The 144,179-nt window shown below is 45.3% G+C and overlaps 2 protein-coding genes across 3 annotated transcripts; both read right to left on the bottom strand.

The window, feature by feature from the left end:
* Positions 1 to 1,150: 1,150 nt before the first annotated feature.
* Positions 1,151 to 24,856, bottom strand: NOBOX (NOBOX oogenesis homeobox; the record flags this gene model as incomplete). Its single annotated transcript, XM_081006361.1, has 9 exons — positions 1,151 to 1,429; positions 3,731 to 4,063; positions 5,320 to 5,663; positions 8,780 to 9,050; positions 16,079 to 16,215; positions 17,877 to 17,998; positions 19,313 to 19,419; positions 21,213 to 21,953; positions 24,799 to 24,856. The coding sequence occupies 9 exons, from the start codon at positions 24,854 to 24,856 to the stop codon at positions 1,404 to 1,406; spliced, it is 2,139 nt and encodes a 712-aa protein (XP_080862487.1). The 3' UTR covers positions 1,151 to 1,403.
* A 4,067-nt stretch (positions 24,857 to 28,923) lies between these two features.
* Positions 28,924 to 96,678, bottom strand: ARHGEF5 (Rho guanine nucleotide exchange factor 5). Of its 2 annotated transcripts, none has more exons than XM_081005408.1 (15): positions 96,505 to 96,678; positions 55,849 to 59,629; positions 53,573 to 53,657; positions 51,621 to 51,685; positions 47,509 to 47,771; positions 45,628 to 45,788; positions 43,762 to 43,914; positions 41,239 to 41,368; positions 40,286 to 40,360; positions 38,423 to 38,512; positions 35,742 to 35,893; positions 34,955 to 35,116; positions 33,158 to 33,228; positions 31,691 to 31,804; positions 28,924 to 29,581 (listed from the first exon to the last, which is right to left on the bottom strand). In XM_081005408.1, the coding sequence occupies exons 2-15, from the start codon at positions 59,615 to 59,617 to the stop codon at positions 29,427 to 29,429; spliced, it is 5,445 nt and encodes a 1,814-aa protein (XP_080861534.1). In that variant the 5' UTR covers positions 59,618 to 59,629; positions 96,505 to 96,678; the 3' UTR covers positions 28,924 to 29,426. The 2 variants fall into 2 exon arrangements, with proteins under 2 accessions (XP_080861534.1, XP_080861533.1); XM_081005407.1 differs by lacking the exon at positions 96,505 to 96,678 and adding an exon at positions 73,405 to 73,923.
* Between the last annotated feature and the right edge of the window lie 47,501 nt (positions 96,679 to 144,179).

Here is a 144,179-nt window from a genome sequence, read left to right on the forward strand (position 1 = left end):
TTTCGAGGACAATCAACCATGCCTGCGTTTGGCAGAGTCAGGTCAGTTCAAGGCCAGAACGAAACACCTAGACATTCGCTTTCGGAATGTGTGCCAAAGTGTTCAGGAGGGATTAGTTGCACTGAAGTATTGTCCCTCTGCCAAGAACCTAGCTGATGGGTTCACGAAACCACTCACCTTCCAAAGACATGGGGAGTTTTGTGAAGGTCTGGGTTTGGGACGACCAAAGGTCGATTCTCCCCTCAGGCGCGAGACAAGAGGGGGTGTTGGGTGTAGTGAAGGGTTAACCTTCTGTGTCTCGAGGCTGAGAGGAGGCGCTTACAAGGGAAGTAAGCCAGGACGTGACGAAAGCAGCTTGGAATGCTGTGAGCTGAGTGAAAAGTGAAAGCAGCTTTGCTACGCAGCTGCTGAGAGAGACAGGTCGCAAAATGCAACTTGAATCAGATGGACTGTAAATATGCTATTTTTGAGCAAATAAAGTGCTACTAGGAAAGAAGAAACGTGTGGGACGTCTTTTACTGCCCTTCCGACACGGACGCTGTGCAATTCTGCTAATTGCTTTACGACCTGCAGAGGCCCGCAGGGGGAAGTGTGCTGGACGACAAGAGTAAAGCAATAAATCTACCTAACAGATACTTTGAACAAGTTACTGTATTTAGCTGACAGAGAGTCAGAAGTCTTCGTTTTTCCCTTTACTTTTTCTTTCTTCTGTTTTTCTTCTTCATCTCCCTTTCCTTTCCTTTCCTTTCCTTTGCTCCTGTTTCTGTTTAGATTAGATTTTCTTTTCTTTTATTCTGGTATATTGTCAAAATATACTTTGTTTAGGGTATAAACTTTTGTATATCTTTAGCTGTATATCAATGAAAATAAAATGTTGAAGAAAAGAAAGCAAGGAGGTCAATTCCCCCTTCCTTGTGCTCTGTTTGGAACATAGGGCGGAGGAGCAAGACTCAGAGCTGTCAGAATGGGCAGTAAGCCATGAGCGCCAATGACTTAGTGGGGCAAAATTCCTGGTAGCAAAACTAATGAAGATGAACACACCAATCTCAGGGCTCCCTATAGCAGATTGACAACTGCAGGAATCCTACTCATCAGGGACGAAGACAAATTTGGATGTATCAAGAACAAAAAGCCATGTTCCATGCAAAACAAAGGGCTGAATTTGTTTTATTGAAAGATGTTTCACTGCTTCCTTCCTCAGCAGAGCAATAATAATAAATTAAATAATAACAATTGAGCCAATCCTGTTATTTCCTCTTTTTACTCTTTTGGGGTGCTGAATTTCACAAAGTACATTCTTTTCTGTTTATCTCCAAGAGAAGGTTTAAAAACAACAAAGTCATAATATTTTTTTTTCTCTCAACCCCCTTGTTTTCCACGAGGAAGCCTGAGTCAGTTCTGAGTCAGTTCTTGCTGTCTTCAGGGAAATCTGGAAAGATAAAGATCAGAATAATCTTGTGAAGTCATTGTCTAGGAAAGGAGGTAGAGGTTAAAAAAAACACCACCTTGCAAAAACCACTTTTGCTAGCCACCAGAGAGTTGTGTTTCTTATTTCCCAAATGTTGCCAGATATCAGAGTCCTCTTGGGGCATATACTAGCCTTCTTGAGTCTAGAGCCCTCCACCCGCGTTATTGCTACCAGGCCAGAATGGTAAGGGGGTAGTCCGGAGCAGGAATTGAGTATCTAGAACAGCAGTTCCAGAAGGGGGAACAGTGACTCATTTCATCTCGGGTCATGGGAACCTTGTGGGGTCACCAGCATACAATAGAGTGACCCACAATGAGAAGATGGCTGTTTGGGAACTGGCCACCAAAGGAAGCATTTGCTTATCAGCTCATTTCAGAGCTTCAGCTCTACTGTTTTCCCCCATGAGAAGAAGGGAAGTAGTTTAAGCAGAAAAGGCTCTCTTACAGCTACTAGGAGCATCGTTTTTGTAGCCCTTTAAACATGCCCCTTTAGCACCATCCCTTGCTATATTTGATCATGTCCCAGCTTTTAAAGAAACACATAGCTTTAACCTAAATTATGCAATGACATTATGTGTAGTTGTAACTCCAACCGCAGAGAAAATGTTACTGTGCCTCACCCATACTACAAAGGAAAATCCAAAAAAAAGGCAACATTTACTTTTGGGAACTTTCAGTTAAACTTGGGGTATTACCTTGGTATTATCACTGACCCTAATATTAGTACAGTGGACGCTCGGATTGCAAACTTGATCCGTGTGGAATGCACGTTCACAACCCGCAACGTTTGCAACCTGCAGCGGCACGTCTGTGCACACGCGGGTTGCGATTTGGCACTTCTGCGCATGTGCAAAGCGTGATCTAGCGCTTCTGTGCATGTGTGACCTCCAAAACCCGGAAGTAACTCGTTCCGGTACTTCTGGGTTTCGGCGGGTCTGTAACCCGAAAAAATGCAACCTGAAGCGTCTGTAACCCGAGGTATGACTGTATTCCTCAGCTGACCATGGCTGCTTGCTGTCGCCAGTACACTTTTTTCATATAACCCACATTTTCAGAGCACATAAAGAATGAATTGACACAAGATTTTGGAGTGGGGTGGGTTGAAGCATCAACACAATCCCATTTGTGGATCAGAGGTGGTGGGAGCTCCAAGCAAGAATGCCCTATCAGCATGGATTTGAGGAACCACACTTAAAGGATTTCAGAAGGATGGCAGGGACAGGACTATCTAGCTGACCGGGAGGTGCAACTTTCTGCCCAGAGCCTCAAGCCAACAAGAACATTTCAGCTCCTTCCTAGAAGGCCTTCTGTATGGGCAGCACAATCTTGGATGCCCAAGAAAATTGAGGACTAAATGCCATAAACTAACAAATGCCTTGAATCCTTATGCATCTAAAATAGGATGTTCCACCGAGTAACAATTTGGGATTTCACTTGGTGGAACTGTGGAGGAGGGTAGGGATCCTGGTCTTCCACTCCCAGTCCACAACTTCTCCTTTGTGGGGCACAAGGATAGCCCTCCTTGCCACTCAAAAGCTTTCCACCTGGGACTCCTTTGCTTCCAGAAACCAACTTTGCTACTGTGGATGAGTAGGAACTCTCATGTTTTGTCTCAAAAACAGCTTGCAAAAAAGAGCTTGGGCTCTTCCCAGCACTCAAGAAAAATGCTAAAAACATACTCACCTGCCCTTACAATCTCATGTGAGGGAGGATCAAGGGGGACTGCAAGCCCCTGACCCTTGCTTGCAAGGTGGAATGGAGTGACAGGCAGCCGAAGGTTCTCTCCTGAGGGTCCAGGAAAAGTGCTGCTGGGGGGTCAACACTCCATCCTTTGAGGGAGGTATGGGGTCGCCCAAAGGGGGTGGCCTTTGGCCCCAACAGCAGTTTATCTTGCTACCTTCTAGTTTTCCTTTCACTGCCTGCTTCACCTCCCATTTCCACAAGATGGGTTTTTATTTCACTCTTGGGACAACAGTGAAGCAGAGGTTGTGAGCATCATCAAGACCTCCTTGAGGTGTGCTATGTGCACCTCAGTTCTGCTCCCAACAACTCAAAAAACAACTTCAAAACCATTTCCTATCCACCCTCTTCTCCTACTACAGCCTAATTCTGAATGGCTCCACTACCATTTTGCTCTTTAAATAAACCAACCAACCATTGGGAGATGCAACCACAGCTCTCACACCATCACACCTAGTGTAGTGCCTTCATTTTAATGCTTCATTCCAGACTACCTCATTATGACCACGTGACTAAGACTCACCAGAAATATTCTCTTCCTCTTTGGGGATTTTGTCCATATCAGAGTCCTCCTCAAGTAGCGCCATGTGTTGTGTCTGCGACTGGTGGTCCAGGTTTGAATTGAGATCTGCCATTTGCTCAGTAGGGAGCAAGAGAGCAGCATACCCTGGCCCTTCTGCTTTGGGCAGCTGCAGCAGACAAGGACTGGGAGGCCCACTCTGGTTCTGAAGGTTCTGTGCCTGCTCAGCTGAATAACATCCCCCTCCTGAGCCGGAAAACTGCATTTGTGAGCAAAGTTGATTGGAAAATGGAACTCCTTGCATACACAATTCATTCCAAGGCACAGGGATATAGCCTGGGTGAAGGCAGAAGCGAAAAAAGGAGAAGAGAAAGGCAGGGGGGGGGGGAGAAAAGAAAGAATTCCTTTATGCTGTTTCAGCCACTGTGGGATTTTAAAGTGTTTTTACCACGAGCAACAGGGAGGCAGGTGGCGCTGTGGGTTAAACCACAGACCCTAGGGCTTGCCGATCAGAAGGCTGGCAGTTCAAATCCCCGCGACGGGGTGAGCTCCTGTTGCTCGGTTCCAGCTCCTGCCAACCTAGCAGTTCAAAAGCACCTCAAAGTTCATGTAGATAAATAGGTACCACTCTGGCGGGAAGGTAAATGGCATTTTCGTGCGCTGCTCTGGTTTCGCCAGAAGCGGCTTAGTCATGCTGGCCACATGACGTGGAAGCTGTACGCCGGCTCCCTCGGCCTATAGAGCGAGATGAGCGCCGCAACCCCAGAGTCAGCTACAACCGGACCTAATGGTCAGCAGTCCCTTTACTTTTACCACGAGCAACAGTTTAAGTCATGCTAATCCTTTGAATAAAAATTTGGGTGTTTTAGAAGAAGGCCTGCACCGCTGCTGCAGTTTGCCACAGAAAGACCCTTTTTAAAAAGTTCTGCATTTAAAATATATATCCACTAAGGATGACTGGAGAAATAAACTAACTGAATTTATAGAACTGGCAGGATTAACTGCAGTAATAAGGTACCAATCAAACCCAAAAATAAAAATACAATGGAAATTGTCTGAAGATTATATGTCCGTGCACAGCTCAAAAACTAACACGTTGATGTGTTTGGATTAATGTTGGTAAAGCTGGTTAAAATAAGCAGTAAGTTAAAAGAGTTAAGAAATATAAATTTAGATGAAAATTGCAATGCGAAATATTATATTAATATATAGGAGGGTGAGGGACGGTGGAGGGAAGTCACAAGGATGTTTTAATGTCTGCAATTTAAGGTGGTAGGGTAATATGAATTTTGTTTCGTGCCTATGTGTTTGTTTGTTTGTAAATAAAAAATTTCTAATAATAAATAAAATAAAATAAAATAATAAATAAATAAATAAAAAGTTCCACGTTTAAAAAGCCTTTTGTAACTGCTGTGTTAAATTGCTGGCAGTGGTGCAGCCACCTCACCCAGAATGCTGGTGAGGGCCCCTTCTGAGCCTTAGGACCTTCCGACAGTGTTTAATCCGGTCAACTGCTGACAGCGCCTCCAATGGCATCTCTCCCTTAATAAGGAATCAATTAAGTTGGGCGGAATTCCATTTGAGGTACTCACCCGAGTTCCCGGCTGGTGGCTGTATTAGGAGCTGTCCTCCTGCGTGGTTCTGCAGGTAGCCCTGAGAATCTTCTGTTGCTCCATAGGTTACAAGTCCCCCATTGCTAGGCATGGGGAGAAAAGCTGTGGTGGATTTACCAGGCATAGCTGGCGTGAGGCCGACACTGGAAAATGCAGCGCCAGCAAGGTGAACTGGGCCATGGTGCAACTGGGACACCTGGTGCTGAGGATACTGGCTGAACTGGTAAACCCCAGGCTGGCTATTTGGGTGGTAATATGGGGTCTCTAGGTTAGCAGTAGGTTCCAGCTGTTCAGGGTAACTGCAATTCATAGGAGCATCGACGCTGGAGGAAAGAAACAGTTCACAAGTCATTGTTAAGAATTATAACCCACTCCACAAGATATGAGGACAAATAACTGGGGTTTCTTTGGCAGGGGGGAAGCACATGTTCCAATATACAGTCATACCTTGGAAGCCAAACACCTCGGCACTCGCACATTTTGGCTCCTAAACGCCCCAAACCCAGAAATGAGTGTTCCGGTTTGCGAACGTTCTTCGGGAGCCAAACGTCGGACACAGCTTCCGATTGGGTGCAGGAGCTTCCTACAGCCAACTGGAAGCCCCACCTTGGTTTCTAAACATTTTGGAAGTCGAATGGACTTCCAGAATGGATTCTGTTCAGCTTCCAAGGTACGACTGTATTGAAAATGCAAATACTCACAAAGCATCCATTTTTGAAATGTTTCGGGGGGGGGGGGACACCCCTCACATGCCCAAATACAAATATTTTACATTGCCTCCAAATGAAGTTCAAGATACAGTGGTACTTCGGCTTATGAACTTAATCCGTTCCAGAAGTCCGTTCTTAAACTGAAACCATTCTTAAACCGAGGCACGCTTTCCCTAATGAGGCCTCCCACTACTGGTGCCCTTCCACCTTCGGATTCCGTTCTTAGACCGAGGTAAAGTTCACAAACCAGGACACTACTTCCAGTTTTGCGGAGTTCGTAAACCGAATTGTTTGTAAACAGGGCTGTCTGAGAATCCTCCGGAAAAATAATCTCTCAAAGGACCTGTTGATGGCATTTTACCATTGTACTGTTGAGAGTGTATTAACTTATGGTCTGTGTGTGGGGTTTGGGAGCTGCACGGTCAGGGGGAAAACAATGCTGTCCAGGGTTGTAAAAACTGTGGAGAGAATAATTGGGTGTACTATTCCCACCTTGGATCAAATCTACGCTTCCAGGTGCCATAAGAAAGCTGCAGAGATAGTGCAGGATAGTGCGCACCAAGGAAATGATCTCTTTCAGCTTCTGCCTTCTGGAAGAAGGTACAGGGTTATAAAGACTAGGACTAGCCGCCTGAGAAACAGTTTCTATCCAAATGCAATTTTGGTTTTAAACACAGTGTAAGGTAGTCTCTATGGGAGTATATTGTATTTAATTATGGGGTATCAGAGTTTTTAGGGGGCTAACCAGACTGGGATAGCAGGCTTGTTGGTTTTTGAATGTCTGATGTAGATATTTTCAATTTCGTTGTTCTGGATGGGACAATGACAATAAAGATTATCGTAACATATCTTAAACCGAAGTCCCACTGTATGGCATAGCCCAAGTGAAGCGGAGTTCCAGAGCTGAAAAACAGTCAGTGAGAACACTCGCATTCATGCCTTTGTTTGAATTTTGTCTGCCATGAAACAAGGGGCCACTTAGGGGTTTGACTAGAGCACCCTTGAGGTCCCTCGTGCCACACTTGACTTCAGAACACATGCAAAGTTTGCAGTGCGTGCCTGGTGGATCTGCAGCTTCTTAAACCTTGTTGTTTAGTCGTGTCCGACTCTTCGTGACCCCATGGACCAGAGCACGCCAGGCACCCCTGTCTTCCACTGCCTCCCGCAGCTTGGTCAGACTCATGTTTGTCGCTTCAAGAACACTGTCCAACCATCTCGTCCTCTGTCATCCCCTTCTCCTTGTGCCCTCCATCTTTCCCAACATCAGGGTCTTTTCCAGGGAGTCTTCTCTTCTCATGAGGTGGCCAAAGTATTGGAGCCTCAGTTTCAGGATCTGTCCTTCCAGTGAGCATCCAGGGCTGATTTCCTTAAGAATGGATGTGTCTGATCTTCTTGCAGTCCATGGGACTCTCAAGAGTCTCCTCCAGCACCATAATTCAAAAGCATCAAGTCTTCGGCGATCAGCCTTCTTTATGGTCCAGCTCTCACTTCCATACATTACTACTGGGAAAACCATGGCTTTAACTTAAACCTTGCTCCCTTAGAACCATTCCAAACTAAGTTCTATCACTGTCTGCTAGGGATCCCTTCTTGTGTGTCTAACATAGCTGTCTGCCTGGAGGTCAGGCAAATCCCTGTTAGAGCCCGGATATGTATTCTGAAGATCCATTATCGGTTAAAACTTATCTTTTTCCCTGTTGGGTTGGCACCCTTAACCCTACAGGATTCCTACCAATCCAAATGGAAAGCTACACTGCATGAAAAGCTAAGAGGCATGGGGTTTTCCCCACAGGCCCTGATAGCTGTAGGTTATGAGAAAGCTAGAGCAATAATCCGCTGATGAATTTGGGATGTGGAACTGCAATGCCATGTGAGCGAGATGAATAAACACCCAGCAATAAAAGATAATGGGAGAGGATTTACCCCAGCAAATTAGTTGTCAAAATTACAAATACCTAAATAACGACAGTCATTTACGCTCACTAGATTCAACAAGCTGCCATCTGCCTTGTTGCAGGGCAGATTCGAGGGTAAACCATACGCGGAATGAGTCTGCCCCTGCGGCTTGATGGAGGTAGAAACTGTCTCTCATGTCTTGTTACGCTGCTGTTTCTACGGGGATATACGCTCGGCATTTATCATCCCTGCTATACAAAAATCTTCAAATGGGTCCGAACTTCAATGTCTAAAATCCCTGGTAGAGGACAAGGATCCTGAGATCACGTTAAGGGTAGCTAAATTCTGTGTGATTGCCAAAAAACTTAGGGAACAAGCTGTGCTATCATAATGATTAAGGCCTTAAATGATAATTTTAGGTTATATGTTAGTGACTAAGTTTTAATTTATATATTTTTTAACTGTTGCTATATCTGTATTGTCCCTGTTATACCTAATTGCAAATTCAAATGTATCCCTATCGTGTTTTATGACTTCCTTGATATTGTATGTGGGCTGGAACTGGTCTGTGACCAAAATAAGAAATTCAAATTCAAATGCCTGGTGGGTGGGGGTAAGAAAGTCCTGCAAAGTTCATCCACTCATAGATGATGCACTCACAGTGGATGGTAAATTTGGAACGCAAATAAAGACAACCAATTTTGTGGGACAGGAAGAAAGCCAACAGCTATGGGAATACAACTTAGCCTTTTTATCTTGGGTGGCAAATTAATCTAGATGAACTCTGAGGTGAGGTGCCTTCACCTGACTCCCACCAGGCTCACTTCTCTTACCTTTGGTTCTGGATGCTGTAGGCAAAGACCTCACTGCAGCTACTTTCCTGGCTAGAAGGACTATATTCACTGCTGGGAGTATCCAGCATCAGTGGAAGAATGTGGTTGTTTGGGTTAAACACCATGCTGAATGGGAGGCTGGCTCTACGAATGGGTGGAGGACTTGGAACAGGAGGAAAGATTTCTTTCTTGAAGGAACTGAACATGCCCTGGGAGATGTCTTTCGTCTGGACGGAGTCATATGTGGTTGTTCTGCCAGCAACAGAGTCGGCTGTAAAGGAAAAAGGAAGAACACGTTATATAAGAGAGGTTGACAGCAGGGGTGAGGGGACCAAGTGGAAAGGAAACAGAAGATTCAGGGGTGAAAGAGTGCAGGGAAAGAGTCAAAAGATGATGGAATCCGGAAAAAGGGTTTGCAGGTATGATACAATGCTGTTGCCTGCTTCCTAGGACAGTTGTTCTCAAGTTCACATTACATTTTCCAGGTTTGGACCCAAGCTCTTTAAAGCCTACTCCTCAATGTGTGGATGTGACAAACAGGCCTTTCTGAGCATGTGTATCATGCAAGAAGGACGCGGGTGGCACTGTGGGTTAAACCACAGAGCCTAGGACTTGCTGATCAGAAGGTCGGTGGTTCGAATCCCCATGACGGGGTGAGCTCCCGTTGCTCAGTCCCTGCTCCTGCCAACCTAGCAGTTCGAAAGCACGTCAAAGTGCAAGTAGATAAATAGCTACCGCTCCAGCGGGAAGGTAAACGGCGTTTCTGTGGGCTGCTCTGGTTCGCCAGAAGCGGCTTAGTCATGCTGGCCACATGACCCAGAAGCTGTACGCCGGCTCCCTCGGCCAGTAAAGAGAGATGAGCGCTGCAACCCCAGAGTCGGCCACCACTGGACCTAATGGTCAGGGGTCCCTTTACCTTTACCTTTATCGTGCAGGAATGACACACTTGTATCATGCATCAACATCATCTGGGAGCCACTGTTGAATTCAGCTCCCCGTGGTGTGAACCCTCAGCAACAAATCTACGTTTGCCTCTGCATAATGTGTGGTGTGACCCTCAGGCATTGTACTGAGAACAAGCATCTTGGCTTGTTTCGCATTCAGTTTAAGAACCACCTTTCCAGTTTGTTAATTGCATATGCTGATGCACAGCCTAGGAGATCGTGTCAAAACAAGTCAAAGGGAACGTGAGTCACATCACACCCTTCTCCAGAAGAGCAAACGGGATTGTGGGAGAGTCCGGATTCCTCTGGAGTTGCTTGTGTGGTTCCACAATTACATCTGTCTGACGTTAGTGACACTTCACCTGTCCCAGCACAGAAGAGGTTTCCCCGATACTGGGTGCAAGTTTCATCACGGCAGGGAAGGGGAACAATGAGCCTGACAGAGACAGGGCACGGAGTAAATTCACAGTTGACACCTATGGGGATCCAGTTATCTTTCCTTCAACAGGTGCCATCCTGACAGCACCAACAAAAACACAAAACTTCTGTGTCAGCCTTCTACAACACCACAGTCCAGATGCTCCCCAACAACGATGAGGTGTAAATTGCTGCATAGCTTTTCAAGGGCTCCTTCCTAAATCTCGTAAAAACAACAACAACCAGCTCTTACTGGTTTGGGTGTCAATACTGTCTCCATGGAAGTGAATGAGAAAACTGAAAAACTAAGAACATAAGGTAGCTCCTATAATAGTTCTTATCATACTGACAGACGCATAAACCACCTTTTCTCTTAAAAGACCAGAGAGGGGAAAGGACCAATATTTTTACTATTACAATAATAGGCAAACTACTCACTTTTCTTAATATCATTACAAATAGTATTAGGGGGTCAAAAGTACTCCACAAGCACATGAAACTGCTTTACAAAAATTGTTAAACTCCCTCCCCCCCCCCCCCGCCATTAGAACCTTCCTTATTACCCTGCAAAACTGGTGTTCATCACAGAGTTCAAACTGAGCAAAAATTACTATTTCAGGTTTTGGGAACCATTTCAGCCTCTATTGTGAGACTCTTTAATAGCCTTACAATTGATTAACATGAGAGTCATTCAGTGGAAGGTGACAATGTTGTTCGAACCCACAGAATACAACATAATATTTTGTCCATATTGCAATTCCAAGACACCGATCCCCCTTGCTGTTCTGACTTCGCTTTGCTGGAGAGGCGCTGCACAGAGAGGGAGAGAATTTTTTTTTCTTGTTCTCCTCCTCTAAAACTAGGTGCGTCTTATGGTCAGGTACATCTTATAGGGCGAAAAACACGGTACATAAAGAGCTTTGCTGGAGATGGAGAGAGGCAGCCTTAGAACTGGTTGAGGCTGCTGCTACTGATACCAAGAAAATGGGGGGGGGGGGGGAGTCCGCTCTGTGCATGGGTATTCAGTCTGGTGCCTCCCGTTCTCTTGCCCAGGTGGCTACCTTGCGCAAAGGCAGTAGTGTGACCTGGGCCATGGAGGCCAGGTTTTGCTCCCCATCCCTTTATTTTTGAGGCAGAGCAGTGGCATGTTTGGTCTGAAGCTCATTTTATGTGTGCATTGGGGTAGGGCTGTTTTCACTTTGTTGGCTGATTGACTTTTCCCTGGCCTTGAAGTAACACCCTGCTTGGTCCTGAATGAGGTAACTGTGGCCCTGAAGGACCAGGTGCACAGCCTGGGAGTCATTTTGGACTCACAGCTGTCCATGGAGGCGCAGGTCAATTCTGTGTCCAGGGCAGCTGTCTACCAGCTCCATCTGGTATGCAGGCTGAGACCCTACCTGCCCGCGGACTGTCTCGGCAGAGTGATGCATGCTCTAGTTATCTCTCACTTGGACTACTGCAATGCGCTCTACGTGGGGCTACCTTTGAAGGTGACCCAGAAACTACAACTAGTCCAGAATGCAGCAGCTAGACTGGTGACTGGGAGTGGCCACCGAGACCATATAACACTGGTCTTGAAAGACCTACATTGGCTCCCAGTACGTTTCTGAGCACAGTTAAAAGTGTTGGTGCTGACTTTTAAATCCCTAAACAGCCTCGGTCCAGTATACCTGAAGGAGCGTCTCCACCCCCATTGTTCAGCCAAGACACTGAGGTCCATCTCCAAGGGCCTTCTGGCGGTTCCCTCACTGCGAGAAGCCAAGTTACAGGGAACCAGGCAGAGGGCCTTCTCGGTAGTGGTGCCCACCCTGTGGAGCGCCCTCCCATCAGATGTCAAGGAAATAAACAAGTGACGTTTAGAAGACATCTGAAGGCAGCCCTGTATAGGGAAGTTTTTAATGTTTGATGTTTTATTGTGCTTTTAATATTCTGTTGGGAGCCACCCAGAGTGGGTGGGAAACCCCAGCTAAATTAGTGTGGTATTATTGTTGTTGTTGTTGTTGTTGTTGTTGTTGTTGTTGTTGTTGTTATTTTCTGCACACTGCAGATGATGCTCAGCCTCGATCACCATGCTAGTCTGGGGCAGTGTTTTCCAATCACTATTCTGGTGAACTCTCTCTGGTGACCTGTTCTTTTCTATTCTGTGTTCCATATTTTTCTAAGTAGGAACTTAAGCGCATGCATGTGTTTATCTCCTCTACCCTCCCAATCTATTTTCCTCCCATGTCATGTTTTTTCATATTCGAAGTCTAGGGACCCGGTCTTTCTTTCTTTCCTGAAATAATCTGTATGGCAACACTTGAAGCCTTTTTTTGGCTCAAGAGTAAGATAGCAAATATTTAAATATTTGAAGCAATCCAAACTAAGATCAACTGTAAGCCACTTTATGGAGCAAACAATCTCCCAACCTACAACTTCTCTGAATTTAACCTCAGCTCATTCACAAATAACCCAGAGATGCCTTTTAAATAAAAGGACACATTCTACTCATGTAAAAACATGCTGATTCCTGGACCGTCAGTGGGCCGGATTGAAAAGGCGATTTGGCCACATCTGGCCCTTGGGCTGCCTACCCTGCCTTAAGCCAATGGCCATGGGGTGGGAACAGTGTCCCACGGCAGTACTTTCTGAAGATACTCATCCAGCTACTGGAGTCACTGAAAATCTGTCTTGTAAGCCCAACCTACGCAACTGATCCAGAAGAATACTGTGGTCAAAAACCCTCTAGGAAGTCCAGAGTATCATTCCCCCTGCCCTGATGTAAATCAACTACCAGGAAACAAAACCTGTTGCTTTCTCAAAATTATTTGGAACGGTTCCAAATAATCAGCACCATCCAAGAATACATGACTTGGAAAGGTTGCTACCTGTCCAACACTTGTTTTTCCCAGATCACTAGGAAAGCCTCATCCTTAAAAGCCTGTGTAAGATCACCATCTTCTGGTTGTTACTGACACGACAACTGAGAGTTCTGAGACTTGCTTCGCAAAAGGCGTTTCCTCCCAGCCCTGCTTGCTGCCCTAAGACAAGGAGCAGAGGAGCTTCTCTCTGCCCCAGCTGCTGAACTGGGAATTGGCAGGGACCAAGTGAAGGAAGGAGCTGCTAAGTTTTCCGTTCTCTGAGTCAGATTTGCACAACTTGTGATCTATCAAGCCCAATGAAGTTCACCAGCCTGAAAGGTGGCTAGCCTAGGGACTAAGAAAAGGAAACAATCCCTAGGGAAAATTTATCAAACAATACAGATAAGCTGCTGGCAGTACACAAAACTGCAAGGGGGTGTGTGATGTCACTGCGCCAAAGGACATTCTACGGAAGCACACTATTAGCTAGCACTATACTAAACAGAGAGACATGGGTGGCACTGTGGGTTAAGCCACAGAGCCTAGGACTTGCCGATCAGAAGGTCAGTGGTTCGAATCCCTGCAACGGGGTGAGCTCCTGTTGCTTGGTCCCAGTTCCTGCCAACCTAGCAGTTCAAAAGCACGTCAAAGTGCAAGTAGATAAATAGGTACCACTCCGGTGGGAAGATAAATGGCGTTTCCGTGCGCTGCTCTGGTTTGCCAGAAGCGGCTTAGTCATGCTGGCCACATGACCCGGAAGCTGTATGCCAGCCCCCTCGGCCAGTAAAGCGAGATGAGTGCCGCAACCCCAGAGTCAGTCACGACTGGACCTAATGGTCCCTTTACCTTTATACTGAACAGAAGCCACACTTCTCTCCCATGTGGCAGGCTGCCCTCCCAGCTCTCACCTGGACAGGTAAAGACAGCCAGTGCTTCCAAGTCCCACATACCCTCAGAGGTTTTTTGCTTTGGCTCTCTCTCTTCCCACCCCTCTCTGAACATCCCTTTCAACGCTGTCCTCAAGACACTTGGAAACCCCGAGCCAATTTGCCTCCTGAAGTGCTGCTAGTTATGAGGAACGGCTAAGGGAGCTGGGCATGTTTAGCCTGGAGAAGAGGAGGTTAAGGGGTGATATGATAGCCATGTTCAAATATATAAAAGGATGTCACATAGAGGAGGGAGAAAGGTTGTTTTCTGCTGCACCAGAGAAGCGGACACGGAGCAATGGATCCAAACTACAAGAAAGAAGATTCCACCTAAACATTAGGAAGAACTTCCTGACAGTAAGAGCTGTTCGACAGTGGAATTTGCTGCCAAGGAGTGTGGTGGAGTCTCCTTCTTTGGAGGTCTTTAAGCAGAGGCTTGACAACCATATGTCAGGAGTGCTCGGATGGTGTTTCCTGCTTGGCAGGGGGTTGGACTTGATGGCCCTTGTGGTCTCTTCCAACTCTATGATTCTATGATTCTATGATAGTTGGCCGGCTCCTGTTTCTCAGTCAGCATCTCCCACTCCAGCTGCTGATCCTCGGCTGAGAGGAAGAAGAGGAGAGCGCTTTCACTCACACCTTCAGTTTGCTCCAAGGACTCTTCACTCTTGCCAGGCATGAGCCTCAGGTAAAAAGGTAAAGGGACCCCTGACCATTAGGTCCAGTCGTGGCTGACTCTGGGGTTGCGGCGCTCATCTTGCTTTACTGGCCGAGGGAGCCGGCATACAGCTTCCGGGTCATGTGGCCAGCATGACAAAGCTGCTTCTGGCAAACCAGAGCAGTGCACGGAAACGCTGTTTACCTTCCCGCTGGAGCAGTACCTATTTATCTACTTGCACTTCATGCTTTCGAACTGCTGGGTTGGCAGGAGCCGGGACCGAGCAACGGGAGCTCACCCCGTCGCGGGGATTTGAACCGCCGACCTTCTGATCGGCAAGCCCTAGGCCCTGTGGTTTAACCCACAGCGCCACCCGCGTCCCTGAGCCTCAGTTAAGTTCCCCCTAAAAATGCTTTACATGAAGGGGCGCAGTGAAAGCCTCTTTCCTTTAGGAGTCTGGAGGGAGCAGCTACCTGGCATTTGACTACCCTGGAACTTTTGAGTTGGAAGGGACCGTGTGGGTCATCTAGTCCAAATCTCTGCAATGCAGGAACCTTTTGTGGGGCTCAAACTCACAACTCTGAGATTATCTACTGATCTATCTTCAAAGGAATATGAAAGCCAGTAACTCATTTTTGCCTTCACCAGTGAAGAAAATCTCATTGAGTTGCTTTGTAGATGCAGCCGGTTAACTTTCAGAGTTAAGAAGGGTTTACGCCGCCTCTCTCAAGCAGCCTTTACATTCTAAGTTTTTTACCCACTGTCTGATTGTGGAATTGGAACCAGATTGGATCCAGATGAAACTGAAGAGTATTTTTGTTTGCTCTTACACAGTGAAAGCAAATTTTACAGTCCTGGCTGCAAGATTTGAAAAGTCAAGGGAAGCATTCTGGAATCAGTCTTTGTCGCAGTGAGGCACAGTGGAATATGCCACAAGCAAGGAAACACGGGAGGTTTTAACCTGGGGGGGGGGCACCTGTAGCCCTCCTGATGATGCTCCCACCACCCCCAACCACAGGACCTGCTGGGAGATGAAGTCCAACAACTCAAGAAGGGTCGCAGGTTTCCCTATATTAAATGAAAGCCATGCTTTCTTTCCAGTGAACAGAGTTGCATAACAGGTCAAACACAAAGACTAGATATTTCCTTTCTAAAAGCATTACATTTGTGGAAAGTCGATGGGGAAAAACAGAGTCACAGGTAGTTACCCTGGTGTGCTCCAACATCAGCCTTTCTCTGCTGTATTCCAAGGAACAAAAGATGCGAAGAATCCTCCGTTTACAAGTTGTCTTACGGCCTTTTTCAAAAATGCCAAAGCTGTTTTACGTGCGCACCTTAAAATGTGAACGGAACAATCTTGTGTTTATCCCATGAAGATAAAGGCCTCGGTTTAGTGCTGCGCCGGGTGAGAAATAGACCTTCCACTGAGAGGGGAAGTAAAGTAGGGAAACAGGAAGTGAGGCAAGGGCCAACCCTACCCAAGTCACCAGTGCCACAAGCTGAACAGATCTCACCTGAGGAGGCGGCCAGTGGCACGGCCGATCCACTGAGCATGTTAGAATAGTTGGCATCAGGTGTGGCATCCATCATGAGTGCAGCAGGCTGATCGTGCACCATGTCAGATACGGGGGGTGCAGGCAACAGAGTTATACTGAAAGCAAAGTTTAACAGCATGATCAGGAGGAGGAAGAAGAGGAGTTTGGATTTGATATCCCGCTTTATCACTACCCGAAGGAGTCTCAAGGCAGCTAACATTCTCCTTTCCCTTCCTCCCCCACAACAAACACTCTGTGAGGTGAGTGGGGCTGAGAGACTTCAGAGAAGTGTGACTAGCCCAAGGTCACCCAGCAGCTGCATGTGGAGGAGCGGGGAATCGAACCCGGTTCACCGGATTACAAGTCCACTGCTCAACCACTGCACCAGACTGGAGGAATGGGCAGAAGGCAAAATGCAAACCTTCCCCTCGATGCTGCTTCACTTTCCATTTCCTTGTCTTCTGAGGAAAAGAGATTCTGTCGCCTTCTTTACTAAGATAATGCCTTTGCAGCTCCATTACAGAACAAGAATATTCATTTTCTCTCTTTAGCTTGGTTGGCTGATCTGTCAAATGCCCCCCCCCTCCAATTCAAACCCAAATATCACAGCTGTCGAGGCAAAATTTATCATATTTCAGGGCTGCTCTGCTGAGAGGATGTTTGGAACCAGGCAGAGGGCCTTCTCGGTAGTGGTGCCCGCCCTGTGGAATGCCCTCCCATCAGATGTCAAGGAAATAAACAACTATCCAACTTTTAGAAGACATCTGAAGGTAGCCCTGTTCAGGGAAGCTTTTAATATTTGAAGATTTATTCTGCTTTTAATGTTCTGTTGAAAACTGCCCAGAGTGGCTGGGGAAACCCAGCCAGATGGGTGGGGTAGAAATAATAAAATTATTATTATTATTATTATTATTATTATTATTATTATTATTAGGAGGCATTGGGGAAGGGGGAAGAGAGGCAATAAGGATAAGGATACAGGAAACAGGAAACATGGGAATTGATAAAAAGCTGTACAGGAATCCAAAGCCACACCCCTATAATACTGGCAAGAGTTGGGGGTAATAAATTTGGGAGGGGGGGGGAGGCAGTATAAAAGCAAGGATTTGTTGTATTCCATAAGAGTTGCTTTAAGAAAGCTTATTTTAATTTCACACAATTTCCAGAGAGAAAAATCACTTAGCGTAACTCATAAGGCAGTTCTATTTTGAAGGGGGGTGCATCATAAATTTGGAAAGGAACTGATGGGAAAAAGCATTTTTTGTCAACTTCCTCTCATCGCACATTTTGTCTGTTGTTTAAACACCTATACCTTTTAGTTATATCTTCTGTAACTCACAAAAACCTGTATTTTAAAACATATTTGCAATTAACAAAAACCAAATACTCTTTAAAAACTGAATTGTATTTGGGTACCTAGAATGTAGACTTCTGGCTACAGACATTTTTGTATTCCAGCACCATTAACCGAAAGTATGAAATTAAGAAAAAGGCTGTGAGAGAAAACCAACGCCGTCATTCATATAAGCTTCATCCTGGAGACTGGAATGTATTTTTGCCAAACTGCTAAAAGTGACCTGAGAGATTCCTCCTAGATCATAGTGTGTCCACTCATGTCAATTTTGCTCCCAAAGAAACAGGCTCTGCAAGTTTCTGTAGTTCCAAAACCTTGGAAAACCCACGTGACAAAAGAAGATTTTGCTGCCATTTGTATCACTTTCTGTTCTCTTTAAAAAACTACCATCCATCTTCAACATGAGTTGTGGAGGCTTCTCACCCTTGAGAACTTTGTTGACGGCCTATTGACAAAGCCAATGTTGCGACTGAACATTTCTTGCTGCTTTTCACCGTCAATTTTTCTGTTTTCCTCCACTTGGCTCTGCGATTCTGGAACCAGATCTAACAAAAGGGAGAGGAATCCTCAGTGAAATAAAACAAACTCCACATTTCCAACTTCTTTGTAAACCGTATGAACACCAAACTCACCATAAAATGAGAGGTCTTGTGGCAAGTTAATGCTCTTCACCAGATCACAGAACCCCCTTTCACAACACATAGAAATCAAAAGGCACCGCAAAAATATCCACCACCAACCATCCCATTTTAAAAGCCAAGCAAGGACTGAAGCTGCAATCTTGAACAAGAGCTGCTTGATGTATTGAAGTATTGGTGCTGACCTTTAAAGCCCTAAACTGCCTCGGCCCAGTACACCTGAAGGAGCATCTCCACCCCATCATTCTGCCCGGACACTGATGTCCAGTGCTGAGGGCCTTCTGGCGGTTCCCTCATTGCAAGAAGCAAAGCTACAGGGAACCAGGCAGAGGGCCTTCTCGGTAGTGGCACCCGCCCTGTGGAACGCCCTCCCATCAGATGTCAAAGAGATAAACAACTACCTGACATTCAGAAGACATCTTAAGGCAGCCCTGTTCAGGGAAGTTTTTAATGTATGACATATTAGTGTATTTTTGGTCTTTGTGGAAGCCGCCCAGAGTGGCTGGGGAAACCCAGCCAGATGGGCAGGGTACAAATAATAAATTATTATTATTATTATTATTATTATTATTATTATTATCTCTTCTTCCTCAAGCTACATGCCCCCCTCTTCTGGTAAGAAGCAGCTGGAGAAGGGCAAATTGAGTGGGGAATTGCCAGAGGTTGCTCAGTCCTTTTCCCCACTGCTACTGGTCCACCCTAGACTGCAGCCGGCTTTGGCATTTTATATATAAAAAGCTGCCACCAAAGATACGGTAGGGGGGTGGCAGTATATGTGATGGAGGATCAATTGCAATTTGGATGCTGGCCCAATCTGAATGACACACAGTTGTGATTCAACTGCTATTCACCCCCTGCTACAGAAAGGCCAACAGCAGGGGTAGGCAACCGAAGGCCCGGGGGCCAGATCCGGCCCAATCGCCTTCTCAATCCGGTCCGGGAATCAGCGTGTGTTTACATGAGTAGAATGTGTGCTTTTATTTAATAATGCATCTCTGGGTTATTTGTGGGGCATAGGAAATCGTTCATTTTTTCCCCAAAATATAGTTCGGCCCACCACATGGTCTGAGGGACGGTGGACTGGAGTTGCTGACCCCTAGCCAACAGGGGTGGAGGGAGGAATTGTAAATGCAATCCCAACAGCAGAATAATCCTTTCCCAGTGGGCTATTTTTACTATCGACCCCCCCCCAATGTTTGTTGTTCAGCAGGGAAGACTCGCCATAACACGCTGTGGGGTCACGCTGATAGCAGCAGCAATTTCGCGACGCTTCTCGCTGTCCGGATAATGGTCCTCGTGGAACGTTCTCTCCAGCTCCTCTAGCTGTTCTGGGAAGGAGGGTATCATTAAATGAAGAAGAAGAAAAAAGAGCAATGCGAAAGGGAGAAGAGGATAAGTTCAGAGTGGGGAGGAATAGTAGAAAACCCTTAAAATATTTGTATCAACACTCCTATCCTTCAAAATCAAAATACATCAAAATGTCTCAGCACACCCATGGTCTCTAACAGGAGGGCTTCTGTTCAGGGCTAGAGCCAGTCTTCCTATATAATGCTAAAGGGCTGAGGCTGGGGCTAACTGCCAGCTCTAAGCCTAATCACCGTATTGCCATATAGCTATGGAAGTGACATTACAGAAGGAGTTTTTAAAATCTCATACCCAGTGCACATTTCACTTCAACATCCCCTGGATGTCAACCACAGATAACGGGCTACATTCAGTGCTGGTCATACTCAGAGTAAGCCCATTACAATTAATAACAACTGCTAATTTAGATTCGTTAATTTCAATGAGTCTACTCTGAGTAAACCATAGTTGGATACCAGCCATCATTCTAAGATCTACGTAGCCTGCTTGACTTGCAGTTCCTTTAGATCTTTTTGCCCCCACCCTGGGGGCACTTGTGAGAGCTGCCCACAGGAGACACAGCAGAGAAATTTTAGTACAGTGGTACCTCAGGTTAAGTACTTAATTCGTTCCGGAGGTCCGTACTTAACCTGAAACTGTTCTTAACCTGAAGCACCATTTTAGCTAATGGGGCCTCCTGCTGCTGCCGCGCCACCGGAGCACAATTTCTGTTCTCATCCTAAAGCAAAGTTCTTAACCTGAAGCACTATTTCTGGGTTAGCAGAGTCTGTAACCTGAAGCATCTGTAACCTGAAGCGTATGTAACATGAGGTACCACTGTATAGCTATGAATGGGCAGAAGCGTGCCACCCCGCAAGCATACCAACCTATTTAGGCAATTAAATTTATCTACAATTTTCTTATCGTTGTTCCCTCAACATTTCAAAGGTTCTGGAAGCTTTCATGTCTGGTTTTTTTAAATGAATTTTCTTTTAACTCATCAACTACTATATTTCTGTATACCAAGCAGGTATGTAGAGATCTCTAACTGATTTTTGAGTGGCCCAGTTTCAGTTCCAAACTGATGGGCTCTCAGCTACCTGAAAGGAAGGAATACTCTGGAATTAAGAGATCTGAAGGAGGAGCTGTAATGGAATTGCAGAACGGCATTGCAAGGAGTTAAGAGATGTTGTAACACTTCTCTTATGACAGGGCACCAGCTGGCCAGGGAGCCAATTTCTTATCTATTGTTTAGTCCAGGGCAGCTGTTAGCGGGGCTTCAAAGCTCAGCGACCTGTCCAAGGAGCTCTGGTGTCTGGTCATGGGGGCCATGAGAATGTTTACGAGAGAAAGATATAAAAGTGGCTTGGAAACTCTCCTCCACCAACCTCAGCAAAGACAGAGACTGGTGAAGGTGCTACTGAACATACTAGCCATCATACTCTACTGAGCAGGGCTAAGCATTGCTTACTCTGCCTGTAGTTGAGCTATAATAAACACTTGGTACAATTCACTTTTTGATTGGGTCATTGCATTCAGACCCAGTAAAAAAAGAAGCTGCTGCTGTTGGAAACATGAGAGCTTTGAGGGACTTCAAATGGGTGCTGGTGGTTCAGGAGGCAACCGTTACCAACTCATAATCCTTCCCTGCTCCCCAGCAAAGTGTGTGAGCAAGTTACTATAACATGATCCAGCAACAGTTAACTCTAAGAAGACTGTAGCACTGAGGGCTGAGAAGGGACCATGAAGAGGGATGAATCAGCTCTTAATCGCTTACCAGCACTGTAGAACGTGCGTGTCTTCTTCTGGGCAGGTGGCGCAGGCTCCATTGGAGCTTTTGGTGGTTCTTTCTTCTCATTGGCTCCCTCCTGCTTGCCCTTGGCTGTCTGGAACGAAGAGGCTCTGGAGGACTGCTGACCTACGCAGCTGGCTGCAGCGCATCTGGCCGATCTGCGCATAGCATGGCCCAGACTTAGGTTTTGGCCCACACCCTGATTCTGTTGTGAAGTATTTGCATCCTCCAAAGCAGCCGAAGATGCTTTCAGAGAACCAGCAGTGAAAACAGCGTCACTTCTTCTTTTCACATTCCCCTTTTCCGAAACTTTAAGGCAGGATACTTCTTCTGGGATTTGTGGCTTTGGCTGATTAATGAATTCTTGGTTCAGTTCAGCTTCCGGAATAGGGGGATCAGGGTTTATATTGCTGGCATAGTTTGGCAGGTGCCTGTATATAGTGACAAAATTGAGCTGGTGACTATCCAAAGCTGACGACTGTGGAGCCAAGGACCCTGCGCCTTGTCCTATGTAACAGTCCCCTGCCTGCTCTTGCTTTGCAACATCATTCTCCCTTTCTTTCTCCAGGATCTGCCCCGTCTTTTCGTCTATAATGACGGTGTGGAGAACGGACACCACACTACTTCTGGCTCCAACCTCACTCTCAAGGTTCCCATTTTCGTCTGTGCACAACAGCGGCTCTCTAAGTCCCTTCCCCTCTTGACTCGCAAACTCCTCCATGCACACTGCAAAGCAAATGAACTGAAATGGTTATTCAAGAAAGCGAGATACAAAAGTAAGACAGGTCCCTGCTCAAGAAGTTTACAGTCAAAGTTTTAACTGTGGAAAGACAGCAATGCAAGACATAAAGTGAAGGGTAAAAATAATGCAGGCTGAGTGGGAGCAGAAATGGCTGTTTCACTTGGGAATGAAGGGTTAAACCAACAGCTTCCCAGGGGAAAATATGAACTAATGCATTTCCAATGTGCAAAAGTCAAAACAGCTTCCCGTGACATAAAAACCAATTCCTGGTTTTGTGTAATTTGTTCTAATATACATCACAAGTAGCTTACACATTCTCCATCTATTATTATGACCTGTGGAGACCTCTGTCCTTATTTCTTAAGTGTTTAGTACTGAAAAAGCAGCTTCCTTACAAAAGATGTACAACCTTCATGAAAAGACATGTCATGGGACACCTTCCTGCTCAGCCCCTGCCCCACTCCTCTTCCACCTTTATCAGTGTTGCGGTTTGTTTCCTTTCCGCTTTAATTTTGCAAATTTTTCACAACCTCTTAATGACCTCTTAATAACTGTCACAACCTCTTAATGACTGTCTTAGACATTTATTAAACCTAGATGGCTTAAAACCAACCAACCAACCACAAGACAATTCCATGGAGGAATGCTCTGTCAACGGCTATCTGTCACAATAACTAAATGGAACCTCAATGTATGCCTCCAAGCACCAGATACTTGGGTCAAACAAATGATGGCCATCATTTTCATGTGCTGCTTGTATCTGGGTTACCACAGCTGGAAACAGAACACTGACCTTTGGTTTGAACTTGCAAGGCAAGTCATTTAATACACCCTGCATACACCCAGTTTTTCCTCTTGAAGAGCTCATAAAAGTAGGGAGAGAGTATTTTATAGTGCACCGTACCTTAGATTACATTGACAGCATATGAGCCTATATTTCCCAAGGGCTTACATATGATTCCCAGGTAGCATTCAAGGCAAAATCTGCTTATCTGAAACCCACATTGTGTTTTTTCAGGCCATTTGGGGGAGCGATTAAGCTAATGTTATACTTCTTAACATCGGGAAAGGGAAGACCTATCCCTGAACTTTGTGATGCCACAACTCAGTCCATCCATGAGGGTGCAGTTGACACTTTAAACTGCCTCTGGTGTTGGACTCATGCGCAGGACGCATGTGCAGGCACCACCACATGCGAGGACCATGACAGTGGATAAAAGCTTTGTTCCTGTGAATTGGTGGTACATACATAAGGCCAATTCATCACAGGGCCACATGCCACATGCACAACATGTTAAGGATTCAGTGTCACCATGAGCATCAGTCTAGAATTTGGGGCCAAACTAGGCTTGATAGGCAGCCATGTACATGCACATCTTTCTGTTCACAATATAAAACAGGAAAGGGGTCCTAGAATCTACTGCCTAGATGAAAAAGAGTAAACAGGGAGGGGAGTGAAAACCACCCCTCCCTCACTTTTCCTTTTACTGCTTTGAGCAGCCTTCTCCCAACCCAGTTGTGATACCGGAAATGAACAAAGTGCAGGTCAAGATTTGCTTCTCTTCCCTTGCACTCCTTTTAATGCAAACAGCGTTCCAAGTCCCTGCTATGCGAAGGAAGTGGTGTGGAAGGGATGTGGATGGCTGGCCCTGACATCGAGTTTGGCCTTTATTCTCATCCCACTTAACAGGACTGAGGTGGTTTCAAGTCATTCTGATGTTTTCACATGTGAAACACAAAATAAAAAGTAAGTGCTGCCTGTTGAGTGCAGACGCTCTTTTTTCCTCTCTTTTAAAGGTGCACCACCAGCCAACCAATGTAAGAGAGGTGGGGGACACTGAACAGGCAGGGCATCTTTTCTTTCATTTTCAGGCCAGATACCAAAAGAATAAGTATTAGAACCACCCCACCCCTTATTTTTCCTGATCCCGCAAGCCTTAGATCCATAAGCATAGCTTTTGTGCTGTGCCTAAGACCTAGCAAAATAAAACTATAGGTTGCATTCACCTAAGTCTTACTCAGAGGAGATGCACTGAAATTAATAACCAAGTGAGGCCCATTGATTTCAATAGGTCTACTCCAGGTAAAACTGAATGGGATACCGCCCTCTGGGGCTTCTGCCCCTTACCATGAAACCCCATCCAGCAAGGCACCAGACTTTTCATTACAGTAATTTTCAAAGCTGTGCAAGCCAGTTTCCGCGTAGGTTTACTCAGAATCAAGATCCACTGTGATCAGTGAGATTTACTCCCATGCAAGTTTTAATACAGAAACCAGCGATAGAAACAAAATTCCGCGGCAGCTGAAGGGCACCCAGTGAATGAACCGCCCTGCCGGAGCTACCTAAGGGGGGAATTGTTTGTTTCGCTCCTTTGCAGAGCTAGGAACCAGCTCCTTGGGACGAGAAATGGAACGTCCTTCCAAGACGCCGGAGTTTGAGGCTACAACGCGCAAAGTAGAGCTTGCTCCAGAATTGGGCTTTCTGGAGGCTGCCTTGGGGTGGGAGAGAAGTGATTTACCACGTTCTTAACTAGAGCGTGTCTAAGAAGGACTTGGAGCGGGTCCCCCTTTGTGCAGAGGGGGTGTCCCCAAACGCAGCAACGGGCGGGGACAGGTGCGCTCCCCTCGGGGCTAATATTAACGCGGGCATAATTGGGCCATTACATTCTTCTATTGGCAATTAAAGATGGCAAATAAGAGCCAAGTGCGCGGGAGCTTCTAGCGCGCCGGCGAGTCCTCTCCTCCCCAGGGACACCGAAAGGGCGGCGGGAGAAGGTCCCGGAGGGCTGCTCCCCCTGCCCACCCCGGCTTCCATGGCCCCCACTTTACCCGCGTCCTGGGGCGGCGGAGCGGCCGCCGCTGCCTCCAGCTGGGCGCGCACTTCCATCTTCCGCCTCGGGCGCGGCCGCCGCTGCAGCGCAGGGAGCTTTGTAAACCGCCGCGCGCGCCGACGCCAGGCAAGCTCATCAAGGGCACCTGCGCGGCGGGTCACCCCGAGGCTCCCTTGGCCACCCCACACACGTCTATTCCGAAGCCGGCTCTCCAGAGTCTGTGCCGGATTTACCTATAGCTATACAGGGCACCACTCTCTTGGGGGCCCCCAAAAACCCAAAGGTAAAAAAACCCCTGGATGTACATTTCCAAAATAGAAGATAAATAACAAATAAAATAAAACCTACATACAGCAACAGTGTTTTGTGTTGTGTAGGCTCCTATGGTGTGAGTAACGTGTGAATAATGAGCCTGCTAGTTTGCGCCCTAAAATATCACTGGTTTGCTCATTTCTATATACAGTGGACGCTCGGATTGCGAACGTGATCCATGCACGTTTGCAACCCGCAGCTGCGCATCTGTGCATGCGCGACTGCTGAAACCTGGAAGTAACCTGGGTTTCAGTGGTCTGTAACCCGAAAAAACGCAACCTGAAGTGTCTGTAACCCGAGGTATGACTGTATAGGGTGCCTACATTCTGCATGGACTGGTTGCATGGCATGTAGGTCCATAAATTACCATATAGCATATATTCAACACAAAAAACAGTGACAATTTGTTGTTGACAAAGGACAGCTGGACATATAAAGGGCCCCATTACCTCCAGCAGCTTAGGACCTCACCAAACCTAAGTCCGGCCCTGCTTGGACTGCAACGCCCATCCCGCCCTGACCATTGGTCCTGCTGGTGAGGGAGGATGGAAGTTGGCACCCAGCAAACATCTGGGACCCTCAAGGTTGAGAAAGGCTGCGTTTGAGTGCCGGGCCAGAGAGACCAAAGTTCAAATCACTTGGGCACTGCCTCTCTCAGCCCAACCTACCTCACAGGGTGGTTGTGGAGATGAAATGGGGGGGGGGAGGCCACCTTGACTTCCTTGGGGGGGGGGGAAATATGAGTATAAGTGTGACCAATGAAATAAGTCCCGCTGTGAGGATTTCTCCCAAGGAGACCACAAATCCTTTTTTTGTTTCCAGAAGGCAGAAGTTTGTAAGGTTACGAGACTTTTCTTCACCATTTTTTTCTCTGATAAGGAGAATGTTCAGCATTAAAAAGGCAATTAAAAGATTGAGTATTGGAGCATGTGGAACTGCTGCCATCCTGCCTAGATTGGCTCCAATTCTGGGGCAGAATCTGAAATACTTAGAGGGCAGTTTCCAACAGAGTGTGTTTTGGAAAGCAACATGAAAAACATAGGAATCTCAAAGCTGGCAGAAGCAGGCTGGACACCATTTATCTCCATGTATGTTCTTTCCTAAGCAGCCTCCCTCCTTTTAAAATAAATTCCACCTTCTTCTTTCAACGAAACTTCTCTGTAGTGAGGATTTGCCCCCAGTTCAGAGTTTGCTAACTCCCCTGACCAGATACCAACTCGGATAGGGCTTGGGCGCTGTTAATAGTTTAAGAAGCCACCACTTATCATTTAACACAACTACTGAAAGTGCTGCATCTGAGAGGGGTGAAATTAGACAAGGGTAGGCAACCTAAGGCCCTAGGGGCAGGATGCGGCCCAATCGCCTTCTCAATCTGGCCAGCGGGCGGTCCGGGAATCAGCACGTTTTTACATGAGTAGAATGTGTGCTTTTATTTAAATTGCATCTCTGGGTTATTTGTGGGGCCTAGGAATTCATTCTCCCCCCCCCCCAAAAAAAATGTAGTCCAGCCCCACACAAAGTCTGAGGGACGGTGGACCGGCCCATGGCTGAAAAAGGTTGCCGACCCCTGAATTAGACTTTACCTGGGTCAAACACCCAGTTTTGCATCCCCCATGCATGTTTGCGTACACACATGCACAGGCCGGGAGCCTCAATGATGCCCCTCTGGAGGCTTCACTTGGGGCAAAAAACCCGGCTAGCCCCCCCCCCCCCCCGTAGCTCCAGCTCTGCATCAGGTCACCCCATTTTTCGTTCTGGGGTCAAGAGGTAGTGCGTATCACTAATCCACTGACTCCCATTGTTTGAGGAAATAGGCTTCCGGACACTAAGGTCATGTTTGCAAAATGCAATATAGGGTTGTATTGGTTTGTTCCACTATAACTATCATTGTTCCCCCCCAAAAAACTGTCATTGCTTTTCCCCATGGGGGAAAGCTATGGGGTCCTGTTGCTTTTCCCCAGCAGATGAAAAAGTAGGTTGGGCAGGGCCATTCTGAGCTGAAAAATAACCAGAGGAAAAAGAATAAAGCAATTTCCTCTGTGTTCCCTTCTTGTACTCAGACTTACTGGCTGCTTTGGCTTAAGAAAAGCAACATGGGAGGAAGAATCACAGAACTCCAAGTAATTTGCAATTTGAGCTTCAGTTCCACCAACTTTTGTATAATGAAGAGATCTTTAAAATGTTTGCAAAATTGTGCAATTGTGCAAAAACCTATTTAAATTTGTTGGTACCACCATCCTTTTTAAGCCACCTCTGAGGAAAGCAACTGCACATTTGCAATATTTATAGTTTGGGCATAATGTGTTTTTGGATTGTAAGTCTCGCCCCTGTGTATATGACTGTCAAATATTTATACTAGGAAGAATCTGGGTTTTTCTGAAGGCAGATTAAGCAGCCTCAGGGGACAATCCTATGTGGATTTAACCAGGCCTATGCCCTTTGATTTCAGTGGTCTAAGGTGCGCTTGATCAGGCCATTACAAAAACAGAATATACAGTTACGCACACTAAGCCTTTCCCAGTTATTGCTACCTTCTTTCTTATACAGCAATATCTTGAATGGCTGCTGATGAAGAACATTGCTTTACATCCTGAGTTATGTCTTGCATGGTCTCCACAGCTGATGGCACTTCCAGAGGAACACAGTTTAAGGGAGCTTCCTATTTGTGTATCCAGTGCATCCATCATGACTGTCAACCAGTGGCATAGCGTAGGTTGCTGGTGCTTGGGGCAGGCATATGCGTCAGGGGGTGCAGAGGGGGTAAACGGAGCCTGCCGCGACAGCCCAACCCTCGTCACTGAAGTTGCTGGAGCAGATCCCCCCTCCACTGGAGCCAAGTGGGGCCCGTATTGCACCACCTGCACCCACATGGGGGGGGGGGGACCCGACTGGACGACATGCCCCTTGGTGGGTGAATCACCCCAATGCCTGCAGAGAGGAGTGCAGGGCTGTGCGGAACCGGGGCGATGGTACAGGAAAAACCCCTCTGTGAGTTAGTTTAGCTCACCCTCGGCTTTGAAGATGTGGAAAGGCACTGTGGCTCATCTCCAGATGAGAGGCACGCTCCTCAAAATTTTGCACCCAGGGTCACAGGCCCTCTTCTCCCACCTAACCCCCATGCCCTTGCTGTCAATGGGTCACAGGTGTGCACCTTTCCCATTGTATGCTACTTGTAAATAGCAAGCATGGAATCTGGGACCATCTGCACAGAAAGCATGTACCCTCTGCCCTTAAAAGACGCAGTACCTACTGCCAGGCACCAAGCAGTCATTTATCAGTTGTCCCTGCTCGGCCCCCCCAGCAATCTGACCCATTGCCTTCTCTTTGTAATGAGTTTGTGCATTCCTAAGGCTCTTTGGCTGGCCACAAACACTTTCTGAGCATAAACTTCAAGCTGAGAATAAGGGAAAAAAATGTTATCCAACTAAAGAAGTGGCTCCAGAAGAAAGGGAGGTGTTAATGGCAAATATGTCTTCCTTCTCCCTGCATTCTTAGTCCATTTCCCTGTATAGATTTTCTCTGGATTTCTTCTCCTGTTCCTTTAATTACACACTGACTTGCAGAAATTAGTAGCAGGTGAAGCTTTTCTGACATGGAGACAAAAGTTGTGAAATGCTTTCACCTGCTAAATTTGTGTGTCAATTTACTGTTAAAAGCACAGGAGCAGACCAGGAAAAGCTGGCAAACTTTTTTGTAAAGCAGAGTTCAGGGGAATCTGGCTCCCTTTCATTCATATATATGTATCATATCTTATTTGGTAAGAAGTACGTGGCAATTAAAATAAATGAAGTATTTCAAACAGAAAAGCCAATTTCCATGACAATACATATAAAATATATATTTTGCTTTTCTCTAGCATCTTCTTTTTGGGAAGGCTTCAAAGCATTTGGGAACATTATTAGCTTCACACCTTTCTGTGAGGTAAGTCATAGCCTCATTTGGCAGAGCAGAAGCTGAAGCAAAGGCCCCAAGCGAGGAGTTCATGCATTGGAACAACGGCAGTGTCAATAACTGGTTCCCAGAAGTCCTAATATCCAGTTTCCAACTGTATTTCCTATTTGAAACCATCAAGCCAAAGCTAATGCAGGTTTTTTCTTCTCTTTTTCCTCCTCTGGTGATGCACAGGAAGACAATCTTTCCACCAAGTCAGTTTTCATTTCTTTGGTACGTACTGTGTCCTGTATTGGTTAAACATTTGTTGATGGCATCAAAGGAGGTTTCTCTTCCAGAAAACTAAATACAGCAATGTACTGTTGGGTTAAGGAGCCACAATGGAGACGAGCTTTAAGTGTTTGTCTTTGGGGAAACAGGACCCTATCTCTTATGAAAGACTTGTTGTTTTGCATACTTGACACGCTGTTCCTCCTTCAGATTCATCTGGCGAGCTTGCTTGCTGGAGATTATTTCCACGTGATCGGAAGGGAACCAGCCTCTTTCCCCATCAGAGAGTTTCACTCCTTCAAACCACCCTGCAGAGGGAGCAGACACAATGGGTGAAACATTCAGAGAACCATTTAGGGAGTTGTTACAGTCTACAACAGGCTTCCTCAACTTTGGCCCTCCAGATGTTTTGAGACTACAATTCCCATCATCCCTGACCACTGCTCCTGCTAGCTAGGGATCATGGGAGTTGTAGGCCAAAAACATCTGGAAAGCTGAGGTTGAGGAAGCCTGGTCTACAAGTTACCCTGGTAGGCTAGCCATCTGGGTGATATAACCACATTTGTACCTAATGTGCAGCAAGTCCTTAACTCTTGGTAAAATGAGATCGCCCCAGAGTGAGAGAGCTTATTCTGGTGTAGTTTAGGTCTCAGAACTGACTGACTGCACCATCCTCCGAGGTGCCAATGTGAAATTTTAAGAATTTCCTGCCTTAGCCAAATTTCTGATGAGTGCAGACCTCTGAATCCTCATCTCTAACTCTAACCAATCTAAGGCTATTACACTAAGTGGAACTTAGTTCCAAAACAAACAGAAGACTGGGTTGCATATCTGTTACTGGCATTTGTTCACATTTAATCACTTGCCACCCTTGATTGTTTGTCCTCTCCTGCTTTCTCTGTGGTCTTTCTCACCATCAAAAAGGCACATTGTTAAGCTCCGTAGGGACAAGAATAAAAATCTATAATACATGATATACACTGAACAGTTAAGTGTGTTTTAGCTGGTCATCTTTACCACCCTAACAAGTACTGAGTGGAATTGAATACAGTGGTACCTCCAGTTACAAACAGGATCCGTTCTGGAGGCCCGGCCATATCCTGAAAAGTCCGTAACTGGAGGACCGCTTCTGCGCACGCACGTGGTGCCACAAAACGCTTCTGAGCATGCATGAGCGGCAAACCCACTTCCGGGTTTGCTGCAGCTGTAACCCGAAGATTCTGTAACTTAGAGGTTACGCAACATGAGGTACGACTGTACTCCTTTGCTTCTCAGTTTTCTGAGAAAGTGTGGTCAAGTTCATGGCAGGACCAAACATAAGGCTGGCAAGTGCTTATGTGTGAACAGTGATAAGTTACCACTCTCTGTCTTCATGCAGTGTGTGTGGACCAGGGCAATTCAGAAGAAAGCTCCCATTCTCTGTCTCTTATCTATTCTCGTCTGAAAAAGGAGCAAAACATCATCTATGGGGAGATTAGACTGGTGACTGGGAGCAGCCGCCGAGACCATATAACACCGGTCTTGAAAGACCTACATTGGCTCCCAGTATGTTTCTGAGCACAATTCAAAGTGTTGGTGCTGACCTTTAAAGCCTAAACGGCCGTGGTCCAGTATTTCTGAAGGAGCATCTCCACCCCCATCGTTCTACCCGGACACTGAGATCCAGCTCCAAGGGCCTTCTGGCGGTTCCCTCACTGCGAGAAGCCAAGTTACAGGGAACCAGGCAGAGGGCCTTCTCAGTAGTGGCACCCGCCCTGTGGAACGCCCTCCCACCAGATGTCAAAGACAAGAACAACTACCAGACTTTTAGAAGACATCTGAAGGCAGCCCTGTTTAGGGAAGCTTTTAATTTTTGATGTATTTTAATATTTTTTTGGAAGCCGCCCAGAGTGGCTGGGGAAGCCTAGCCAGATGGGCGCGGTATAAATAATAAATTATATTATTATTATTATTATTATTATTATTATTATTATTATTTCACGTGCTTTCAAATGAAGTAATATCTGGATCAAGCTATATGGATGGGTGACGTTTCTCCTGTGTCTGGTATTACTTTTAATACATGGAAAGCTCTCATTTGATTGCAGCAGTGACAGGAAGGGTGTTTAACCCTTTCCCCACAGGCTGTTTCCCTGATGCCAAATTCTATCCCTGCTTTCCCACGTGAGGTGGACCGGGGGTGGGGGGGGAGCTGCCATGTCAGCATAGGCTTTTGCACTGCTGGGTGAAAAACAGCTTAGACACAAGGAAAGCAATATTTTCCATTTTTAATTTTTCAACGATGTAAGCCATTTCCTAGTTCCAAAGGAAACCACCTTCCAGGTCGTAGTCACCCCATGACATTTTCAACTCCCAACTGCCCAGTCTCTTTCCTGCCCCTCACAGCACCTTGCCACAACATTGCCAAATCCACTTACCGTCGCTACTTTGCTGAAGGACCATAATTATATCTGCTTTCTCCAGCGCCAGTTCATCATTCTCTCGGGCTTTGTATGACCTCACACACTGAACCTGAAGTTTGTCTAAGAGAGCTAGGAGAGAAAGAATATCGTGATTGTCAGTTACCAGGTGTGTTGTTGTTAACCATTCAAATGTGTCGGGTTGTTCTTTTTCAAAACAAGCAAGCAAAGAAACCTAAAATGTACTTGAAAAAATAAAATACTGAATTCATCAGTATAGCTTGGGCAAATGTACACACATCTCTTTTTTATTTTGAATAAAACTTTCTGTACCATTCCTGGTTCTTCAATTTTGAGATTTGTGTGTGCAATGTAAACTGAGTCTCAGCTTAGTTTAACTGCATATCCAGTAAGAATTCTCATCCTTGATTGAAGGAACGCACACATTTCTGGTTTTACTTCTTCATATCTAAAGTAATGTGACGGGCACAATGAAAAAGAGTCAACCACCCATCTCCTACTACCCTCCTGAAAAAAACCCCACCCCACCCTCCCACAATATATAAGGGTCTGGTGACTTCTGTTTCAGTGTATCTGAAGAAGTGTGCATGCACATGGAAACTTATACCAAGAACAAACTTAGTTGGTCTCTAAGGTGCTACTGGATATTTTTTTAAAATAAATATATAGTTTTGTGCTGCTGCAGTGTTAATAAAGAACCTGCAGTAGTAATAAGTGCCCAGGATCAATGTTGTACTGTATTTTACTTAACAGATTTACAGTGGTACCTCGGGTTAAGTACTTCATTTGTTCCGGAGGTCCGTTCTCAACCTGAAACTGTTCTTAACCTGAAGAACCACTTTAGCTAATGGTGCCTCCTGCTGCTGCTGCGCCGCTGCTGCACAGTTTCTGTTCTCATCCTGAAGCAAAGTTCTTAACCCGAGGTAATATTTCTGGGTTAGCGGAGTCTGTAACCTGAAGCGTCTGTAACCCGAGGTACCACTGTATATACCATTTGACATGGTATATCCAAGTGGTAGGCAGTACAAAAAGCACAATAACATATTAAACAATGAAAACTCCGTGTAAAATTAATCATGAATAAATATAAGAGTTGGAGTCACACTTCTAGAAACATCTGAGAAAAAAGGAATGCTTTGAGCAAGCATCTGATTGTTGATACTGTCGGCATTTGCTTGCTATTGTATACATTGGTACCTCGGGTTAAGAACTTAATTCGTTCCGGAGGTCTGTTCTTGACCTGAAACTGTTCTTAACCTGAAGCACCACTTTAGCTAATGGGACTCCCGCTGCTGCTGCACAATTTCTGTTCTCATCCTGAAGCAAAGTTCTTAACCTGTGGTACTATTTCTGGGTTAGTGGAGTCTGTAACCTGAAGAGTCTGTAACCCGAGGTACCACTGTATACGTAATACCTGTATTATGTGAGCTAGCCCTTTGCAGTCTATGTCTTGAGCAATCTTACCAGGGTCATCCAAAAGGTCAGGTTCAGCTTGCTGGGGCATAAGCGCAGAAATCCACCTCAGCTTCTCACTCCTGGGGCAGGGGGGAGAGAAGTGAAAAGTACTGAGGAGAGAGGCATTCTAGGTTGTACACGGCAGTTCCTGGTGAAATGTCAAGATGTGTAGTAGTATACTTTGCTCCCTTTACTTGTGGCACACTATGAGTCATGCTCATAGCTAACTAACTAACTAACTAACTAACTAACTAACTAATGGCTTTTAAGGAAGCCACTGTTCTTGGCAGAGCCAGCTCAATATGTTTTGGCACCTGAGGTGAACCACAAAATGGTGCCCCCTGCTATGTAAGAAGGGGTGAGTGAATATCTAGGGCTCTGCGGGACTTGACATCTTTCCGCAGGGCCTGCAAGAGAGAGCTGTTCCACCAGACCTTTGGCCAAGGCACAGTCTGACCCCCTCTCTCCTTCTGTAATCCTCACAGAACTCTAGCCCAATGGTTGCCATTAATTTGATTCTGAATTGATATTAGAATGAATTGATTTTAGAATGTATTTCAATTAATTGTGATTTTATGTAAACTGTGTTACTTTTACTGTTGTTAGCCGCTCTGAGCCCGGCTTTGGCTGGGGAGAGTGGGATATAAATAAATTATTATTATTATTATTATTATTATTATTATTATTATTTACATGTCAGGGACTAGCTGAATTCTGATGAGTGGGCAGCACCGGAAAGAAGGGTTGGAGAATGACTTGGAAGAAGGGATCAGTAGTGGGGCAGGAGAGCTGAAAATAATGCCACATATTTCACATCTGGTAACCAATGAGCCCCTCAGGTTTCAGATAGTATGTGGGTAAAAAAGGTAAAGGTAAAGGGACCCCTGACCATTAAGTCCAGTCATGGCTGACTCTGGGGTTGCGGCGCTCATCTCGCTTTATTGGCCGAGGGAGCCGGCGTACAGCTTCTGGGTCATGTGGCCAGCATAACTAAGCCACTTCTGGTGAACCAGAGCAGCACACGGAAACGCCGTTTACCTTCCCGCCGGAGCGGGACTTATTTATCTACTTGCACTTTGTGCTTTTGAACTGCTAGGTTGGCAGGAGCAGGGACCGAGCAATGGGAGCTCACCCCGTCGCAGGGATTTGAACCGCCGACCTTCTGATCGTCAAGTCCTAGGCTCTGTGGTTTAACCCACAGTGCCACCCGCGTCCCTTCTACGAGTCTAAAAAGACTGGGACACAAATTTTCACAGCCCTTTAGCAGCCACTGAACTTAATGGACCTAACGTTCATTAATTTCAGTGTGTCGGCTCTGGGTGATATTCAACTATCGGTTGGAGTGTCTAAACTATGCCTCTGCCTATGCTAAATCTGTAAATGAATGCAGATATTACATAATGCTGGATCATACCCTTTTTACCATTCTTTTGAGCTTCTTTTGAGGAGAGGGAGAATATAAATGCAACAATAAGTAAGTTGCGCAAAAGGCAAAAAGAAGCTGGTAATTCCAGCAGGAGGTAGCAAACAAGGTCACCCCTCAGTTGGATGCAGAGCTGAGCTTGCAAGCTCTCCCCTTCAGACTTTGCAGGTTTCTCACCTTGCTACAATCCTGCTGGTAAGACTGTTGATACGTGGAATAAAACTGATATACTTCATGTAATAGAAGAAAGATAGTTCTGTGTTGCTTTTAGTAAATACGTGATTGCACAAGGCATCATCTCATCCTTATCGCTCTGAAAGTTAAACTAAGGAATGTGTGGTGCTGGGAGTTCTCCATTGCAAAAACATTTGGCTTTTGCTTACTGTGTTTCTGTACGGAAGAGGAACTCCACTTTTTTCCCCTGATTGTTCTGCAGCAGGAAGAGGCGGAAAAGATTTTTGCTTGAGCCGTGCAGTTTCATTTCACACTTCTCTCCACGCACATTCGAGGAAGCAGCAAAATCAAATACAATAAAGCGCCCATTCCTGCAGGGGATAGAGAAAGAAAAGAAAAAGGGGGCATTTTAAAAGCTTGGTTTTAATGAGTAAGAAAGAAGACTCCTTGCCATTGCTGGCATAAGGGTATTTTGCGCCCTAGCAAATTATGAGTGGTTGCCCCCTGCTCTTCACACATAACACAATACATTTTAGTGATGGAAGGTGGAAAAATGCATACCTTCCCTAAATTCACATAAAGTCCCATTTTTAAAAAATGTGCCACTTGAATGCAAAACCATCTAAAATTATGCCAAGCTACTATAACATAACCTCTTTCATCCATTTCTCCTGCTGCAATCATGTGATTTTTTAAAATTAATCTGAAATTGTATAAATAAAAAGAAGACTGTGTGTCAAGTAAGTATTTTTGTGGGGGGAGAATTTAACAAAAACTTTCTTATACTGAATATTTATACATATTTGGACTTGTAAAAGTGGGGGTGAGGACTAAGAATATGATAATGTTTATTTACCGGTATGTGTTACTAAAAGGAAAGGAAATTGAAAGGAAAGGAACTGACCCACATCATTTGCATAACTAGGATGTTAGGATTGCTGAGGGATAAATGTTGAGTGAAAGATGGAGTAATGGAACCCTTCCCCCAACACTTACTCTCTGGGCCGAGATAGGAGCAGGTAGTCATTAAAGAGGTGCAGGTAGATTGGCCGGGTGGTCAGTTTCCACTTCAAGCTCAGGTTGTACTCCAACGCTGTGAGTTCCCCACGTTTTACCAGCCGCCGTGACTGCGAGATGAGTGGGAAAATCTGCAAGTGCAAGAATAATTGCTCTAGGTGAGGCCCAAAGGTCTCATTGTAACTCCAGTGCTTCAAGGCACAAGTTTTGAGACCTGCTCTCTTCTCCCTGCAAAGAGGTGGAGAAGATTTCTTATCCCATCTCCAGTACTAGAGGGCAATGGCTAGTGGAAGGAAAGGTGAGTGGTGTCAAAATGCCATTTTCCAGATTGTTCTGTGAGCCTTTAGAATACTCTACTGAAAAGGAGTTGCATATGGGATGGATGATGAAAGAATACCACTCTAGGGATGAAACAAAATAAAAAAAAATCCTTCCAATAGCACCTTAGAGACCAACTAAATTTTTTATTCATATGAGCTTTCGTGTGCATGCACATTTCTTTAGATGCACTGAAACAGAAGTCACCAGTGAGAGGATGGGGAGGGGTATTACTCAGAAGGGTGGTGGGAATGGGTGATCAGCTGATAGGTGTGGTAAACCAGTTGACGACTGTTAATGACTGCAATTGGTCTTACAGGGAAAAGCAAAGGGTGAGATGGCCAAAAATAGCTTTATCATGCATAATGAGATAAGAATCCAATGTCTCTATTCAGACCAGGTCTCTCCATGGTTTAAAGTTTGGTAATAAGTTGTAATTCAGCAACTTCTCTTTCCAGTCTATTTCTGAAATTCTTTCGTAATATTACAACTACTTTGAGATCTTGTATAGAATGTCCTGGGAGGTGGGATGGTCAGCTTTGGAAAGGCAGAAGCCAGACTTGGTCGTAATGAGCTGTGAGGTGCACTCTCCTGTCCTCTGAATGTGGTTTTCAGTTTGTTTTGTGAGAAAGCAAGATTGCTTGGAAGCTATTCCAAGGAGGAAGGAGAAAGGTTGTTTTCTGCTGCTCCAGAGAAGCGGACACGGAGCAATGGATCCAAACTACAAGAAAGAAGATTCCACCTAAACATTAGGAAGAACTTCCTGACAGTAAGAGCTGTTTGACAGTGGAATTTGCTGCCAAGGAGTGTGGTGGAGTCTCCTTCTTTGGAGGTCTTTAAGCAGAGGCTTGACAACCATATGTCAGGAGTCTCTGATGGTGTTTCCTGCTTGACAACCATATGTCAGGAGTGCTCTGGTGGTGTTTCCTGCTTGGCAGGGGGTTGGACTCGATGGCCCTTGTGGTCTCTTCCAACTCTATGATTCTAGGATTGTATTGGGGGGTGGGTTCTCAACAGGCAGCCAAGCTCTCCTGAAAGACCTTCCCACCCACAACTGCTTTCCCCTGCAACTGGCAGGTGTGTGTGAGTTCTGGGTGTGCTCCTTGTCTCCAAGGAGTAGCAATGAGGCTCAAGGGGCATTGGCACCCTGCAATAACGGAGTTGCGTGTGTGGCCTAGAATACTTTCCAGGGGGTGGGGTGGCAGAGAAGCAAGGGCTTCCTGGTCGACAGATCAATGTGGGGAGGTTTCTCTGAAGCTAGAAAGTTGATAAAATTACTACACATTGGAAGGTGGATGTGGCCAGTAGATGGGTCACACATTGCTCTGCACACAGACCGCCCAGCTGTTGCCTGATGGCATGAAGGATACTGTACTTAGCCCAATACCATCACAGTGAGGACAACCTTGCCTATAAGACTGCACTGGGGAACCTGTGGTCCCTCCGCTCCTAGAATCATAGAATCATAGAGTTGGAAGAGACCACAAGGGCCATCGAGTCCAACCCCCTGCCAAGCAGGAAACACCATCAGAGCACTCCTGACATATGGTTGTCAAGCCTCTGCTTAAAGACCTCCAAAGAAGGAGACTCCACCACACTCCTTGGCAGCAAATTCCACTGTCGAACAGCTCTTACTGTCAGGAAGTTCTTCCTAATGTTTAGGTGGAATCTTCTTTCTTGTAGTTTGGATCCATTGCTCCGTGTCCGCTTCTCTGGAGCAGCAGAAAACAACCTTTCTCCCTCCTCTATGTGACATCCTTTTATATATTTGAACATGGCTATTATATCACCCCTTAACCTCCTCTTCTCCAGGCTAAACATGCCCAGCTCCCTTAGCCATTCCTCATAAGGCATCGTTTCCAGGCCTTTGACCATTTTGGTTGCTCTCCTCTGGACACGTTCCAGTTTGTCAGAGTCCTTCTTGAACTGTGGTGCCCAGAACTGGACACAGTACCCCAGGTGAGGTCTGACCAGAGCAGAATACAGTGGCACTATTACTTCCCTGCCAGCATAGCCAATGGTTAGGGCGCTGTATGCCCAACATCAGAAAGGGCACAGGTTCTCCTGTCCCTTCTGCAAGATAGGGATAAGCTGAAGGCCTCTTGGTGACCAGGGCAGTTCACTAGTAGATTAGCTCTGGTCATAGAATCACAGAGTTGGAAGGTACCTTGAGCGTCATCTAGCCCAACCCACTTCAAAGCAGAAATTGTACCCATAGGGGGATCAAACCTGTGACCTTGGCATCATCAGCACTATGCAGGGCTATCTATGCATGAATAAAGCAGGTGGTTGCAGTACAGTGTCAGACGGGGGAAGCTGTAACCCCCTGAATGAATGCTTACCTTGCATTCAAACTCCATATTTTTACTCAAGTAGATTAGCTCCTCGGTGCTCCTCATACGCTGGACATTTTCATTGCAATCTTTGATGAGCTGCGGAAAGGAAAATGTTATTAGGGTGGGGAAGTATTGGAAAAAATGGGGGGGGGGGTGGCTGTCCCCTTCTCAAAGCGGAAAGGGTGACAGGGTATGGGTTTAGGAGGCAGAGAATGGAATCAAGCCACCTGGTTTTGGCAAGAGCAACTTTTTAGAAAAAAATGCAAGAATCTTCAATTGGCTAGACCAATTCTCTGGCTGAATTAAGCTAATTTCAGATCCACTGTTTATATGTGTAAAGTACCCACGGCCCTCTTTTTTCTCTAAATGATAAACCTCAATCACTTAGAAAGCTGGTAAGCTTCTTCCAGCATAGCAGAGAAAGGGATGTAACTTCCAGCATGGGGTACCTCATAGCTGTAGGGCTGGATGCATGGGATGACCCAGTTCCACAAGGGGACACAGATGACTCGGTCCATCTGTGTGTGGCCTCAGTAATGACGAAAAGCAACAGTGCAGACAGAGACCAATCTTAAGGGAGAGGTTACATAGACAGCACTGTTCCTTTTGTGGTTAGGGCTTGGTGTTGAGGGAACTGGTTACAGTCGTACCTCCTTTTGTGTCCGGGATCTGTTCTGGAGCCCCAGACGCACAATGAAAGGGATGCTCGACAAAGCGCCGCTCTGTGCATGCGCAAAGCACGATTTAGCACTTCTGCGAGTGTGCAAGTGGCAAACCTGGAAGTAACCCGTTCTAGTACTTCCGGGTTTGCCGTGGACGTTCAACAAAATGGACCCTAAATGGGGCGGACGCAAAAGGAGGTATGACTGTACTTTGGATCAACCACTTCTTCAGGAAAAGGCTCACCAGCTAGATTTCTTTAGCGTTCAAGATATGCATCTGGGTCTTATTGCCGATGCTGGAAGTTACATCCCTTTGAGTCTAAACTTTCCCAGGCACCCTCTATTTAGAGGGAAATACTCAAACATTTGTAGTTAATTATAGAACATATAGGGACGCGGGTGGCGCTGTGGTCTAAACCACTGAGCCTAGGGCTTGCCGATCGGAAGGTCAGCAGTTTGAATCCCCGCGATGGGGTGAGCTCCCGTTGTTTGGTCCCTGCTCTTGCCCACCTAGCAGTTCAAAAGCACGTCAAAGTGCAAGTAGATAAATAGGTACCGCTCCGGCGGGAAAGTAAACGGCATTTCCGTGCGCTGCTCTGGTTCTCCAGAAGCAGCTTAGTCATGCTGGCCACATGACCCGGAAGCTATATGCCGGCTCCCTCGGCCAATAAAGCGAGATGAGCGCCGCAACCCCAGAGTTGACCACGACTGGACCTAATGGTCAGGGGTCCCTTTACCTTTATAGAACATATAACTTCAGAATATTCTACCGCCAGCTGTGTCTTGGCCAGAGTGCTGGACTTAAGACTGAGGAGACCCAGGTTCAAATCACCCCTCACCCCAGAATCTCACTAGATGGCATTGGCTCAGTAAAAACACAGTTGATTCACACAGTGAATGGATACATTGTGCATCCAAACCACAGTGTTGGGTTACATGCAAGCATTACTGCACATCATTGTAACTAACTTGGAGCCACTTCCAAACCATTATTTGCAGCATGTTTTTAATTAATAGGGGAAGAGAAGTCGCTCGGGTATCTAAGGAATTCATATCTCATGTGTCTCAGAAAACAACAGCATGGGTACCTCAGCTTCTAGCTACTGGGAATTTGTGGCCCGGAAGAGTTGAGAAAACTTTTGAACCATTTGTGTGAGGCAGCCAGAAGTGGCGAGAGGGATGAAGAATGGGTTTCAACACCTGTTACCTTCTCAAGTGCATCATATGCTTGAGTGGCCTGTACCTCTTCATCGGCACCGGGCCGAGTTCTCTTCAATATGTTCTGCAGGAGGGAAGCAAAGGGTTTTTGGTAAGAGATTAAATACTTGACTAATTTATGGATTTATTTTCAGGCAGTGGTAAATTAAAGGTGATCCCTCTGGTCAGCAGCTAGTTTTTATAGGGGACAATTTTGAGAGAAGGTGTTGGTCAATCCCTCAACTTCCATCCCCTAGAGAGATTTGCCAGAAAGTTTTGTTGCCACAGATATTATGTGCTCCATACCTTTAGGCTGATAACAGAGAACTAAGGGAAGGCTGCAGGGCCTTTCAGGGGTTCCAATTTTTAAACTTATTTGAAAAAATAAGTTTTTCAAACTCCCTTTGAAGTTGTGCTTCCATGGACCAAGTTTCAGCACTCCTCCTAAAACTTCCCAGAGTCCAAAAGAAATGGGTATAAAACAGGCACAGGCAAACTTGGCCCTCCAGATGTTTTTGGCCTACAACTCTCATATTCCCTAGCTAGCAGGACCAGTGGTCAGGGATGATGGGAATTGTAGTCCCAAAACAGCTGGAGGGCCGAGTTTGCCTATGCCTGGTATAAATATTGGAATTAAGCCATGCTCCTGGGGAAGAGGTGAGTGCGGAATGGCGGAGTACAGGTTTTGAAAATATAGGAGGTTAAATTCCTGCCACCTCCACCAAAACAATTTCAAACAGAAGCTCCTGGGAGACACCTTTTGGACTGAGTCACACTTCTACCTGGCAAAGCTCTGGTTTGCTGCCATTGCATGCATGTAAATGTCAAATATCTTTGCAATAAAGAAGTGGGCACCAATTCTTTTCCTGCTGCTTACATTTTTATTGCCAGGAAAACTGTCGATTTAATTATGAGGCTGGCCAGCCCAAGGAAAGGCGAGTCCTGGGTCCCCAACACTTTTACCTGGAGAAGGAGTTTAAGTCTTGTGATGCGCTGGAACGGGAGGATGAGGAAGGATTTGAGAGAGAGGCGCTGGCAAACAGGATCACTTTCTAGTCTCTCCAAAACCTGTTGGAAGGCAGGGACATCATTCCTGCCAGAGAGAAGATGCAGCAGATTAGATTGACTCCCAACTAGAAAAGCTGAGGCTGCTGAAAAGTTCAGAGACCATCTTGGCAGTGAGTCCTGGAAGACTTGCTCCCTGCCTTGTGGGACTTTCCCACCTGGCCTGGGAGGCTGAACAGAATCTTGGGCTGGAGTGGTGTTGGGAGGGATATTAATCTTTTTTATCTTTATTTTTAGAGCTTATGTGTGTGAGGCCTTTTTAGACCTCTTATTTATTTATATACCACCCTTCATCACAAGATCTCAGGGTGGTTCAAAAGAAAGATCTTGGTTTCATTGCTGATTATTTGTTCTTATTTGTTTTTATTGTTTTACTGCTTCCTACTGTTTTTATCCACTTTATGTAAGCCTCTCTGACTGGCTGAAGAACAGCATGAAAATGTCCCAAATAAAGTAAGAAAAATAAAACAAAATGCTGACTATTATGCATCAACCTCTTTAGGGCTTTCATTCTATTTAAATTGCGCTAGAATGACAAACCTAGACAGCATTTTAAAAAGCCGAGACATCCCCTTGCCAACAAAGGTCCGTATAGTAAAAGCTATGGTTTTCCCAGTAGTGATGTATGGAAGTGAGAGCTGGACCATAAAGAAGGCTGATCGCTGAAGAACTGATGCTTTTGAATTATGGTGCTGGAGGAGACTCTTGAGAGTCCCATGGACTGCAAGAAGATCAAACCTATCCATTCTGAAGGAAATCAGCCCTGAGTGCTCACTGGAAGGATAGATCCTGAAGCTGAGGCTCCAGTACTTTGGCCACCTCATGAGAAGAGAAGACCCTAATGTTGGGAAAGATGGAGGGCACAAGGAGAAGGGGACGACAGAGGGCGAGATGGTTGGATAGTGTTCTCGAAGCTACCAGCATGAGTTTGACAAAACTGTGGGAGGCAGTGGGAGACAGGAGTGCCTGGCATGCTCTGGTCCATGGGGTCACGAAGAGTCGGACACGACTAAACGACTAAACAACAACAACAACAAAGTGCTGTTATCTAGGATATGTTACCATGGACTTGAATTCTGGGAGATGCATCTTAGTTGATTTCCATTCCTCTGACAATACCCTGGAATCTCCTTGGAAGGGCCAGGATCCATTGGCCAATTGCAGCAAACATCATTTCCCCTGGAATTTGCCTCTTTATAGATGAATTTATCTATGGATTTGGATTTGATATCCCGCCTTTCACTCCCCTTCAGGAGTCTCAAAGCGGCTAACATTCTCCTTTCCCTTCCTCCCCCACAACAAACACTCTGTGAGGTGAGTGGGGCTGAGAGACTTCAAAGAAGTGTGACTGGCCCAAGGTCACCCAGCAGCTGCATGTGGAGGAGCGGAGACGCGAACCCGGTTCCCCAGACTACGAGTCTACCGCTCTCAACCACTACACCACACTGGCTCTCTATAAAATCTATATGAGATTGGAATGGCACAGTGCTTCCTCTAACCTGGAACCTGAACTAAATCATGTACCAACATCTGTTTTGGGTATCTTAAACACTTATGAACTGAATCAGGTGTGGCCCGTTGAAATAGGGCTCTTCTGCTTGCTGTGAACTACTGCTGTGATGCTTTTTATACCTCCACAAAAAGCACTATTGTTATATAAAAGGCAGTTTGCTTGACAACCTGACAACAGTTTGTTAAGTGTCCTGGAAACTATAGCTCTGTGAGGGGGGCAGCTACAGTTCCCAGAATTCTTTGGGAGGAATCATATGCTTTGAATGTGTATTAAGTAAAGGTAAAGGGACCCCTGACCATTAGGTCCAGTTGTGGCCAACTCTGGGGTTGCGGCGCTCATCTTGCTTTATTGGCCAAGGGAGCCGGCGTACAGCTTCCAGGTCATGTGGCCAGCATGACTAAGCTGCTTCTGGTGAACCAGAGCAGTGTACGGAAACACCGTTTACCTTCCCGCCGGAGCGGTACCTATTTATCTACTTGCACTTTGATGTCCTTTCGAACTGCTAGGTTGGCAGGAGCAGGGACCGAGCAACGGGAGCTCACCCGGTCACGGGGATTCGAACCGCCGACCTTCTGATCGGCAAGTCCTAGGCTCTGTGGTTTAACCCACAGTGCCACCCGCGTCCCTGCTGAATGTTTATTAGATGTGCTTTAAATGTGTGGTGTGGATCTCTCCTAACTGTCCACCTCTAGATGAGGTTTTGTTCCAGTTTAACTGTCCTGGGTTCCCCTGCAGAACCTTGAGCATTGTCTGCTAGAGAGCCTTATCACCCCACCCCTTTTCAGAGCGATAGTTCCCAAGAGAGGAGACATCTTGTCTGTGGTGTAGATATGCCACAAAGGACATTTTGTGGGGTGTTACAAAGAGGATAAAAATATAGGAAAGGGGGGCATCTTTAGGTTTCTTACAGTAGTCGCCGAAAGGTCTGCTCCTGGTACGTCTGGTTTGTCACATACGGCAGGTAAACCCTCCGGAATTCCGGCGCATGCCTCAGAGCCACATCACACACATTGAAGGTGAACATGTTCTCCTCAAGCTTCTCCTCCAGGTCAAATAGGAAGCTGCAGGAACCCCCCAGAAGAAAATAATGAGTCATGGAGACCAGAATTACAGCACTTCCCCCAACTTTTTAACCTTTCTCCTTCTCTAGAAAAATAACTATTTCTACGTGCAAGCTGTAAGGAAATTCTTACTCATTGTGTGACAGGAGTGAGCCTGCAGTAAATCACCCGAGCAAGTTGGAGTTGACTCCTTATTAGCAGCAACAGGATCTGCACAGGAGTGTGAGGCACAGCAACTCATTTCTGATAGGTCTTTCCCCCATGAAGCAGTTGCTGAGGCTGAAAGCCTCCCCACAGCTGCCTAAGTCTCCTCTTCGCCAGGGTTTCCCCCAAGCAATCTGAGACTGTGCCTGCATGACTGTCTTTGCTCTTCTCACTTCATACCTCTTCTGGTTCTGGGAGACCAGGGAGGAGGAGTGCTTGTTGCACCTTGCTTGGGTGATTATATAAAGATTTAGGGCTTATCCACACTTCGACTTATCTTGATGCTTTGCCCCAGGGAAAACTACTCTTTAGTGTTCAATTGGATTGATGTTTGCTCTGATTTAGCACCAAAAAGCAGGCTTTCCCTGGAAAAGGAGCAGGGCAAGGAGAAAACTGCTCAGACCTGTGCTTTCTAGGCAGGGGACAAGTGGAAGCGTGGACAAACACTTCAGTCATTTCTATTCTATTCATCTGCTGAACAGCATTCTAGGCAAATATGCAACAAGCTAAAAAAATTAAAACACAATGTTAAACAATGTTACAACATTAAATACTAACAAAACTTTTAGTTGTGTTGTTGTGGGCTTCTTTCAGGGCTACATAAACATGGAGACCAGAATCCAGGTTTTACTCCAATTCTAGTATTTTGTTGCCTGCTGAAAATGTTTGTTTCAACAAGCATTTTAAAATAATTAATTTGATTCAGTATTGGTCTGCATTTTATGATTTTTTAAAACACTTTAATTATTTTATTATACACTGCCACAATATTTTTACGAGTTTGCAGTTTTATAAATGGCCTTATAAATAAATATAAAATAAAATATGCATTCAAATATGAATTTTCATTTGGCTTTTTTTAAAGTTGCAGATTACCGTATTTTTTGCCCTATAGGATGCACCGGCCCATAGGACGCACCTAGTTTTTTGGGGGGGAAATAAAGAAAAAAAATTATTCCCCCCCCAGCCGCGGGGGAATCCCGAGCTTTTAAAAACGCACCTACCGTAGTTTTTAGAGGAGAAAAGGATATCTGCGCAAAGCGCGGGGCACTCTGCTTCAGCGCGCCCCGCGCTCCGGGCAGCAGGCTGCTATCCGCAGCCTAGGGAGCCTGCGGGAACTCCCGCGGGCTCCCCAGACTTGCTGATAGCTTCCTGAAGCCTGGAGAGCGAGAAGGGTCGGTGCGCACTGACCCCTCTCGCTCTCCAAGCTTCAGCGAAAGCCTGCATTCGCCCCATAGGACGCACACAGATTTCCCCTTCATTTTTGGAAGGGAAAAAGTGCGTCCTATAGGGAGAAAAATACGGTAATTTGGAAACAGGACAGAATATATGAATGAGAGTATGGAAAACTGATGCTGACAGTGGTCTGCCCACCCACAGTGTATAGTCTAGCACAAAGTACTATGCAGTTATGAGGCACAGGCAAGTATCTATTGATTGCATTGGCTCGAGACGTCCAGGGTTTTGGTGTGATAGCTGTACAAGCAGAACAGTAAGACCAGAACTCACTTGGCACTAACGTCACGTACATCCTGAAGGCGGGAAAAAAGCCACTGTTTATCTTGATTCGTTAAGACAGCTTGGAGTTCGTGGCAGTGCTGGAAGTGGTCCACGGCCACATTTAAGCTCCGCAGGTATGAGGCTTCTGATACAATCAGTTCAAACTTGGCCTGTTAATAATATGGAGAACATAAGCTTTAGAGCACAGGATACTCCAAGAAGCAATGAATTATTTGAGATGGAATTAAACGGAAAAGGAAAACCCTCAAGGGGAGTAGATTGTATCTGCATGTTCTTGATGGAGACAGAGCTAGCAACTGCATCTCTTGTTTCACTGTCCATCAGAAGAGAAGCCTGGAACTGGTCTATCCAAACCAGCCGATCAAGAATTGCATTCAGTGTTAAGTTGTGGGTGAACATATCAGACGACACAGCGATTCTTCAAACAGCTCTTGTTTATTCACAGGCCAGAACTGAACTCTGAACTGAACTGAAGGGTTCAGTCAGCCTGCTTATATAGAGCTCCAGTACAACGTAACTGTAACAATTTTCCAAAACTATCCAATCACTGAAGGACACTTTCGATCCCTTATTTGCATAACTATCTACAGTATCCCCCTGCTCGCCCAGGGTGAGAACTTCAGTACATAATATTCAGCACCACACAACCAAACATCCTATGAATGTCTCAGGGGTCAACCTTGGAAACCTCCATCCTTCCACCTGCCTAGATTTGGGATATTGAACATTTGCTGCTCTCTTGCTCCATCTCCCCGTCACTGTCTCCTTTCCTTCTTGTCCTTTCCTCCTGGATCCACTCCTAAAGGAAAACCTGTTTGATTGTTTTTGCCAGCCTATTGGTCCTTAAGATCTTTCCCTTCATTTTCATCTTACATGCAACCCTTCTGAATGATTTCAAACAATTTGTGCATTCGAAGGTTGCAATCCTACGTTGCCTGTGAGTTATGTTGTGGGCAGGGCTGGATTTAGGTTTGATGAGGCCCTAAGCTACTAAAGGCAATGGGGCCCTTTATATGTCCAGCTGTCCTCTGTCAACAACAAACTGTCACTGTTTCTTTGTGTTGAATATATGCTATGAGGTAATTCATGGACCTAATAGGCATCTAAAGCCATTTGCACACAACAAAATATTATATCACAGGAGCCTACACAACACAAAACACTGTTGCTGTATGTAGGTTTAATTTATTTGTTTTTTATCTTATATTTTGGAAATGTACATCCAGGTTTTTTTTCCTTAAATTTTTTTTGGGGAGCCCCTAAGAGAGTTCGAAACCACGTCAAAGTGCAAGTAGATAAATAGGTACCACTCCGGCAGGAAGGTAAACGGCGTTTCCGTGCGCTGCTCTGGTTCGCCAGAAGCGGCTTAGTCATGCTGGCCACATGACCCGGAAAAACTGTCTGCGGACAAACGTCGGCTCCCTCAGCCAGTAAAGCGAGATGAGCGCCGCAACCCCAGAGTCGGTCACGACTGGACCTAATGGTCAGGGGTCCCTTTACCTTTACCTTTAAGAGAGTGGGGCCTTAAGCTATAGCTTGTTTAGCTTATACGTAAATACGGCATTGGTTGTGGGCATCCGTCTATCTCGAGAGTAATCCCCACAGAACTCTGATAAAGTAAATTAATGCTGCAGAGCTGTTGGCTGCTAGCTGCTTATTTCAAACCAGCATGCCAACTTCCCTGATTCTGATTCTTCAGCTCTCTGTCCATCCTCTCGCTTCAGTTTTCCATTTGGACTCTTACCCCATTCGTCTGGTTCGCTCCATCTTCCAGCTCGCCTCCTCTAGGCCAGCTGTTTCTACCACTAGCCATATTGAGTTAGCCTTCTCTCTAGTCAAATATGCCCGGCTGTGCTCCTCCTCTATTACCTCCTGCAACTTCTGCTCCTCACGGGTCATGCTCAGCAGGACAGTGCTCTCTCGGACCATGGGGATGTCCTGCCACAGGGACGTCGAGGATGAGACGGACAGGCGTTGCAGGTAGGAATCCTGAGGGGAGATGTTTTTTCTTCGTAACCTCGGGGAGTCTGTGGATTTATACTCCAAATCTTCGGTCAAGGAATCTGCTCTCTTTTGACTTTGAATGGCTTTGTTCAGTGCAACATCGCTGTATTCCTGGTAGAGCAACTTCGCTGTGAAGAAAAACCACCAAGTCTTAACAATTCTGACTCAACGCACCAGGCCTGCAACCAGAGCTATTATGCGGGTGGTGAGGTGGTTGTGGTGGGGTTAGGGCACACTGAGGAGAGGAAGGGACAAGGTTTAATTTGTCAGGGTGAAGCAGTAAACACACTGCATTTTAAATTCCAAACAGCCTGAAGTTAAACAACTTACATTCAAATGTTGTTGTATGAACATAGAAAAAATAAACATTGAAATGAAATGACCGGTTAGAAACAGAGATGTACAGTCGTACCTTGGTTCTCAAACAGAATGCATTCCAGGAGTCCGTTTGACTTCCGGAACTGTTCGAAAACCAAGACGCACCTTCTGATTGGCTGCAGGAGCGACCTGCAGCCAATCAGAAGCCACAGAGGACGTTTGGCTTCTGAAAATCATTCAGAATCATTCACTTCCAGTTTTCGATTGTTCAGGAGCTGAAACGTACAAGTTCCAAGGCGTTCAGCAACCAAGATACGACTGTAGTAGGAAGATTCTGAAAAGGATAAGGCTATTTCTGCTGTTATTGGCCTTGGACCAGCAAAAATATATTTCCATTTATACATGTAAAATGATGGTGTTTAATTTTCATAACACTGGAAATGTTACTTGATGCTTAAAAATAATTACCAACAGCTTGTCAATAGAACAGGTGTATTTGCAGCTTTACTACATTTCTGAGCAAATGGGAAGAATTCTTTCCTGCATCTTTCCCCCACTCCTCACAACTCTGTTAATTTTAGAGCTACAGACTAGGGATGCAAGGAGGCAGCAATTTCTGTCCTATCTCTGTTTGTCGCAAACAGCGCAGTTTCCATTCATTTGCAGGCTGGCTTCTGCCAAAACAGTTATTTGCATCTCCATCCTTGTGGAGTAAAAACACAACAACAGCTCATACCACTTATATTTCCTTGTGTGGTTTCCATTCCTGACCTTGTACACGCATGCCGATTGTGTCCATTTCTTCTCCTATTTCTGTTTCTGATAGAATTCTCTGGCATTCCTATGTCAGACTTTTTTAAAAACCTGAAAGCTAAAATTCCTGGAAGGGGCTTGAAATTTCCATTTGCTGGTCATATGGACCCGTATGGACCCTTTCACCACGGCTGACAAAACAGATAATTTCTAGAACAGCTGGGGCTTTTCTATAAGCAATAGATATATTATTAATATTTCACTGGATGACACTGGGGCAAAGTAGGCATAATGAGGGCAGCCACGTTTGTTGTTTACATGACTTCCCAATTCATGTATAAAGTGGGATCTGGTGACTAGACTTTAGCAACAAAAGGGGCAGTTGGATAAGGGAATAAAATGTTCCCCAGCCCCAACATCACCTTTTCCCTCTGAAGACTGCTGCAGTGATGTGGTTTTCTCTGAAATATTTTTTCCTGTGCAGAATAGGCTGATATTGTGTTTGAATATTTTTTTGATGCCCTGGGTAAAGGTAAAGGGTAAAGGGACCCCTGACCATTAGGTCCAGTCATGGACGACTCTAGGGTTGCGGCGCTCATCTCGCTTTATTGGCCGAGGGAGCTGGGTTATATCATGTCCATCTCCTTTTCCAACTATGTCTAGCCAGATCCTTGTCAGAAGCCCAAAAGCAGAGCATGCGGACAACAGAGCCTCTCTCTGTTCCAGTTTTATGATATTGATCACTCTATCCTCTGAGAATCTGCTAAAGGCAGTGACCATCAGCACTGCTATAGTAAAGGTAAAGGGACCCCTGACCATTAGGTCCAGTTGTGGCCGACTCTGGGGTTGCGGCGCTCATCTCGCTTTATTGGCTGAGGGAGCTGGCGTACAGCTTCCGGGTCATGTGGCCAGCATGACTAAGCCGCTTCTGGCGAACCAGAGCAGCGCACGGAAACGCCGTTTACCTTCCCGCTGGAGCGGTACCTATTTATCTACTTGCACTTTGCCGTGCTTTCGAGCTGCTAGGTTGGCAGGAGCAGGGACCGAGCAATGGGAGCTCACTCCGTCGCGGGGATTCGAACTGCCGACCTTCTGATCGGCAAGTCCTAGGCTCTGTGGTTTAACCCACAGCGCCACCCGCATCCCTAGATGCCCTAGAGAGAGGTCTAATTTAGCATTTTTATCTTACTTTTATTTAGTAAGCAAAACTAAAACTTTTGAAATTGCCAAGCTTGCTGAATCTGCAGTTAGCATCCAATTCATTGTTACTAATGAGTTTATAGATTTATTTTATTTTTTAAAATAAATCCATCCCTCATCAGCACTTTTCTCTCAGGCCAACCCAGCTCTGAGAACAAAAATAAGGAGATAAATTAAGTAAGATGCTAGGGTTGTTTCTATATCTACTCCCATTTTCTGCAAAAAGAAGAAAAAGCAGGGAGAATAACACTCTGCTTTAGGCTCATGTTTGATATCCCCTTTCAAGCTACACTGCTGCCGCTAAGATGCTTTAGGATTTCTTTACCATCTCTCTTTCATTGAAAATAACATTGAAGGATGCAGAAACCTGAACGAGGGCTCCAATCTAGAATAGGAAGACATTCCAGAACAGGGACCTATGACTGCTCTTCCTCCAAAATATAAATGGCTGGTCTAAGCACACTTTTGTAAAAGCATATATAATTTAATGTGTACGTAGCCACATCCAAACCATGTTTGGAGGTGGTAGAATGAAATAGTGGGGAAGAGGAACTGAAGGGAGCATGGAATCACAGCAGGGAGTTTTGTCAGTTTAGAGTGGGGGGTAGATGGGATTAGCTGGGTGGGAATGGGGTTAGGGTGGAGATTACTAGTTCTAATCACATTCACGTCAGACACAGCTTTTATGTTTTCATTGTTCCTCAATTAAACACTCTTGTCTGTTGGTAACCCTGGGAAAATTTAAATGAACCCCACACTTAAAGGCTTGAACCAGGCAGAGGGCCTTCTTGGTGGTGGTGACCGCCCTGTGGAACACCCTCCCATCAGATGTCAAGGAAATAAACAACTATCTGATTTTAGAAGACATCTGAAGGCAGCCCTGTTTAATAATAATAATAATAATAATAATTTTTATTTATACCCTGCCCTCCCCAGCCAATGCCGGGCTCAGAGCGGCTTACAAGCAATAATAAAAACAAGTTAAATGATTACAACTTAAAAACAAAATTAAAAAATACAACATTAAAATATTGAAACATTAAAATATTAAAATGTAGCCTCATCGCAGAGGGAGAAGGAAAAGAAAAAAAGAAAGAGAGGGAGGGAATCAAATTGGCTCCAAGCCAAAGGCCAGGCGGAACAACTCTGTCTTAAAGGCCCTGCGGAAAGAAATCAGATCCTGCAGGGCCCTGGTCTCATGAGGCAGAGCGTTCCACCAGGCCGGGGCCAGTGTTGAAAAGGCCCTGGCTCTGGTTGAGGCTAATCTGACTTCCTTAGGGCCCGGGACCACAAGGGTGTTGCTATTTATGGACCTTGAGGCTCTCCGTGGGGCATACCATGGAAGTATTTAATGTAAAGTTTAGGGAAGTATTTAATGTGTGACATTTTAATGTATTTTTAATCTTTGTTGGAAGCCACCCAGAGTGACTGGGGAAACCCAGCCAGATGGGCGGGGTACAAATAAATTATTATTATTATTATTATTATTATCATTATCATTATTATTATCATTATTATTATTATTTATTACTTTCTGTTTTTAATCTGTTGATAGCTGCCCAGAGTGGCTGTGGAAACCCAGCTAGATGAGGCGGGATATAAATATTAAATTTATTATTATTATTATTATTATTATTGCTATTATTCTGCACCTGCAGAGGGTTTTTTTAGCACACAGAGAACTTCGTTAGGCAGGAAGTACTTACATGAGTTGATTAATTTGGAGCGCCGCCGTTTGATGGTTTCTGCTGTCTCTAGCAGTTTCTTCTCTCTTTCAGGGAATGGAAAACATCAAGATGTGAATAGTATACAAATATGAGGAAAATCAATAAGGTCTACAAAGAGGATAGTATAACCTGAGCATTGGATCTCATCAGTTACAGCTACCATTTTAAACGCTGGGTTCATAGCCTACATTGCCTACTCTCGCTGAGGAAAACGGCAAGACAGAAACCACGATAAAGCTTCTTCTTGGAAGTTTGTTCTTCCAAGGAGCATTTGGCAGATTTCTTCAGGTTAATTTATTGTTAAGTTGTGGGTGAACATATCAGACAACACAGCGATTTTTCAAGCAGCTCTTCTTTATTCAGATGCCAGAACAGAACTGAACTGAGGAGCTCAGTCAGCCTGCTTATATAGAGCTCCAGAACAACGTAACTGTTGCAACTTTCTAAAACTATCCAATCACTGAACATCACTTTCAATCCTTCATTTGCATACAAACTAGCCAATCACTGAACGTCACTTTCGATCCTTCATTTGCATAACTATCTACAGTATCCCCCTGCTGGCCCAGGGTGAGAACTTCAGTACATAACATTTATCTTTACAACAACTCTGTGAGGCAAAACAAAAAAATTCCTTCCAGTAGCACCTTAAAGACCAACTAAGTTAGTTCTTGGTATGAGCTTTCGTGTGCAAGCACACTTCTTCATCTGAAGAAGTGTGCTTGCACACGAAAGCTCATACCAAGAACTAACTTAGTTGGTCTTTAAGGTGCTACTGGAAGGAATTTTTTTGTTTTGACTATGGCAGACCAACACGGCTACCTATCTGTAACTGGATCTGTGAGGCAAGTTAGACATGCCACAGCCCACATCCGGCCTCAATCTTAATCCGGCCTCTGTGGCAGTTTATCTCCTGGGGTAAAATCCTAAAAAAAAGCCCAACAACTTTGGTCAGCCCTCACGCATGTTAATTTCATCAAATCTGGCCCTCTTTGGAAAAAGTTTGGGCACCCCTGCCCTATACAGAAGGGGGAGTGTTCCACAGCTCACATTGGATTGACCTGGAAATAAGCTGAGCTTTTAAAATTGGGTAATTGGCTGGGAAATAGGTCAGGCTATCTGAATTCAACCACTTCACGCCCTGCCCCACCCAGCTCCAAAGCTGTCATTTGCAGCCACAGTGAATTAATGGAGGCTTACAAAACTGCAATATCCTCACTGCAAATTATGGTTCCACATCTGCAGCCCAAGGGGGATAAAGAGCCTGCAGAACCTCAAAACATTTCCTGAAGCCCCCCACAAACAGTGTAGTTCAGACATGCTGTCTCTTCCCCTGAGCAGTTCAATAGGTTGGCAGCCTGCTGGAGCTTCTCTAAGTTGCTCTAATTTCAGGTCCTTTGCAGGGTCTCCTCAAACTGTGCACAGCTGTTGTTCTTGAGGGTAGATTTTAATTTGAGCTGGAGAACTTGGGGTTCTCGGGAGGCTCCCCTCTTCTTTGAGGTGAGCATCAATGAGCTCCTGAATCCCATATCCAAGCTCAGCAAGCTTTCCCAACATGTCTAATGTTTTATTTGCAGACCTCTTGAGGGGTTGAGAATAAACATTGGGCTGGAATGAACCATGTGGGCAGAAGCTTTTTTGCATACCTAAACTGGGGGTGAAGGCAATTAAGTATTTCAGGGGGGCTTAATTTATTTGTCCAAGGCAGGTCACCCAGTCAGCTTCATAGCCGAGGAAGGATTTGAACTTGCTTTTCACTTACTGGAAACCCAGCATTGTAACTGCTGATATACCACACTGGTTCTTAGTTCCTGTGACATAGCGTGAGCAGTACATTAAACATTCAGAAAGCACTAGAAGGAATTTAATTCCACTACCACAAGAGGCTGTCCAGTGGCTCAGTACAAAAATGCTTATGGGAAGAGACTCACCCAAATTTCACTCTGTCGAAATGGTCTGATTTTTCTCTGTGTGCAGGGGCTTCCTCCTTTGACGAGATAAGAGATGCTATAAACTCTGAAAATGGAAAAGATAGTGGGGTTGCCTTATTCCAAAAAAAATTAAGTGCTGAAGTGCTTGTAATTCAGTCACAACTTCTCAGCTGCAAAAATGGAAATGTAACTCATTGCAGCAGGTGGAGAGAAGGACTATACAGTGGTACCTTGGTTTACGAACTTAATCCGTTCCAGAAGTCCGTTCTTAAACCAAAGCATTCTTAAACCAAGGCGTGCTTTCCCATAGCAGCGGGGGACTCAATTTACAAATGGAACACACTCAACAGGAAGCGAAACATGTTCTGCTTCCAAGGCAAAGTTCACAAACCAAAACACCTACTTCTAGGTTTGCAGTGTTCTTAATCCAAGTTGTTCATAAACGAAGCTGTTCTTAAACCAAGGTACCACTGTATACTGCAGGAAAGAGCCAATGGGAGGACAACATGTCTCTGTGCACAGAGATACATGGTGTGTCTTTTCCCTTTCAGTGGTCAATCCCCCACAGGGGGAAAGGCAATATGTTTTGCTCTCAATACAACTGTCTCCAAGAGCAGTGTTTTGCATCTCTTCTCTTAGGTGTGATCCTGCACTGCAGAAGGTTGGACTAGATGAACCTTGGGTGTCCCTCCCAACCCTACATTTCTGATTAAAGCCCTACCCCTAAATTGAGAAACTAGCATTCACTCATTGGGGAGGTGTCTACTCAGTGACACCACAGATGTGGTAGCCTTCCTCCTGTTTCATGGGAGGCAATAGATTTTGCCAAGAATCTTGCAGCCCATGACGGCCCAATGTAAATAGCACCGTAGTGGCACATCACTAAGATGGTGCACAAAATATCTCCCCATGTGATTCAGGTGGCTTTCATGGTTCCAAACCACTCACAAGGGCTTCCCAGTTCATTATCACAGATGCTATCTGCTATCTGCACAGCACCATTTTAGTTTCTGACCATACTTGCATTTCTTTTCATGCTTTTCAGTGATAACCTCAGTTTTCGAATGCCTCTGTAGACGAACATTTAGGAACTCGAACGCCGAAAACCTGGACGTAAGTGCCTTGGTTTTCGAAGGCGCCTCAGAACTCGAACAGGAAACGCGGCTTCCGTTTTGAGTTTTCCATATTGAGGCTTCCACTTTCGGTTTTTGAACATTTCGGAACTCGAACGGACTTCCGGAACAGATTACCGTATGTTTGAAAACCGAGGTACCACTGTATTTATCTGAAGACCAGTTCCCAGCAATAAGCACACAAGATGACCCTGCTGGGTTATATCATGTCCATCTCCTTTTCCAACTATGTCTAGCCAGATCCTTGCCAGAAGCCCAAAAGCAGAGCATGCGGACAACAGAGCCTCTCTCTGTTCCAGTTCTCTGATACTGATCACTCTATCCTCTGTGAATCTGCCAAAGGCAGTGACCATCAGCACTGCTATACGATGTGCTAAAGGCCCGTCCATGGCTTAGACGGTTTCAAAAGTGAAATATAAAGACAGATATATCAATGATCAGTAGCCATGGTAACTAAATGGAACCTCCATGTTCAAAGACCGTATACCTCAGATTTTCAGGTGCTTGGGACATAGTGAGAAAGTCTTTTGCTTACATGCTCTGCAGAAATTTAGCTGGCAACTGTTGTAAATGGGATGCTTGATTAGACGGATGTTTGGTGTAGTCCAGCAGGACTCATTTTATGTTCTTTTAAAGTTGGGAGCTGGCTTTCAGATACAGTGGTACCTCGGGTTAAGTACTTAATTCGTTCTGGAGGTCCGTTCTTAACCTGAAACTGTTCTTAACCTGAAGCACCACTTTATCTAATGGGGCCTCCCGCTGCCACCGCACCGCCGGAGCACGATTTCTGTACTCATCCTGAAGCAAAGTTCTTAACCTGAAGCACTATTTCTGGGTTAGCGGAGTCTGTAACCCAAAGTGTATGTAACCTGAAGCATATGTAACCCGAGGTACCACTGTAGACTGATGTTAGTCTATAACAGGTCTGCTCTCCTTCCCTGGGGGGCAGTGTTGCGGACCGGCATCCGGGACCCCCCAGTGACCCGGCTGGAGGGCGGAGGCATGCCACCCACATCATGGGTACTCCCGGCCATGTCAAACCCCCAGCTGTCCAATCGGCACAGCTGGGGGCGTGGCCGGGGGGCAACCTCCTTTCACTTTTCTTGTCATTTTGATAAGGAACAGGGATTAAAAGTCACTCACCTAATTCATTGTCCGTTGGTATTGAGATCTTTCTCAAACCCTGCCGATGCCAGTCTTTGCTTTTTGCCCGGTGTTTGCTTAGCACTTCCTGTTTCTTTGAACTGGATGTTGGTTCTTTTGCGTCTACAATTTTATTTGGACAACTAGTACATTTCTCTAAGCGTAGGTGCCCGGGCACGCCTTCCTTTCTGGGAAGCACAGGTGGGACTGTGTCCTCTGCATCTCTCTTAGCATCTTCTCTCTGGGACTGCTGCCACCACTGTGGCCCTTGACAGGCAGCCTGTTCTCTGCATGGGTGTCTGATAGTTGGTGGAGATGGAGGGCCTCGCTGGAAAAAGTGTATTGGGTTGGTGAAAGCTATAAGTGAAGGCTGCGTTGGACTTCTGGCCTCTGCAGCTTCAGACATTTTCTGACTCCTTACTGAGGGATGGAGGCTGTATTTATTTGATGACTTCCCATCGCATATATCCATAGTATCAGGAATGCTGCAGGAGGAGTCTTCCACTGGCTCACTGTTTCCTGAAATGCCAACATCTGGGTGTATCTCCAATAGACTGGATGCTTCGTGTATATTCCTGCCCTTCTGGCCTTGTGAAGTACCTGCCCCTTCTGAATCGGCCAACGGTACAACAGGGAATTCTTCAACTCTGCTGTCTATGTTTGGAGCCTGGGCAAGCTTTTCGGCTTCAGCAGCATAGGATATGGTCTGAGAGATGCAGTCGGCAACAAACACACAACCATCCCCATCTATATAGTTAACAGGTAGAGTAGACTCTGGTGCTTCAACTGGTTGTTGGGCAAACTGATCACCATCAGGAGCTGGAGGCCTGTTGGAGCTGGAAGCTGGATGTGGAAGCTGAAGGTCCCTGTTAAGAGCAAAGGCTGTGGGGTTGGAGTTAAACTCAGGAGCTACAGATTCCCTGGTTTGGCTAGAGTTTGCTAGTTGAATGGGGTGATCGGCAGGAAACACCGAATCAGAATGGAGTGGATGTGGCATATGTTGGTTGGAATTGCATTCCGTCGCTGGGGGCTGATTAAATAGTTCATTGTCAGGTGTCGGGACTGAAGACTGTGGCGCCTTAACGGCAGTGGACTTTGGGGCTAAAAACTGGCAAGCTTGACTGGGAGAGGGCAGTTGTTCTAGGAGCTGACTGGGCTGACTGGGTGCAAGAGCAGGAGTGAGGGGCTGAGCAAGGGTGTCTGCATTAGGTGCAGGGCTTAAAAACTGAGCAGACTCACTGTAGTCTGACACAGTTGGCATGAGCTGATTTAAGTGGCTGGAAGCAGGCTCTGGAGGAATGGCCTGATCCGAGGCAGGTGTTGGGGTCAAAGGCTTTGTTGGCTGAGCCACATCTGGGGTCTCCGTGTTGCCACATGCTGTTCCATCCTCTTCAAGAACTAATGAACATGTTGATTCACTGATTAAAGTTTGTTGTTCCATGCAATGTGTATCTGCTCCCGCTTCCTTTTCTGGAATCTCAAGGCTCCTCATTGGGGTTTCCAGATAACTTATGGTAGTGTCTTGTGCCTGGAATGATTCTGGGCTGAATTCTACACTCTGTCTGTCTGCGTTGGACAGACCCTCCCCTGATGGTATACTTTGAAGGATCTCAGAAGCAGTACCCTGAGCAACTTCATATAAGTCTTTACCAGATATGTCATTTTTGCTGGAAGTCCAGACGTCTGCATCACTGCTCAGTACTTCTCCACAATCCATTCTGTTCAGCTGACATGGCTTAAGCAGATTCTGGTTTTCTGGCTCTTGTGTAGATTCTGATTCTTTACATGGCACAACAGTACCATCTCTGGCTCTCTTGCCAGCACCTTCCTCCAGAGAATCTGTCTCTGTTGAGGTCCCCAGTGATGAGGCAGTGATATGGATTTCACCACCAACAGGGTGATCCACAGGCTGAGAATCATACAGATAAATCTGTGAATCAGGAGTTACTATTAAATCTCTACAGGATGGTGGTCTTCCTTCGCCATCAAGACTCACAACACTTGTCTCTTCACCACCATATTTGCTGTCCTCTCTTTCAGTAGCTCTTCCATCTTCCTCAGGGGGTTGCTCACTGCCTTGGCTATTATGGCCAACTTGGTCAAAGACACCAGAAGATTCCAGTTGTCTAGAATCATGGCATGTTGGAGCCTGTGTCCTTGGGCTCTCACACACTGGGATACCTTCAGATATCGACATAGCTCTTGCCTTTGCTATTTGTGGATTACCAGAGTCCTGCGTCCAGACTGACTTTGGACTGTGATTTGAAGATGAGAGCTCCTTGAAAGTGAAATTAGATGCTTCGGCCTCAACCAAAGAACAGTTCTTGTTTAAATCAGGAAGATCCAAGTTCATTTGCAGTGCATTTAAACCTAGTGGGGCAGTTATATCTCTCTCTGCCCTTTGCTTTGATGCTTGCCTTATTTGCACATGACAGTCTTGTTGTTCCTGACCTTTGTGTCTCAATTCTAGATTATTCTGCTCTGTTTCCACTTTTTTCTCCATTACCTTCCATTCTAGGCATTCCTCATTTAGTTCAGTGTCTACCAACTCTGGTGGGCCCAATTTTGCAGGTCCTGACTCCAATGATTTTGATACCTGAGATGATTCTGCTTCATCACAATCAGCAGCATGCTTTGTTTTAACCGTCTCCTTTGGTGAATGAGTCTTGCTTCCTCCTATGACATCCTCCTCCTCAAGATGGAGGACAGTGCAAATAAATGAATTTTGTCCCGATTCTTCCACTTCCTCTCCTATATCTGAATTACTGTCTACTCTATTGGAGTCTGGCAGAGACAAAATTTCTTTAGGCTTTGGTTTTTGCACATCGAAACGTATTTCCCCACCCTTAGAAAATTCAAAACTTGGCTGGAAAAGTGCAGAAGATTTCACACCCTCTCTTTGTCCCTTTAACTCTCTTACTTTCCCCTCTTCATTCACTATGGAGGTATCTGGGTGCATCTGGCCAGCTCCTTCGGTCTTAGGGGACATCTTCTCATCAATCTCCGATGTGACTTCCATATTTGGCATATGGCTCTTGTCTAGTTCATATTGAGACTCTAGTTCCGATGAGTGATTTTCATCTGATCTGCCTTTGGAAGCCTCAGCATTCTGGTGATGCTCTGAAACATCATGACTCACTGGGGGATAGTCATAGGCTGATTCCTCACTAGCTGAAAAAGTGCCTGTTAAATGTGTTTCCTCACACAGTGTCTGAGAAAATGCATCACGAGGGTTCAGAGCTTGGGGAAATCCAAGAACAACGGTTTCACCTTTTATCTCTCCCACCGCGACCTCACTGGGAATACTTGAGATCTGTTCAAGAGTTGCTGTACTGAAAAGGGAAGATTCATGATCACTTAAGGAATGAGCAGCTTCAAGTTCTCTCTGACGGGAATCCAAAGGGGCCTCCTTGTTATCCTCCAAAGTGACTTCTTGTATATTGAGAAGATTTTCTTGCTTGGAAAATCCTCCCCAGTCCTCTGGATCTCTCTGGCCTCTTTCTAGTCCCATGGATGTCTCTCTTTCCACAGGGCTAGGGAATCTGCCCCATATCTGTTCTTCCATGACAAAGAGAAGTGGCAGGGCTTGAGAAAAAGAGTTCTTTTTATCCTCTGCTCTCACTGCCACCCTCTCTTCAGAAACATCACTCCTGGTGAAAAATTCTGTGACATCATGGTGCCTTCTGGCTGGTGCAGGATTAGACGATTCATTGAATTTGTGGGTTGCTGAGGGGAAAGGATCTTCCCCTTTGATTTTTTCAGACTCCATCAGTGGCACATCCTGAAAATCAGAAGAAGAAGAGGAAGAATTACTATAAGGCTATGGCTGACCAGGAAATGTTACACTTAAAAGCATTCAGCCACACACCTAATCAACAGGAAGAAGAAGAAGAAGAAGAAGAAGAAGAAGAAGAAGAAGAAGAAGAGCAGTCGGAGGGGAAAGGTGGGCAGACAACTTGCATTCAGGTGTGTAAAAAGAAATGAAAAGAAAGAGAGCAAAGAATGTGGACTCCAACTACCTGAGGCTCAAACTACCTATTATGCAGAGTTCAATGATTCTTTCCTTGACATATTTTTCTCCCCAGCCAAAACAAGCTGCAAGTCTGAACAGAAGAAGGGTGAGCTCCTTTCTCTCTGGTAACTTCCCAGCTTAGAATCATCATTCCAAACTTAAAAAAACACATTGGGAATAATGATTCTAACTTCGTTTTACACCCATGGAAGGAAAGATACAGAGAGGCTAAGGAGATCGCCTATCTCAACCCCTTCAATGACAATCTTGAGTTGCAGACAGCTGGAGAGGAAGGTCTGTCTCTGCACATCTCTTCTCCAGTCAGGATGCTTTGGCTTAAAAGCAATAAGGATGAAAGAATCATGGAACTCTTTCAGGATCAGGTACCGTATTTTTTGCTCTATAAGACTCACTTTTTCACTTCTAAAAAGTAAGGGGAAATGTGTGTGCGTCTTATGGAGCGAATGCAGGCTGCGCAGCTATCACAGAAGCCAGAACAGCAAGAGGGATTGCTGCTTTCGCTGCGCAGCGATCCCTCTTGCTGTTCTGGCTTCTGAGATTCAGAATATTTTTTTTCTTGTTTACCTCCTCCAAAAACTAGGTGCGTCTTGTGGTCTGTTGCGTCTTATAGAGCGAAAAATACGGTACTTGCTCTGCAGTCTCAGGTTTCTTGTTTGAAAAAATCTTAAACATACATGTGCATTTATTGAAATCTCAGAAGCCAGAAGGATGGCTGAATTACAGTTTCTAGTAGTTGGGGTGGTGCTTCCACCAGCCTTGCATAGCTCTCTGTCCTTCCCCCAAACCAGATAAATTATGTAAATTCACACAACTTGCATTATTCAGAAGGGTCATTCCACATCAAATCAGCGTAAAAAACAAGGGTTTCGCCACCCACCGTCTCACATTTTGATGAAACTTGGTGTACACCCTTCCCTTATGCTTGAAAGAAACCTCCTTAATCCCCCCCCCCCCATCTCAAACAGTTTTAATTTTATAGCACTTCAAGGTTTCGTGAAATCTGTGTTTCTGTCCCTCTTGAGATCCTCGGCCTTGTGTGCATTTTATTTTTTCCCCTCCATAACCAATAATCAGATCTCTTTGAAATTTTACACAGAGATCAATAACATGATGAGCATTTCAGGGAAAAAACACACCAGCACACAAAAGATTTTATAAATGCCTTAAAAAATGTATAAATGTAGCTTTTTTGGTGGAAAAACTAGGCTTAGAAAACCTAAATTTTCAGCGTTAGGGCACAATGCAATCAGAAGTTTTCGATGGTGAAAATTTTGCAAAGACATGCTCTTTCTCAACAAAGAATACAATTTATGGGTCTCTTATGTCTTGGAACAAAATTTTAGGGGGAGGCCACAACAACACCAACAACAAGGTAACAAGAAACAGCCACAACTTGGATGACTCTAAAAGAGGACTAGACAAACTAATGGAGGAGAAGGCATTCCTAAGGAAAGGAGAGACCTGCAACACTAATCACTGATTCTCAGAATTCAGCACTACTCCAGAAAAGGAGGCCAGATCCACTTTCCTCATGCAAAACCAACTTCATTTGAAAAGACCGTCAGAGACATGAGGAGGCAAAACTTGTAAAATGTCCAAGTTTGCGTTAGCTTCTCTGTTGAATATACTGTTATGTGACTCTCCCAAGCAGCGACAGGTTCCAGGAAGCACAGTGCTTCGCTATGTTTGGTTGCCTTCGAAAAGAGGTCAGTCGAGGTTTATGATGCTTAGTAACATTTGTCTACAAATAAAGAGGTTGAGCATAGGTGGAAGCAGAGTTTAAGCACTCCAAGACACCAAGTTCTACTGCTTCACATCAGATCTCTAGGCAGAAGCAACCAGCAACTCAAAAATGCTGTTAGCTTACAAAATGCAAACTTAGCTCTCTGTGGGCTCATCCACACTTCCGCATGCCTAGAAAGCTTGGGTCTTGCCTCTCGACCTACTCCTTTCACAGAGAAAACCCATTCTTTGGTGCTAAATCACAGCAAACGTCAATTCAGATAAAACCTAGCAGGACCAGATAAGCCCTGTCTCTCATTCAAAAACTGTACTGCATGGTTCATTTCACACAGATTATGTCATCCTTATGGCAAGGAGGGCTGGAGGGCAAAAGCATGCCCCCTCCTTTCAGATATTTCCTAACCATTCAGAAGATTTAAGGAAAACCGTCTAGCAGATCCCATGGAAACACACAACAGGAAAACTCTGACATCAATTTGAGATACTTTATGGGAAATGATTCATAAATGGAATAAAACAAATAAATATCACCAGATGTTAATACTCCATCAAGTCCAAAACACTGGCCCAATATTGCCTCACAGCAGTGGCGTAGCGTGGGGGGGTGCAGGGGGGGCCGGCCGCACCGGGCGCAACATCTGGGGGGGGGGCGCGCTCGCACTCGCAGCTCTCTGCCCCTACCTGGCTCACTCACTCTCTCTCACTGCAGTGCTGGCTGTGCGAATCCGATCCGAGCCTCTGGGTCGCCGCCCACTGTGGAGGGGGTGGGTGCCAGGCGTGCGGTGCGGAGAGAGAGCGAGGGACTATCTGGGGGAGGGACAGTGCAGCCGCCGCCCAGCGCAGCACTGAGCGTGGGAGAGAACCACACCAGACCAGACCAGGCAGCAGCAAGAAGAAGCTGGCAGCGGCGGCAGGTTAGGGGTTAGGGGGCGCAAATTACTTGCCTTGCCCCGGGTTAGGGGGAGCAAATTACTTGCCTTGCCCCGGGTTAGGGGGCGCAAATTACTTGCCTTGCCCCGGGTGCTGACAACCCACGCTACACCGCTGCCTCACAGTGGCCCACCGGGATCGTTGTTTTCATAGAAAATGGATAGTAAACGTAACCATTTTTGCACCGGCAAACCCAGCTTTGCTCTGGGGGAAGTTGTTGCTGTTGCTGCTGAGTCAAGCTAGAGTTCTGCAGAAAGGAAGTGTAAGCCTTTGATTTAATACTGGAGTATTAGGTCATAGCTGAGATTAAATCAAAACAGCATAGATGCCAGTCAGTATGACCTCCTAAAGCAGGGGTCAGCAAACTTTTACAGCAGGGGTGGCGGTCCACTGTCCCTCAGACTTTGTGGGGGGCCAGACTATATTTTGAAAAAAAATATATGAACGAATTCCTATGCCCCACAAATAACCCAGAGATGCATTTTAAATAAAGGGGCACATTCTACTCATGTAAAAACACGCTGATTCAACGACCGTCCGCGGGCCGGATTTAGAAGGCGATTGGGCCGGATCCGGCCCCCGGGCCTTAGTTTGCCTACCCATGTCCTAAGGGTTGGGAGCTGCACTTTACTAACACCTATTTTATACATGTTTAAAGTCTCACTGGTAATAAGAAAACAGTGGCGGTTCTAAAGCCTTAGGAAATTCTACACTCAATGTTTCTGTTTATTTCATTTCTTTAAAGAATACTCTTCCATTAATTTTGCACACCGTTTAGAACACAATAAAAGACAATAGGGAACCAATGGGAAATTACCGTGTTATAGCTCACACTTTTTCCTTTAAGCTGTGGCTGGCTCTCCCCCCCACCCGCCCTTTCCTGTCAACTGTAACTCAGAAGGGAAAAAATGAGGGTAATCAGCTGGAGGAAGATGATGCGTGAGAAAGACCCTGCAAGGATTGCTCCTGCCGCCTCTTGCAACACAGGCAGCTGTAAGGGCATGTGGCTCAAGAGGGGAGATAATGGGGCTGGTGGCAGAGCCCAGGCTTATTTTCACTGGAAGGGGGAGCACAAGGCTGAATCTACCCCCCCCCCCACTCTGAGATTTTACTACTCTTCCTTTCTGTTTGCTTGCGTGCTCAGCTTCATCCAAGGCATTATAAAAATGCTTCACTGTGACTGGAAATTATGGTGGAGTAAAAGAAATTATGGTGGAGTAAAAGGGACGCGGGTGACACTGTGGGTTAAACCACAGAGCCTAGGAGTTGCCGATCAGAAGGTCGGCGGTTCGAATCCCCGTGACAGGGTGAGCTCCCGTTGCTCGGTCCCTGCTCCTGCCAACCTAGCAGTTCGAAAGCAGGTCAAAGTGCAAGTAGATAAATAGGTACCGTTCTGGCGGGAAGGTAAACGGCATTTCCGTGCGCTGCTCTGGTTTGCCAGAAGCAGCTTAGTCATGCTGGCCACATGACCTGGCTCCCTCGGCCAATAAAGCGAGATGAGCGCCGCAATCCCAGAGTCGGTCACGACTGGACCTAACGGTCAGGGGTCCCTTAACCTTTACCTAAAAGATCTTTACAAAGCTGAACCGTTAGTTTAAAGCAGAGTTCTTTTTGTGTGGCCAGGCGAAGACCCCCCGACCCCAGCTGACCCCCAGGAGGAATAATGACTCATGACAACATGTTATGGGATTAAAATTGGCCACAACTTTATAAAACTTTCAGATGTAGGGAGACCTTGGCTTAGGCATTGGGCGTTTATCCCTCCCAGCCCCCGTCCGGGGATCTGGGGAACATCAGGGTTATCCAAACTGTGTGGGGATTGGGCTGGCTCTGGAGAATGTCTGTTCAAGCAGAGAGCCCGCCCCCCATTTTGCCGCAACGCAGGGGAGAGCACTGACAACCTAACGGCCTATGGCCAGTGACTCCCTTCCACACAACCCCTTTAATGGGAAACCCTGGGATCACCGCCACAGAGGGGGCATGGGTCACCGCTTCATGCCTCACCTACCCCCATTTAGGGAAGATAGACTAAAGGATTCCGTCCAAAGCCTGAAACCACCAAAGTTGTGACATTTTTGCTACGGGGAAGGCAAAACCTGCCAAGGCAGGGAAATTCCTTCCTGGTACCTCAACAGCAACCATCAATGACTGTAGCAGTGCCTGCACACCTGTCACCTGTAAAAAAAGAGGTTCACCTGCAAAAGGAAGGCGTAAACTGGGGGAGGGCAAGGTGGGAGAAACTCTGGAGCCAACTGAGGATTCCCAGGTAAGTTCCACCCTCTCTTGTGTGTGCAGGGCGGTCCTAACGCTACCTGGTCAACTCCCCTGGCTACACCTCCTCGGCTGGGATCGGCTAACTGTCTGAGGTTAGGTGGGAACCTCCAGGTATCCAGCTCAGGAAGGCAAAGCCAGTCTGAACTGCTGCGGATCGTGTAGGATCAGGGGGCTGTGCATGACCCCGCAAAAAGTGCCCCCCATTTGAGGTGGGGAGCGGTCATTACAAATAACAGCTTCTTTGCTGCTTAATTAACAAAAACCAGAGGTGCTTTACAAACTTGTAAACAAAATTCTCTAGCCTATAAAACTTACCAAGATAAATTTTCTGAGGATTTTTATAGGCGATTCATAAATGAGTGTTTATTTTTCATTAAATACTTTTATTAATGTAAAATCAAAGGTACAAGCTGGAAGGAACATAACCCAACATTTTTATGCTGTTTAATTTCTTATATGTCAAATTCAGATATACAAAACAATCTTCCCCCACCAAATTGTGAAATTTGACTTTAATTTTTAAAATATTACTGTATCTTCTCTCTGTTTGGAAAAGACAACCTCTATCCTGCTCCTATGTTTTGTAACTTTGATTATGTACTTCCCTCTTTGCTTGTACTTTTGATTTAACATTAGGTGGGCATTTATGAATTCCTTTTTCAGTTATTGTACACGACACCCTCACAAGCCCCAGTCCAGTACCAGTAGCACAATATTCTGCCCCATGGAATGACTTTTTTTTTTTAATGGAGCTGTTTCCACAAAGTACCTTCCATTTGCTAGGCACTGTGGAAACAGGAAGAAGTTTTAGACTTACAGGCACTACTATGCAATTTCAAGTCAAGGACTCAGAATAAACCTCTTGCCCTCTTGGCCCCTTTTCCTGTCACAGAAGCCTTGAAGTTTTTTTCAAGGATACCTAGGATATGTAAAGGGATGCGGGTGGTGCTGTGGGTTAAACCACAGAGCCTAGGACTTGCCGATCAGAAGGTCGGCGGTTCGAATCCCTGCAACGGGGTGAGCTCCCATTATTCGGTCCCTGCTCCTGCCAACCTAGCAGTTCAAAAGCATGTCAAAGTGCAAGTAGATAAATAGGTACCGCTCCGGTGGGAAGGTAAATGGCGTTTCCGTGCGCTGCTCTGGTACACCAGAAGCGGCTTAGTCATGCTGGCCACATGACCCGGAAGCTGTACGCTGGCTCCCTCGGCCAATAAAGCGAGATGAGTGCCACAACCCCAGAGTTGGTCATGACTGGACCTAATGGTCAGGGGTCCCTTTACCTTTACCTTTAGGATATGTAAAAGTTCCAGAAAAGGAGAAACCACTGAGTCTGGCTTAGCCCACCAGTTCCCCAGTGGGTGGGGTTGGGATTTCTGTGTGTGGCTATATCCCTGTTCCATCATCTCAGTCTCTCTCATTGTACCCCTCTTGTGGAGCCTTGTGCAAAGCTAAAGGACTGAGACCATAGTCCTCTTCTGTCCCATGCATGACACAGAGAAGGGCAAGTGAAGCAATGCTTTCACTTCACCCTAGACTTCCTGGAAAGGAAGAAATGGCATCACCGCCTCCTTTCTCAGGCACCCTGTGCAAAGTGGTCTTTGCTGGCTTGCTGTGCGCCTCCTCTTTCTCACAGGGAAAGAGGAAGAGTGGGCAGCAAATTGACATGGAATGATGAGCCCTCGGAAGGGTGTTTATTGTGGGTGCATTCTACCACGTGTGTTAGTGGTGGGTTGCTTCTTTATTAGGACTCATCCACACTGGAGTTGAATGTCTTAGTGTGGACACAGTCTTAGTTGTTCTGTTATGGTTTCCTAATGCTACCACATCACTGCTATCCAGGGAGACTATAGCACAACCACAGTCGGACCAAAATCAACCCCAAATATTCATGGTATGAAAAGTTACAGAATTTCAGCAGCTTGTTGGAGGATTTGCAGTGCTTGGTATCACTGCCTGGCTATTCCAGCAATTGAATCTGTGTTGGATCCCGGAATTAGAAAGGGGGCTCAGGAATAGAGCCTACCCTCTCGAACCCGTAACAATGTACTGCACAAATTAACAGTTAGGGTAATGTCAGGAAAACAGAATAACCTTAGTCCCAAGAAGGGGAGATCGTGTGCATACACATCCGACACTAGAATTACAGGGAGAAGGATTCTGGCCTAGGAGTCATCCCAGGATGCTTGCTTTTCAATTGCAAGAAATTGTTCTTAACGAGTCAGTAAAGGTAAAGGGACCCCTAACCATTAGGTCCAGTCGTGACTGACTCTGGAGTTGCGGTGCTCATCTCACTTTATTGGCTGAGGGAGCCAGCGTACAGCTTCCGGGTCATGTGGCCAGCATGACTAAGCCGCTTCTGGTGAACCAGAGCAGCGCACGGAAACGCCGTTTACCTTCCTGCCGGAGTGGTACCTATTTATCTACTTGCACTTTGATGTGCTTTCGAATTGCTAGGTTGGCAGGAGCTGGGACCGAGCAACGGGAGCTCACCACGTCACGGGGATTTGAACCGCCGACCTTCTGATCGGCAAGCCCTAGGCTCTGTGGTTTAACCCACAATGCCACCCGCATCCCAACGAGTCAGTACTCTACCATGAATTCTCACCCCACCCCTCCCTGACACAGACACACGCGATCTGAGGTAGGAGGTATAGTGCACTTAAGCTCAAGTGCTATTTGTGTGAACGTGAGTGTGTGGCTGTGTACACGTTGCTAAGGTCTCGCCCTGCTTGAATATGGGTGAATGAGGGCAGAACCAGTTAAAACCTGAAACTTTGAAGATGGTTCTAGCTGTTTGTTCTTCAGGGAGAGATGATGGAAGCAGAGGACGCAGTCGTTTGCCAGGAAGGAGCTGTGAAACCTCACTTGCTCCTTCCCTCTCTCCGTCCCTCAACACTTCTTTCGGTTTAAGCCAAACCCTGTCCTTGGAGTTCATTAACCAAAGGGTGTGGTTTCACATATTGTATTTGTTACTTCACATTCCACACTGCTACCTAAGCTCCACCCTTGCAATTCCCCTTGTGGGTTTTTTGGAGAAAGGTAACCTGCATTCAAGTGTTTTCAAAGCAGGCTGGTTGCCGTGTAGCTTCATTTCTGAATCGGACAACATTTTACCCTGTTCAAAAGTCTCACACTCATGCAAGTGAAATATGGTGAGCAGGTCATGAACTAAAAATGAACCTGACAGCCAGAAGACCTGTAAAACCAGGGCTTTTTTCCAGCCGGAACTTGCCGGAACTAAGTTCCAGCATCTCTCAGGTGGGCACCATTGCCATTATAAGAGAACAAGGGAGGTGTTCAAGGTGAGTTCGGTGCACCTCTTTTTCTAGAAAAATAGCACTGAGTAAAACCAAACTTAGTACAGCTCAGCTGTCATCCATTCCACTTGCACTGTGTTGCCTAGGAAGATGAGGGGCTTAATAGGGAATAAAGAGGATATACTTTGTGCAGAATAATACTTTGTGCATTTGTGCAACATTTTAGAGCATTCAAAACACTTCACATGCACAATCGCAGTAATTGTACAGAATATCTAAGCCTTCCCTTGCACTGCCAAAAGAAAATTTACAGTCCAATCCTAGCAATGTTTACAGAGAAGCAAGTTCCACTGAGTTCAGTAGGATTCACTTCCTTCCTAATATGTATGCTTACAATGTCAACGGGGGATGTGTGAGGCGGCCCTGCCTTGCCACCGCAGGCTCCTTTGGGAAGGGCAAGATATAAATGCAATGAATAATAATAGCAGCCTCATGGTCAGAGCTCTGGGTCGGGCCCCACCTTGCTTCGAAGGGTCCCTGCCTCAGACCCCGCATAGGAGCAACATTTGGAAATCCAAATATTCAGTCCTCCCATTGACTTTCATTGGGAAAATCAAGGCAACAATGAACTGCTTGTTTTTGCAATTGGTACATGACATTTGGAGAAAGTGTGTTCTCCCAAAAATGAGAGCACATGTTGCGGTGGGGTCTGCCAGGCCAGCCCTCTGTTGCCAGGCAGGTTAAATGGTTATTGCCTGAAGCAACAATTGGATGACCGGTTGCTGGGGCAAATTGCATGTTGCAAATAGGGTGGGTGGGACCAAAGGCTTTAAATATTGGGGCTCACTGCCTCTGCTTTCTCTTTTGCTGTGTGTATCGGATCACCCGCCCGCCCTGTGTTCCGGTTGACATTGCTATGCCTGTCATGGGGTCGTCTGCCATTGGGGCAGGGACCTAGTAGGAATTTTGTCCATTTGGCTGATTGGCTGGTGCCCTTTGGTTTTTGCCTACTACTTAGCAATTCGTCACAACTTGTAAGGTTGCGGTTAGGCATTGGTTATAAAAATTGGTGGTGGAGGGGTCAGGATAGGCTGTGCCTGCCCCTCCAATGGTGGTGTGGAAGGGAATTCATAAAAATTATACATGGCTTGATTTTTAAATTTATTTTTAAAATCCTTTCAAGATAAAGAGAAAAAAGGAAAGCAAGAAAAAATTACAACCCTACTTTAAAACATACAAAAGTGAAAATACTAATACATTAATATTACCTCAACTTTCTACGCATCTGGGTAGGCTTGTTTAAGAAATAATGTTTGTGGCAGGCACCAAAAAAGAGCACAGAGAAGGCGTCTGCTCAATAAGCAGGGAGTTCCAGAGTTTTTACAAATGCAGAACGGCTATTTATGTTGCACTTGTAGGAGTGCCAATCAAAGAGGTCAATTGGGCACATGTGGGACAATGTGATGTCGTAGGTAAACTAGTCCCAAGTTGTGATGATTACATATGCTAATACAGTCATAACTAGGGTTGAATATGCTTCATGTTGAGCGCTTTCAAGTTGCGCTCCGCGGCAACCCAGAAGTAACGGAGCGCGTTACTTCCGGGTTTCACCGCTCACGCATGCGCAGACGCTCAAAATGATGTCACGCGCATGCGCAGAAGCGACAAAAAGCAATGCGTGTGTGCGCAGACGTGCCATCGTTAGTTATGTTTGCTTCTGGATGCGAATGGGGCTCCGGAACGGATCCTGTTCACATCCCAAGGTACCACTGTAATAACACCTTGAAATTGGCCGGGCAGCAAATCAGCAACCAATGCTGAGCACAGGTGTTATATGTGACTCCTGTCAGCAATGGTTCTGCAGCATTCTTCACTAACTGAAGCTGCCTGATTAAGCGCATGGGAAGCCCCACATAAAGCACACTGCAGTAATCCATTCTTTCAGTAAGCGACACAGGAATTACTGTGGCTAGGCATTTGTGGCTCAGCCGTCACAAATCACCTCACGTCACCTCAAATGCCGTGTTTTGCATTTCACACATTCAACTGCTAGTCATCCAGTAGAGATAAACGGTGTTTGTGAAATCTCAATAGATCAGGAGCCTTGTGGACAATCGTGGACAATCCTTTTGTGTGTGTAATTCAGCAATAAACATGTTCTTTACATGTCATGGCTGCAGTTGGAATCTGCTGAAACGGATAAAGATCACTAGCAAAATATGTGCCATTATGATTTGAGGGGGAGAAATGGAAAAGAGGCATATCATCCTGGGCCCTGGAAGAAAGGAAAGGAGGAGACACAGAGACACAGTGTCTATGGAAATGACAGATCACGATCCACCAGTGTTTTTCGCCAATGAGTGAAGAGAAGAGCTGCAAGGGATAAATGAGTTGTTTGGACACCAGGTAATATCAATCCCTACCAGGGTCCTGCTCGGCATAGTTCATAGCTTCTCTGAGTTATTCAAGCCCCTTCGCCACAGCAAGGCAGTGATCCATGAAGGGATCCATATAGTTAAAGCTATGGTTTTCCCAGTAGTGATGTATGGAAGTGAGAGCTGGACCATAAAGAAGGCTGATCGCCGAAGAATTGATGCTTTTGAATTATGGTGCTGGAGGAGACTCTTGAGAGTCCCATGGACTGCAAAAAGATCAAACCTATCCATTCTTAAGGAAATCAGCCCTGAGTGCTCACTGGAAGGACAGATCCTGAAGCTGAGGCTCCAATACTTTGGCCACCTCATGAGAAGAGAAGACTCCCTGGAAAAGACCCTGATGTTGGGAAAGATGGAGGACACAAGGAGAAGGGGACGACAGAGGACGAGATGGTGGGACAGTGTTCTCGAAGCTACCAGCATGAGTTTGACCAAACTGCGGGAGGCAGTGGAAGACAGGAGTGGCTGGAGTGCTCTGGTCCATGGGGTCACGAAGAGTCGGACACGACTAAACGACTAAACAACAACAACAACAACAACAACCAGGGTCCTACCAGGGCCATATCTATAAAGGTGCAATTGGAGTAATTGTACCAAGACCCAATAGCTTTCTGGAAGCAGCTCTGGAGGTAGCAGAAGAAACACTGTCGTACAGTGCCCGCAACCCCCACCTCCTTAAAGGACACAATCGTCAATGATATTGAAAGCCTCTGAGATGCCAAGGAAAACTGGCAGGGTCACACTCCCCACATCTCTTTTCAGAGATAGAATTCTATCCGGAGATAGTATTTCAATCTGTGACCACTGAGATCTATTCCAAGTTACTCATCAGCACTCTCAGTAGTAGTAGTAGTAGTAGTAGTAGTAATAATAATAATAATAATAATAATAATAATAATAATTTATTATTTATACCCTGCCCATCTGGCTGGGTTTCCTCAGCCACTCTGGGCGGCTTCCAACAGAATATTAAAATACAATAGTCTATCAAACATTAGAAGCTTCCCTGAACAGGGCTGCCTTCAGATGTCTTCTAAAAGTCTGGTAGCTGTTTTTCTCTTTGACATCTGGCGGGAGGGTGTGCCACAGGGCGGGTGCCACTACCAAGAAGGCCCTCTGCCTGGTTCCCTGTAGCTTGGCTTCTCGCAGCAAGGGAACCGCCAGAAGGCCTTTGGCACTGGACCTCAGTCCTTGTGCCTGCGGTATATATTACCAACTGAAGGGATACAGACCCCACAAGCTGCAGCACCATTGCTAGGAAGCCTCAAGAGATCCAGCATCAGTTACACTTGTTGGTGATCTGAGCTGCTCCTCCAAAGCCATCCTGTTTATGGGATGGTCTTTGGTAGCTGCTAATTCAGACAGCCAATGAATGCTCAAGGCCTCTCGTTGGCATGAAAATACTTCTGGAAGGAAGCGTGAAGAAAGCTGCTAGGCCTCTTGCCCAATATACACTCTCACACCGTGTCTTGTCTGCCTCAGGAACCTGGCATAAGATCCAGACTTGGTGGACCAAAGAGCAGCAAAAGTCCTTCCAGCTGTGATACTTAGCATGTAGAGAGCACCTTCAGGTGTTCAAAAGGCTTCAAGTGTATGATTACCTTGCTGTAATCATTACAACACTCCTACAAAGCAGGTCACTATCAATCCCATATTGCACAAAAGGGGCCAAGGCAGATAGTAAAGCTACTCTAACAACTCGTGCACACTTAGCTTTGCTCCACATTTCTAGGTACAGGTCTGTGCTTTAAAGCTCCCTGCCTGAGTGCTTTTTTTGTGGGAGGCACTGCTTTCCTCACAAAAGCTTACTCATTGCAACTGAATCAGTGCAAATGGCAATCTGCGAAAAACCTGAATGGCCACTTGTTCCGATTCAGCAGTAAAGAGCAGCTTTTCCTTGAGGAAAGTGGCGGGGTGGGGGAAGACACTCAGACATGGACCAGGAAAGCACAGGCTTGTGCATGTGACACACGGCGCAAAAAGTGAGTGTGTAAAGTGAGTTTATGGAAGAAGTGAGCTTTGAAGTATGGACATAGCTCAGTGTCTTAGCCACAATCGTATATAAGCCAAGTACCATAAGTGTCTGCTTTGTTCACTAGCCTCTAGTACTGTGGGCAGCTGGATTTAGCTCACTAAATTCTTAACCCCTGCTCAGCAAAATGATGGAGAATGTTTATTTTCCATCTCAAAGCAACCTCTCTTACTAAAATGCAGGTTAAAAAGCACCAAGTGGATGGATAATAAAACATGCCGTGTCCGTTCAAAATGTTTCACATACATTATTTCAGCAACACTTAACAGCACCCTGTAAGGCTTGCCAGTATTATTTTCCCCATAAACACTGAAACAGAGAGAAGGAAGGCTTACCTGAGCCTATCTAGTAACTTTTATGCTAGAAGTAGGATTTGCATGATGGGTTTTCCGGTTCATAGCTGGACCAGAAAGAACCAGGACTTCTTCTGAGTACTATGATGCTAATTCTAGTGATAAATTATATTTATCATGTATATAGCACATTCAGGGGTTCAAAATGTTTCACTGAAGTAGCAAAGAGCACCAGGGCTTCTTCTGAGTATTATGAAGCATAGCTTAGCCATTGTGCTACAGTATTGTCCTAATGCCTTGCCGGATCAGACCAAAAGACCATCCAACTCAACAATTTGTCTGCAACAACCACCAGGCTCAGGCAAGACATAAAGATATGGCCTTCTCTTCTTATGTATTTCCTTCAGTGGGCAATACTTATAGACTTGCTGCTCCTGAACATGGAGGTTCCCCATGCCTATAAGAAGCGCAGAGTTCTTCAGTATGCAACTCGCACCCTGTACAAAGCAATTAACTCAAAATCTGAGACCCCAGCCGGGTAATTCAAAATACATGTTACCTTCTTTGGCCGCCTCCAGTAGCAATGCATCCTGTTCTTTGTTCCTTTGTATCCCATTTGCTCTGATCCAGTAATGCACATAAGCCACACACACAATGAGGTCTATGAGAATTCCAGAGGACTTCCCCTTGCCCCTAAGCAAGGGTTTAGTGGCCAGGCCTGCATCAGCGAGACAGTCTTACTCCACTGCTTGGCAGAAGAAGGAGGGCTTGGTAGTTGATGCAAGCACACGGGGTTTCGTAAGCAAGGTATCCGTGAGCGCGGCTCCTGGGGATCCTTCAGGATAAACCAAGAGGGAGCCTGGGAAAGGGCTCGTAGCCAGCAGAATCTTCAGAAGCCACCATTGCGGAGTTGTTCTCTCCCCCGTCTTCCTGCATCACATCCGAACAGGGAAATAAAGGAATCCAGCTCTGTTTGCTTACAGCTCCTTCTTGAGCCACTCCTTCATTGTGCCTGAGCGGAAGCCAGGACATTGGGCAACTCCGAAGGTCGAGTCTAAACACCAGCAAGCTATGAGTAAGTTGCATTAAAAGTATATGCCATTTCTATTCTTGGAGGGTTTTTTCCTCCTCCTGTGACATCAGCATCAGGAGATTTCACCACACTGAGCTGCACTCCACGTTTGTGGCTGCAGCAGACGGTGGGGGAGGGGGGAGCACAGGAAAAAGAACAATCGGTTGGTAAATAGGAAACTTTCCACACTGAATAGGGAATGAGCAGAAAGTCACCCAGTTCACAATTTGAATATAATCTGTGCTTCTGATCAAAATACACAAACTGAAATGAACTTTTGAAAGTAGGACTTCTTCCAGTTTTGCAGTACAGCTCTCCAAAGTGTGGGAAAAGTATACATTGAGGGAAAGTCTGTACAAAAATACACGCATTACTGCAAATAATGCACAATATTGCATTATATGCTGGGAAAATTGCTTGCAAAAAAGGCACAAAAAGTGTGCGGATTTTCATGTGAACTTTTTTTTAAAAGGAACAAATAGCCAGCTGATGCAGAAATGGAAAAATGGGAAACTGAAATTGAGAGATTCGTCAGTTTCTGCTGCTGAGGCCAGCCATGAGCGGCCTGACATTGACTTGCAAGTCTTGTTCACCATCACTGCCTGTTGCATTGTGCAGAGGCGACACACACTGAAACTCCAGGCAGCCAACACCGAGGTCACCAAGATGCTTTGGAACACAAGCATCACTTAGGCCAGAGGTTTCAACCTTCTGGGGTCCAAGGCTTCCTTGACCAAGTACATTCTATCTGTGGCACCCCTGTGGGGCTCAGAAGCCTGGTTATGTCACCCATTGCCTGCAGAGCTGGTAGCCTCTCACCCTTTTTCGAACACCCTCCCCTGGGGAGCGTTCCCTCAGCCTCCTCTCCTCTCCCCTCTTCTTGGGAGTCCTCTGGACGGGCAGCTGCTTCTGTCCCTGAGTCTCTGAGCTGCCCCTGCCCCAAAGAGAACATGGAGTGCAACCATTAGCCTGCAGAGCTTATAGCCAGGGCTGCTGCAATAAACAGCTGTGCAAGCCTTTGAGAGGCAGAGACATGAGAGGGCATCAGAGGAGGGAGGGAAGGAAAGAGGGACAGAGGCCAGTGTTGCCCACGGCACCCCTGACCATCATTCAAGGCACCCCAGGGTGCCACGACACACTGGTCGATAACCACTGACTTAAAGGTGGACAAACGCTGGCTCCCTCGGCCTATAGAGCAAGATGAGCACACAACCCCAGAGTAAAGGTACCCCTACTAGGTCTAGTTGTGGACGACTCTGGGGTTGCGCGCTCATCTCGCTCTATAGGCCGAGGGAGCCAGCGTTTGTCCACAGACAGCTTCTGGGTCATGTGGCCAACATGACTAAGCCTCTTCTGGCGAAGCAGAGCAGCGCACAGAAACGCCGTTTACCTTCCGGCCGGAGTGGTACCTATTTATCTACTTGCACTTTGATGTGCTTTTGAACTGCTAGGTTGGCAGGAGCAACAGGAGCTCACCCTGTCACGGGGATTCGAACCGCTGACCTTCTGACCGGCAAGCCCTAGGCTCTGTGGTTTAGACCACAGTGCCACCCATGTCCCTCAACCACTGACTTAGGGAGAAGCATTCAAGCAGTAATTATCTTCATGACAACCAATCAGTCTTCTTAGCAAAATGATTGTGTACCATCATGCACTCTCCCTGCTCCACCAACGGGACCCCCTAGATCAGGGGTGATGAACCGCCTGTCTAATGGGTGAGTACAGCCCTTCAAGAATCTCTAGCCAGCCTTGGCGACTCTCTCCAAGCCACACTCCCCTCTCCTCAGGCCATGCCCCTCTCTGGCCCTGCTCAAGTGCTTTTGCCTGTGCAGAATGCATCCTTGGGCTGTGGCAATGCTTTTTCCTTGGCTGAAAGGCACGTGGGGGTGTGTGTGTTTGTATGTGTTTACATGCGTGCACACCTCTGTTGCATGGCTGGAATGCAGCCCATGGTACGAAGGCAAAAGACGTTTCCCTTGCTCTGCCCACCTTTGCCTCTCGCCTCACCCACCAGCGGCATGCAGCGCATGATGGAATGTAGCCCTCTGGCTGAAACACCCCTGCCAGAGACCAGGGTGTTCTCTCCTCCCCCACCATCCCTCAGCTGGGCTCTGGGCAGGGCATGCCACATCATGACAGCTGGAAGGATAGTGATTTATTAAATGTATTTGGCTGATCATAAAAAAATAATCTAGGTGGCTTAGAAAGCAAAAACAAACACCATACGTACAAAACAAAACACAAAGTATAATGATTAAGACGGTAAAAACCAACGGCATAAAGCTTTCCTTCCAGTGGAGGCGGAATAAAACCATGCGCAACTCAGCATAAAACCACACAAAGAGTTATTTAAAACCACATTTTTGAAAGTGACAGTGCAGGGTTGATTTTAAAAATGCAAACTTGAAAGGCCTGAGTAAATGAAGTGAATGAATAAGAAGATGAAGAATGTCTTAGGTGGCCCTCCCCCGGGGAGGATGTTCCTAGTGATGTTAAATTCCTGAGAATAATCTTTTGTATTATTCTCGAGAATTTAACATCACTAATTGTTCCAAAAGGAAGGTGCCACCACCAAGAAGTCCCTCGTTTTCCTAGCTATCCACCTCACACCGCTTGTCAGAGGACTTCAGGGATGGGAAATGCATTTGGCCTGTATTTTAGTCCAAACCAACCTAATCTGCACATCCTTTCCCAGTAAGCATATTTGCCATCGTATTTTATAACGCAGCTCTACAGCCAACCAATATGCATAAGAATGCATTGTTTTAGCGACCCCACCTCCCAAATGCATATATTAGACACAATGGTGTATAAAATGTCAATATGAGGAGACAGGCACCGAAAAATGAATACAATTTTTGAGCAGACTTAAAAAAACAAAACAAATAAAGGTTTACAAATAGATTTGGAAGTTTGCTGAACTTAAGAGTGGAAAAATGAGAAATGTAGAGAAACAGTAAGCGACAGATTTGTCTCTCTCCAGTGGATATGGATCAGGCTTTCCTGCAACTGACAGGTAATAGCCAGTAAATCACTTCTCCCTGGGACACAGCATTCTCCTGCAAGAAGCGTTACTTGTTGGGAGCATGCCAGATGCTCGGACGCGAGGCACAAACTGGCCTCCCATTATGGGCAACCACCACCTGTGTGGCAATGCACATGGCTGAGGGCTCCTGGGATTGGCTTTGTGGTATATCTTTCGGCATATCTCTCCCTATGTGCAGAGCAACTCATGTACAGTGGTACCTCGGGTTACATACGCTTCAGGTTACATACACTTCAGGTTACAAACTCCGCTAACCCAGAAATAGTACCTCGGGTTAAGAACTTTGCTTCAGGATGAGAACAGAAATCGTGCTCCGGCGGCGCAGCAGCAGCAGGAGGCCCCATTAGCTAAAGTTGTGCTTCAGGTTAAGAACAGTTTCAGCTTAAGTACGGACCTCCAGAACGAATTAAGTTCTTAACCCGAGGTACCACTGTATAGCTATGTGAATGCAGGAGAGAAAAGATAGCATACATTAAGAATGGGTGAACTTTCAAGCTTATCAATACTGTCAGAATTCGAGGTGGCATCCAGGGCTCTGGATTGGGAAAATGTTGTGCAAACGTCTATTTACCCATCTTTTTATATACAGTGGTACCTCAGGTTACATACGCTTCAGGTTACAGACTCCGCTAACCCAGAAATAGTGCTTCAGGTTAAGAACTTTGCTTCAGGATGAGAACAGAAATCGTGCAAAAGCGGCACAGCAGCAGCAGGAGGCCCCATTAGCTAAAGTGGTGCTTCAGGTTAAGAACAGTTTCAGGTTAAGTACGGACCTCCGGAACGAATTAAGTACTTAACCCGAGGTACCACTGTACTAAAAAGTGCTCCAGTCAACCCTTCGTAGCTATGCTCATTTCAACAGGCGGCAGTTAAGCTTCACACCTTTTCTCACTGCAATCAATGGGACTAATCAATGGGCTTAATTTATTATTAGACTGTGGCTGAATATTGTGTTTCCAACAATACATCTGCAGTTCTTAAGGTATAGGTTTGGTTGTGCTCTAAGAACCCCAAGCCACCCTGGGAGAATAAAGACACAAGGACACGGAATTTAGGTTAATGTTATTGGGCAAATTTAGGCCACCACTTTATCGGTTATAGAATGTGAGCAGTATTGGCTTAGGCATTCAGCATCAACAGACTATATCTGATTCCTGCCCGCCTTGCAGGGAGTCTGGTAAGGGTAAACCACCAGCAGGGGAAGCCCTGCCAATGTGGATCGACTTGAGCATTCCCTGGGCTCCCGCTGGGGTCATGGCATGGCCCTAGCCCTTCCCTGAGCTTCCGACAAGATCCACACTCCTGGATTCCTTTAACGGAATACCCTTCCGCATGGAGGGGCAGGTGATGGCCGCACCTCCCCTCCCCCCCACATCGCTATTCCAATGCCTAACCTCCAAACCTTACAAAGTTGTGACGTTAGCTACGTGGTAGGCAAAAACCAAGTGGCTGGTGCCAATTTGCCAAGTGAAAAACGTCCTACCAGCCCCCTCAACAGCGACCAACCAAAGTCCATAGCAAGGCCAGTGCCCCTACCTAAAAGAGGGTGGGAGGGCAGGAGATTCGTGGTGCGAGGCTGAAAGAGGATCTGTCAGAGTTGCACCCCGGTTTAAATGGGTCCTGGCCACGCCCCCTCAGTGCCCTGACTGGCCGCCTGGCAAATGGCGTGGCCGGGTCACTTTCAGCGTGACACGGGACGCTATCCCACACCACGCTGAGGTGGGGGTGGGGCCTGGCGGCGTGAGCACAACCTGGTCCCACTCGGAAGCGGAATTGATTTCTCAAAAGTGCATCCATTCTCTTTCAAACATAAAATAGTTCCTTGTGCAGTATACTGCCCTGTGATCCTTAGATGAAGGGTGGTAAAAGGTAAAGATAAAGGGACCCCTGACCATTAGGTCACGTCGTGACCGACTCTGGGGTTGCGGAGCTCATCTTGCTTTATTGGTCGAGGGAGCCGGCGTACAATCATGTGGCCAGCATGACTAAGCCGTTTCTGGCAAACCAGAGCAGCGCACGGAAATGGCGTTTACCTTCCCGCTGGAGTGGTACCTATTTATCTACTTGCACTTTGATGTGCTTTCAAACTGCTAGGTTGGCAGGAGCAGGGACCGAGCAACGGGAGCTCACCCCACTGCGGGGATTCGAACCACCAACCTTTTGATCGGTAAGCCCTAGGCTCTGTGGTTTAACCCACAGCGCCACCCGCATCCCTATGACAGGTGGTACATAAATCTAATTAAAAATAAAAATAAATACCATAAATACCCTTTCTTTAAAGGGCCACACACATGCTTTGGTGTCTCAGATTCAAATTCCCCCAGCACCTCCAAGTACAAGAGACTCAGGTTGCTGCACGACAGGGAAGGACCCAAGAGACTCGAGAGTTGCTGGCAGTCAGAGACAATTCATTCATTCCACACAACTAGTTTTTTTATGGCACAAATGTTCCGCCATTTCCTATTTGTGGTGCACAGTTTGCTCAAATTTACCTTGAGTTTGCACTTTGGTTTTGGGAAGTGGCATCTCCTTGGTGGATACGGAAACATACGACTGTTTATGTTTTTTAATCCAGGAAAATGTGATAATACACCCAGATAGAGCATACGATCTAGAGCCTGCTGGATCAGGCCCATGGCCCATTTGGTGCAGCCTCTTGATCTCGCAGTGGCCATGCAGCTGCCTGCTGCAACAGGTATTTGGAGGCAACGCTGCCTCTAGCTGTGAAGGTAGCTCTTTCTCCTCCATGAATTTGTCTAATCTTCTTTTAAAGCCATTGATTGGTGGTGGCTTGGTGGAACGCTTTTACTTGAGTTTTACTGGCAACATACTGAACATATTTTGGAAATTGGTTTGTACATTTGTTCTCTATAGGTTTGACTGCCTTTCAAGATATGAATTGGCAGGAAGGTTCCCAAGGTAGGGGTGGTGATCTTTGTTGATATTTGGAAGCCTGCCGCCATTTTGATTCAAGATGGAAACATCACTCTTGTGTGACTTCACCCATTTTTTGACATGGGGTGGTGGTGGTGGTCATTGAGTTGTTCTTGTTTTTATTTTGATTATATACCTTGTGGTTTAAATTCTGCTTTTATCATGTGAACCGCCCTGAAACCTGTGGGCATGGGGCAGTATATACCACCACCAAACTTGGCATGAAGGTTTCTGAGCTGGGGATGGGGGACTTCATTGACGTTGAGGTACTGGGAGCGATTCTGAATCCAGAAGGCAGATTGTAATGTGATTTTGTATTGACTTCACCTGATTTTTGGCACGACTCATCCCAGCTCACAAATGACACTATTGCAGGGGGCGGGGATGGGGCGGGGTGAAAGAAGAATGATTCTCTAAAGGCTGTCCAGTAGAGTCAAGGTTTTAACCACTGAGCTTTGAACCATCCTTAGCCACATTTGCAAAAAGCACCCTACCATATTCCATACCTATAAAACCACCTTTTCCTTGTCTGCGTATGTGTGCATGTGCTTGAGATCATGGGAACCAGGTAGGTACTGCCTGCCTGGCTGAAAAGAGATGCCTATCACTGGGCATTGATATTTCACTGGAGATGAAAGCGCCTCTGCAAAGTAGCTGAACCTCATCAGGCAATATGGGGAAGTTATCAGCCTAAACATCACTCTACTCTTAGCGCTGACCGTGCATGACATGGAGTATGTGCTCAGTGGGAATCTTTTGCAATCGTGGGAAAAGCAAATTGATGTTTAATGTTGCTTAATAGGTTCTGAGACGCGGGTGGCACTGTGGGTTAAACCACGGAGCTTAGGACTTGCCGATCAGAAGGTCGGCGGTTCAAATCCCTGCAACGGGGTGAGCTCCCATTGCTCGGTCCCTGCTCCTTCCAACCTAGCAGTTCGAAAGCACCTCAAAGTGCAAGTAGATAAATAGGTACCGCTCCGGCGGGAAGGTAAACGGCGTTTCCGTGTGCTGCTCTGGTTCGCCAGAAGCGGCTTAGTCATGCTGGCCACATGACCCAGAAGCTGTATGCCGGCTCCCTCGGCCAATAAAGCGAGATGAGCACCACAACCCCAGAGTCAGTCACGACTGGACCTAATGGTCAGGGGGTCCCTTTACCTTTAATAGGTTCAGGCAACAAGTGGAGAAGAGACTTCAGCAATATGTAATGGTGGGAGGGCAAGTAGAAAGAGCGGGCTCAGGTAATGAAGCCTAGTGTGAGGGGGGAGACACAACAGAAGTATGTTAAGAGTCCCCTTTATTTTAACATTTCGCTGGGGGAGGTATGAAAAGGTCAGCTCATTTACCACTTTACTAATGGGGAGAGGGACATCTGCTGTTCGTGCGAAGTTGCAAGAATGTGCTCATATAAAATGAAATGCAGTGTAATTGCTAAGATTTAATTACTGCCTTATTCCTTTGCAACTCTGCAAGTGTATGCAGTGGTTTCATTTTTAGCAACCATCAGTGTCGTGTTTCTATAGCTGAGGTTCTTACACCATGCCTGTTGATTAAGTCAAGACCTCATAAATTTTGATTGGCCTTTGTAAACAAGTTGGACAGCTCTTGGTGGTAGGCTAAGATTGTCTAAAGGGGAAAAAAGTAGGCCTACAGTTTATTCAGACACTGAAGCAAGTCTATTTCACTTGTGTTCACTTAGCCACAAAAGTTAGGCGCATGATTTTAAGAGCATGTGCCTTTCCAGACACAACTACTGACTATTGCTAACTCAAGAAGAGGTTTCCAGCTTAGAATTGTTTGTCCCTCCAGTGCAAGATGTAAAACCTTATAAACAATGCTTGTGAGAGACTTGCATTGTTAACATTTTAAAATCCATGCGTCCATCTGAGCACACAGCAGAACTGTGTGTGTCCTGCATGGCTATAAAGTGCTCAGAGGTATTTTGTCCTAGTAAGTGTTATTTATATTTTGTTAAGTAAAAAGGAAAATAATAAATAAAAGAAAAATACACCAAGATTACTCAGGTTCTGCGCTAAGAAAAGATGGAGTTTGCATCTTGTATCAATTATACAGATACTTGCATATTTCCACCTTATTTTGCATAACGTATGAAATTGTATTTGCTAGTCAAAAGTAGGAGTGTGTTTTTGGCCTCTCCCCTCATTTGTTACTTCCCTGCTCTCCAGAAGTTCCCTAAGTCTGAAGTATTTTGAGGGCATCTCTCCCTTCAAACTACTGAAACGTTATTCAGCTATTAAGTTGTCCCAAAACAGTATTCAGCAGAATGACTTAGGATGGACTTTTAAGTTATGATCAATGACATGCTTATCCCATTCAAGCTGAAATATTCAGATTTTTGGGTATATAGTTATCATCTGCTTACTGTTTTGCTTATTGGCTAGATTTTATTCATTTGCATCAGGTTACTTTTTTATTTATTTGCCTTTTAAAAATTCAGCCATGTTTACTCAAAAAGATAATTACTCCAGAGTGAGTCTATATTAGCAAGAGGCCTTCAGGATTGCAGGTCCATGGATATGTTTTATTCTCATTTCATTATTAGATGCAGCTTTAATGTTCCATGACATAAGATATTCAAAAACCTTTGCCACAACAAAATTGTGTAACCACTGTTCATATTTACTCTGCCATCCTGTGGCAACTATGGACAATTTCAAGTCCCTTGAGGAGAAGGGAGGCAAAAGCCCAGAGCTAGGACTGTGGAAGGAGTGCAGAGAGAATGCCATGGTGCACCTGTAGCAGCACAACCGAACACCTTCATCTGCCTCAGCAGCAACAGAACATGTCTTTCTCACAGGCATAGGCAAACTTGGTCCTACAGATGTTTTGGGACTACAGCTCCCATCATCCTTAGCTAACAGGACCAGTGGTCAGGGAGATGATGGGAGTTGTAGTCCCAAAATGTCTGGAGGACCAAGTTTGCCTATGCCTGCTCTTCCATATCGGACGCTACAGCCATAGCAGGTGCTGTAACTCTCCAACAGCTTGCCTTTACCGCTGAAGATGCACTCTCCCACTGCCCACACTGGGCTTTCGATACATTAGTTGCACGCATCTCTCTCTTCGCACACATATCCTGACAGCCAAACTGGTGTATCTTCCATAGAGAGGAGTACCAGAGCAGAGGAGGAAAGGGTGGGTGGCACTCTCAGCAAATGGCACACCTGCCAGCTGCTGGGTCCACCTTCTCAAGCGAGGTAGGCATCCTGGGAGGGCAGAATCTCTTAAAGGCACCCAGAAAGGAAGATGCAAGAGAGACAGAGAGAGGCAGGTGTATAACAAGAAATAAAGTAGAGAGGCTGCTGCCTAGAAGGGGTACCCTTGGAACTGTGATTAGTGAGGAATCTGGAGAGGCTCTATGGAGAGGTGGCAGCAATCTTCCATAATATGAAAAAATATAACGTCAGTTGCAAATGCAGGTATCTAATATTAAGGAAATATTCTGAGAAAATCCAGTTGATATTTTACACTGGAATCTGCAAGTGAGAATTCTGACAGCAAACCCCTCTCAGCTCGAGCTAGTAGAAACCCTTAGCTCTCCCTGCCTCCACTGGAAAATTAGAGAAGGTGGTTCTATATTTATAATGTAATTCTCTTCTACCGGACCTAGTGGTCCTGGTGGTCTTCTACAGGACCACCAGTGCAACCGCAAAAAGGTGCTAACTCATGAATTACGATTTTGCAATGCTACTGACAAGTGGAGGAGGAGACCACATCCAGAAAACGCATGACTTCTTCATTTTGCCACAATATTTTATACATCTGAATATGCACCTCTACAACCTTGTGAGTGCCAGCCATAGAGATGAGTCCTCCAGAACTGTCCCCAAGTTCTATGCACTATGACATTGTATAGCGTGACCTTACATAGTTGAATCGGAAGAGATTAATCTGTCTGTCTAAAGAACATTTGGGTGCATGTATGACTACACCCTTATTCCATGTACTTACCCCAGGTTGTTAGACTAGTTTTAAACTGGCTTTGCTGGTTGGAATCACCCCTTTATTAACTATTTTAAGCATCACATTTTTACTGAGAAATGGCCTACTTACAACTTCATTCATTTGTTCCATTTTAATTTTATTTTTTAAACTCGCTTTTCTGGGAATCTTCTCTCACAAGGTGGTTCCCTACATCATCATATAAAAATAATATACCAATTGTTGAATACAATCTCATTAACAATATAAAATAGTTAGCCAACCTTAAAATAACAGGAGGTTCATATGGGTGCAAGTGATCCTTCAAATAACCCAGTCCCAAATTGTTTAAAGCATAAAGCCAAGACCTTAAACTGGGCCAGAATTAAACAGGCAGCCACGCACAGACTGGGTGAAATATAATCCAAATGTCTAGTTTCTACAAGCATTATAGTGGCCACATTCTGCACCAACTGAAGTTCCCAAATCATTTAAAAAGGGAGTCCCATGCTTAACCTATTGCAGTAATGTAGCCTGGTTGAATCGCTGAAGTAAGATTTGCCTTCTCAAAATAAGGCTGCAGTTAGCAAAACAACTAGGGTTGATAAAAAGTGCTTCTGGCCTTTGATACCACCTGACATCCCAAAGATAATGCGGAGATCTCCCAAACCCCATCCTTGGCTCTTTAGGGGCTGGCAACCACATCCAGATCAGCAGATTTCCTGGTCTACAGTACACACATCTTGCCTAGATTAAGATTTCCACCATGGTGAAGAAGAGAGGTAGATAGTTATCTGCATATTTATTATCAGGAGGTCATACCTCCTGGTGACTTTGCCCTCTGGTTTCATGTAGGTGTTGAAATGTTTGGAGGGTCAGTTGAGCCTTGAGGCACTCCAAAGGCCAGTAGCCAAGAAAGGAAAGAGAGGTTCTTGAGAACCATCATCCACACTGATTTAGATCTACTGCAGTACGGTGCCCTCAAGCCTCATCCCAGAGACATATTCTGGAAGAAGAACACAATGGTACTGGAAACCATTGAGAAGTCAAGGAGAACATTCCTCCCATCCATTCCCCAGTTTAAGGCAGTTTCTGTCTCAAAGCCATGATGGAAGCCAGATTCAAAGTTAACTCAAGAGTTAACAAAACACCACCCACTCCAGCGCCTTCCTTAATAATGGCAAATTACAGACTGAGTGATAGTTTCTCAAAGACATATATTTACATAGATGAACACGTAAAATTTAGGTCAGGTTAGTTTTTCCCAGGCAGATGGCAGCCTTAAGTAGAATGGCAAGATAGAATAAAGGCTGAGGCTATGACAGGCTTCCTCAACCTCGGCCCTCCAGATCTTTTGAGACTACAATTCCCATCATCCCTGACCACTGGTCCTGCTAGCTAGGGATCATGGGAATTGTAGGCCAAAAACATCTGGAGGGCCGAGGTTGAGGAAGCCTAGGCTATGGCAATCCACTCAGGCAAGCATTGAACATGGCCTCAAGAGCCTTTGAGGGTCATACTTGCTGAACCGAATATTTTGTGGAGTTTGGAACTGACAGGGTTAAAACTCACTGGTGTCCTGTATCTGGATCTGGGAGGAGCTGGGAGGAGCTCCATGCGGAGAAGTGCGTCACAGGATGTTGTTCTGACGCTCTTCAGATCTGTCTCTGCAACAGACAGAGAAGCAGCTCAACTTAGAAGCTGCTGTGAGAGTGCTTTTGGAAAGCACAAAGATGCCGGAATGCTCCGATGGTGTCTGATGGAATTTATTGCTCTGTAAATAAAGCTACTAGAGATAAGGACGGACTGTCTCTGGACTGATTTATCCCTTTTTCTCACACGGAAGCAGGACCGCTGCTACTCTGCAATTTCTTTGGCCAGGTCAGGGGAGAGCAGAGCCTACGCCGAGGAAGCGCTGCCTGGACCCAAAGATTTATTTCTCCAAAGGTTATGGAAGTTACGTGTTTCCTGACAAGTGTGAGAAGGGAGGAAGGCTGCCAGCCTTGAGTTGCTGTGATCTCCTGCCAGGACGGGCAGTGAGGAATGCTGGTGATCGGAGCCAAGAGCCAAGAGGTAACGGCTGCTGCTTCGGACGACCAGAGTGAGTACGCTTAAAGCCCCAGGGGGGAGGAGATGGCTGCTCAGGCACAGCAAGGCCATGAGAGCTACCCCGGTGAAAGGCTGCATGGGGCCAGTTGGGAGGCCTGGAGTAAGAGCATGCACCGCTGGCTGGCAGAAAGGAAGCTGTGGGACTGCACCCAGGCCGATCCAGTCTTTGCCCAGTCCAGTGAGAGGTCTGCAAAAGCTTCTGAAGCAGACGTGGCTGCTCTGGAGAGAGAGCAAAGGGTGCTAGCCATTCTAAGGGCCAGCGTTGATACTTGGCTGTTGCCAAAGCTCCAAGGGAGGAAGCCCTGGGTCGCGTGGCAGGCACTGAAGATGGCATGTCAAGCCTCAGTGGGAGCCAGACCAGAGGGGGCTGAGAGTTGCCCAGAGATTGCCCTATGTCTAGAGGGGGCTGGAGCTGTTTTGGGAAGCTGTGTCCATGCTTCACCACATCTGTGTGATGGACTGTGTGCTGGAGAGAGGCTGAGAGCTCGGAAGAGGAAGGCAGTTGCAGGCTGTTCCTTAGGCAGCAGAGCACCCAAGAGTGGGGGTGCAGGCCAGGCAAGCCGTTCCAAGAGCTCTGCGAAAGCGAAAGTCTCCAAGAGTTGTTTGTGCTTTGAGGCGACGTCCAACAGCGCTGGGAAGCATCCGCTGGAAGCCCAGGCTGCCAAGGACACCAGCTGGCGTGGAATGTCAACAAAGCAGGTTCCCAGAGCCGGTTCTCAGCAGAGACGTGAGAAAGCAGCAGGCCAGGAGGAAGACAAGGCGTCTTATCACCTCACAGCTGCATTGGTCTGTCTGGGAAGCTGCGAAAGCCCTAGTCGGGGGGAGGCTGTGGCCATGGCAACCAGGAAGGACACTGACAGTGGGGGTGCAACCACCGCCATGGCATCTTTGGAAAACAGCCAAAGAGACACTTTTTCTTTTGTTGTCGACAGTGGAGCGTCGCATTGCCTCGTTAACTCCAGAGAGCTCCTGAGGAACTGCAAGACAGTTAAAACTGCACGCTCTGTTATCTTAGCAGATGGGTCGAAAAGACCGCTGACTGAATCTGGGTCTTTGTTTTGCTCTTTTCTAGGTTGTGAAGTGCCAGCTTATTTTGTCCCAGAACTTGCCCATTCTCTTTTGAGTGTGTCAGCATTAATGGCTATTGGAATTGATGTTTTGTTCTCTAATAATTTGTGCTCTTTTTACAGGGATGGGAAGAAGATCTACAGTGTTGAGAGGAAAGACAGGCTCTTTCTGGTGGAGATGCCCATTGAAAATGGGGCCGGTGGGAAAATGGGGCTGGTGGAAAATGGGGCTTGTGGAGAGTCCATTGATGATGCCCAAGTGCAGTGTGCTAATGTCCCACCACACCATGATTGTATTCACTTATGGCACAGGAAATTTGGGCACGCTGGGTGGTCACTTGTGCGGAAAGCAGCAATGAACACAATTGGGTGTAGGTTCAAGGCATGTGACAAATACCTAGATTGTCAAGCCTGTAAGCAATCAAAGGTCACAACATGCACATACCCCAGGTCAGAGAGGAGGACCAGCAAACCTTTTGAACTTGTGCATGCAGATTTGTCAGGTCCCATGCCAACACCTTCTTTAGCTGGATCTAAATGGGTTCTGATTCTGATTGATGATTTTTCGAAACACACTTGGCTGTTTACGCTTAGATGCAAGTCAGAAGCAGCTGCATTGATCAGAGATTGGATCACAGCGGTAGAGCTGCGTTTCTCTACCAGGGTGGTTTCCTTTCAATCTGATCGCGGGGGGGAATTCACAGGTTCTGCGCTGCAATCGTTTTTCAGGCAGAAAGGTATCAGTCATCGATTGACTGCCCCCTACTCTCCGCAACAGAACGGGGTGGCGGAGGAGAAGTTTCGCACTTTACAGGAATCAGCGAATGCTATGTTGGCAGACTCGGGTTTGCCACAGCGCTTTTGGGCTGAAAGTTATAAGACAGCATGCTTTGTGCAGAACAGGGTGTTCAATTCAAGTGTAGGAGACACACCGTATTTTCTGCTTCATGGGAAGAAACCGAAGGTGGATTTTTTCCACATTTTCGGTTCGCAGGCTTGGGTTTTGGTTCCAAAGGCCATGCGCAGAAAGGGTGAGCCAAGGTCTAGGAAGATGATCTTTGTAGGCTATGAGCCGAGTTCAAAGGCGTGGCGTTTCGCATACCCTACTGGCAACCAGTCTAAGCTGCTTATTAGCGGCAGTGCTGAGTTTTGCGAGCAGAGTGGGTGGAAACGTCTTCACGGGAACCCAGATGTTCTGTTAGACTCAGGTGATGAGGAGGAGGAGGACGAAGCTGAACCTGTTGCTGAGGCACAGAGTCCAGAGCAGGGATCTCCAAGGCAGAGGCCCCAAACCTCTCCAAAAGGGAGTCCCAAGACCCCTCCACAGGTCTCTGTCAAGTCTGAGCCGAGAAGTGAGCCATCCTCACCAGAAGAACCAGCTGTACGCCCAAAACGGCGCAGCAGGTCAGAGGGGGAGGTTTCTGACACAGGAGATGGTAGGGCTGATCCAGGTGAATCAGGCGCAGGTCCAGAATTCACACTGAGGAGGTCAGCTAGATCAACCAAGGGTAAGCCTCCTGAAAGGTATGAAGCCACTAGTGTTTGGGTTGGTGTGGCTAGGTGTGAGCCTGAATCCTTTGAGGATGTTCAGAAGTTGCCTCAGGCAGAAGCTAGCAAATGGCGTGAGGCGATGCAGAAGGAGATGAACTCAATGGAGTCTCTTGGTGTGTTCTCACTTACTCAACTGCCGGCTAACCAGCGAGCTGTTAGTTGTAGGTGGATTTACCGCTTGAAACCCACAGAAACGGGAGAACCACAGTACAAAGCGAGATTAGTGGCACGTGGATTCACACAGAAAAAGGGTGTCCACTTCACAGAGGTCTATTCGCCGACCTCAAGAGCGGAGACTTTGAGAATGCTTTTGGCGATAGCAGCACAGAGAGGTTGGAAGGTGAGTCATTTTGATGTAGATGTTGCCTACCTGAATTCAGATCTCCAGGAGGAGTTATACATGCTTCCTCCTGCAGGGTTTGAAGTCAGTGAGCAAGGCAGCGTGTGGCGGTTGCACAAATCCATCTATGGGTTACGCCAATCTGCCAGGAATTGGAATATGTGCCTACATGAAGCCTTAGAAGAGCTAGGTTTTAAGAGGTCTGTTGCAGACAGTTGCCTGTACCTGAAGGGGTCAGGAGAGACACAGGAAGTGATTCTTGTTTTTGTTGATGATATCTTAATGATGTCACAGACTAGTGAACAGGTGCAGAAGTTTGCTAGGGAGCTTGGAAAGCGGTTCAAGTTGAAGCAGCTTGGGGATGTCAAATCCTACTTAGGTGTTCAAATAGCGAAGACTGAGGATGGTAGCTTTTTGCTTTGCCAGAAAGGTAAGATTGCACAGTTGCTTGAGAAGTTCAGGATGTCTGATTGTGTAGGTGCCAGGTCACCCATGGAGGCTGGATACGCGAAAGAATGTCAGCAAGCAGAACGCGTTGTGTTCGAAAATACTGAAGTGTTTCAGTCAGCCCTAGGGAGTTTGTTGTACTTGTCTCAGTGGAGCAGACCAGACATTGCGTTTGCTGTCAATCTGCTCAGCAGGGAAGCATCAAACCCCAGTGTGCAAGCCTGGAATGGCGTCAAGAGAGTTCTGAGGTATTTGCAGGAGACCAAAGACTTTTGTCTTAGGTTGCCAGCTCAAGGAGAAGTAAAGCTGACTTGCTTTGTGGATTCGGATTGGGCTAACTCTGAAGACCGCAAATCAGTGTCAGGCCTAGTGGTGAAGTTTGGGGACTCAGTAGTTGGGTGGAGGTCCCGGAAGCAAAGTCTCATAGCGCTTTCATCTACTGAAGCCGAGTTCAGTGCGCTATCAGATGCTTGCAGAGAGCTGGAGTTCTATGTGTGTTTGGTCAAAGAAATCTGTGGAGAGAATTGTCTGCCCGTTGTGGTGCATGAGGACAATCAACCTTGCCTCAAATTGGCTGAGACGGGGCAATTCAAGGCGAGGACCAAACATTTGGACATACGTTTCCGGAATGTATGTCAGAGCGTTCATGAGGGGCTAGTTGCTCTGAAATACTGTCCCTCAACAAAGAACCTCGCTGATGGTTTCACAAAACCATTAACCTTCCAGAAGCACGAGGAGTTCTGTGAGGGTCTGTGTATGGGGAAAGCATTGTTGACTGTTGTCTCCAGATGCAGGACAAGAGGGGGTGTGGAGTTTGGAACTGACAGGGTTAAAACTCACTGGTGTCCTGTATCTGGATCTGGGAGGAGCTGGGAGGAGCTCCATGCGGAGAAGTGCGTCACAGGATGTTGTTCTGACGCTCTTCAGATCTGTCTCTGCAACAGACAGAGAAGCAGCTCAACTTAGAAGCTGCTGTGAGAGTGCTTTTGGAAAGCACAAAGATGCCGGAATGCTCCGATGGTGTCTGATGGAATTTATTGCTCTGTAAATAAAGCTACTAGAGATAAGGACGGACTGTCTCTGGACTGATTTATCCCTTTTTCTCACACGGAAGCAGGACCGCTGCTACTCTGCAATTTCTTTGGCCAGGTCAGGGGAGAGCAGAGCCTACGCCGAGGAAGCGCTGCCTGGACCCAAAGATTTATTTCTCCAAATATTTTGGACTTGGGTTATAATATAATTATAATAACAAAACAATAACAATTTATTATTTATAACCCGTCCAACCGGCTGGGTTGTGTTTTGAATGGTAATTATATTTAATTTTTAAACTTTCAAGTATTGGAGGTTGGCTCTGTTGTCATGAAAAACACTAGCAACTAATGAGAAACATCCGTATCCAGCTTTTTGCCATGGAGACAAACCGAAAGCTGCACAGCGGAGTTCTTCAAACCATGCGCCAGAGGTGAAAACATTACGTTTTCACTGAACCCAGTGAGGGCGCTTCCCAGCTATACCCACTGCTCTACCAGTCTGCCTTCACCTTTGGGCAATGTAGTAAGGGCTATTCATTAGCAACTATGGGTTCCCCCTAACAATCTATTTATTGAGCACTCATTCTGATTTGTTTGTGATGAGGTTATACAAACTATTAGCATTCATCCTGTATTAATCGTAATTTGCTTGCAAGGTGTTTATATGTCTTCCTATTAATCATTCCTTTATCCCACACTTTTCAGTGCATTTCCTGATCACTTTCCAAACTTCGAAAAGTCAGGTTCTTTTTTTAAAGTGGGCATTGTACTTGGATGACAAAGCCCTTGAGTCAGATGTGCTGACCCAAACTTACAGTATGTGTTTAACTCCCTCCCGCAAAATAGTGACAATCTGGAGACACCCTGTTTCATTCCTATCCTGTTCATGCATTCAGAGGCTCCTAAAGGATTAAAAAAAAAAGAAAATGAAGCAGTATTTCTCTGCAAAGATAAATATCTACCAGGATTCATTCCTTGCTCTAATTTTCCTAAGTAGTGAATGGAAGCAAAGTGAAGTATAGTTTTTCTACTTGGAAAGAAGAGTCTCCAACTTCGATAGGACTTACTCTCAAATTAAGAGTGCAGAGGACTGAAGTCACTGAGGACTTCAGCTCTCTGTTAAAATAGACTAGCCAAGAAATCAGGGGCAACCGATGGGTAACACAATTTTCAGTGAAATGCAAAAATATTCAATTTTGTTGCAAAGTTAAAAATACACTCCTTTTGCAGTTTAAGTCTTTATATTAGCTGTATTCTTGCTTATATACCTCAATTTATCCACAGCAATATCTTCAACCCAAGACAGGCATCCTTTTTGGAGCAAAGGGATTCATGTCTTGTGTACGATTGTCTGGTAAGTTTGGCTCATTCAGTTTGGAGGACAAGAGCCACCGACAAAAGAGTTACTACTCCAAACATTGCAGTTTAGGCTTACACCTAGGATGTTGTACATGAACACTTAAAATGTAATGTGTGAATGAGACAAATGGATTGGCCGCAGCTTCAGATCTTTCACCCCAGCAGCATGTGAATTAGAAATGTGCGTTGGGGTTAGAAAGACTGCAGTATTGGTTGTGAAGCCAACCAAAAGTGATAGGAGCATTAAGCAGCCTGTTTATTCAGAGAAACCTTCCTTGAATACAAAAGAGAATTTGCAAGTTGCAAAACATCACTGGAGAGGAGCATGGGTTGCCAACCTTCTTAGACCAGCAGGTGCATTTTGATTTTTGACACAACATGTATTTTGTGTTTTTTTCTTGTATTTTTATGCTGTGAACTGCCCTGAGATCTTCGGATGAAGAACGGTATACAAATTTAACAACAACAACAACAATGCTGTAGTAGCTCTCACAAGGCCTGTGTAACGAGAGAGAAAGAGATAGAAAATACATTGGAAATTTCATGTGATGGAAAAGAACTGCAGTCTAGCCTTTTCCCTGATATGCTAGGGAGGCTGGGGGAAAATGAGGGGTTGATATGGAGGAACACTCAATCATACAATATCCCAGTTGCAGCATGAAGTAATTAGTATACAAGTAGTTCTACACTCTTGGTGCAGGTCAAGTTTCAGACCTTAAATGCCTGAAAAGCAGCTCTGAGGACCAAAGTAGATGCTAGGCTAAAAACCTGCCTTGTGCAACTTGTGACGCACCAAGCTCACTGTAAGGCATTAGGAATCGATGAGTTCAGAAATCTCCCGGGACAGTACTGTATTTTAAAAGGTCAATGTCAAATAGCCAGCAAGCCACAGCACACTGCTAATGAACCGCATTCAGGCTGGCCAGTCACAGATTGTGCAGATCTGCACGGAACAAAAATGGCAGCCCTACGCTTGGCTCCCTCTCTCCATCCACAACCAGGCTGGGTGGGGCTGATGAGGAGCAGGAGTTCAAAACATCTGATGGGTCCCAAGCTGGGGGAGGATGATCTAGGACAGTGTAATTCAACTCTGGGTCTCCACACGCTGTTGGACTACAACTCTTGTTCATTGCCTCAACTGGCTGGGCATTGTGGGAGTTGCATTCCAATCTCTGGGAACCCAAAGTTGAAGAAGACCAACATGGGATAACCTGATGCCACATGTTCTGCAAAGCGTGTTTTCCTTCATAGAGACCACGTGTTGTGGTGGGGTCTGACAGCCCACCCCTCTGTTGCTGGGCGGGATAGTTTGGATGACCATCCGCAGTGATTGGGCGGTTGGGTTACTGGGGAAATCTTGGTGTTGCCATTTAGGGGGACGGACCAAAGGTTATATAATCAGGTCATGCAGCACTGACTGGGCTCTTTTGCTGTGTGCATCGGATCACCCGCCCACCCTCCCTAATTTAGGGCTATTGAGTTGACCTTGCTATGCCTGTCATGGGGTTGTCTGCTTTTGGGGCAGGGGCCTGGTAGGAATTTTGTCCATTTGGCTGATTGGCTGGGGCCATTTGGTTTTTGCCTACTGCGTAGCAAATCATCACAACTTGTAAGGTTGCGGTTAGGCATTGGTTTAAAAACTGGTTGGTGGAGGGGTAAGGATTGGCGGTGCCTGCCCCTCCAATGCTGCTGCGGAAAGGGAATTCCGTTAAAGGAATCCAGGGGCTTTCCATTCTTTCGTCCATACCCCTGCAGGGGGCTTAGGGCCGTGCAAGCCCCAGTGAGCATGGGGGGGGTGAGGGTCTGGTGCCTGGCTCCATGCTCTCCCCAATATTGTTTTCCCTTACTGTCTTTCGCTGGAATCCGGAAGTCAGTTCTGTCCTGGGGCGGGGACAGATCTCGGAACCAATGCCTAAGCAACCACTCACATTTATGTATTTCAGTACAGCCAAATTTATGCCAAAAACAAACATTCTGTGTGAACTGTGATTTATTTAGGGGTGGCTTGGGGGACCTTGATACGCAACTAGCTGCAGTCACTGATATAGAGCCAAGATGGGGGAACGCAGAATATCGTATTAGGACATTTGTACTAGACATGATGGAGGGGAAATTCTTTCCTATTGCACTAAATATGGAATGAAGCACAGCTATGAAATGAACCTGAATACGAGCAGAAATGCATTTTATTATGGGGGACATAGGAATGAAAGAAATGGTAGGATTTATCGCCAAGGCCTGTGGCAAATATAAGTAAATTTACTCAGGGTGGTACTACGCATTTCAGGGCCAGTCCACGTTTCCTGTAAATATAGACCTGCATCAAGGTGTCTCCTCTCCCCTCTCAGAACATTGGGTGCTATTCTGCCCCCAGCAGCTAATGACACCGTGTAGGAAAGGAGAAATGCAGGGACGTAATTTGCTAAATACACATCAGTCAATTAACACATTTTGCCATGTAAGATAACATGACAAAATTGGATCAGTAATGCATGGTAACAAAAATAAAACATTTTAAATTGAATAACGCCTTACATAATTTGAGAAACAACTGGTGCAAACATCTGCAACTTTTTGGTTATCTCAGTGTTTTTAGTTCCCACCAAAGCCATCATTCTTACTCATTACTGAAGGATGAACCATGCTATCTATAACTGGGTTACCCATTTAGTTTTGACAAAGGGCCGACCAGTAAATTATGTCCAGTCAACTGAGTCCCAGTGCATCATATCCTATCTACATATGATGGATGGAGGACTCTTTATGCTGTGGTAGACAACTGGACTTAAGTTTGCCATTTCTTTTCTTTTTACCAGGAGAGATGTTCACTGAAGGTGACTAGATTGGGTCTCCCTCTAAGAGATACAGGCCTCGGTCCTGTATACCTGAAGGAGCGCCTCCACCCCCATCGTTCAGCCCGGACACTGAGATCCAGGACCGAGGGCCTTCTGGCGGTTCCCTCATTGCGAGAAGTGAGGTTACAGGGAACCAGGCAGAGGGCCTTCTTGGTAGTGGCGCCCGCCCTGTGGAACGCCCTCCCTTCATATGTGAAGGAAATAAGCAGCTATCTTCTTTTTAAAAGACATCTGAAGGCAGCCCTGTTTAGGGAAGTTTTTAATATTTAATGCTGTATTGTTTTTAACACTTGATTGGAAGCCGCCCAGAGTGGCTGGGGGAACTCAGCCAGATGGGCGGGGTATAAATAATAAATTATTATTGTTATTATTATTAGATCACATGTAGGACCTACACATGCACAGTACTGTCTTCTTAATGTCAAGCACTGCACATGCAGCAGTTCCCTACTGTGTGTGTATCCAGTTCAGGTGAAACCCATATATATATATATGTTTTCTAAAATTCACAAAATGACAGGCACAAAGTGATGCATTGTATCACTCATCAGCCATGATGGCATGAATTCTACAGGGGAAGTGAATGAAAAGTGCATATTTAGTGCTAAAAATAATATACACTGGCTGCAATTAATCACTGGTTTTGTGCGTTGGTTACAGCTACTGGCCATAGATCGGAGAAAAACGTATCTGCCTGCATTGCCAGATGCATTTTTCAATTTAAGAGAAGCTGGATGAACTTCGAAATACAGATGTGCAATGCCTGCACACTCAATTCTCTCTTGCTGGATCAAGCTAAATTTCTGGAATAGCCCTCCAACATCTTGGTGCAATTCAGCTGCCGAACATCCCGGGTTTCCCCCAAAGCTATTCTTTCTGAATGGCCCCTTCAGATGTCACCTATCAAATGCTTGTATCTCTATACTTCAACAGCCAACAAAGGTCAAGCACACGGATCTCTCTCTTCCACGGTGGCTTGGGGATCCATTCTTTGAAACCAGAATACCTTAGAAACCATAAACTGCACTTTATGTTTATCTCGCGGTGGTTGTGAGTATATGGGGTGGGACGAACCCCTTGCCTCTTTGTCACTGCGGTAATCACCTTTGCATACCATAAAAGTCATAAGATGTTCACAAATGAAACAAGGGAAGAAGTCCAGAGTTCAGGCAGTCCATTTGACCTGAGGCTGTTGTCCTCAGCAGCCCCTTCAGTTGGGGCCAGAAGCTGCTGCCCAGTGGGAAGAAATCCACTTTGATGTGGGGATCAGGCAGGCCTCAACTTCAGGTCCTGTCTACGGACAAGAGGCTGACAAGGGAGCTACTTAGCAACTACCGGACACAAACTTTTCAAACACTGCATTAGTCCCAGGAAACTTGTTTATCATTAGATCCGACTCCTTTCTTGTACAAATCTTTGCTAACAGGAGGCTGAGCTCAAGCAGCGTAGCTACTACACGGAAAGACAAAGGTTGTGACTTATTCCTGACTGCCAATTTTCTTCAAGGTAGATGAGACGAGGACCCACCTGATGCCCCTGGCAGAGAGGAACGCTAAGAAACAAATCCAGCACGCCATAAGACCTTTACAGGATATATCCACAACAACAAAGATCAAACCCAAGTCCAGAGTTATTAGTCACTCGATAGCAAGATTAAAAAAAAAGTAATGAACTTCACTCTACATTTTAAAATGGTGGGTCCTTTTCTTCTCCCGTAATTGCCTGTCAGACCCCATTACAGTCTTGATTAAATGTGACACAGCTCAGCTGGAATTCCTGTACAAGGCCCCACGGGAGCCTCTCTCCCTCTTTCTTTTTCTCTCCTATTCTTCTCCCAGGAATGTTGCAACAGAGCAGACTTTCCCTCCTTGTATCGTAACTTAGAGACAAGATCAAATTCCCTTACCTGACTGGTGTCACATCTTGAACTTTAAAAGGGTCTTTTCCTGTAGATCTGGTGTGGATCCTCGCTGCTGCTCCTGGGGCCAGGCTAAAGTTTTTTCTCCTGGTTTCCCCGAGGCTGGAGGTATTTTTGTCTGTGTCTAACTTGTTCAGGTGAGTACAAATGAGCACACCTTCCTGAGCTGGGAAAGACAGGAAGTTAGGAGAGCCACAAGCTGATTGGTCTGCTTGAGTACAGAGTCTAGTGAGGAAACAGAGACTCCTAAGCCAGGTGGGGAGAGGAAGGAGGGAAACAGAGCACAAAGAAAAGCTGCGCGATAGAGGCTTGGGAGGCAAGTCAGAGATCACTGACTTCTATCTCTCAGTTGAGTGGAAACTGAAACACACCAATACTTTGCAGGGAGGAGTCCATGAGATGCCTCTTTGTAAGAGTTTCCGGATTGTTGTTATTGATCAGCATAGTGCCATCAATGTACATAGCACTTGACAAAGAAGCATCAAGCAAAAATGAAGTATGCTGCTTCTCCCTAAATAGGAACAATGAAGGAGAGATATTCATTGATGTCTGTTTAGTACAGGCATGGCCAAACTTGGCCCTCCAGATGTTTTCGGACTCCCATCATCCCTAGCTAACAGGACCAGTGGTCAGGGATGATGGGAATTGTAGTCCCAAAACAGCTGGAGGGCCACATTTGGCCATGCCTGGTTTACAAAGCCTGCCTCTCTCTCTCTCTCTCTCTCTCTCTCTCTCTCTCTCTCTCTCTCTCTCTCTCACACACACACACACACACAGTTACACACACATGTGCTTTCATTGGGTTTGATTTTAAAAATATTGGTGCCTGGACAGGAAAATCCAAACAGCAGTCTCACCTTCCCATCAATCTACTGGGAAGTTTACATGAAAATGTCCCACTAAAATAATCAGGATCTGCTTGGGAGTGCTCTTCTAATTCATCTCAATTGGCTTGGGTTTGCATAACTTCTCATGCATTATGCCTGGTCCTTATAGAGAATTAAAACAGGAAGGGGGTGCCTTCCTGTCCCTGCCACCCCATAGTAAGGAACAAGTTAGGGTGGCATGAAACTTTCCTCCCTTGTTCTACTTAGTGAAGGAGTGGGTTGTGAAGGTATCTGGGTGACCCACCCTTTGCATCACTTTAAGAACTGCGTATGGCATCCAGCAGCAGCGAGATCCTGTGGACACTACACTGATGCCAGCAAGGACCCAGAGACACGGCGGCAGCAATTACCGAGATGCTGTTAATTAATTCCTCCGAGGGGTCTTCATTGCGTGGCGAGTTCCCACCTCCCCCCAGTGGAAATAAAGACACATGACACAGATATTTAAGGTTAATGGGCTAAATATGGCCACAACTTTATTGGTTATTACAGGTGATGAGCGGTATTGGCTTAGGCATTGGTCCTAACCGACTATCCTGCTTCAGCCTGTTTGCTTGAAGTCTGGGAAGGGTTAACCCCCAGTAGGGGGAGTCCTGCTGATGCACATCAACTAGGAACTCCCGCTCGGGGAGTGCCTTAGGTCCTCACCTCCATAGGCTTTGGACAGGGCCACGCCCCCCAGAATCCTTTATCGGACTACCCTTCAATATGCAGGGGAGGTGATGGCGCTTCCTCACCCCCTTCCATCTACAATACCAATACCAATGCCTAACCGCCAATACCAAGGAAGTTGTGATGATTTGCTACGAGGTAGGCGAAAAACCAAGTGGCTGGTGCCAATTTGCCAAGTGGAAAAATTCCTACCAGGCCCCTTAACGGCGACCAACCGAGGTCCATAGCAAGGTCAAAGATGAAAAAACCTTAAAGGGTGGGAAACTGGAGCAGCTGGAAGCAGCAAAGAGGGAGATCCCAGGCCGCCCCTGTGTTAAATGGAGCAGGCCACGTCCCCCAGGCCAGCTGATTGGCTGGCCAGGGGATGATGCGATCGGGATTCCCTCAATCGCGCGAAGGCTGAGAGCCAGCCCCTGCGCGCATGGGGGGAGGGTGAAGCCCGCAACCCCACCTCCTTCTACGTCGGAAGTGGCTTTGCCAGACTCTACCTGTGTGTCTGTAATGGCAACTGGTTTTTATTAACAGTGGAATGCAGCTCTTGATCACAGATAGCCAATGGAAGAGCAGGGAGTCTGGATGGCACTTGAGGAGATAGAGTACTATTAATTCACTGTGCAGCATACATGTCTCTATTAACAGGAAAGGGGCAGCATGTTTCTGGTGGTGTCTCTGTTTACATTAGCCGTTTGTATCCTAGTCCTTCAATTTTGGGGCTTGAAATATCTCCCTTATTTGGAATGTATAGCGCTTCAACTAGGGACCTTGTGGTCTAAACCACTGAGCCTAGGGCTTGCCGATTGGAAGGTCAGCAGTTCGAATCCCTGTGATGGGGTGAGCTCCCATTGTTTGGTCCCTGCTCCTGCCCACCTAGCAGTTCGAAAGCATGTCAAAGTGCAAGTAGATAAATAGGTACCACTCCGGCAGGAAGGTAAACGGCGTTTCCGTGCGCTGCTCTGGTTTTGCCAGAAGCGGCTTAGTCATGCTGGCCATATGACCCGTAAACTGTCTACAGACAAATGCCGGCTCCCTTGGCCTATAGAGCAAGATGAGTGCCGCAACCCCAGAGTCGTCCACAACTGGACCTAACAGTCAGGGGTACCTTTACCTTTTAGGGCTTCTACTTAATTGCTGTGTTGTCTAAAAAAGATATTACCTGTGCTTATGGAGTGTACCTTTGCTCCTTGTATGGTTCCAATGGGGGTTCATGACCATTGTCTTCTGGTTCTAAGGCACCAGAGTCACCTCTGTTTTCTGACATTTAAGTGTGATGTATTTTGTTGTTGTTTAGTCGTTTAGTCCATGGAGTTTTCTTGGCAGGGATACTGGAGTGGCTTGCCGGTAAACAAGTCGTTTAGTCGTGTCCGACTCTTCGTGACCCCATGGACCAGAGCACGCCAGGCACTCCTGTCTTCCACTGCCTCCCGCAGTTTGGTCAGACTCATGTTTGTAGCTTCGAGAACACTGTCCAACCATCTCGTCCTCTATTGTCCCCTTCTCCTTGTGCCCTCCATCTTTCCCAACATCAGGGTCTTTTCCAGCGAGTCTTCTCTTCTCATGAGGTGGCCAAAGTCTTGGAGCCTCAGCTTCAGGATCTGTCCTTCCAGTGAGCACTCAGGGCTGATTTCCTTCAGAATGGATACATTGATGTATCCATATACATGTGATGTATTAGATTGTGCTTTAACATTGTTACGTTCTGTATACTATTTATGACTTGAGGTGTCGTCCCATTAGGAACTTTTCATCTCCCTTTGAAGTATCTTCCAAGAGTTGTAGGTGATCTTGCATTTCTGTCCGAAAAGGTATTTTGTGTTTTTCATCTCTCTTCTCTTTTGCTCTGATTCATCTTCTCATGATCTGTGACTTTTGGGGACAGAGATGTTTCCTTTACTTTTTTAACAGATTTAAGCTTTCTACTGAGTAACTGGACAGGCCTGCTGTTATTCTGTGAGGGCTGCCAATCTGGGTGTGATTCTTGGCAAATAGGTCATAATCCCTAGGATAAGTTCCAGGTGGATGGACAGTACCTTTAACGTGCCTTTAAAAACAAACAAAAACCTACTTCTACTTTGTGTCTGGCATAGTGCTTCCAATTCTAGAATGAATAAAAGTATTATCACCTGTTCCACAGAAGTTTCTATTTTATTGGCATTTGACTTAACATTGTTCTCTGTTTATCTTGACAGTGAGACTTGCTGGAATTTATGTGTAGTAGGAAGTCAGTGATATCATCCAGTCTTTTCTAAGATTTTGTGCACTTTTCTTTGGAAGATGCCTATGTGGAGGACCATTTTTCTGAAACACTACGTTATAAATGGTATATTTGGTGCTGTTTCCCATTAGTTTATCTGATAGAGACAAGATTCCATGTTTGTGGCTATTCTCATGTATTCTCTCTTACTGGTGAGTTTGCTTTTTATACAGTACCTGTCTTAAACGTCATCGTTACTTCCTTGTGTTCTCTGTGAATTGTAACAAATATCTCCCCTTTCTGAATTCCTGCTTACGTGTTGTAAATAGGCATAGTGTCGCAGCTGAGTCACTGACATCATCTTAGAAATGCATTACTGTATGGCATTACATGCCCTTTGCTTTACTTTCTCTTTGAATAAGGTAAATGTACTGCATGCTCTTGAGCAGGTATTTTCTTTCTGACACTTCCTGCATATCAACTCTAGCACTGGACATTCAATTTTTCTTGTATGTTGTAACGTATGCATCTTTCTTTTTGCGCTTCTGTGGCTAATACCCTGCCTTGTTTTATAGTGTGTATCACCTGTATGTTACTTGCATTTGCTTTCTGGATTCTTTGTGGGCTCCGACTACCTCGATAGCTTTATCTACAATTAATCTATGCATGAATTTGTCTTGTATAATTACGAGTTACATCCCTTAAGACACACCACTTAACAGACTAGCTGTCTCATTCTGCACTAGTGATGGGGCAGAATTTGGATTCTGTTCATATTTAAAGCTGAATTCATTAAATTCACACTTTCTAAAACAATAAGATAACCAGAATACAGTCATCCTTCAATAACCACACTTGTCTGAATTTTGCAATGCAATTCCCCAACTCACAAATGTTTACAAAAATGCATATATCCCAATTGTTTGTAAACATGTATGCATTGGTCAAAACTACATACAAAAGTGTTTATTAGGAGAAATTAGCAGTAATAGTCACACTAAACTGTTGCAGAATTTCCATAGGGATTTTAAAAAAGAAAATTTGCAAATTGCTGCAAAAACGTGGAGAACCAAATTTAAGATTGGAAAAATGACAGATTGTTCCACCCCTATTCTGTTCCAGCTGCATCTCCATATAGTCAGTTTTGGTTTATTTCAGTTTCTCATTTTTCTAATATTTAGTTCAGTTCTCCCCATTTCCACATCAGTTGTGAATTTAGTGGAAATTATTTCTCCTTATGTACATTTTTTTTGTATGTAATTTCCCCTAATAAACACATTTTTACAAATCAGTTTTCCCTAATATAATGCTACTTTACAAATATACTCGTTTTTAGTCACACTTCCCCCAAATCTATGCATTACTTGGATGGAGAATTCTATGATTCTATGATAATAGGACAAACTTTAAAAATATTGAGCTAACTGCTTCTTAGTGCCATTAGTTGCAAAAATAAGACATGTTAACACAGTTCACCCCAAGACCAAAGTGCACTAGGTCATTACATTTTATTGTTTACTTTCTGTGCTGTCCCATCTGGCTCCATTTTTCTAGATTCAAAAGATGGTGCCCATTAGGGAAATTGACAAATTTGCCCATCCCTATTCATCACGTACAGAATTTTTTAGATTTGTGCCTTGCAGAGAAGGGAAGCTTCTAGGGACATGTACGCTTCCCTTTCCTGAGATATTCTGCTGTTTTAACTTTCCATTTGTCAGATGTTCTAGGGAATGTCTAGAAAAATCTCCAACTTTTCTTTGAAGTATGCTTTAAGGGCAACGAAGTCATAAATGCAGGCATGTTTGTGAGACTCACTTAATCAGGGGTGGCTTCCCTCTACATTTCTCAGGAATTTTGTGGAATTCTCTTGTGGAAATTTTGAAGTCTGCTCTAGCTGAAAATAGGGATGTGCAGAAAGGATTGGGGCAGAGCTATGCTTCCATCTGCAGTGGATGAAGTTCACTCTGTGGGAGCTCTTAGATGTGCATTTAATCAGCTCTGTTGTGACATACTGAGTCAAACAGGAGTTCACCTGGTCTGAACCTTTGTTAAGCCAAAGCACTTGGATTTAAGCTGTTTTAATGCTGCTTTGGGGAACGTGGGTGGCGCTGTGGTCTAAACCACTGAGCCTAGGGCTTGCTGATCAGAAGGTCGGCGGTTCGAATCCCTGTAACGGGGTGAGCTCCCGTTGCTCGGTCCCTGCTCCTGCCAACCTAGCAGTTCGAAAGCACGTCAAAGTGCAAGTAGATAAATAGGTACCGCTCCGGCGGGAAGGTAAACGGCGTTTCCGTGCGCTGCTTTGGTTTCGCCAGAAGCGGTTTAGTCATGCTGGCCACATGACCCGGAAAAACTGTCTGCGGACAAACGTCAGTTCCCTCGGCCAGTAAAGTGAGATGAGCGCCACAACCCCAGAGTCTTTTGCAACTGGACTTAACTGTCAGGAGTCCTTTACCTTTATCTTTTTAATGCTGCTGCACATGGGCTCTCCATGCTGAAGTTTGTGCACATGGAGGATGGATGCATGCTGTACTTTGCCTCCAAGTTCTCCTTTGGTGGTGTGCTTCCATGCACTTTGCATGCTGGGTGATCTGCTGTAAAGGAAGAAGGGTTTATGGGTAGTACTCCCTTCTCTCCATGGGAATCCTTCATAATAGCTTCTCCGGCTGATCTGTTCAGATGGAACATTACATTTTTGTTTTTTTAGGAACCATTTATTTCCATATATCTTTTCAAAAATAAAAAATAAAAAAAAAAGTTTTTCAGTTTAAAGTTTTACAATCTATTATCCAACAACCGACATAAAAAACAAGATTCCCAAGAATCTCCTGAACTTCCCACCTCCCATTTGTGGGTACTTTTGTTAAGCATTTCCTCCTCCATCTTTTATAATAATCCAAATCTTTTACATCTGCATTATATCCAAAATTCAACCTTAAACTACAATCCTACTAATGATTTTAGCTGTTTGCAATGGTTTTTAAGGTAAATTATTAATTTTCCCCATTCCTTATTAAAAATTCAGTCTTCCTGGTTTCTGACTCTTCCGGTTACTTTTGCCATTGTAGTATAATCTGTCAGCTTAACCTGCCATTCTTCTCTGGTGGGGACTGTATTCTTTCCATCTCTGGGCCATTAACATCCGAGCAGCTGTGGTCGCATACATAGTCTTTTCTGCTCTGTTAGGATTTTGGCACCTAGAATTCCTAAAAGAAAAGCTTCAGGTTGTTTTTTTGTTTTTTGTTTTTAGAAAAGGTTATCTTAAACATTTTTTTCAATTCATTATATATCATTTCCCAAAATTCTTTTACTACCTTACATGTCCATCACATATGATAAAAGATCCCTTCTTTTTCCTTACATTTCCAACATATATTTGACCCTGTTTTATACATTTTTGCTAATTTACCAAGGGTACACCATTTTCATATAGTTTTCTTTCAAACTGTAACATGCTATAACATAACTTCTTCCATGCTGTAAGTAGTACACTATACCCAAAGTCTCTTGCCCAATGTGTCATTACTGATTTGACCTGTTCATCTTTTGTTTGCCATTGTAGCATTAGTTTATACATTTTTGAGAGTAATTATGTTTTGTTCTTTAACAGCTCTTTTTCAAATTTAGAGGCTTTATTAAAAAAAACTATTCTTGTCCATCTTAAATATATCATTTAATTGATGGTATTGTAACCAGTCAGTTAATAATTCTCTTATATCCTCAAACCTCTTCAATTTTGATCGGTGTTCTACTTCCATCAACAGCTCTTTATATGTTGCGCAGTCATATCTCATATTCAGTTTTTGTTTTTTAGATATCGCCTCTAGTGGGAAGAGCCACCATGGTGTTTTTTGTTCTAGTAGATTTTTATATTTTCCCCAAACTTTGTAAAATGATTTTCTTACTACATGATTTAAGAAAGCTCTATGTACTTTAACCATCTCATACTACAAATATGCATGCAAACCATATCTATTAGCATGATCTTCAAGGTCTAAAACATCAGTGTTTTTTTTAATAATATCCATTCCCTTAGCAAGCATAGACAGGATGCATCATAATATAATCTTAGATCTGGTAGGAGAATCCTCCTCTGTCCTTAGAATCTACCAGCAATTTATATTTTATTCTTGCCTTCTTCTCCTGCCAGACAAATCTAGTAATATCTTTTTGCCATTCTCTGCATTGCTGATCAAGGGTATTGATTGAAATAAAAATAACATTTTGGGTACTACATTCATTTTAATTACCGATATCCTTCCGAATAATAAGTTCACCCTTCTCCACACCTCTAAGTTTTTCTTTATTTGTCTCTAGGCTTTTGTATAAAAGGTAAACATAAAGGGACCCCTGACCATTAGGTCCACTTGTGACCAACTCTGGGGTTGCGGCGCTCATCTCGCTTTATTATAGTTATCCTTAAAAATATTCATATTCTTAGCTGTTATCCATACTAAATATTTATTTTTCTTTTCAATTCTCAATTCTGTTGTCTTTTTTATATTGCTCAGTCACATTTTTCACCAATACTTACGTTTTACTTTTATTTAATTTAAACCTGCTATTTCTCCAGACTTGAGAATCTGATCCAAGACCCTTGGTATACTAGCCATAGGGTCTTCTAAAGTTACCACAAGGTCATCTGCAAATGCCTTAAGTGTATATGCTTTGTAACCTGCTTTTATCCCTTTTATTTCCCTGATCTTATACTTCTAGCCAAGGTCTCTACAACTAAAATAAACAATAATGGTGACAGGGGGCCCTGTTATTTTGCATTTTTCTGTTATTACAATATTTACTATCAGCATAGCCTGTTGGTTGGAATAAATTGTGTCAATTCCTCTAAGGAATGACTCTTTGAAGTTCTTCTTCATAAAAGTCCATGAAACATTGTCAAAGGCCTTCTCTGCCACTTGCTTGTCATTTCTGACCTCCAGATATGCTATTCTATCAATTACATTCCTTATATTATCCTTCATCTGGCAGCCTGGTAAAAAACTGGCCTAGTCTTATGTTTATTCACAGATGAGTAAATGAGTAAAGTAAATCTGTTCTAAAAATATCTATAAACCTTCTCTTTTGTTATAACAGAATAATGTATTTGCTTTGTAGGATTTGCTGGCACATCTCATTAGGACAGAAAGAACTTGGCAGAAGACCAAGGGATTCCCTCGGATCACTTGTTGGCTTCCTGAGAGCAAAGATGAGCAAAACTTTAATTAGTATGTGTGTAAAGATTGCAACAGTGTTGTTTTCCTCCAGTGATCCAGCAAATGAATCCAACTTGTCTTTCAAGACCATGAAATGCACACCCATTGCCCAACAGTTCTTCATACAATGTTCCAAGATCTGCGAGGTGTTAAGTCATTGGCCAAGGTGTTGGAATAGCTTCTTGACATCACATCTGAGGAGAGTGTTGAGAGCTGTTGGGCAACGCTGATGAAGTTGCCGTCAGTGCTGAGCAATTTGTGTCCTTTCACTTTCAGAGCATCCAGGCTGCATATTGGTGACGTTCCTTGTTTTCTCCTGCTCCAGAGGATGGGTCCCAAACAGATGGTTTCAAGATATAAGAAAAGAGATTCTGACTCATTTGGGTATCTGAATGTAAGAGGAATCTCACAGGATCTGGCCAAAAGCCCTCTAGTTAGTCCACCTAGGCTAAGCAGCTGCCTCTTCTGTGAAGCCCACCAGTATTTCATTCAGCGAACCACCCTGTGATCTTATGATGAACAGCGGCATATAAATTTAATTAATAAAATAATAATGTAAAGATTGGCGCGCAAGAGCAACTCTCTCCTTCTGCTCGCCTAACAACTCTGAAGCCTAAGTTGTAAAAGGCCTGGGCATTGGTAGAATTAAAACAGTGTGCGAGGGGAAACCTTCTCATGGCTGAGTAAAATTTTCATTTTGTTGTTGTTGTTGTTTAGTCGTTTAGTCGTGTCCGACTCTTCATGACCCCATGGACCAGAGCACGCCAGGCACTCCTGTCTTCCACTGCCTCCCGCAGTTTGGTCAAACTCATGCTGGTAGCTTCGAGAACACTGTCCCACCATCCTGTCCTCTGTCATCCCCTTCTCCTTGTGCCCTCCATCTTTCCCAACATCAGGGTCTTTTCCAGGGAGTCTTCTCATGAGGTGGCCAAAGTATTGGAGCCTCAGCTTCACGATCTGTCCTTCCAGTGAGCACTCAGGGCTGATTTCCTTCAGAATGGAGAGGTTTTATCTTCTGGCAGTCCATGGGACTCTCAAGAGTCTCCTCCAGCACCAGAATTCAAAAACATCAATTCTTCGGCGATCAGCCTTCTTTATGGTCCAGCTCTCACTTCCATACATATTTTAATTTTAGGAGGCTTCAATTAATAAGCGGATGAGAATTACAGCAGGGTTCTTTTCCTTTGCCCAAGAAATCAACGTCTCCCAAAACCATGGAGTGCACCCCCAGTGCCCAACAGTTCTGCCACTCCTTCTCAATTCCTGCTTTATTTCAATCTCATTTACCTTTTTTGGGCCCACGTAGTAAAAAAAAAGCAGTCATTTATTTCACACTTTGGCTGAGCAAGGAGTCCCTATGGCATGCGTTCCTCAAAAAAGAGGTTTCTTTCTTTCGTTTTTAAAAAACCCACATGTGGGGTAGGATTTATTTATTTCTTCTTAAGAAAATGTATTTGACACTTGATGGCAATAAAACCTGTAAGCGGCTTGCTAGAAATGATAAAACAATTTAAAGCATTTGAATTAAACAGCAACATTTAAATTGAAACTGTGAAACCAGCAGAAACATCCAAAGGCCTAAACATGGATGCAATGGCAACGTGAAAGTCCAAAAGTTATTTGGAAAATTCAAAGGTGTCCCTGCGAGTGCCCCTCTCACTCCAGCTACCCTGGCAAGGAAGCGCCTTGCAATGCGGTCTAAATGGTACAGCAGAAAATTTTTAGTGCCAGATTGCTTCTGGCTGATGCATTGGCAAGGGAAGCCCTTCTGATTCTTAGTTGCATTTGTTGTTCAGTCATTTAGTCGTGTCCCATGGACCAGAGCACTCCAGGCACTTCTGTCTTCCACTGCCTCCCACAGTTTGGTCAAACTCATGCTAGTAGCTTCGAGAACACTATCCAACCATCTCGTTCTCTGTCATCCCCTTCTCCTTGTGCCCTCCAACTTTCCCAACATCAGGGTCTTTTCCAGGGAGTCTTCTCTTCTCATGAGGTGGCCAAAATATTGGTGTCTCAGCTTCAGAATCTGTCCTTCCAGTGAGCACTCAGGGCTGATTTCCTTAAGAATGGGTAAGTTTGTTCTTCTTGCAGTCCATGGGAATCTTAAGAGTCTCCTCCAGCACCATAATTCAAAAGCATCAATTCTTCGGCGATCAGCCTTCTTTGTTTTATAGTTTATAGTTTCATTTAGACACCGTTTTTTTCCCTCCAAGGACCTCATGATTGCAGTCATGGGTCTCACCCTCCCCATTGAATCCAACCACCCTGGAGAACACTCTTTGAAAAACAGCCACCGCCTTGGCCAATTCATTTCTGGGCCCAATTCAATGTGGTCACCTGAGGGGTTCCCTTAGCCCCCCAAAATATCTGAAAAAAACTGGCTCTTTCCCCACAACTTAAGCATTCAACCTGCCCATTTTGGGACTCTCCTTCCTGGGATGTTTTGAAGCAGAGGTTGACGGCCATCTGCCCTGGATGCTTACACTGAGACTCCTGCATTGCGGGGGTCAGACTAGATGACCCCGCGGGACCCCATTCCAGGATTCTATTTCACGTCTTTCCTTTTTACTCTGTTTAAACCGATGGCTCTGTTGTGAAATGGAGCAATCCTACCAAACTTGCATTTTTCACACCTGCCATTTCAACCCTGATCCTCCCTGGCAGGGAGCCAGGGAAGATTTCCTCCCTGTCACCCCCAAAGTGACGTTCTTCCGGGCTCTTCCCTGAAGGGGTTTTTTTTTGGAGGGGGCTTATCCCCTTCCACGAAGCTGAAGCACCCGGGACTGGCACCCTTCCCTGCGAAGAGAGAGGAGAGCTCAGAAGTGCCAGGGAGGCAGCACTTGCTGAGAGCATTTGCCTCTCCTAAGATGGCGCCTTCGGGCTCAGGCCATTTCCGCTTCCGGCTGCCGTTTGTGCCTCTCCTAAGATGGCGCCCCGGGGCCCAGCATGGCGCCAGCACCATTTCCGCTTCTGGCCGCCCTTTGTGCCTCTTCTAAGATGGCGCCCCCGGGCCCAGCATGGCGCTAGCACCATTTCCGCTTCCGGCTGCCCTGTTGCCTCTCCTAAGATGGCGCCCCGGGCCCAACATGGCGGCAGCGCAGTTTCCGCTTCCGCCTGTTCTTTCTGCCTCTCCTAAGATGGCGCCGGCCAGCCTCTTTCGCCCATCCCAAAGCTGGAGAGTCACTAGCGCAGGAGCTGCCTCGGTGGAAGAGCTCCCGTTCTTCCCGCATCTCATCTCCAGAAAAGGACCTGGCGAGGATGTTGCTAGAATGATGGGTCAGGGTCATCTAGTTCAGGTATCCCCAACCTTTGGCCCTCCAGATGTTTTGGACTACAATTCCCATCATCCCTGACCACTGGACCTGTTAGCTAGGGATCATGGGAGTTGTAGTCCCAAAACATCTGGAGGGTCACAGGTTGGAGATGCCTGATCTAGTTCAACAGCATCTTTTGCCCAAGGCGGGGTGCAGAAACTATAGACATCAGCAGTGCTTTTTTTCCAAAAAAAAATGTTTAGGGATATGAGTCATTTTGACTCAAGAAAATCACCATTTTATAGTTCAAATCGGGAAAAGTAAATACAGTAAGTGGGCAAAAGTACAAAGATTAACAAAATGTTTAGGCATATGCGTACCCCCAGAAAAAAGGCACTGGGCACCAGGCATGTTTCTTGGCTCCAAGGAACTTGGCCTTTTATCCAGATCTGATATGCTATTTCTTTTCTTTTTTTAAAAAAAAGGATGGTGATCTGTCGTGGAACAGAAGTCCCCAAAGCAGGGGCCGGCCACTGCAGAGACGTACAAACATAGATGCACACAGATGTAAACACACACACACACACACACACACACAAATACGCACACACATTTTTTATAAAAAAATGCTTTTTATTAATTTTCACAAACAAAGGAGAATAAAGAAAAACATAAGATACAAATTATATATATATATAAAAAAATAGAAATAAAGCAATCTTTTAAAATAAAAAAACCAAAACAAAACAAAAATACACACACACATATACCTGGTATGGAGATAGGAACACACACAGAGACACACCTACACATATACAGACCAATACATAGATATACAGACTCTGATATGGACTCACCCATAGATAGATAGATAGATAGATAGGTACTCCTCTTTCCCCTCCCTGCTTGTTCCCATGGAGAAGGGCCCGTTTTCATGCCTTCAGGGCCATTGCCGCAGAATCACCTGTGCCCTTTTTTTTGGGGGGGGGGGGTCTTCACCTGGGCTGCTGACCACACCGCCTGCCCAGAATCCAACGCATTCCCTCTGCCCTCCCTCAGGAAAAGGGGGTCCCTGTCCATGGCTTCCTTGGTCCCCATTCGGCAGAGATCCTTGGGCAGGTCTCAGCTACTCCTTGATGTAGCCTCCAATGCCAGAGGCACTTTATCTGCACTCCTTGCCGAAGCAGCCTATCCAACGTCCTCACGTCTCCTCTTGAGCCCAAAGGGTGGTGCAAAGGCCATCTAATGTGGTTTGTGGGCTCCCAGAGCATGTCCCAACTAATAAATCTGGGCTTTTCTTGATGATCGTTTGAAAATTAGAAAATTATTTATATATATATATATATATATATATACACATATATATATATCTGCACTCTCTTTTCTGGTTGCTTCATGATTGTTTGTAAATTTGAAATCCAATTACATAAATTTATATAAAATAAATAAATTTGGGCTTTTCAGGACAGGGCCTGGATTGCAAAGCTGCCTGCCCACATGGGGGTGAACGGGGCACCCTCAAGGGAAGGAGAATGGGGGGGGGGAGACACAGTAATAATTGATAATAATTTTATTATTTGTACTGGGTTGCCTCATCCCCCTATGGGCAGCTTCCAAGTTCTAACAAATCTAAAAGCCTAATAAAACAAACACCACAAATATCCCTGTACAGGGCTTCTTTTTCTGGGGGTTGGATCCTGGCTCGTCTTGTCTCAGGTGCACTTTTTTTTCTTTCTGGCTATCTCAGTAATATTGTTGTCGTCGCTGGTTTGTTTGTTGTTGTTTTTATTGTTGATGTTGCTGCATCAACCTGTTGTTATCAAACACCTTTTAGTGCTATTTCCTATCACTTCCTTTAAAGACTGGTGAGAAATTCAGTTCGGTCCACATTTAAAGGTGAACCTACCTAAATGGTACTTCCTGAAACAATACAGAAAAGGAAATGCAACTGTCCTTCAAAAATCACACTTTCTGAATTGTTCAAAGCAGTACTCCATGTGTGCAAAAAAATGCCTCTACTGTCCATTATTGAATCTAAAATACAAAAATGCATTTTATTTTGGGAAATGTCTTTTATATTTTTTCATATTGTAATTTTATGTTGTAGACTGCCCTGAGATCTGTGGATGAAGGACAGTAAAGGTAAAGGTAAAGAGACCCCTGACCGTTAGGTCCAGTTGCGGACGACTCTGGGGTTGCAGCACTCATCTCGCTTTATTGGCTGAGGGAGCCGGCGTACAGCTTCCGATCATGTGGCCAGCATGACTAAGCCGCCTCTGGTGAACCAGAGCAGCGCACGGAAACACCGTTTACCTTCCCGCCGGAGCGGTACCTATTTATCTACTTGCACTTTGACGTGCTTTCGAACTGCTAGGTGGGCAGCAGCAGGGACTGAGCAACAGGCGCTCAGCCCGTCACAAGGATTCGAACCACCGACCTTCTGATCGGCAAGTCCTAGGCTCTGTGGTGTAACCCACAGCGCCACCTGCGTCCCATATTATGAGGTACTTGAACTGGTGAATTGTTATGAAACTCAAAAGAAACTCAAAAGATGTGCAAATGTGGAGAGGTTTGTCTGGTTCATGCTACCCAAAAGTGTTGTGGTTGATGGGGCAATGTGAAGAAATGGAAATTGTTTGTGCACAGGTATCAGTTAAGTTCTTATGATTCTAAGATGATATTAAAATCTCTGATATATTTCAAGTTAGGTAGACTGCATCATCCAGTTTACAAACGTGGTTGTAGCCAGGATTTTTGTTGGGCGTGGGCAGGAATTACTTAATCGGGGGGGGGGCTGCTGCCCCCATAGTTACACTCATTTTTACAAAGATTGTCTTAATCTACAATGATGAAAATCTTCATTATCGTTTTCTTTTGAAGACTATAGAAAGTTCTTACGAGAGCAGCACTTCTGCTTATAAATGCTATGCTTAAAAAAAGATACTATTTTTTTGCCTCAAGATGGCAAACTTTAGCCAGTCTTGGGAACTCAAGTTAGGATTTTTCAAGTGTTTCAGCTCCTTTTCATTTAATTTTGAGAGCCTGGAAAGAAAATAGCAGAGGGGCATCTCTTTTCAATGGCTCTTTGTAAATTTACATTTGCGGTCATTTGCTAAATGAAAATGAGAGCCAAGACTTTTTCATTCTTCATATAGCGCACTGTGTATGTTGTAGATATACTTGATCTATACAAGTGAACTGGATATTGGCAGGTGGGCAATCACAGATTGTGAGCAATTTCTTTCTTCCCTTTGGAAATCAATACCTATCCCCAACACTGGAAAGCATGAGGGCATTCCTTTGTTCTCCCTCTTAAACATTTAAACTTTTCAAACTACAGGAAATGGTTAGTAACACAGAGACTGTTGTGTCAGAATTTAAGTTTTTAAGCGCCTTAGATTCGAAAGCCATTCTAATAAGTGTGCAGATAATTCACTACATCTTCCTTAAAAAATGACTACTGCTCCCTCAACAATACACCACGTGTTCTCGTCATATTTAGCTGAGTGGGTGGAGCAACATCTATCAATTTTATATTTGTGCAGTGTATGTGGTGTTAGGGAGGGGGTAGAACCACCAGTGCGTTTTTCTCCTTCTGGGGTAGTGTGCTGGTCCTGGGGGCTAACTGAGAGGTGAGGTCCAAGTCCAGTCCAAGGTCGAGGGTCCGGTATGGAGGCTGTCCATCAAAGGCGAGGCGGGGTCCAAGGCAGGGAGTCAGGTGGGGTCAGGAACTCTGGCAGAAGAGCAGGACAGGGTGCAGGCAGGAACAGGCTAGCAACAACGTTGCTCCTGCAACCTGGGACTGGGGCTGACTGGCTTTTATCTGCCCTGAGGCATAGGGTGGCCCCAGTCCACAGGTGACTCGCCTCTCCTGGTCTGGAGGCGAGCACTCCTCCTGCAGGAACTTAGTTCCCTCTGCCTCTCTGCCCTGAGCCTCTGCAGCTCAGGAGAAGCTGGAGGGTTACCGGACCCAGAGGCACCCTCAGCTTCCCCTGATGGGGCTGAGAGTGGAGCACCTGCAGGCAATGGGTCCTCTATCACCTCAGGGGCCAGAGCAGACTCAGCTGGTGCCTGCACCTAAGGATCCAGCAGAGGTGAGGACCCTTCAGGCTCAAGCCCCAGCCCCGGCTCATCTGGTTCTGGAGGCGGGGACTCCTGTGCAGGCTGGGATTCCTCAGGTTCAGCCTCTGAGTCGGAATCCCAGGCCATCACAGGTAGTTTGCCTGCCTTTGGTCCCCACCCTGCTCTCAGCTCTCACCTGTGGCTCTTAGAAGCTGTCAGCATGTGACAGCGGCCACACCCTGGAAAATGGCTTCAACTGGCTGGCTCAAACTGGTGAGAGTATCTGATGGGCCTCTAATCCCCAGTGAGTTTGGGACTTCCTATGATGGGGCTCACAGAATGAGAATCCCTCAGAAAAATAATCTCTCAAAGGACCTGTTGATGGTATTTTACCATTGTACTGTTGAGAGTGTATTAACTTATGGTCTGTGTGTGTGGTTTGGGAGCTGCACGGTCAGGGAAAAAACAATGCTGTCCAGGGTTGTAAAAACTGTGGAGAGAATAATTGGGTGTACTATTCCCACCTTGGATCAAATCTACGCTTCCAGGTGCCATAAGAAAGCTGCAGAGATAGTGCAGGATAGTGCGCACCAAGGAAATGATCTCTTTCAGCTTCTGCCTTCTGGAAGAAGGTACAGGGTTATAAAGACTAGGACTAGCCGCCTGAGAAACAGTTTCTATCCAAATGCAATTTTGGTTTTAAACACAGTGTAAGGTAGTCTCTATGGGAGTATATTGTATTTAATTATGGGGTATCAGAGTTTTTAGGGGGCTAACCAGGCTGGGATAGCTGGGATAGCAGGCTTGTTGGTTTTTGAATGTCTGATGTAGATATTTTCAATTTTGTTGTTCTGGATGGGACAATGACAATAAAGATTATCGTATCGTATCGTATCAACCTGGGAACATAGCCCATCTAGGACAGGGATGCCTAACAGGTAGATTGTGAGGTGTCCGTGTTAGATCGCGGGACCCTCCCCCCACCCCCCACAAAAAGCTCACAACTTTGGAAAGCTCTGATCTTAAACCTATGCTGCCTGCAGCTATACTCATTCATGAGAAAGGCTTTGGGAGCAAACCTTCAGAAATCCACACCCGAAGCCTTGTGGGACATCTTCAGGAGAAGAACAGAAGAACCCTACACAAATCCAGAGTGGAGTCCCTAAGACAGTGAGATGGCGCCTTTTACGCCTGCCTCCTTCCAGCAACTCCTGCTGTCAGCATCGCCCTAGAGCCAGTGCACCAACTGGACTCTTGCACCTCAACCCCGACTGGGCTAGGCGAGCTGGGTAGCACCGCCAGAGACCTCCTTCTCACAGGAAACGGTCACAGTGCTGTGGACTCACAGCTCAGAGCTGAGAGCACCGGATTCACTGTCTCAATAATACAGTCGTTGCGCAGCAGAGTTTTGCAGAGTCTTGCAGAGTATAAACCACTCGGAGAGCAGCTCTGTAGAATATCTTCCTTTTATTCTATAACTACAACTATGATACAAAACTATATACAGAGCTGAATATTCTAAGCATAAATCAATGCTACACTGAGAGTCTGCAGCTGCTCTAACAGCAATCTTATCTCTAGGATCTCCAACACTCTCACTCTCTCCGATACACTGACTGACTGACTCTCTCTCACACACACAGATATGTTGCTGGGCAGAATAAATAGATAGGCAGGACACGCCTCCTCCTCTCTGGAGAGTCAGCAGAGACCATCAGGAGATCATCAGGAGATTCTTGGGTATGGGAGGGGTGAAATCTCCTCATCCTCCCCCATTTCATCCGACCATTCAAGAATCTTTAACATAACTGCAACTTACACACACTACACATTGTGACAATACAAATGAATAAGCAGCTTCTGGAAAAATCTTCACACACATTTCTTCCTCTCAAATGCAAATTGACATTTCTAATTAGGCAGATTTGAACAAACCATTTTTCAGAACTCAAATACACGCTTTCCTTCAAATATCAGGTAAGGAAATAAATAAAGCGTTTTGTGCTACTACTCTCAGCACACTTCATGCTAGGTTTGAAAACCCCACCAGAGTTGCTCGTGACTGCAGTCTTTGCAAACTCTTCAGAAAACCTTTTCGGTGGTACACCCTTGGTTGTTCTCTCGGACCTGCGCAGAACTCTTTGATCCTCTTGTTCTGGTGCTTCCTCCTCTTTGGGAGAATGGGGAGCTAAAGTATATGAAGCTGCTAAGTCTGAGTCAGCGTCAGACTCACCTGAGGCTTTTGGGCTCTGATAATCTGTGCCATCATCTGGAACTACATTGGCATCAGGATTATCATCACCAACAACACTTGCCTCCCTCTTAACTTTCTTTGCCCCTTTTGCACCATCATCACAAATGGGATTGCACTGAAAAACGCCAACTCTGTCCCATTGTGGATTGTCATCAATACTCCTGGTGAGCCTTATGGTTTTTGTGTCTGTGATCAGAACACGATAAGACCCTTTCTCATATCCTAGGAAAACACCATGTTCTCCACGCTTGCTCAGTTTGTCACCCTGCGAGGTGTGCACCCAAACCTCCGAACCAAAAATTTTAAAATGCTTTACACATGGCTTTCTTCCGTGAAGCATCTCATATGGGGTGCAATTTATACTAGACTGGTACCTCCTGTTATACACATGACAGAAAAACGAAAGAGCTTCGGCCCAAAAAGGATTGGGTAGCCCCGAATCATGTAACAGCGTTCTGATTCCTTGCTGCAGAGTCTGGTTTACTCTCTCACATAAACCATTCTGCCAGGGTGATCTGGGCGTGGCTGTCCTATGCTCAATGCCCTGTTCAGAAAGAAAACTCTCAAACTCTTCTGAACAAAACTCTCCACCCTTGTCTGTGAAAAGAAAACGTACATTCTCATTATGTACATTTCTGAGCCATTTACAAAACTGGTGAAACTTGGTAAAGGCTTCAGCCTTTTTCTGCAGCATATAGACCCAAACATATTTCGAATAGGAGTCTATCAGAACCATGAAAAACCTTGAATTGCCTCTAGAGAGCGCTAGAGCCCCCACTAAGTCTGCATGAATGACTTCATATGGTTTCTTGGCCTCTCTCCCAGACTCTGTACCTTTGGGAGCTTGCCTTGCCTTACTCTCTGCACAAGAAACACATTTCATGTGGTAGGGACATTCTTTCAACTTCATACCCTGAACCATATCAGGCATTTTTGCCACAGCCTGGAAATTCAAATGACCATAAACGCGATGGTAATAATGAATACATTGGTCATGCAACTTCTCATTCTTATCTACAGTTAAATTGCAACACTTTTTCTCAGTAGCTTCTGCAGTGCCTGTACCTGAAACAAAAGGCAATTGGTACAATCCATTTACACATTTTGCATACAGAATGAGCTTGCCATCTCTAAGAATTTCACAGCGAGATTTAGCAAACACCACCTTAAACCCTTGACGATCAAGCTGGGAAACACTCAACAAATTGTCCTGAATATCAGGCGCATACAGGACATTCTTAATAGTTGCATTCAGGCTCTTTAAGAACACAGTTCCCTGAGCCATACTCGTGAGAACTGTCCCATCTGCTTGATGAATTTCTTTCTCTTGCTTCTCAAGCTGAACAAAGAGATTCTTATCTTTGGCCACGTGGTTTGAACAGCCAGAGTCGACCACGAAGAAACTCCGCCCACGTTGACTGGAACAGCGAGAGATCAAGGCCTTTGAAGTAGCAGGTGCATGGGGATTTCGTCCTCCTCCCCCTCTGCCTCTGAAGTTTCCCTTCTTCTTTGAAGACTTCTTACACTGGAAACTCAAATGGCCTTGTGCTCCACACGAAAAGCACCGCTTCAATTTCAAAGCTTTAACAGCAGCAGTTTCACTTTCACTTTCCCCTGCTGAAGACTCAGGCACATTTTCAAGCATATTTTTAACAGCACAGTCCCGGCTTTCTTTAACAGCCTGTCTGCGATCCCACTCATTCAAGAGCACGCTAGACACATAATCTTCTGTTAGCCGGTCAGAAGGCATTGTGGAAATCTGGGCAGCCACTCCATCATAAGACTCATCTAGGCTATTGATCATCAGCATTGCAAACACAGCCTCTGAAATAGCCAGGTCTCGCTGAACAAGGTCCTGTCTGAGACGCTTTAATTGAGATAGATGGCTAGGCAAATCACCACCTTTCTCCAACTGCAGCCTGCACAGCTTCTTAAAGAAAATCACACTGGAACCAGCATTTTGTCTAAGATGCATATCTCTCAACTTATGCCAAACAGCTTGTGCAGTCTCTTGACCCTCTAAGTTCACCAGCAAGTGGTCTGAAACACTCAAAATAATTGTCCCTCGGGCTTTCATATCTGCAGCATGGCACTCAGCCCAATCATCATCATCCTTATCTGGAGGGTCATCTTCTATCGTGTGAAATAGCTTCTCCCTCTGTAAAAGCGCTTTCATCTTTACTTGCCAAACTGCATAGGTTTCAGGCGAGAGGAGAGGAAAGGACAGAGCCATCTGGCCAGAATGTGCACAGGCCATGTCTGCTATTACTTAGAGCAAGACACTTCCCTCGTGCAACACAGATAAAGCCTTGACTCCTTCAGCCACTCTCTCTCCCACTCAGAGCGCAATTAACAGGCAAACAGGGATGCTATCTTCTTTCTTTGGCAGTCAGCAACATACCTCCATAAATCAAGCAGCAGCAACAGCAACAGCGGCAGCTTGAACACTCTGCTCCAAAACAGCTCTGCTTCTGGGCACCGCAAATCAGTCCAGCATGCAGCGTCCGTTCCACCGTCTGGCAATCAGCAACAGAAACCTCTGGTGACTGGGACGCCTGGGACGCCTGGGATGACTGGAACAACGCCAGGTCAGACGACTGGAACAACGACTGGGCCCATAACCGATGTCAGCATCGCCCTAGAGCCAGTGCACCAACTGGACTCTTGCACCTCAACCCTGACTGGGCTAGGCGAGCTGGGTAGCACCGCCAGAGACCTCCTTCTCACAGGAAACGGTCACAGTGCTGTGGACTCACAGCTCAGAGCTGAGAGCACTGGATTCACTGTCTCAATAATACAGTCGTTGCGCAGCAGAGTTTTGCAGAGTCTTGCAGAGTATAAACCACTCGGAGAGCAGCTCTGTAGAATATCTTCCTTTTATTCTATAACTACAACTATGATACAAAACTATATACAGAGCTGAATATTCTAAGCATAAATCAATGCTACACTGAGAGTCTGCAGCTGCTCTAACAGCAATCTTATCTCTAGGATCTCCAACACTCTCACTCTCTCCGATACACTGACTGACTGACTCTCTCTCTCTCACACACACACACAGATATGTTGCTGGGCAGAATAAGTAGATAGGCAGGACACGCCTCCTTCTCTCTGGAGAGTCAGCAGAGACCATCAGGAGATCATCAGGAGATTCTTGGGTATGGGAGGGGTGAAATCTCCTCACCTGCAACCAAGCTGGTGCCAAATGTCTTGCCACGCTTTCCTTTGGATCACATCAGCAAGGCCAAAAGGGGGGTCTTGTCATCTGGGTAACCTAGGGAAGTTGTTTTGGTGCTGCTAAGCATCAATTCTTTGGTGATCAGCCTTCTTTATGGTCCAGCTCTCACTTCCATACATCACTACTGGGAAAACCATAGCTTTAACTATACAGACCTTTGTTGGCAAGGTGATGTCTCTGCTTTTTAAGATGCTGTCTAGGTTTGTCATTGCTTTTCTCCCAAGAAGCAGGCGTCTTTTAATTTTGTGGCTGCTGTCACCATCTGCAGTGATCATGGAGCCCAAGAAAGTAAAATCTCTCACTGCCTCCATTTCTTCCCCTTCTATTTGCCAGGAGGTGATGGGACCAGTGGCCATGATCTTCATTTTTTTAATGTTGAGCTTCAAACCATATTTTGCGCTCTCCTCTTTCACCCTCATTAAAAGGTTCTTTAATTCCTCCTCACTTTCTGCCATCAATGTTGTGTCATCTGCATATCTGAGATTTTCTTCCAGCAATCTTAATTCCGGCTAGGGATTCATCCAGCCCAGCCTTTCGCATGATGAATTCTGCATATGGTGCTGGAGGAGACTCTTGAGAGTCCCATGGACTGCAAGAAGATCAAACCTATCCATTCTGAAGGAAATCAGCCCTGAGTGCTCACTGGAAGGACAGATCCTAAAGCTGAGACTCCAATACTTTGGCCACCTCATGAGAAGAGAAGACTCCCTGGAAAACACCCTGATGTTGGGAAAGATGGAGGGCACAAGGAGAAGGGGACGACAGAGGACGAGATGGTTGGACAGTGTTCTCGAAGCTACCAGCATGAGTTTGACGAAACTGTGGGAGGCAGTGGAAGACAGGAGTGCCTAGCGTGCTCTGGTCCATGGGGTCACGAAGAGTTGGACACGACTAAACGACTAAACAATAACAACAACAACAAAGCAGCCAAAAGAATGTGGGAGGTAGCAGTTATCTACCCAGTAATCTCTGCACCCAAGGGAGGTACTGTGATTCTCCTGCAATCTGACATCACCACAGGAGGTGCACTCCATTGTCTCTCAGTGCCAACGACAACAGTAGACTGGTATATATACAGACTCTCCTGCTCCTTGCCGTTCTCTATCCAGGTGCGCAAGAGTTCAAAGACATAGTCCAGTTAGGCAGAAACACTCAAAGAATGTATGTTCCTGCGTAGTGAGGGGTCGGGCTGGGGGAAAGGGCTATGGTTCAGGATGAGGTATAACCTGGGGAAGGCATCAAGGGCCAGAGAGAGAGGGCTGGACGGCTGTATTCAGCTCCCAGGCCTGAAGTTCTCTCCCCTCGCTGCTCTGTATATTTAGTACTTGGAAACACAGCAATTAGGGGTTAATATTTTTTAGTGTGCCTTGGTAGAATGTAATTCCTGGTAGGGTCCAGATTTAAATTTTATGAAAATGGGCACAAATCCCTCAGGGCTGTAGCATCTGATGGAACAGCCCTCCCAGTGAACCAATCAGGAGGGTTTTCCAAACATCCATTAATGTTTTATGTATCTTTCACTGCCATTGTAGAGCTATTTCAGCCTTAATGGAAAGAGCAGAAGAGCAAAGTGAAGTGCCTCATTCATTCCGTGGATATCACCTTTGCTTTAGATCTTTTAATGATGCGTATCATATTTCTGACCACAGGAAATTCAGATTTTGATGCCAACAGTGCGAAGGAGTCAGCATATTAGATAACTTCAGTACTATATTGCAACCCCAAGAACAATGAGCAATCGGAATTAATGACAATAACTGGTTATAACTTTATTTTGCAGAAGTCTCCTATTATGTATGGGAATGAATGGAACAGCTTTCCTGTTTCTGCTCACATTCATCTGACTACATCAGCTCAGGCGTGTGTTTTCTCCCTTTTTATTATTATTTTATTATTTCTCCATACTTGAAACATGGAAAGGAAAACATCAAAGGAAAGCAAAAGAACACAGATCATATATTTTCATTATGTAACTGTAGTGGTTCTAGGGGTTGCTCGTGCGTAAGCCGGTGCAAACACCTGGCTGGGTTGCCTGAGTGAACCTTTTCTGTCCGGACAGCCACTCACCTGTGGCTGTCTCAATCGCTGGCAGAATCCGTCAGTGGGCGTTTCTTAAAACTTCTTCCAGCAAAGAAGCTCCTAGTCTCCTCCTACTCTCTCTGCGTGAAAGCCTTCTGCGCAAGGAGGGCGTAGGCAGCGGAGGACCCCTACTCTCCCCGCTGGTCCCCGGCAAGGAGTCATGGGACCGCCTCACCGCTTCCCCCATCTGCCCCCCTTCTCCACTGGTGCTACGCTGATTCTCTTCCCCAGAAGATGGGCTGCCTCTCCCAATCCCGGGACACTCTCTGGAATCCCTCTGGATCTTGCTCTCTCCCTCCGGCACTGATGGCAGTTCCCTAGCAGTAACCTTCCAACACTTTGAGTTCATTCCCAAAGGCACACTCCTCCATTTTGTCCAAAGAGGCAGATTCAAACAACAAAAGCACAATACCCAACTTTAATTGAATTTTGTCTCTCTTCAGTTACAGGTAGGGTGCCCTGAAGACCTGAGACACAATCACAAATACCTCCATCAATTTGGAAGTTGAATGTCTTTTTCTGCTAACTGTTCTGATACACATTATGAACAATTCCATTTTGCTGCTGGGATAGATTATTTGAAGAATTCACTCTTTACATTCTCCTGCCCCCATTCTGTTGCCTGTGTTCTGCATTATCCTGTTCTTTGTGACAAAGTATTCTTTTTAAAAACACACACACCACAGAAACAAATCATAGTTAATTTTATTTTTTCTTTCTTTATGCATGAGAATTAATTCCATGCCTACAACATGTTGAGAGAAACATTTCAAATTAAACCCAAGACATCCTTGTACATAATTTAATTTAAACAACCCATTGTTATTCTGTTTTATTTAAGTCTATCATTTGGAAACTGCTTTCTAAGAAAATGATTGAAGCCTGCAGGGAACTCTTGCCCTTTGCCCTAAAAAAATCTCTCCCTGCCTCCATTTCAGATATGTTTGGACAAGCTGCAGTTTCTTTGTGAGAAGGGCAAGGTACTCTACACATGCTCAGAACCACTCTAGCCTTTTTCATGGGGCAGAATGTCCTGCTTTCTGCTGTCCATACCCATTCGCAAGGTGTGGCACTGTGGCCTAAACCACTGAGCCTCTTGGGCTGGCCGATCAGAAGGTCCCAAGAATGGCTCTTTTCTCATTTGCAAGTGTTCGAGGGTGTGTAATAGAAGTTGCAATCACAGCAAGACATATTGATTGATGTAATAATAATAATAACTATTATTATTATTATTATTATTATTATTATTATTATTATTATTATTACTTATTATTTATACCCCGCCACTCCCAGCCACTCTGGGCGGCTTCCAACAATATATTAAAATACAGTAATGCATCAAACATTAAAAGCTTCCCTAAGGATGTCTTCTAAAAGTCTGGTAGATGTTGTTCTCTTTGACATCTGGTGGGAGGGCATTCCACAGGGCAGGTGCCACTACCAAGAAGGCCCTCTGCCTGGTTCCCTGTAACTTGGCTTCTCGCAGTGAGGGAACCACCAGAAGGCCCTCAGCACTGGACCTCAGTGTCCGGGCAGAACGATGGGGGTGGAGACGCTCCTTCAGGTATACTGGACCGAGGCCTTTTAGGGCTTTAAAGGTCAGCACCAACACTTTGAATTGTGCTCGGAAATGTACTGGGAGCCAATGTAGGTCTTTCAAGACCGGCGTTATGTGGTCTCGGCAGCCTCTCCCAGTCACCAGTCTAGCTGCCGCATTCTGGATTAGTTGTAAGTAAAAAGGTAAAGGACCTCCGGACAGCTAAGTCCAGTCAGATTTGGCTATGGGGTGTGGCACTCATCTTGCTTCAGGCCAAGGGAGCCAGCGTTTGTCTGCAGACAGCTTTCCGGGTCATGTGGCCAGCATGACTGAACTGCTTCTGGCACAACGGGACACCGAGACAGAAGCCAGAGCGCATGGAAACGCCGTTTGCCTTCCTGTTGCGGCAATTCCTATTTATCTGCTTGCTTTCAAACTGCTAGGTTGGCAGGAGCTGGGACAAAGCAACAGGAGCTCACCCTGCTGTGCAAATTCGAACTGCCGACCTTACGAACAGCAAGTCTGAGAGGCTCAGTGGTTTAGACCACAGTGCCACCCATGTCTCTGTTTCCAGCCTTAAATATGTCACCTAAAACATTCAAAGACTCGGTTTTATAAGCATTTCCTCTGTTTCACATTTGTATCCAAAGTTTCAAAATATTTCTCCTAGGTTGCTTAACTATGAAAGTAGAAGCTGTTGGCAGAAGTGGCTGGAAAAGTTTTCTGATGTTAAAGTCATTAGGACTAGTGAGCCGTCAATTCAGTATTGCTCTAGCAAAGAGAGGAAGAGAAATGAACTGCATTTTCATCACTGGGGTGAATTTTCTAGCCCTGCAAAATTTCAAGCTGAATCACAGCACAGCCCTGTTGGCCCCACAAAATAAAAACAAGAGCAATGAGAGGAGGAATGCAAATTATTTCTATGTGGATAACTGCAACCAAGCAGAGACTTGGATGTCACAGAAACTGAACAAAAGCTCCATTGCATGTTACTTACAAGGAATTGGAAAACCTTTAATCTACACTTTATTGTCGGTTGTGTAGTCCGTAAATAATAGCATTAGTATTCAAAATCCAGGTCTGATCTACCAAGGTTTCTTCATCCCTTCATCACTTGTTCTAATGTAATCCAGGAAATCGTAAGTGCTACTGGTCAGCCAGAAATGTTAATGTCAGACTGGTGAGAGAATATGAACTGCTTTAGAGAATTCCAACAGCAGGATTATTTGGAAATAATTTTCCTCAGTGGTTTTCCTTCAATTGTTCCCATCAAGGATGCCAGCTTCTCCACTAAAATTTTGACAGTTAACTTGGCACAAGAGACTCCACAGGCTTTCAGGACTAGGCTGACTGTTCCACAAACAAGGCCAGGGGAAAGGGAAAAACAAACCAAATTCACGAAATTCCTTTTTCTCTGCCACCCCAATTGCGTTTCTGCTTTGTTTCTCATCTGCTTTCGGGCCAGCTGGTGCTTCACCTACCAATGCAAAGTTTGTAGGACTGAGGCAGGAGTGCCGGCTTGGCCCTGCGACCATGTGGGTGCCCTGGCCCCAAAATTTGTGGGTGCCCGGACCCCTCATGGGGAATTTTGTGGGTGCTCGGGCAACCAGGGCCTCAGGGAGTTGGCACCTATGGACTGAGGTATATGGATGCCCAACACATCCACATGCTGCAAAATAGCTCATGTTTGGTCAGATATGTTGTAGCCTCTGTTTTGGAGATCTTAACAGTTTTCTGTGTGGCATGTGTAGCAAGGAGGAATCGGTCAGTTTCAGTTCCTCTCACTTTGTGATTTTTCCAAATGTCAGCTTAGTTTACCACACTTCCACATCAAATACAGTGGTGCCCCGCAAGACGAATGCCTCGCAAGACGAAAAAATCGCTAGATGAAAGGGTTTTGCGGTTTTTGAATCGTTCCGCAAGACGAATTTCCCTATGGGCTTGCTTCGCAAGACGAAACGTCTTGCGAGTTCTTGAGATTTTGTTTCCTTTTTCTTAAAGCCGCTAATAGCCGTGCTTCGCAAGACGAAGAAACCGCAAGACGAAGAGACTCGCGGAACGGATTAATTTCGTCTTGCGAGGCACCACTGTATTTTTAAATTGCATTTATAATTTTAGATTTTATGATTTGTGTGGAAATTGTTTTCCATTTGGTTGTGTACCTTTTGATGTGTTTTGTTTATTGTTTATAACTTTTGTTATGTTGGTAATTATGTAAATCTTGTTATGTTTTAACTATGAAAAGGCGGCATACAAATAAAATGATGATGGTGATGATTTTTAAAATATTTTAGAAATATTCTAAATGGCAAATATTTTTTAAAAATCTTTACAAAAATACACGCATGAACGCACACACACATTCTCTCTTGTACACAATTGTGCCCATTGTTGTGCATTTCACATGTTATTTTCACAAATATATTATTTTAATGAACATCATAGAATCGTAAAGTTGGAAGGGACCCCAAGGGTCATCTAGTCCAACCCCCTGCAATGCAGGAATCTCAGCTAAAGCATCCATGACAGATGGCCATCCAAACTCTCCTTAAAATCCTCCAAGGAAGGAGAGTTCACCAACTCTTGTGGGAGTCTGTTCCACTGTTGAATAGCTCTTACTGTCACAAGGTTCTTCCTGATATTTAGTCAGAATCTCATTTCTTGTAACTTGAAGCCATTGGTTTGAGTCCTACCCTCCACAGCAGGAGAAAACACGCATGTTCACTCTTCCATGTGACAGCCCTTCAAAGATATTTGAAGATGGCTATCATATCTCCTCTCAGTCTCCTCTTTTCTAGGCTAAACATCCCCAGCTCCTTCAATAGTTCCATATAAGGTTTGGTTTTCAGACCCTTGATCATCTACGTTGCCCCCCTATGTACATGTTCCAGCTTGTCAATAGGTAAAGGTAAAGGGACCCCCAATCATTAGGTCCAGTCGCAGATGACTCTGGGGTTGCGGCGCTCATCTCACTGGCTGAGGGAGCCGGCGTACAGCTTCCGGGTCATGTCGCCAGCATGACTAAGCCGCTTCTGGCGAACCAGAGCAGCGCATGGAAACGCCATTTACCTTCCCGCCGGAGCTGTACCTATTTATCTACTTGCACTTTGATGTGCTTTTGAACTGCTAGGTTGGCAGGAGCGGGGACCGAGCAACGGGAGCTCACCCCATCGTGGGGATTCGAACCACCGACCTTCTGATCGACAAGTCCTAGGCTCTGTGGTTTACACCACAGCACCACCCGCGTCAATATCTTTCTTAAATTGTGGTCAGTATGGTCTGACCAAGGCAGAACAGAGTGGGACTCTTACTTCCCTTGATCTGGATACTATACTTCTGTTGATGTAGGCTAGAATAACAGTAGCCCTTTTTTGCTGCTCTATCACACTGTTGACACATGTTCATCCACCAAGACCCCTAGATCATTTCCATATGCACTGCTAGTAAGTCAGGAGTCCCCCATCCTATACTTGTGCATTTGGTTCTTCCTACCTAAGTGTAGAATCCACCATTTGTCCCTATTGAAATGCATTTTTTTCCAGCTTTGGCCCAGTCTTCCAATCTGTAAAGGTCAATTAAAATCCCAATTCTGTCTTTTGCGGCATTAGCTCCTTCTCTCAGATTGGTGCATATCTGAAATTTGCTGAGCATCCTCTCAATTCCGTCATCCAGTTTGTTTATAAAGATGTTGAAAAATAACAGGCAGAGAAACAGGGGAAATGTGTCCCTGTAATAATAATAATAATAATAATAATAATAATAAATTATTTGTACCCCACCCATCTGGCTGGGCTTCCCTAGCCACTCTGGGTGGCTTCCAACAAAGATTAAAAATACATTAAAATGTCACACATTAAAAGCTTCCCTGAACAGGGCTGCCTTCTGATGTCTTCTAAATGTCAGGTGGTTGTTTATCTCTTTGACATCTGATGGGAGGGCGTTCCACAGGGCGGGTGCCACTACCGAGAAGGCCCTCTGCCTGGTTCCCTGTAGCTTTGCTTCTTGCAGTGAGGGAACCGCCAGAAGGCCCTCGGCGCTGGACCTCAGTGTCTGGGCAGAACGATGGGGGTGGAGACACTCCTTCAGGTATACTGGCCGGGGCTGTTTAATTCTCCTTGATTTCAATGATACCATTGACCATGGTATCCTTCTGGAGTTGCTGTCCAGGTTAGGGGGTGGCTTCTCTGACAATGAAGTAAGGGACAATGTCAAGACTCCATCCTTCTACACTTACATACATTTGTGCTTCTACAGTTACATACATTTGTGCTATCTTGCTTTCCCTCTGGTTTGGCATTTTGGAGGTGTGGCAGATGGTTCCTTTGATGGGGCAGATTTGCCCCAAAGATCTCCAGTCAATAGTTTCCATCTAGTCTCCTAGGAGTTGTACAGTCTGTTTGTGTGGCATTTCCTGTGGTTCTGACTGCCCCATGCTGAAAGGAATGATCCCACTGAAGAAAAACAAAAAATATGAACACCAACACAGAGGACCACAAAGCTGAAGAATGAACAAGTTGAAAGGGAATGCCTTACGTTTGATGGTTTCCCTTGGATTTTGTATTATAGAAAGCTGTCAAATGTGGTTGGGTTTTAACCTTCTGCGAACCCTGTAATGAATTTCTTGGCATTCGTTTTCTTCAAAGGCCATAAACAAAATGCCTGGAATCATCGCTGAGTCTTGTAAATAGATCAGGCGTAGTGCATAGTGAAAGTTGTTGCTTTATAATTTTCAGGGTCGTTGGTTTCCACGGACTTTAATCACAAATTGTTGTCCTCATGCCCAGCCAAATATTTTCATTCCCACTTCTCTGTGCGCACACTATGTAAGCATCTCAGTTGTTAAGCAAGGCTCGTCCCCGCCCCCCTCAAGACAAATTTTGGCTAGGGGAATAGAAGCTTCCCACAGCGGATTCCCATTGCCATGGTCAAGGAGCCAAGTTTGGTGCAGTGTGAGAGAAAAAGGCAGGTGATGTGCCCGCTCCTCTTCTATCATAAACACCACTTTTTTCGACTATGTTCCGTTGAGAATACCACTAGCATGAATTATGAGAAATCTCTGTTTCCTGGTGTGACTGCTAAAACCCTCTCACTGAACGTCATGTCCACATGTGCTAAATCTTCTTCTGCTGGCACTGCAACATCGCTGTTCTATTTCTCTGTTTCAATTCCGCCGAGACCAGTGGATATCATTTTGATAGAACACAGTTGTCCAAGTGTACACAGAAAAGAATGCTTTGGGCAAGACTATCAAGGTACCGCCGATCCATTCTTTTCAAAGAAGCAGAAAACAAAACAGTGGTCTAATTTATGATAATCGTTTAGAAACCCAAATATTTCATACAGAGAATATTTTTGCAAAGTGAAGACGTCTGCGGAGCAAAGGAGAGGAGAGGAGAGACTCATTTGCCAGAGGCAGGATAAGACGAAGGACGAAACAAAATAGCCAAGATAACTGTGGAATTTAGACTGAAGCCACAGTGATGGATTTTGTGTGAGCTGAGGGGGGAAATGGAGGGGACTGGGTTGCCAACCTTTTAAAAGTCTGTGGAGCCTTGGGTCTTTGTGGATGAATGCAAGCCCTCCAGGTATCTGTATTCAGTCTCCAGGATTCTCCCCAGACCAACCATTCACCAGCCCTGGTCCACACCTGCTTTGAGAGATTTTGCCTGGCTTGAATTGGTCCTTGAATTTAAGAATGCCTCTTCTTTAGCTGCATGGAAGATGGAGAGATAGGGCGCAGTGTAGAAACCAAAACTGTTAAGTTGTGGGTGAACATATCAGACGACACAGCGATTCTTCAAACAGCTCTTGTTTATTCACAGGCCAGAACTGAACTGAAGGGTTCAGCCAGCCTGCTTATATAGAGCTCCACTAGAACGCAACAGTAACCATTTTCTGTAACTATCCAATCACTGAACGTCACTTTCGATCCCTTATTTGCATATGTGGACCTGAACTATCTACAGTATCCCCCTGCTGGCCCAGGGTGAGAACTTCAGTACGTAACAAAAACCAAGCTTTCAGAAGTGGTTGCATTTTAGCATAAAACAATCTGACTCCTGTTAACACAAGCTCATAGAAGAATTTGGCTGACTACGATTGATATAAGAAGTTCCTGCCTTCACCTAAAATTGTGCTATTTTAAAAGCCAAAACATGGATGGCTTGGAAGGGGTTTGTGTTTACATTTCTTCGATGAAATATTAATTTGTAGGTAATGAAAAAGTGCTCTATTTATTTAATAGAACAACAACAGTTCTGATTGTGTTGCTATGTTCTGTCAGTGTCCCAGGCCAATATTTCCATGTGTCTTGATTTCCTACCTTCACCCCATAAATAAATCATGTCCTCCCTAAAAGAGGGTGTGTGTTGCGGTGAGACCTGGAGACTGATCTCCTGGTTGTGGGTGGGTATATTGGACAGCCACAACACCCGATTGGTAGGTCCCTCATTGCTGGGTTTAATCTGGCCAATGCAGTGCAGTCTAAATGGACCGAGGGACCTATATATACCTATGCACGTGACCCAGAGCTTCCTCTTTTGGCTCGTGCATTCGGAACACCCACCCACCTCTCCTTACTTTTAGGGCTTTGCGCTTGACCTTGCTATGCCGTCGTGTGTCATCTGTCATTGGGACAGGGGCACCGCAGGAATTTTCCCCACTTGGCTGATTAGCTGTTGCCGTTTGGGTTTCGCCTGCCGCACAGCAAATCTTCACAACTTGTAAGGTTGCAGATAGGCACTGGTTCAGGTGATAGGGATGGGGGAACGGTCTCGCCATGCTTATGTGAAGGGTATTCCGTTAAAGGAATCCAGGGACTCAACTTGGTTTGGTCAACCCCTGAAAAGGGGTTGTGCCCGTGCCTGAGTCCATGGGAGCATCTGGGGAGTAAACAGAGTCTGTTCCCGGGCTTTTCACCTACCTCAGGTGTTCACCCTTGGCTGACCTATGATAGAGCTCTGGGTCAGCGCTGCCTGCAAGGGTGCAGGGAGCTAGTCAAACCAGAGCCTATACAACCACTCACTTTTCTGTAATCAATAAAGTTGTGGCCTAAATTCTGCCAAAAACCAAAACTAAAGTTTGAGTCAAATGTGTATTTATTTAGGGGGGAGGTCTCTGGGTCTGAACACGCAAATAAACCCCTGGTTGTATAAAGTTTACATTGTCATTGAGGAAAGGAAAGATCCTTTACCTTCTAAGACACTCCATTCCAATATGATTACAAATAAAATGGGAAAAAAATGCATCTATTTCTGGAAAGGATTCAGAAGACCAGATCCCTAGACAAAATGAGGGCTTTATTATGGTCTCCCATCATTTGACATAAGACAAATGGGGGTGGGTGGGTCCTGTTTTATTTGGAATGAAGAAAGAGACCCAGAAACAGAATTGAGTAAGACCCTTCCCAGAGAATTGGAAACCTGCCCTAGTAAATAGTTTTGAAAATATTATTATCCTACAAGCTGAAAGTGTATTTATCATAAGATGTCATAAGTGTGGTGGGGAAGGAGGTGAGGGGACTCTTTTTGTGTATATATAGATGTGTGTACGTTCCTATGCTACAGAGTAAGCAAATCAACTGTTTAGTATCATAACAAAAAAATTCCTTCCAGTAGCACCTTAAAGACCAACTAAGTTAGTTCTTGGTATGAGCTTTCGTGTGCAAGCACACTTCTTCAGATACACTGAAACAGAAGTTGCCAGACCCTTCTATATAGTGAGAAGGTGGGGAGGGGTATTACTCAGAAGGGTGGTGGGAATGGGTGATTGGCAGATAGCTGAGATGAGCCTGTTGACGACTCTTAACGACTGCAATAGGTCTTACAGGAAAAAGCAAGGGGTGAGAAGGAGAGAAATGGCTTTGTCATGTATAATGAGATAAGAATCCAATGTCTTTGTTCAGGCCAGGTCTCTCCATGGTTTTAAGTTTGGTAATGAGTTGTAATTCAGCAGCTTCTCTTTCCAGTCTATTTCTGAAATTCCTTTGTAGTAAAACAGCTACTTTGAGATCTTGTATAGAATGTCCTGGGAGATTGAAGTGTTCTCCTACTGGTTTCTCTGTCTTGTGATTCTTGATGTCAGATTTGTGTCCGTTTATTCTTTGGCGTAAGGTTTGGCCTGTTTGTCCAATATAGAGAGCTGAAGGACACTGTTGGCATTGTCCAATATTGTCCAATATAGAGAGCTGAAGGACACTGTTGGCATCTGCCAATCACCCATTCCCACCACCCTTCTGAGTAATACCCCTCCCCACCTTCTCACTATATAGAAGGGTCTGGCAACTTCTGTTTCAGTGTATCTGAAGAAGTGTGCTTGCACACGAAAGCTCATACCAAGAACTAACTTAGTTGGTCTTTAAGGTGCTACTGGAAGGAATTTTTTTGTTTTGACTATGGCAGACCAACACGGCTACCTATCTGTAACTGTTTAGTATCATGACATTGAAAGTGTAGTATATTTATTCAATGTCTCCTCAAACATTGGAGGAAAACTCAGATTTATCAGATTCCAAGCACAAAGCTGTGTGCAACTCAGGCCACGGGGCACACCTTACATTTCAAGTCCTGTCCTACCACTTGAAAAAGTTATGCTCAATCATTCAGTACAGTCGAAATAAAAAAATTCCTTCCTGTAGCACCTTAAAGACCAACTAAGTTAGTTCTTGGTATTCAGTACAGTGGTACCTTGGTTCTCAAACTCAATCTGTTCCAGAAGTCCGTTCCAAAACCAAAGCATTCCAAAATCAAGGCGCGCTTTCCCATAGAAAGTAATGCAAAACCAATTTATCCATTCCAGACCTTTAAAAACAACCCCTAAAACAGCAATTTAACATGAATTTTACTATCTAATGAGAACATTGGTCCATAAAATGAAAGCAATAATCAATGTACTGTACTATAAAATAAATAAGACAGTATTGTAGATGATAAAAGTTAAAATTATTATTATTTTCTTACCTGCACTGATGATAGTCATTGTTTAGATGGAGGGCTTTTATCCATTTCTGCAGTCACACAATCAACCAATTAGTAACTGAACTGAGTTCCACAAAGTCACAAAAACAAATTAACTGAAAAAGCCTCAAAAACAAAAAAGCAAGATAAATAGCAAAAACAAAAGTGCCAAACTTAATCTGTTCCGGAAGTCCGTTTGACTTCTGAAATGTTTGAAAACCAAGGCGCAGCTTCTGATTGGTGCAGGCGCCCTGGAAACAATAGCCGACAGCCATATCAGATGTTCGGCTTCTGAAAAATGTTTGAAAACCAGAACACTTACTTCCAGGTTTTCAGCGTTTGAGAACCAAGGTACCACTGTATTCTGTTTTGCTTTAAATTAATATTCCAATATAAGTATTTCACTGTATAAAGGGAGTGCATTGAGTATATGGAAACCACTGCCATTTACAAGTGAGCTTGTTTTAGGTCCAATTGCAGCTGGTCACTATACAGAGGGTCATTCTATGCAGAACTGCTGGTATCAGTTTTGTAAAGGTAAAGGTACCTCTGACTGTTAGATCCAGTCGCGAATGACTCTGGGGTTGTGGCGCTCATCTTGCTGTACTGGCCGAGGGAATCGGCGTTTGTCCGTAGATAGCTTCCGGGTCATGTGGCCAGCATGACTAAGCCACTTCTGGTGAACCAGAGCAGCGCACGGAAACGCCGCTTACCTTCCCGCCGGAGCCGTACCTATTTATCTACTTGCACTTTGATGTGCTTTTGAACTGCTAGGTGGGCAGGAGCTGGGACCAAACAACGGGAGCTCACCCCGTCGTGGGGATTCGAACCGCCAACCTTCTGATCGGCAAGTCCTAGGCTCTGTGGTTTAGACCACAGCACACACCATCCCATCAGTTTTGTACCCTTCTATATAAATGAAGAGAAATAAAGATAGCTGGTTGTTCTTCCTAAGGCCAGACTCCTCAGCTGTCATCTAAGTTACCATCATCATCTAATTGCTTGAAGCGATTCCAATAAAACTCAATTCTGCTAAGCTATGCAAAGGCAGAAACTCAGCTTTAATAGTGGAGGCAGAGAAGGTGCCATCAAATGCTCATTACCTGAATATCATGTGTATCACAGATTAGGAACCACACAGTTTTTCCGAGAAAAGCTAAATGCACAAGCGCTTATCACTACAAACAGGAGGGCAGCAGGACAGGGTTGCTATGGGCAAGTTTTAAATGCAACAAACTAATTTGCTTAGGGAAAGATATTGTTTAAACTTTCATGACCTTCACCACAATTCACTCTTGAGCATTCCTTCAATTTTCCTTTCACTCTCTTTTACTGGGCAGGGTTGGAAACTGCTTATTTTTGTTAGATAACTTGGAACTGGCTTTAACGCACACAGAAGGAACAGGTGAAAGATCCAATATGGTTTCCTTTTCAGACGTCAGAGTTTTCTGCACTATTTCTGAATTTTTTGCCTAGGTTTGGTGAATCAGTGATATATGAAGGCTGCTTTATATCATGGAAAATGACTTGATATTCTTTCCTTTTGATTTTATTAAAAACTGATCTTGCATAGATGGTATGGTGTATATTTCTTCTCTCGCACTCACTGTAGCTTGCCAAATCGTATGAAAAAAGGGCATCATTTACTACCCTGTATCATGCAACTAGCACAACAGATTGTGCTTCATTAATGCTGGCCTGCTTTATATAGCAATGTTGCCAGTTAAATCTATGCAGTGCTTTTATTTCTGGGGGTATGCGGGGGTGATCGCCGAAGGCTGATCGCCAAAGAATTGATGCTTTTGAATGATGGTGCTGGAGGAGACTCTTGAGAGTCCCATGGACTGCAAGAAGATCAAATGCATCCATTCTGAAGGAAATTAGCCCTGAGTGCTCACTGGAAGGACAGATCGTGAAGCTGAGGCTCCAATACTTTGGCCACCTCATGAGAAGAGAAGACTCCCTGGAAAAGACCCTGATGCTGGGAAAGATAGAGGGCACAAGGAGAAGGGGACGACAGAGGACGAGATGGTTGGATAGTATTCTCGAAGCTACCAGCATGAGTTTGACCAAACTGCGGGAGGCAGTGGAAGACAGAAGTGCCTGGCGTGCTCTGGTCCATGGGGTCACGAAGATTTGGACACGACTAAACGACTAAACAACAACATGCGGGGGTACGCATACCCCTAAACATTTTGTGAATCTAAGCTTGGCCTCATTGAGCGGCAGTATGAGTAGGAAAATGAGAGTACCCCCTGAACATTTTTTAAGAAAAAAAGGACTGAATGTATGTGTTGGTAAAAATGGATAAAATTGGACTGAGTTTTGCTGCAGGATTGACACTTCCCTCTTAAAATGAATCAATGAGCTAAGAAGCATTTGAGAAAATAATATAAATGGAAACTAAGAAGCACAATAAGAAGGAGGAGAACATCTAAAGGAGATTTTTGTTTAACTTTTAAAGAAAATTACTCAATGCATTTTGAACTCGCTGCAGTATATATATATATATATATATATATATATATATACACATATATATGCAATAACTATACCAATTTATATATTATCATTATGTAAAATACCTATACCAAGATTTCTGCTTTATACTATCAAACTTTTCTTTTTTAAAAAAACCCAAACAAACAAAGCTGAACAATCCCCTAAATATTCATGCCGTGGAGTTGGGTCAGAGAGAAAGCGATACAAGCAGGCTGCCAATGGCTCCCTGCTCGCCTGCTCCCTCACTCCCTCACCTGCCCACCCCACTTTGAGAGCCCAGATTGCTCTGGGTGGACCCCACCTGACCCATCTGATTTAAATTGCACTACTGTACTAAATTTCTAAATGCATCAATGATATCCGACATTAGTCAAAGCATTGAAATCAATTTAAAAACTTTGTTTTCCATGAGTCTGCCCTTTATTTATTTCTTTTTTTTGCAGAACCACTGACAAACAGAAGCAAGCTCAAAAATATACTGGCTATTTTTATCAAAGTAAAATGAATCTTCGATGACACCTATGGGTTTTCCCACTCCTGTTTCTTCTATGTATTGCTGCACCTCTCTTGCTTCTGGCTGGGAAATTAAAATGATTGTGGACAGAGAGAGTTTTTCTCCTCTGATATAATCTGTAGTTCTATAGTTTCTAGTACCGTCACAAGAAGGGATATTGAACCTAAGAGAGTCATATTTTTCTCAGTTTGTAGCTATAACAGTGTGTTAAAGATTTTTATCCTATGGGCTAATTCCTTTCCAGATCTTGTACCTATATAGGCTAATGCATGGCATAAGGATCTTTTAAACATAAAGAGACCAGGGGGTTATTTCACACGACAGCATTTGAAAAGCATCACATTTAAATTGGCCTGAGGCAGAAAGGTTTTTTTTTTTTTTCAAAACGGTACCACATATTTCAAAATATGGGTGTGGAAGTCTCAGTGTCAAGTGAAAGACCAAAAAGTTTCATTATTTTTTAAAAAATGGATGCTGAATTATCCCAGACAAGAGGAATCTTTTTAGCTCTCAGCTCCATAAATCCCCACAGGCCAGGTTGGGATCCAAATTGAATCTTCAGTTTTGTGAACACTTCTAGTTAAAAGAACCTGCAATATTTCCCCTGGGAAAGAAAATTCTTAAGTGTTTCTTCTCCCAAGTAACTTCATAAGTTATTGCCAACACACACAAGAAGGCTCAAGACAGGAAAGATGGGTAATGGGTTATATTTATAAAAATATAACAACTATAAAATATGCAAACAGAATAATTCAACCAAATTAACCCCACCATTAAGGTTCGGGTGGTGAGGTGGCCTGCTGTGGCCTGCCTGAGGAAAGCATCGTTATCTTTGTGAGATCAGCAGCTGTTTACCTTATTCCCACCTCATCTCAAATCTATTTGCATGCCTATCAACCAACATGCCATATCAAAATGAAGGGGCGAAGATTACCATATATAACAGGGCTCGAAGGAAAGGATTGAGAACAATAACCAGACCAGCTACTTTACACACGATCCCATCATTTAGTGGTCTTGTTCCTAGTTTGTTATAGTGTTCTGTCAAGACAGAAATTGGGGCATAGCTATTTCCTTTCCAATCATTCCCCCCTCCGTAAAGGGACTCCTGACCATTAGGTCCAGTCGTGGCCGACTCTGGGGTTGCGGCACTCATCTCGCTTTACTGGACAAGGGAGCCAGCGTACAGCCTCCAGGTCATGTGGCCAGCATGACTAAGCCACTACTGGTGAACCAGAGCAGCGCACGGAAACGGCGTTTACCTTCCCGCCTCAGCGGTACCTATTTATCTACTTGCACTTTGACGTGCTTTCGAACTGCTAGGTTGGCAGGAGCTGGGACACAGCAATGGGAGCTCTCTCCGTCGTGGGGATTCGAACCGCCGACCTTCTGATCAGCAAGTCCTAGGCTCTGTGGTTTAACCCATACCACCACCCACGTCCCTCCCCCCTCCCGTAGAGGATAAGAAAATTGGGAGCAAATATTTCCCTCTTAAACACCAAGGCACTCGTTCCTGATCGTGTTTTTGGCCAGCCCTCCTCTGTTAAGCATTGTAATATCATCCTGTCTCTCAGTGTACCGGTAAGTAACAAACCTTTGTAGGATTTACACAAACATGAAGATCTGGAGAGCAAACCTGCAAGGGCAATAAGACCTTGTTTATACTTGTGGTGAAAAACCAGCAAAAGCAGCTTGATAACAATATCCAGTTGTAATCTAGCAAGTGTAATGTGAACAATGCAGAGTCCAGAATGCCCCTTGATTCCCTTCTTCCTTTGTCATGTGCCTCTTCATTAAACATTATCAGTACATGTGTTAGCAATTGAAGGCAATACAAAACAAAGGACTAAGTCCAAGTCTCTCTTGCTTAAGGTAGGCTTCATCCTTCTTCCACATAACTGAGTCTGGCAAAATATTTCTTCTACCTTCCGGTTGCTTCGTGCTCCCTTGTGTGGAAGACATTGGGGATTGTTGAGAGTATGGATGGAGTTTGGCCAGCAGTTGGATGATAGAGGATAATGCGTTTACTCAGCCAACAATAGATGAAATAAGGTAAACATCCAAGGGGAGTGCTCTCAGCTCAGTAGCAAAAGATGCATACTAAGCCAGCATGGTGTAGTGGTTAGATTATGGTTGCTTCTCCAGCTTGTGGACTGTATTAGCCTGGCTTCAGCAATCCATGCCCTGCTAACGTAATGACTGTGTTACTCCATTGAGCTCTACCTGGAGCTGCCACTGAAGACGTTCTGGAAGTTGCAGCTAGTGTTGAATGCAGCTCTTAAGTTGGGCAACAAAGCGGGATCGCATGACCTCTGATCCTGAAAGCACTGCACTAGTTCTCAGTTGAAGGTTCCCAGAGTGAGTTAACAATAAATTCCTCTTCCCAGGAACTCTGGAAATTGTAGTTCTGTGAGGAAAAATGGGGGTCTCTGATCAACACCCTTAACAAACAAAAGTTCACAGTATGATGGTTTCAAGTGAAGTGAAGTGAAGGACATGAGGCAGGAGTTGATAATGCAGGTGAGCTGTGCACAAGCAAGCTGCCAGCTAGCTCTGTAGAGGCTCCTTTTATTGACGCAATATGCAAACCCAGGCAGATACATTTTGGGCTGTGACCTTTACACATCTTCCAGTCCTGAGATCGTGGGGTGGTACAAAGTTATTTTGGCACCTGTTTCCACCACATCATTTCCCCCTTGCACAGTGTATGACGAAGGAGACAAAGGTCTCAAAGACAAAGGTCACAGACAGGAAACAGAAGACTACTAAGACCGCAAAAGGTTAGACAGAGGGCAAGATGTTCAGACAGCTGTGGCCTTATCTGTGAGGGGGAGTTTGCTCCGCACCCCAAGGTCACGCACCAGACACGCATGCAGCTGAGGCTGCCCGCGGGCGGGAGTGTGCTCCACAACCCAGCGATCATTCCTACATTCAAGTGGTATGATCTTGCTTCAAATGTATAGAGCACATGGGGGCTGAGATTCAGTTATGACAAAAGATGTGCTTTGTCTGAACCCTAATGACCAACACCCCACCCTGATGGCTTAAAGGAGGATGATCCTGCAGACAAGAATGTTTGGGTGGAGTAGGGAGGGAGCGGTGGGATTTGGCTAGAATAAGATGGTAAATTCAAACTCATGGGCTAAATTTGCGTCGAGTGACAGAGTTGTCTTCTTCGGAAACCAAGCATGAAAACCCCACTTGCCTTTGGGAAGAAAGTAGTTTTTCTTTGTATTTGTTGTATTAAGCCTTATATCACCTCATAAATTTGTAGTCTCATTAATTAATTGAGGTGACGCTTGTGAACTCACAAAAGCCTCCTGCCTTGACATGTTTCTTCAATGACATCAGTTTGACTTTTAAAGAAAACAGGACTCTAAATGACCTCATCTACAAAATTAAACAACGACTGGACTTCTCACATGGAGGGGTCTCAATCCGAAAATATTTGCACAGACTTTTCAGAGTCTTGTTCCATTTTTAAGAAAACAGTTGTCTCTGCAGGGCAAAATGGAATCTTGTTATAATTTCTGGTATCTCTCTTTACCTGAAATATCTTACCAGATTCTTGCTCGGATACCTGCTCAAATCTGTTACGTAAAAAATAACATCAAAAAATGCTGGTGCTCCATATGTTAAAAAAAGAGAAAGTAATTTCTCACAGCATGATTTCCCAAGAAAACTAGTTTTGCCTCATGTAAATCAGGGTCATATCAAACCTAGAATCAGAACATTTAAAAAGCCTTGTCGGTTCAGCCAAGGTCCATCTTGCGTTTCCAAAACATGCCATAAAGATGCTTCCACAGGGAGAGCAGGAAGGAAGGTGTTAGACAGCAGCTTTTGTTTTGTTCCTAAGAGCTGTTGTCTGCAGGTAGGGAGGGGGAGAATTAGGATTCGGTTTGCATTTGAAGCCAATCTATCAAATTCCCTTTCCAAAACAATATGAGAACTGAAACACAGAAATCCTTGAAATTTGCACTTATCTGAATTTTGGTATACAGGTCTCCAACCAAATAGGTAAAGGTAAAGGGACCCCTGACCATTAGGTCCAGTCGTGGCTGACTCTGGGGTTGCAGCGCTCATCTCGCTTTACTGGCCGAGGGAGCCAGTGTACAGCTTCCGGGTCATGTGGCCAGCATGACTAAGCCGCCTCTGGTGAACCAGAGCAGCGCACGGAAACGCCGTTTACCTTCCCGCTGGAGTGGTACCTATTTATCTACTTGCACTTTGACGTGCTTTCAAACTGCTAGGTTGGCAGGAGCTGGGACCGAGCAACGGGAGCTCACCCTGTCGCAGGGATTCGAACCGCCAACCTTCCGATCGGCAAGTCCTAGGCTCAGTGGTATAACCCACAGCGCCAAAAATGCCAGTGTGGCATAATGGTTAGAGTGTGACCATTGAGACCAGGGTTTGAATCCCCACTCAGCCATGAAGATCACTAGGTGACCTTGGGCCAGTCACCATTTCTTAGCCTAACCTACCTCACAGGGTTGTTGTAAGGGTGAAATGGGGAAGAGAACAATGTACACTACCTTGGAAGATAAAGGTGGTATATAAATACAATCAATCAATCAATCAATCAAATTAGGAAATGTGCATAGAAATTAGGAAATGTGCATAAAAATGAATATATTTGTGAAAAAACATGCAAAAACACATTATATTAGGGAAAATTGCTTGCAAAAATTGTGTATGTTAGTCAAAACAATTGCATGCAAACAAATAGAAGAAATTTGAACAAAAATGCTGGTGTACTTCCATGGGGATTTTTTAAAATAAAAAATCACAAGTTGCTGCAGAAATGTGGAGAACGGAATTTAAGATTGGAAAAATGGGCAAGTGAGGAAATTAAAATTTGTAGTCTCTTCCATCCCTACTTGCAGGTATACTGCCTCTGAACATGGAGGGTAATAGCCATTATATGTATCTATAGATCTACCATCAGGGATTGTATTTGCAACTTTGTTGGTCAACATGTCACAAGAACATGGAAAGCTGGGTCAGGCCACTGGGCCCATTTAACTCACTGTTGTCAACACTGACTGGCAGGGGCTCTTCAGGATTTCAGACATGGAGTCTTTTTTAACCCTATAAATGCTGGGGATTGAACCTGGGACCTTCTGCATGCAAATCAGACGTTAGGTTTTATTTATTTCTTGATGCCTTTTTATCCATATGTAAGCCGCTCTGCGAGTAATGTGGCACATCAGTATTTGAAACAGTTTATTCATTTTTTTTTCATTTGTATCCCACCTCTCTTGTCTCATGGAGCCCAAGGCAGCATAAACAAAGTCCCCAGGAGTTGATCAAACAGAAAACCTGCCTCGTTTCAGCAAGGAGGTGGCTTCAGATGCCTTCAGACCTGACCATTATTAAATATCTTTAATAATGACATTGGTTAGGAGATGGCAATGAATGTGAAACTTACCAGAACACAACAAAGTTGGAGCAATTGGTGGTAAAGAGAATTTCAGAGTCAATGTTGCATCCCTCACAGTGGGTCGGGATAGCAGTTCATCATTTAAAATAAGGATTATAGGAGAAGTCAAGGAGGAGATTGAAAAATGAGTGTCTGGAGGCGGTTGGAGGATGGGTGGCAGCTAACAGATTGAGGTTGAATCCTGACAAGACAGAAGTACTGTTTTGGGGGGAAAGGAGGCGGGCGAGTGTGGGGGACTCCCTGGTCCTGAATGGGGCAGTTGTGCCCCTGAAGGACCAGGTGCGCAGCCTGGGAGTCATTCTGGACTCACAGCTGTCCATGGAGGCGCAGGTCAATTCTGTGTCCAGGGCAGCTGTCTCCCAGCTCCATCTGGTACGCAGGCTGAGACCCTACCTGCCCACAGACTGTCTTGCCAGAGTGGTGCAAGTTCTGGTTATCTCCCGCTTGGACTACTGCAATGCGCTCTATGTGGGGCTACCTTTGAAGGTGACCCAGAAACTACAACTAATCCAGAATGCGGCAGCTAGACTGGTGACTAGGACCGGCTGCCGAGACCACATAACACCGGTCTTGAAAGACCTACACTGGCTCCCAGTATGTTTCCGAGCACAATTCAAAGTATTGGTGCTGACCTTTAAAGGCCTAAATGGCCTGAAGGAGCGTCTCTACCTCCATCGTTCAGCCCGGACACTGAGGTCCAGCTCCGAGGGCCTTCTGGTGGTTCCCTTGCTGCGAGAAGCCAAGTTACAGGGAACCAGGCAGAGGGCCTTCTCGGTAGTGGCACCCACCCTGTGGAAGAGCCCTCCCACCAGATGTCAAAGAGAAAAACAACTACTAGACTTTTAGAAGACAGCTGAAGGTGGCCCTGTTTAGGGAAGCTATTAATGTTTAATAGGTTATTGTATTTTGGTGTTCTGTTGGAAGCTGCCCAGAGTGGCTAGGAAAACCCAGCCAGATGGGCGGGGTATAAATAATAAATTATTATTATTATTATTATTATTATTATTATTATTATTATTATATCTGAAGGGAATTGCCTATATTAGCCTTGCATTCCCTGAATCATTTTGAAACATAATTGTTGATCCACACTCACCACAAATTTTGAGCTCACTGTTGGTCACATGTCTAGTTCTGTTTAGAAAAATGATTCACCTCAAAAGAGACGCTGCATTCTTCCACCTCCATCTTGTAAAAGAGCTTAATCGTTCGAAATTAAACTGTGCTGTCTGCCAGGAGCAGAAATGCAGTCCACCAGCTATTTCATAATATATCTTAATAATATAATTCTGTGGTGAATGCCGATTCCAAATTAAACTCCATGTCTTGTCACCACATTCTTGACAGAATATCAACACAAAAGTTCATGTCTTCCTTTTATGATGCACATCTTCTTCTCATTAAAAAAAGTGCCTCACCTCAACATGCAGCTTGACACATTTACAAACCTGCGATCGCCTCCAATAGTTCCTGCCAGTTGTGTCATAAATCTCAATTAAGGGCTGCAGGGTATTTGGCAAATGCAGCCAGAGTCATTAAGTCATTAAGCAACACCAGGTACTTACGTGGCAGCCAATCTATGATGCATTCTCAGGACTTTCAGAAAAAGAAAAGGAAAAGAAGTCCAGTACTCTTTCTTCATATGTATGACACCAAAACTCGTCTGAGAAGTTTCAGGTCTTTGGCTCCCGTCTGACCTCCTCAGATACTTCACCTGAGAAAGAATTATTGGTTTGAAGTCCATCGACAACACAGCAATGTGTGGAATACCATCATCCCTGCAACTGAACTCCTGCACTCATCCACGTGCAAAAGTTATCAACACATTTTAGAGATCCAAATTACATTGGCTCATAATTGAGGTGGAACTGATGTATAAGCAATCTCCTGTCCTGTGGTTTGTTTGTTTTTTAAAAGATTTATATGTAGGAAAAAGGGACGCGGGTGGCGCTGTGGTCTAAACCACAGAGCCTAGGGCTTGCTGATCAGAAGGCTGGCAGTTCAAATCCCCGCAACGGGGTGAGCTCCCATGGTTTGGTCCCAGCTCCTGCCCACCTAGCAGTTTGAAAGCACATCAAAGTGCAAGTAGATAAATAGATACCGCTCCGGCGGGAAGGGAAACGGCGTTTCCGTGCGCTGCTCTGGTTCTCCAGAAGCGGCTTAATCATGCTGGCCACATGACTTGGAAAAATTGTCTGTGGGCAAATGCCAGCTCCCTCGGCCAGTAAAGCGAGATGAGCGCTGCAACCCCAGAGTCGTCCATGACTGGACTTAACTGTCAGAGGTCCTTTACCTTTACCTTTACCTTTATGTAGGAAAAACAGCTTTGCAGCCACTTCAATGGCAGTCATGTTTACTTTGTCATTCATAGCATCACTTCCTTGGGGGCACTGTAGCTGCCGAGGGGTGCCAAAACACTGCTACAGAAGATAGAAAAGCTCCCCACACCTTGGTACAGTGGTACCTCGGGTTACATACGCTTCAGGTTACAGACTCCGCTAACCCAGAAATAGTACCTCGGGTTAAGAACTTTGCTTCAGGATGAGAACAGAAATCACGTGGTGGTAACTAAATTGGTACCTCAGGTTAAGAACTGTTTCAGGTTAAGAACGGACCTCCAGAATGAATTAAGTTCTAAACCCGAGGTACCACTGTATACAAAAACTAAAAAGGCCCTTGGTTACTTTGTATTTAAAGGTAAGCCCAGTCTTATCTAAACATTCTTATATTCCAGAGAGAGACAGATAATCCAATCCTCAGTGTGGTGTCCCTGTGAAATGCCAAAAAATGGGGTCTGGGTTGAATCCTTCAGACTAGCGCTAGTTCAGAGCGAGGGCAATGTTTTCTGGATCAGCAAACGCTTAAGGCTTGTACACACATCTCACCATAGGAACCAACTCCTAGGATCTGAGGTCTCTTCAGCCCTCCCAATAAAATATTTGAGGGGGCTGGGCCCAGCAGCGGAGGAAGCTGCTCGGGCGCCTGGGGCGGGGCACACTGCGGGGCCTCCAGAGTCTGCCTGCCTCCTCCCCCTCAGCTGCCCTTCAGCTGGGGGGGAGGCAATGGGCGGACCGTTTGGGCAGCACAGAACCTGTGCGCGCCCAAGCCACTGCGTCTCTCCCAGGAGAGATAATAATAATAATAATATCTTTATTGTCATTGCCCCCTTCGGGGACAACGAAATTACTTGACTGCTCCATAAAAACACTAATTAATCAATACAGTATAACACAGCAAGGGAGATTAGATGACTTTCAAAGTCCGGGCTTCCCATTCAGGGCCAAGATCGCTCTGGAGAAGAAGCTGTTCTTAAGACGGCTCGTTCTTGTCTTCATCGTCCTGTATCTCCGTCCCGACAGCAAGAGCTCGAAGAGACAGTGACCATGATGTGATGGATCTTTTACTATGTCCAGTGCCTTACTATGGCACCTTGTGGCATAAATCTGCTCTAAGGTGGAGAGTGGGCAGCCAACAATGCTCTCTGCTGCCTTAACAACCCTGCACAACCCCATCCTGTCCTGGGTAGTACAGCTTCCGTACCACACACATAAGCCATAAGTGAGCACGCTCTCAATGGCACAGTGATAGAAGGCAAGCAGCAGTTTCTGCGGAAGATGGTTTTTCCTTAGTATTCTCAAAAAGTACAGTTTCTGCTGCGCCTTCTTCACAAGCCCCCTTGTGTTGACACTCCAGGACAGATCCTCTTGTAATTCAATGCCCAAAAATCTGAACGTTGTTACCCTCTCAGCATGGCTCAGGCACACTGCAGGCCCCACGGTGAGTGCCGCCTGGCATTTTGTCACGCCCCTCATTGGTGACACCCACGGTGGACCACACCCCCTTCCTCCATCCCTGGCTGCCCCCCCCCATTGCCATTCAAATGGTGTGTGTGTGCCACTTCATGTGATGAATTTTGCAGGGTGGTTGGGGCTTACGTGCCCCCAGCCCAATATTTTATTCACATTGGGACCTCTGCATCTCACTGTACACAGGTACAATGAAACTCTATACATATATAAATGCTTGATTTGTACAGCTCAACCATTGTGTGCACAAGTACACAGACTGTACACTCATTGAATGCAACAGGTGAACACTCCTTTTAAAATTGCTAAAAGTGCCGAGAAAGGACAGTGAAAACTTTAGCTCTGTCCTAGTTTTAGGATAACTGGGTTGCTATGGTCTAGATTCCTCATACTAATATCTTTTTTGAATATTTGCTGATACTTTTTTCTGCCTTCCACAGTCACAACAGTAAAAATCAATAAATCCTGATTTAGTTCCTATCCCTAATAGCAGGAAAAGTTTCCAGTTGCACTGTAGACAACATAAATGCAATGTGGAAAGATCATCTGAACATAGGAGGCTGCCATATACTTTAAATAATTCCTGCAAAGCGTGTTCTCATAAAAGAGAGAGCACGTGTTGCGGATGGGGCCAAACAAAACCCCAGCTAGTGACCAGCCCATTAAGGGTAAAGGGCTGGAGCAGATTGGTTGAAGTTGTTGCTGGGGCAAAAATGATGTTGCGAATCTAGGGGTGGGTTTAGTCCCCATATATAAGCAGGGTCCACAGCTTTCTCTTTCTCTTTTGCTGTGGACATCGGATCTATCTGACCGAGTACCTTCAGCAGAAGTCTGGTTGTATTCCTGTATTTTCCCTTTCCCTTGCCCTCTCTTCTCTTTCTCCTCTTCCTAGTACCCCTTCCTTTTACTTTGTTCCCCTCTGGTTCCGTTCGTGGATCCTCTCTCGGGCAGGACTGAGTTCCTAGCTGCTCCCGGGGGGGGGGGGTGCGAGGCCCCTGGCCCTGGGCGGCTGACGGCCCGGTTCTCGGCCGAGCCGCTAGTACCCGGGTAAGGCGGGAAACAGCCT

Source organism: Podarcis pityusensis (genome assembly GCF_964106645.2).
Source record: "Podarcis pityusensis genome assembly, chromosome: 5".
Classification (NCBI taxonomy): domain Eukaryota; kingdom Metazoa; phylum Chordata; class Lepidosauria; order Squamata; family Lacertidae; genus Podarcis; species Podarcis pityusensis.

Coding starts and splice junctions, on each gene's coding strand:
- ARHGEF5 (XM_081005407.1), bottom strand. CDS start 73,485: ATGTGCATTACTGGATCAGAGCAAATGGGATACAAAGGAACAAAGAAC. Junction 59,630..73,404: donor ACTGGAGGCGGCCAAAGAAG/GTAACATGTATT, acceptor TCTGATTTTCAG/GATGTGCCACTGATGGAGTC. Junction 29,582..31,690: donor CCTTCAGCAAAGTAGCGACG/GTAAGTGGATTT, acceptor CTCCCTCTGCAG/GGTGGTTTGAAGGAGTGAAA.